Raw genomic sequence first — 144,179 nt, forward strand, 5'->3', positions numbered from 1 at the left:
CGTGCCGGATTCCGTGCTGATGACATTGGCGGAATTCGAGATGGCAAGAGAGGCCTGGAACGCACTCAAGGAGATGAGGATCGGAGAAGATCGCGTCACGAAGGCTCGGGCACAAGTGCTGAAGCGCCAATTTCACAAGTTGCAGATGGAGGAAACTGAATCGGCGAACGACTACGCCATGCGTCTTACTACTTTGCTAGGAGAGATCCGCGCGCTTGGTGCAAAGCTCGAGGAGACCGAGATTGTGGAGAAATGTTTTAGTTCGGTGACTGACAAATTCACGTACATCATCGTCAGGGTCGACCAACTTTACGACATCGACGACATGACCATAAGGGAGGCGATCGGACACCGGCGGACATGGGAAGAGAATGCTCGTGGTTGTCAGAAAGGCAACGGAGGAGGTAGTGACCAACTCATGTACTCGCGTGCAGATTGGGAGTCCCCAAGTAGCAAAAGAAGGCGTGATGGCAACGAAGGCTCAAGCAACGCAACATGCGGCGGACAAACCGGAAAAGGCAAGCCACAAGGTCGTGGTAAGGCTGACTGGTCTAAAGGGCGGAAGCAACGGAACTTGGATATGTCCGAGGTCAAGTGCTATAACTGCAACGAGATGGGTCACTTTGCAAAGGATTGTCCGGAGCCTGACAAGCGGGAGATCAAGGCAAATTTGGCAAAGCAGGAAGACGAAGGTCCAGGCCTTCTGATGGACAAAGTTTGTGATCTCGCTGAAACAGTGATTGTGAAACCAAGCCGGAAGGTGCTACTTCATGAGAAGAATGTGACACCTAACTTATCCGGGGATCACAACGTGTCGTGGTATCTCGACACGGGTGCCATTAACCACATGACGGGATGCAAGGAAAAATTTCTCGAGCTGGAATATGATGTTGAAGGCTCGGTCAAGTTTGGTGATGGTTCAAATGTAGAGATTTGTGGGCAAGGATTTGTCCTATTCGAGGGTCTCACAGGCAACCATCGCATACTCACCGGAGTGTACTACATCCCACGGCTTCGCAACAACATCATCTCTATTGGGAAACTTGACGAGAATGGATGCAAAGTGGGTATCGAGAATGGAGTGATAACGATCTTCGACAACCTCCGAAACGTGCTAGCTCATGTTACTCGCACACGGAACAGGCTCTATATCCTCAACCTTGATCAATCTCAACCGGAGTGTTGGCTCGCCAAGAGTGATGATGATTTGTGGTTATGGCAGGCTAGATTTGGACATGTTAACTTCTACGCCTTCAAGAAGATGTCAAAGATGGAGATGGTATCCGGGATGCCAGTTATCGACCATGTTGATCGAGTATGCGACGGGTGCTTGGTTGGAAAACAGCACCGCAGGCCGTTCCCTGCTCAGTCTACCTATCGTGCAAGTGATGCACTCGAGCTGCTCCATGGTGATCTATGTGGCCCTATCACCCCGGCAACTCACGGAGGAAAGAAGTACTTCCTCCTTGTGGTAGATGACTACTCGAGATATATGTGGGTCATTCTCCTACGATCTAAAGATGAGGCATTTGAAGCGTTCAAGAAGCTAAAGGCTGCAACGGAGATGGAACACAAGTTGAAGGTTCGCGCTCAATGGACAGATCGCGACGGAGAGTTTATGTCGAACGAGTTCAACAACTACTACGAGAAGATTGGCATAAAAAGGTTTCTCACGGCACCTTATACGCCACAGCATGACGGGGTCGTTGAAAGGCGCAATCGAACCATCGTTGACTTGGCAAGGAGTTTACTCAAGAGCAAGAACCTGCCGGGGACCTTTTGGGGAGAAGCTGTCTCGACGGCAGTCTATCTTCTCAACCGGGCTCCAAGGAAGGCGGTGATTGGAAAGCCTCTGTATGAAGCAATTTACGGATGTAAGCCGAATGTGTCTCATCTACGGACGTTTGGGTGTGTGGCACATGTGAAGACGGCGGAACCACATCTCTCAAAGCTTGTCGATCGTAGCACCAAGATGGTGTTCATCGGATACGAGAGGAGTTCCGGCACCAAGGCATACCGCTTCTACGATCCACAAACCAAGCATCTACGGATTTCACGCGACGTCGTGTTTGAAGAAAACCAAGCGTGGAATTGGAGCGCCGCAGCCGACGATGCTCTAAACAGTAACATATTCATGGTTGAATTTCCAACTGATGATGATTCAGGGGAGGATGTCCACGTGGTTGGTAAGACACCAAACCAAGGTGACCACAATGGTAGTGATCATCATGGTGCCGACATCGACGACGACGTGCATAGGTCGCAAGGAGATAGAGACAACGAAGCGCACGATACGGGTGGAGATCTCGACGACAACATCGACAACGAGGCACATAGTGACGACGACAATCAAGATGATGGTCATGATCACGACGACTACGCCAACGATGCGGATGTCAATGACACGCTCGGGACTCAGCCATCTTCCTCAAGTGCATCAACATCGACACAATTTGTGTCACCTCCTTCACAAGCTACTACGTACTCCTCAGGGCCTCGTCGCTACAAGACGCTCAAGAAAGTCTACAAGTACACAAAGCCAGTCACGCTCGAGTACTCCAGACTATGTTTGTTCGGAGTTGAGGAGCCGGCGAACTTCCTAGAGGAGAGGAAAAGCCGTAGTTGTACGCACGCCATGGATGAGGATATGAAGGCGATTGAGAGCAATGGCACGTGGACTTTGGTAACCCGACCTCCAAACCAAAAGGCGATAGGTTTGAAGTGGGTTTACAAGCTCAAGAAGGACACGGAGGGTGCCATTGTGAAGTACAAGGCAAGACTGATTACAAAGGGCTACGTACAACGTCAAGGAGTTGACTATGATGAGGTGTTTGCACCAGTTGCTCGACTCGAGACAGTGAGAGTGCTCCTAGATTTGGCAGCACAAGAGGATTGGAAGGTTCATCATATGGATTTTAAATCCGCTTTTCTCAACAGCGATCTCACAGAAGAAGTGTACGCTGAACAACCCCTCAGCAACGAGAAGAAAGACGAACAAGCGGAAGTTGACAAGCTCAAGAAGGCACTTTACGGGCTGATTCGAGCGCCAAGAGCTTGGAATTCAAAGTTAGACCAAAGTATGGTCATGCTCAGGTTCAAAAGATGTGCCCTCGATGATCCGAAGGACGGTCTACAAAGCACCAAAGAAGAGGTGAAGATTGAAGACACGACCAAAAAGGAGTGTTGTCATCAAGCTATGGACCAGCCGACGACAGTAAAGATGGTCCATAAAATGCTGCAAGGCACGGCAAAGTCCATGCCGATGATAACAGTTATGAGAAGGAGCAATCAAGTTTGGGACCCAGGTCGGAAGTAAGGACATCGTGATTAGGGGGTAAATGTGAGTTAATCACGTTGCCATGTACACATAGGATTAGGAAAAAAGTCAAACCGAGTCCTAGTAGTATTAGGATACCTAGTCCTAGTCTATTTCCATAGTCCCTTGTGGATGTGTATAAAAGGCACCCTAGGGGTGTTGCTTGTAACACCAGAAAAACGAAAAGCAATACAAAGCAAAGGCTCAACACGGGCCTTTAGCCATCAAATCCATCGATCAGTTTTATTCGTGTCGCTAGTTACGCAAGTTCCGTCAAGTAGCCGGCCGAAGCAAGAATCGCGTAGGCACGCCTGTACAGCTGCATACGCACGTTCAAAAGCCAACAGCCGACGGGGCTTCGACCATGGAAATGGAAGGATAGCTCGGGAGGCTAAATTTGGGGGTATGTGAGGTGCACGGGAGTGAGCAGGTGCAATAGAGGGTCAAGTGGGAGCACGCAGATGGGCTTAAGTAGCCGCAGCATGGAGCTCCGCAGTCCAGGTCCACGGCCATGGCTCAAACATTGCTAGTGGCCACAGGGTGCGCTAGGGGTGTATCTCCGAGCTCCGTGGGTGTGGTATACGTCCATGCAGTGGGAGAGAGGGAGCTCGGGATCTCCAAGTTCTCAGGCATGTGGGTTCGGCTGTTGGCCATGGTGGGAGGCAGAGAGCGTGCTTGGTATGGGCAGAGGAGAGAGAGGAATGAGCGGGACAGGGGTGTCGTGTCCTGGACATCGAGGGGCCTCGACTAGCACAAGGGGAGAGCCTGAGGTGGTCAGTGGCATGTTTTCAATGCTTGAGTGCACTGTAGCGTGCTCTAGAGTGGGATTTTGGACGGCATGGGCGCGTGCACGAGCTCTGCCGCGGCCACTTATGTGCACATGCTGGAGGTGTAGCAAACAAGTGGGAACGAGCCTTGTATGCCCTAGAAAATTCATGGGTGGAGGAGAGCAGAGAGAGAGGAGGGAAAGGTGGATGTCCAGATATGTAAAAGTAGGTTTTACCCCACTCCAATATTGAGCTACGGCTTGGTTTTTGCTTCTCGAGGTGCTAGGGGTCTTAGTGAAACTCTGGTGAAAGTTGGAGGCCAATGAGAAGTTATCTCGACGCTCACTTATTGGACTTTGGATTCCACAACATGGTGTTTGATCCATGTTTTGGTTGTCCCTGATGCCCCAATGGTGTTGAAACTTAACATGATTAAATAATTAGGATAAATAAGGCTGGTCACCAATTTCAAGATTATTTGATGAAAATTGCTAGTACAAACTTGGTAAACCCTAGAAATAGACAGAAATGGATTTACCTAGATCTAGCCATGCAAATCTTTTATCCCTAATGCACCACTTGGTGTGGTGGCATCATCCGGGGGTTTAGATCATGCCCAAAACGTTTGGGACCAAATGGGGAAACTTGACAATGCAAAATTTCCCAATTCTAGAAGTCAGTATAAGTGGGTTTGGAGGGATTTTGACAAATTCATCCACTATCCTTGATGCACCACTTGGTGTGGATGCATCATTAGGGGATTGGAACATGTCCATAAAATTTGAGAACGAATGTTGAAATCTTGGCAATGTAGGGCTGGTCAAATTTGGTTCTCAACAAAGAGGGTTTTGGAATATTTTGGTCAATCAAATCAACTTGGATTTAAATGAAAGTTGGCAAGATCATCACATCAACTAGAATTTTACTGGAATTATTTGAGAATATTTGTTATTGAAATATTACAAATACTTGAAATACACAGAAAAGGTTTTGAAGGGTTTGTTCCAATATTTTGAACTTGACCATGTGTTGAAACTTTTATATCTCGAAAATATCTGTCCATTGAGTTTCCCTAAATTTTCTCAAATATTTGGAAGCATAAAAATATTTTTTTTCCCTATAAAAGACCATTTCTGGCTTCAGAGAAAGGTATTTAAATAAAATAATAAAATTACTTTTAAAATACTAATTTTGTGGTTTTGGGAAGTCTTTTTGGTAATAAGATCCAAATAAAATATTTGGGGCAAAACATTTCTCCTAATTTGTGGACTTGGAGTACAAACCTCAATTCAGTGGTTTTTGAAAGCTTAAACAAAATAAAAGCTTTTTCGCCAAAATAATATTTTGTAAAAATAGTATTATGTCCAATACACATGGCATGGTCATTAGGGTAAATATTGGGAGCAAGGAGGTGAGCTTTGAGAGGAGGAGGGGTTTTGTGAATTAAAACGCAAACAAGCAACCAAGCAAATAGCATTCAGTTCAAGCTTCACATCACAAAAAAAGTTTTTGTTGGCCCTAATTTTGTAGCTATGTTGACTTAGTCGGGAGAGGCAAAACACAGGGTGTGACATAAACTATTTTAGAATATAAGGAGTATAACACTATCTCTCGTTTATTCCATTTTGCTTGCAAAGCCGAACGTGAAGTGCAGGATCGACAGGCATTGGACATAACAAATTTTGCTACACGTCGCACTTCATCATGGACACCATGTACCTCATCAACTTCTATACGTACTGCTGCAGCACCGCCTACTTCATCCACCAACTCCAACCGAGATACCAGGAAACATGCCCCTTCCCTACCCTTCGCCAAGAGCACACCTTCCGGGCCTACGTAGAGCTCTTCTTCATCCATTGCATCCACATGGCGAACACATGAGGTTATATGTCATCGTTACAACGATGGAGGTCACTATGAGAGAGCATGCCCATCCAAGCGTGTGATGATTATTACTGAGGATGGTGGATATGACTCCGCTAGTGATTATGATGAGGAGACTCTCGATCTTTTTCCAAGCAAAGAACGGGGTGTAGATTATAGTGTACAAGAGACACAATACATTGCTGCTGACTATGCCAACATGTACGAAAGTTTTGTTGCTCAACGTGTTTTAAGTGTGCAGGTAACACAGGTTGAGCAAAATCAGAGGCACAATTTGTTCCATACAAAGGGAGTTGTGAAGGGACGTTCTGTTCATGTCATCGTCGATGGAGGGAGTTGCAACAACTTGACTAGCATGGATATGGTGGAGAAGTTTTCTCTCACCACGATACGACATCCTCATCCTTATAACATCCAATGGTTCAACAACAGCGACAAGGTTACGGTAAAACATATTGTTTGTGTGCATTTTAGCATTGCTACATATTTTGATTATCTTGATTATGATGTGTCACCCATGCAAGCATGCTTTGTTTTACTTGGTAGACCATGGCAATGTGATAACAAATATATACACCATGGTAGGACAAATCCGTATACTCTTGTTCATAAGGATACCAAAGTAACTTTTCTTCCTATGTCTCGTGAACATATTATGAAAGATGACATTTCTAGAGATAGTAAAGCAAAAAAAAAGCAAACTAAGGGTGAAAATGAGATTGTGGAAAAGGAATTTGAGCAACACAATAAGCCTAATAAACCATCATCTAGTGTTGCATCTGGAATAAAATTGAAGAGTGCGTTTACTTGCCACTAAATATGATATTGCTCATCTAGATTTTACTACATATTTTTGCTATGCTTTTGTGTGCAAAGAGGTATTATTTTCATTTGAGGACGTGCCTCCCTCATTGCCCCCTACTATCACTAACATCTTGCAGGAGTTCGCTGACGTCTTTCCACAAGACGTGTCACTGGGATTACCACCTATTAGAGGGATTGCGCATCAGATTGACTTAATTCCCGGTGCATCACTACCCACCCGTGTGCCATACTGTACCAATCGAGAGGAGACGAAGGAGGTTATGCGTCAAGTATAGGAGATGCTCGCCAAAGGTTATATACGCGAATCCCTTAGTCCTTGTGATGCTCCTATTATTCTAGTGGTGAGAAAGGATGGTGCATCGAGTATGTGTGTTGATTGTAGAGGCAATAATAATATTACTATTCATTATCGTCATCCTATTCCTAGGCTAGATGATATGCTTGATGAATTAAGTGGCTCTACAATGTTCTGCAAAGTCGATTTGTGTAGTGGATACCATCAAATTCGTATGAAATTGGGAGATGAATGGAAAACAACATTTACAAATAAGTTTAGATTATATGAGTGGTTAGTCGTGCCTTTTGGGTTAACTAATTCACCTAGTAGTTTCATCAGATTAATGAATGAGGTTTTACGTGCTTTAATTTTTACGATTTGTGGTAGTCTATTTTTATGATATACTGATTTAAATTAGATCCTTGGAGGAACACTTAGAACATTTGTGTGATATTTCTATTGCTCTACATGGTGCACGTTTGTTTGGTAACCTTGGGAAGTGCACCTTTTGCACCGACCGAGTATCTTTTCTTGGATATGTTGTTACTCCACAGGGAATAGAAGTTGGTAAAGCTAAGATTGAAGTTATTGAGAGTTGGCCACAACCCAAAATGGTCACACACGTGAGGAATTTTCTAGGCCTTGCTAGTTTCTATAGGCGTTTTGTGACAGACTTCAGCACCATTGTTGCACCTCTCAATGAGCTTACAAATAAGGATGTACCTTTTTCTTGGAGTACTGCACAGGAAGAAGCCTACACGGTGCTGAAAGATAAGTTAACACATGCTCCTTTACTCCAACTTCCTGATTTTAATAAGATGCTAGTAGAATTGGATTAGGAGGTGTGTTATTACAAGATGGTAAACCTCTTGCATACTTTTCTATAAAAATTAGTGGACCTGGTCTGATTTATTCTACTTATGATAAGGAATTATATGCTCTTGTTCGAACATTGGAAACATGGCAACATTATTGATGTCCCAAAGAATTTGTTATACATTCTGATCATGAATCTTTGAAACATATTAAAAGTCAAGAAAATTTGAACCATAGACATGCTAAATGGGTTGAATTCATTGAAACTTTACCTTATGTCATTAAACACGGGAAGGGAAAAGAAAATGTTACAGAATTGTGCATGATGTTGAACTTAAAGATGTGTTGCAGAATTGTAAAGAAGGGAGAACGTGGAACAAATTCGTCATTAATAATGGATTTGTGTTCATTCCTAACAAGTTATGCATTCTAGCTAGCTTCGTTCATATTTTTTTGTTGCTGGAGGCGCATGGAGGAGGGTTAATGGGATACTTTGGTGTGAAGAATACGAAGAACGTACTTGCTACACATTTCTTTTGGCCAAAGACAAGACAGGATGTTGAGCATTTTGTTGTTCGTTGCACTACATGTCAAAAAGCTATGTCACGACTCAATTCTCATGGTTAATATATGTCTTTGCCTGTACCTAGTGCTCCTTGGGAGGATTTATCTACGGACTTCGTTTTAGGTTTGCCTCAAAGAAAGAAGGCGAGGGATAGCATATTTGTTGTCGAGGATAGATTTTCAAAAATGACACACTTCATACCATTTCATCAAAGTGATGATATTGCTAATGTTGATGGTTTGTTCTTTCGTGAAATTATTCACTTGCATGGTGTGCCAAATACAATTGTTTCAGATCTTGATGCAAAATTTCTTAGCCACTTTTGAAGATGTTCAAGGGCTAAGTGGGGGACTAAGCTAATTTTTAGTACTACATGTTACCCCCAAACCGATGGAAAAAACTACAGTAGTCAATAGATCATTGTCTACTATGCTTAGGGCTATTATGAAGAATAACTTCAAAATGTCAGAAGAATGCTTGCCTCATATTGAATTTTCTTATAACCATTCATTGCATTATACTACTAAGATGTCCTTTTGAAATTGTGTATGGTCTCATGTCTGTAAGTGCATCTAGTGCCCTTAGTGATTTTGGTGGTCTGAAGACTTATAGGTTAAGGAACTAGTGTGTTTGTAAGTGTACACAGGCTATATAAGTCGCTGAGGAGTTTGAGTTATACGATGAATATAGACCCCTAAAAATGAATGTCTTCGGCTGAAGAATTTGGTCTTAACTTGAAGACTTTGATCGCGAAGAAATTGCGATGAAATTGATATTCCTCATGAAGATATTGAAGATGAGGAACTTGGTGTGTCCTGGAGAAAAACAGTCAACATCATCAAGTGAGGAAATACCCCAAACACCAAACCCCAAACCAAAAAACAAGTGAGGAAATACCCCAAACCAAAAACCAAGTGATTGAGCATCACTGAAGAATTTGTTCCTGTGTCAAACTGAAGCCTTTTACCTTTGAGGACTGTGCATCCTCCAGACGGTTAGGCGTCATGGTCTAGAGCATCCAGCAGTCAATTGTGGATCGCGGGGTGACCGAGTTTGTGAGGGTTTGGAAGTCTGCCCAGAAAACTTACCACGAGTGTTGGGCGAGGACTGTGTGCCCTTAGCTCAAGAAGAATACGGTAGGGACTGTGTGTCCCGGGACTGTGTGTCATTTGGTTTCAATACCAAGCTGCTCCAAACCAGACGTACAACTATCACAACAGTTGGAACTGGGTCATCAACAACTGTCTTCATCGTGATACGGGTTCTATTTCTTCAACACTTTCATTTCCTCAGAATTGTATGTTGAAGTCTTTCAACTGTGCTGCTTGAAGAATTTGTCTGAAGACCTTCTCTGAATTTCCTCAACCTCAAATTCTTCAGTCGAGTTAATCTTCACCTGCGTTCTGTGTACATGTGTACTATGCAAACCGATTCTCATAATCTTCACCAAGTAATTTGATGTAGTAGTCTTTGCACTTCTGATCCTGCGCTATTTCCACTGCACGTAATTGATCATTGAGGAATTTCCTCACAAGGAATTTCCTCAACGATGAAATTCTAAAAATCGCCTATCCACCCCCCCCCCCTCTCTAGTCGATATAACGCACTTTCAATTGGTATCAGAGCAAGGTACTCCCTTGTTTTGTGTGATTTTGGTTTAACCACCTCGAGTTTTAGTTATGTCGACCACATGTATGATCAAGGTTACTGCAGGATGTCCTACCTTCGAAGGAAAGGACTTTCCTTACTGGAAGACCAAGATCCAGATGGATCTTCGGGCTATTGACAATGATCTCTGGTACATTGTGGAACATGGTATTCCCTCCATCGCTGCTACTATCTCTGCCGTTGATGTGAAGAAATGCAAGCAACTTGATTTTCAAGCAAAGAATATCATGTGTGGCCATCTGAGAAAAGGTCAATATGGCAGAGTGAGTGCTTTGGGCACAACTAAGCTTATCCGGGATAGGTTGTCCAAAGTCAATAAGGAATTTCAACTCAGCGTGACTCTCGTGTTGATGTTCTTCGCAATCTCTTCAATCGCTTCAAGAGGCTTGACAATGAAAGCTGCCAAGATACCTTTGAACGCCTCACTAACATCTCAAATGAACTGGAAGCACTGGGACCTCGAGACATCACTGACCATGAAGTTGTGAAGAAACTGCTAAGATCTCTAAATCCATAATTTGATACACTCATTCTGATGATTCAAGAAAGAGGAGACTATAAGATGCTTGATCCTGCTGATATATTGGAAGACTCAATACTCATGTATTCCAACAGGAAGAAAAGAGAGATTTGTATGGACCAAGCTACTCAAGACCTCGTGCGCTGAAGGCCAAAGCAATTTCCTCATCTGAAGAAGAAGACCCAGATTGCAGCATTGGTGACCCTGAAGAACTTGGACACGAGCTTGCAATGCTCGTGAGGAAATTCCAGAAGTTTACAAGGCATGGCCAGTTTGGTAAATCTTCGCGAAGAGATATGAGGAAATTAGAATCTTCATCTGAGGACTACAAGAAAAGAACCTGCCACAAATGCAAGAAATCTAGCCACTATATTGTTGATTGTCCTCGTTGGGTGAAGGAATCAAAGAAGAAGAAATACAAGGATGAAAGTTCTGATGACTCAAAGAAAAAGAAGAAATCTTCAAAATCCTCATCCTCAAAGTCCTCATCGCACAAGAAGACTAGTTTCAGAAAGGCTCGGGCACTCATTGGCAAGGAAATGGATTCTGAGGAAGAATCTGAGTAATGTGATGAGAAGGAAGGATCTGAAGAAGATTCAGAGTCTGGAGTGGCAAATCTTGCACTAGCTACCACATTCGTCAACAAGTCAATCTTCAACCTTGAAGAAAATGACAACGCTATCTACACTGATGATTATAAAGGTTTGAAGGTAAACTTACCAAACCTCGAACCTATTGCTTCATGGCAAAAGGTTTAAAGGTACTGAATGACACTTCCTCCTCTGACTCAAGTGACTTTGAACTAGATGATTATAAAAAACCCAGTTACAGTAAACTTACCAACATTGCAACTAAACAACAAAGTGCCATTGAAAAGCTTCAAAAACTGCTAGACAGAAGCGATGATATGTTGAATGATGAAATGAATCGAACTCAAGTCATCACTCAAGATTTGAAAAGTCTTCAGTCTATATTTGATAGTCTTCAAGATCGTTATGGCACACTCTTGGCTGATCATGAGAAACTTCCCTCTGAATTTCTTCAAAGGAAACTTGATCTTGAGAAGTTGAAGATGTCTCACGATGATCTTCGAATGGAAAACGATTGATTGCTTGCTCATCAGATCAGTGTCGCTCAGGTTGAATTTACTCCACCATGTCTCAAATGCATTGAATGAGAAACTGCTAATTCTTCACCAGAATCATCAAATGCTTCTATCGCTACAAATTCTTCAATTGCTCCTGTGGTATCAAATTCTTCACTTGAGGAAACCACAAATGCTACTGACGAAAATGCAGGGCTGAAGGAATTGTATGTGACAGGCATGTACAAAAGTCTCAAAGGGCATCAAACCCTTTGTGATGTGCTCAAAAAGCAGATTTTGAACAAGAACGAGAGGAAAGAAGGAATTGCCTTCCAGAGGAAATTGAATGCTGATGGATCACACTGGAGACCTGAGCAGTACCCCAAAACCTCATGGGTTGCTGCTAAAGGACCTCCTGTTGATCCATCTACTCTAACAGGATTTGCATGTGAATTATCCTATTCCTCAGATGAGTCATTTGACTCCAACTATAAAATATTCAAAAATCAATCTGGTGAAGTATTTGCTCGATATGTTGAAACTAACTGCACGAATGGACAACCCGTGAGGAAAATCTGGGTCCCTAGAAGTTGCTTGGAAAATCTTCAGGTGAATGTCCTCATGACACCACCTGTGAAGAACCTGAACCCCAGATCAAATTCCTCAGGTGGACCAAAGTCTTCAAGAGGATCAAAATCCTCAACTGGACAAAACTATGCTCGTACTCGTGCTAATGCTTCTGATAAGCAGGGAAATTACAAGGGATGTGAATATGAGCATTATTCCTCAAATCATTATGTTCATAAATCCTCAAAGAACTTCTTTGTCTATTCATTTGAATACTCTAACCCCCCTAGTGTGAAACGAATTGCATTAGCTTCAATGCCCCCTTTTTCATATGGTGCTCGCAGGATGATGAACTCTTTGCGACCCCTTCAGATGTGGGCGGTGAAGAAATTGAACTAATCGCTTCTACAGGTCAGGTCTCCAGATGAAAGTCATCATCTGAAGAATTTGCTGGAGACGTGAGGAAAATGCTTGATTGGACGCAAGCTAAAATTGATGAAATAATAACATTTCACACGTCCTCAAAATTACTATTTATGATGAAATTTCTATCTAATGAAATTGAAATCATATTCTTCAAGTCTGAAGCATATGAGATGGTAAGCTATACTAATCATCTGCAGGATGACAAACCCAAGAATACTGACTGGGTTCTTGACAGTGGCTGCACAAACCACATGACTGGTGATAAAAGCTTGCTGATGAATATGTCACTGACTCCATCACGAGTGAAGCAAATAACTTATATTGACAAAGGTACAAGCAAAGTATTGGGAATTGGCAAAGTTGCTATTTCCAAGGACAGACACATGGACAAAGTCATGCTTGTCGAATCCCTTGGGTTTAACCTCATGTCAGTCTGAATGCTTTGTGATCTTGATATGATTGTTATCTTTGGAAAATACAGATGTGTAGTCATCATGGAATCTGATAGATCCAAAGTCTTCGAAGGCCTTAGGAGAGGAGATTTGTACATTGTTGATTTTTCCATAGGTCCTCAACCAGCCACATGCTTACTAGCAATCAGAAGGCTGGCTATGGCATCGAAGACTTGGTCATGCAGGCATGAGGAATTTGCACACGCTGGCAGAGAAGAAGCATGTCATTGGCATCGAATCAGTCAAATTCCTCAAGGACCACCTCTGCGGTGCTTGTGAGTCTGGAAAAATGACCATATCCAAACACCCCTCGAAGACTATCATGACTACCACTCGTCCGTTTGAATTGCTTCACATGGATCTGTTTCGACCTACTCATTATGCTACTCTAACCAATGCAGCATCCTTATATGGCTTTGTCATCGTTGATGACTATTCTCGATACACTTGGGTACATATCACTCTGTATAAAACTGAAGTGCAGGAAGTCTTCAAATGATTTTCCTCAAGGGCCTCGACAAACTTCGCGTCAAGATTAAACACATCAGGAGTGACAATGGGACAGAATTCAAAAACACTGGTCTTGATGATTATCTTGATGAACTTGGTATTACTCACGAATTATATGCTCCTTATACTCCTCAACAGAACCGCGTCGTTGAAAGCAAGAACATGACTCTGGTTGAAATGGCATGGACCATGCTTGAAGAATATCAGACTCCTCTTTGTTTCTAGCCTGAAGCAATCAACACTGCTTGCCACATCATCAATAGGGTATATCTTCACAAATTCCTCAAGAAAACCTTATATGAACTCCTCACTAACAAGAAACCCAATGTAAGTTATTTCAAAGTCTTCGGTGCAAAATGCTGGATTGGAGATCCTCACCATAGTTCAAAATTTGCACCTAAAGCACATGAGGGTTTTATGCTTGGTTACGGAAAGGACTTGCACACCTACAGAGTCTTCAACACCTATCACAACAAGGTTGTTGAAAGTGTAGATGTGCGGTTCTATGAAACTAATGGCTCGCAAAGAGAGCAATTGCCTCATGTGCCATACAAATTATCTCTTGAGGAAGCTATCAAGTTCAAAGCTAGAGAAGACGTCACTCCCACTAAGGAAATTGATTAGAAATCGTCCCCGGAACTGATGAAATTCAAGAAGGTGCACCGGAGGAAATTGCTCCAGATCAAATTCCTCAGCCCAGACAAAATCCTCAACCAGCTCATCCAAGGATTGCAAATGAAGTAGAACTTGACAAAATCCTCGATGACATAAATGCGCCAGGTCCTCTCACTCGCTCAAAAGCTTCACATTTAGTTAACTTTTGTGGGTATTCATCTTTTGTGTCTATCACAGAACCCTCAAAAGTTGTTGAAGCCTTCATGGAACCTGAATGGATTCAAGCCATGCAAGATGCACTTCTTCAATTCAAGCTAAATGATGTGTGGGAACTCGTCAAACGACCAGATCCTTGCAAGTACAATATCATCGACACCAAGTGGATTTTCCGAAACAAGCAAGATGAGGATGTTCAGGTAGTGAGGAATAAGGCACGACTTGTAGGACAAGGCTACACATAGGTTGAAGGAATTGATTTCGATGAAACATTTGCACCTGTTGCTAGACTTGAAGCTATTCGAATTCTACTTGCTTATGCTAATCATCATAACATTACTATATATCAAATGGATGTGAAAAGTGCATTCCTCAATGGTAAGCTTGTGGAAGAAGTATATGTTGCTTAGCCCCCAGGTTTTGAGGATCCGAAGCATCCAGACAAAGTCTTCAGACTCAAAAAGGCACTCTATGGCATCAAGCAAGATCCTCGGGCATGGTACGATACATTGAAGGAATTCCTCGTGAAGAAAGGCTTCAAACCTGGTTCACTCGATCCAACTCTTTTCACAAAATCGTATGACAATGAACTATTTGTGTGCCAAATATATGTCGATGACATCATCTTTGGTTGTACTGACAAACGTTACAGTGATGAATTTGCTTACATGATAAGTGAAGAATATCAGATGTCTATGATGGGGAAGTTGAGATTCTTCTTAGGTCTTCAAATTCGTCAACAACGCAATGGAATCTTCATATCACAGGAGAAATACCTCATGGACATTCTGAGGAAATTCGGCATGCATGAATGCCAAGGCGTCAAGACACCTATGCCTACCAACAGCCACCTCTGCACTAACAAAAATGGTAAAGATTTCCACCAGCGGGTATATCGCTCGATGATTGGCTCTTTATTGTATCTATGTGCATCTAGGCCAGGTATAATGCTTAGTGTTTGCATGTGTGCTCGTTTTCAAGCAAAACCGAAGGAAACACACCATAAGGTTGTGAAGCCTATTCCTTGATACTTAGCTCACACACCAACACTAGGATTATGGTACACCAAGTGCTCAAATCTTCATCTCGTTGGATATTCTGATTCTGATTATGCTGGTGACCGTGTGGATCTCAAGTCAACATCTGGCACTTGCCATTTCCTCTGAAGATCATTAGTCTGCTGGTCCTCAAAGAAGCAGAACTGTTTTTCTCTCTCGAGTGCCGAAGCTGAGTACATTGTTGTTGGATCCTGCTGTGGTCAACTTCTATGGATGAAGCAAACCCTCAGAGACTACGGCATCAACATGAAGAATGTGCCCCTCTACTGTGACAATGAGAGTGCAATCAAGATTGCCTACAACCCAGTACAACACTCGAAGACTAAGCACATCCAGATTCGTCATCATTTTCTTCGGGACCATGTCCTCAAGGGCAACATCATCATCGATCATGTGAAGACTGACAATCAGCTAGCAAATATTTTCACTAATCCCTTGGATGAAAGAAGGTTTTGCAAGTTGTGATGTGAGCTAAATACCCTAGAGTCTTCGAATGTTTTGTGAAAACATGCAGACATCCTAACACTTATTTAAAATTGATGACTTTGATGTGCAACACACGAAGAATCTATTCTCTTCAATCTATGAAGAAAATCACTCTTAGTGTGAAGAAATTAATGAAGAATTTGGCTCTCAGGGCCCTACGACAATTGTACGCGGCGCCTGAAATCATCATTCTTATACGATGGGTCACGCCACCATCCAACTTTGAAATTTTGCAAGTTGTTTTTCTTCAAAGTTGAAATTAATCAATCTGACACTTTGTCATAAAATCCTCAAGTTTTCAAAATCTTCAAGTTCTTCGAAACGTTTTATATAGACTGGGATTTCAAAGTCCTCAATAGCATTCACTTATAGCTCAGTCTTCAATTTAATATTTCATCTAAGTGAATGTGATCGCACCAGACTGCCCTCTATGCTAAGCTCAACCCAGTCTATTCATTTCTTCATATGTGTTCTACTTGACACTTCTTCAAATCCTCACTGTGTCCTTGTCAGCAGAGGGCTTTGCAACAAAATCCTCAAAAAATCATTTTTATAATGTTACACAGTATCTGGACCCACTTCTCATGATCGGATAACCACGAACTCCACTGCCTTAGTCATGGGCTCCACGTGTCATGCGGAGACGAATGGGCAAGGGCCGTTCGGTCCAAAAGTTTCGGCCAAACAGTTTTTCACCTGAGCTATAAATAGGCCCTTACCCCTTCAGTCAAAACTCTTCGTCCTCTCATCTTCTCCGCTCGAGCTCAACCCTAGCGCCACCGCTAGCAATCTCATCGCCGGTGAGGAAAAGCTTCGCTCCTTGTTCTCGCCGTCGTCAGACTCACACCGATTGCGAAAAAATCGTCTTCCGTCGCCGCCGTAGCTGATTTCAGTTGCCAAGTTAGGGCGCCGAAGATCTGAACCGAGGAATTTCCCTCTTTTACTGCTCCAGTTCTTCGTGTTCTTCGCTCAGTGTAATTAAAATCATATTTTACTGCCTCTATTGATCTTTTAATGCACTTTAGACTTGTGAAATCTGTTTTCCCTCAGAGTGTCTATCAGCCATGCACACTCATTCCTCAAACACTAGATGAATTTCACTAAGCCACTAAAATTCTTCATGAGATTCCACAATTGTGTAAATTCTCGAATTTGCACAACTGTGGAACCCAAGATCATAATGCTTAGTAAAATTCCTTAACCCACTGGTCAAATTCCTCAACAACTAAATTTTTTCAATTTCTTCAAATCTGAGAACGCATATGACCTCTCCAAATTCTTTGCACCTAGACTCCGTTCACAGGTACAAAAATGTCAACTGATGAATATCTAGGTTCTCATCAACTTAACTCATTTGCAGCATTCCTCGAAGAAACTTTACCTGCGTCATCAGAATCATCAAGAGTTCATATTCCTCAGCAAAAGCCACAGTTGAAGAAAATGGAGGATGACCGGAAGCAGAAGGGAGGAAAGAAACTTGAACAGAACACAACATTTGAAATACCTGAAGACATATATGTTGACTATTGCACTCCGGATGAGGAAATTCATGGTAAAGAAACCATGGCGAAGCGCAAGATAAGGCTTCAGAAAATTGAACGCAGGTGGGCTAAGGAGTGGCAGGAGTACAGATATGTTACTCCAAAGTATGGGAAGAAATTCGCCCTCAAGCCACCTTGCAAAAGGCCTCCACAGGGTGATCAACAAGTGGCTCATCCGTCAAGCATTGAAACTATTGAGGAATACCCTGATGAGAAAGAAAAATATTTGTCTAAGTTACAGAAGAAGGCAGAAGCAGCTGTGAAGAAATTCAATGATGACTTTGTTGCTGCAGCCACTACCGCTACCTCTTCAACTGCTGAGGCCTCTGCTACAACAATTCCTTAGAAGAAGGCTTTGCTGAAGAAACCCAAAGCCTCAACTGAAGTGCCAAAAGAGAAATTGCCTCAGAAGGCTGCAACGGCAGCAAAATCTTCAATAGCACCACAGTCTTCACAACCACAATAGAAGCAGTTCATTAACCATCAACCATATCAATCAAGTTCCTCAGTGCCATCTGCTACTAGCTCTGCTGCAAAGTCTTCACCCACTTTATTGAAGACTAAAATGACTGCTAGTAGAGGCATCAGGCCAAGTCCTAGCAAAGTCATCAACGTTCCTTCTGCATCAGAAGGAAGTGAAGAATTTGATGAGGAAACACTCCAACCAATCATCAGAAACAAACAGGAACGGGTTGCACAAGCCTTCGGCAGCTCCATTCCTCTAGCCATGGACCCGAAGGTGTTGGTGGATTTCATCGACCTTTGGTATGAAGATCCAAACACCCCTGTTGATGACTTAAAGATTCCCCCTGGTGTCAGCCATATGGTGGTCACTTTCGTCAATGAAGCAAAGTGGAAAGAGCATCAAGCCAAGCAAGCAAAGGCTGCCAAACTCAAGAAGGAGAAATTTCTCAAGCAGTATCTCCTCAAGCTGACGCGTGAAGCACTTGTATCAACTCAGGCTGAATTTAAAACCCTAATAGACAAGTATACAAGTCTTCACACTGATCGCCAAGGCATCAAGGTGAATTTCATCAAGGCTGCATCAGCTACAGTTGATGAATACAACAAAAGAACGGTCGCTCCAAAGCAGCAAACAGCACCTCAATCAAGCTACACTGTTCAAATGCCTGAGGAAGATGAAACTGTTGAACCAGCTGCTCAGAAAATTCCTCAAGATATTCCAGCTGAAGAAAATGATCCAGCTGACGAAACTGTGAGGCCTGACACTACACCAGTGCCTGATGAAACTGTACCTTCACCACAATCCTCAAAGGTGAAGAAAGTGACTCCCTCTGCATCAGACGTGAAGAAGACTAAAGCGGCTGAGAAAGAAGCCAAAAAGAGGAAAGCTTCAATGGCCTCAGAAACCTTAGTGGCCAAACGCCTGAAGGTTACTCAGTCAGAGTCTTCATCAGCCCCGGTGGATGTTACTCCTCTGGATGTAGCACCATCATACATGATCGTTCCCTTCGGAGTTGACTATGTCATTCCTGAAGAAGATAAAGAAATGGATGGTGCTGAAGATGATGAAATAATGGATGAGGAAATACAGATAGATGACATTCCTCAGTACACTACTCCTCCAAAGACCACTAAAGAACAAGTGGGTGATGATGAAACTGGGTGCAGCACTCCAGTAATTCATGATGATTTCTGGGAAGAAACTCATCCTCGCTCACCAAGGTGAACTCAAGTCCCTCCGACTCCTGCTGCAACTCAAATCCTCACAGGTTCTGACGGGAAAAGCATTCGTGAGGAATCGGCTCAAGAATCAGCTGCATTAGCTGAAGACAATGCAGCGACGAATACTGCAACTGCCTCCTCCAACAAGCAAATTCCTCAAGCTGAGGAAAATCCTCAAACTGAGGAAAATGCCCCAACTGAAGAAAATGCTACTGCACCCAACACTGAAACCGCTATTGTTGTGGTAAACACACAAACAACAATGGTAGTGGCTACTCCTCAGGAACAGTAGCATAATCTTCAACCGCAGCAAAAACATCCTTTCTCCAAAAAGCCAAAGTTTCAGAAAGATGCATTCTATGAAGAAGGCATGTATTTCACTCGCGAAAATCCATATGACAAGCTTCACAACAGACACAGGAAGTTTTGGACAAGAATCAGCTTAACTATTATGCTTTAGTGCTCTCTGGGAGAAACAAGATATTTCAGCATACCCATATTCCTCACCGTGATATGGCGGAAATACCTTGCTTTTCTCCAGTCCTCAACGTTCTTCACGAGGCTGGATTACTGCCTTTCTGTACTGACATTGGAGATTGGAACACCGACATCATTCTTCAAATCTACACCACACTGCACATCTGTGGCGACCCAAAGGATGTCAACACTTGGGTATTGGATTGGATGACTCAGCACACGCACTACAAAGCTCCTGCCATTGAATTGCTTCAAGCGCTTCCAATTTCAATTCCCTCGGAGGACGCTGTTCTGATGTATGATGAATGAGAACTGCCCAAAAAGCTGATGGAGGTCCTCATGAAGCCTTTGGCCAAGGACCAACCCCCAAGGACTCGATTTCTGGTACAGGACTTGAAGTATGAACCAAGAATAGTCTACAGCTTGTAAACCAAATCCACATTTACCTCAAGGGTAATGTCAACAATCATCCTTTTGTCTTGTAAAATTGCTACAACTCACGTGGTACTCATGAGATCAAAGTTTCAGTCGAACACAGAGAAAGATAGGGGCTTATAGTTTCGCCTCCCAACTATTTACCTCAAGGGTAATGTCAACAATAATAGTTCATGAATACTTACTTCCAAGTTGACATATGAATATAGATCTTTCCCTAGCATATGACATTAGCCAAGAAAAAGGCGAAATAAGGAATTGGTGTAGATCACCATGACTCTTTCAACGGAAAAACGTAAAGATACAAGATAGGCCCTTCGCAGAGGGAAGCAGAGGTTGTCATGCGCTTTTGGGTTTGGATGTGTGTCCTCTTAGTGTGAAGGAACGTCACTTTATATTGCCTCCTGTGATAAAGAACTTTATTATGCAGTTTGTCGCTTTTATGTCTTCCTCATCACAGGTTCATACAAAGTTTATTTTCCACACACTAATAGATCATACATATTAAGGGAGCAATTTTTATTTCTTGCACTGATGACAACTTACTTGAGGGATCTTATTCAATCCGTAGGTAGGTATGGTCGACTCTCATGGCAAAACTGGGTTGAAGGGTTATGGATGCACAAGTAGTATCTCTACTTGGTGCGGAAGTTTTGGCTGATATGAGGTGGAAGCAATCGTCACATGCTAAGGGATCTCTAGTCATATAATCATTGTTCGGAACCAAGCAAGCATAATTCACTATGTTGTCTTCCTTGTCCAACATCTACTTCTAAGCATGCAATAGTTTAGTGAGTGTTCACAATCATAGATGGTGTCCAAGATGATATATTTATATGTGAACCTCTCCTTCTTTATCACTTCCTACTAATTGCAACAATGACCAAGGTCTACGTTTGTCTACCCTCAACAAGTTTCAATCAACCTTCTTTTTATATGTGAAGCCATCATTTTCCATAAGATCATTACATGATCTTTCATGCTTTTGTTCTTTTATCATTCTTTTCTTTCAGATCATGGCATGAAGCAAGGCCCTTAACTAAGACACTCTTTATCATATGGCTCACGAGCTCGGATACATCGGGGGTGACACAAAGCAAAACTCAAGACTAAAACACTAAGAACTTTATTCTACCAAAGAAAGATAAGACCAAAAAGGAACGAACTAAGAAAAGGTAAAGGCAAAAGATGTGGTAGTGATACGATACCGGGGCAATTCCCCCAAGCTTGGCACAAGCCAAGGGGATTGCCCATACCCATGCTTAGTTGTCTTCCTTTGATGGTGATGGTGGTGGAGTTGTTTTGTCTTACGATTCCAAGAGGGCCATCAATCTTTGATTTATACCTTGAAGCTCTGCGATATGTTTCTCCAGCAAAACAACTTCACGAGTGAGATAAGTATTACGAACACAAGTTATTTCACATAACCTCAAGAGCTCGATCAAGGATGGAGGTAAAAGGTGGAGGTATGGTTGAAGAAAATCCTCTTCCTCAGCTTCTTCCTTGTTGAGCACAGATTGCCCTTCGTCCAACGCCGAATTCTTCTCCTTACTTTTGCCCTTAGTTTCTTTAGGTAGCCTTTCCTTGGCCTCCATGACCTCCATTCTTTTTAGATCAGCATTTACTTCTTCATAGACTTGAGGAAGATCGGTCTCCCCCACAGATTCCTGAGACGACATCTTGCTCTAAATCTGCGGCAGAAAATAGGCTCGAAACAAAAACAGAAGAAATTTTGCGTGATACGAGGGCAGACCTTTCGGGAGAATATATAATGATTTTTTCGGACCAGAAGGAGTACTGTGCAAGAAAACGAAGTGCGGGAGGCACACGTGGTGGTCACAAGCCCCCCAAGCGCGGCCTCCTCGTGCGCTTTCCGAACTGCTTTAAATTTTTCTATTTTTTCAAAAGTTCCAAAACGGAGAAAAATTCCTACTGGAAAAGTTTTGGAGTCTATTTACTTACCGAATCACATACCTCTACGTTTTCGGAGTCTGAAACAGGCTGATAAATATCCCTTATGTACTCTTCCGGAGTTATGGTATTGATAATATTGCTTTCAACATTTATGGGAGTACCTAAGATATAATGCTTGATTCTCTGCCCATTTACCACTCTCGGAAAATTACCTTCCGCGTTGTTGATCTTGATGGCACCGGAACGATATACTTCCTCAACAATGTAGGGACCTTCCCATTTAGAGAGAAGCTTGCCTGCAACAAATCTTAAACGAGAATTATATAGCAAGACGTAATCACCTACATTGAACAACTTGGCACCTCTTCTATCATGCCACCTCTTAACCTTTTATAATGCCACCTCTTAACCTTTCCTTTGAACAACTTGGCATTTTCATATGCCTGAGCTCTCCATTCATCAAGCGAGCTAATATCAAATAACCTCTTCTCACCAGCAAGTTTGAAATCAAAGTTGAGCTCTTTGATTTCCCAATAAGCCTTATGCTCTAGCTCAAGAGGTAAATGGCATGCTTTACCGTAAACCATTTTGTACAGACACAATGCCCATGAGATTCTTATAGGCAGTTCTATAAGCCCACAGTGCATCATCGAGCTTCTTTGACCAATTCTTTCTAGACCTATTGACAGTCTTTTACAGAATTAGTTTAATCTCTCTATTACTTAGCTCTGCTTGACCACTGGACTGAGGGTGATAGGGAGATGCAATTCTATGGTTGACATCATACTTGGCAAGCGTTTTACGGAAAGCACCATGAATGAAATGCGAACCACCGTCGGTCATTAGATATCTAGGGACTCCAAATCTAGGGAAGATAACTTCTTTAAGAGTCCTGATAGAGGTGTTGTGATCAGCACTACTAGTTGGGATAGCTTCTACCCACTTAGTGACGTAATCAACAGCAACTAGGATATGAGTATACCCGTTGGATTTTGGAAAAGGTCCCATATAATCAAAGCCCCAAACATCAAATGGTTCAATGACAAGTGAATAATTCATAGGCATTTCCTGACGTTTACGGATATTACCTATTATTTGACATTCGTCACAAGACAAGACAAACTTACGGGCATCCTTGAAGAGAGTGGGCCAATAGAAACCTGATTGCAATACCTTGTGTGAAGTTCTATCTCCCGCATGGTGTCCTCCGTAGGCCTCGGAGTGTCACTTCTATAGGATATGTCCCTGTTCATATTCAGGTACACAACGTCTAATAACACCATATACTCCTTCCTTAAAAAGGTGAGGATCATCCCAAAAGTAATGTCTCAAATCAAAGAAGAATTTCTTCTTTTGCTGGTATGTGAAACTAGGTGGTATATATTTGGCAACGATTTAATTTGCATAATCAGCATACCACGGTGCACTACGTGAAGTATTGATGACATTCAATTGCTCATTAGGAAAGCTATCATCAATAGGTTGTGGGTCATCAAGAACATTCTCCAACCTAGATAAGTTATCTGCTACGGGGTTCTCGGCACCCTTTCTATCAACAACATACAAATCAAATTCTTGTAGCAAGAGAACCCATCTGATAAGTCTAGGTTTGGCGTATTTCTTCTCCATGAGGTACTTAATAGCAGCGTGATCAGTGTGAATAGTGACTTTGGAATCAACTATGTAAGATCTGAACTTTTCACATGCAAACACGACTGCTAAAAATTCCTTTTCAGTAGTAGCATAGTTTCTTTGGGCACTGTCTACAGTGTTACAAGCATAGTGAATAACATTCAACTTCTTATCAACTCTTTGTCCTAGAACATCACCAACAGCGTAATCACTAGTATCACACATGATTTCAAAATGTAAGTTCCAAGCAGGTGGTTGAACAATTGATGAAGTTATCAAGGCCTTCTTAAGTATTTCGAAGGCTTCCTCACAATCATCGTCAAAAACAAAAGGAATATCCTTTTGCAAGAGATTGGTAAGAGGCCTAGAAATCTTAGAGAAGTCTTTAATGAACCTTCTATAGAAACCAGCATGACCAAGGAATCTTCTTGTACCTTTGATATCTGTGGGGCATGGCATTTTCTCGATTGCATCAACCTTAGCCTTATCAACTTCAATACCTCTTTCAGAAATTTTATGTCCTAAGATGATGCCTTCATTAACCATAAAGTGGCACTTCTCCCAATTCAAGACAAGGTTGGTATCTTTACATCTCTGCAAGACTCGATCAAGGTTGCTGAGGCAATCATCAAAAGAAGACCCGTAAACGGAGAAGTCATCCATGAAAACCTCAACAATCTTTTCACAAAAGTCAGAGAATATAGCCATCATACATCTTTAAAAGGTAGCAGGTGCATTACATAATCCAAAAGGCATACGTATGTAAGCAAAGCTACCGAAAGGGCAGGTGAAAGTGGTTTTCTCCTGATCAGATTGTGCAACAGGTATTTGGGAGAAACCAGAATAACCATCTAGAAAGCAGAAGTGTTTGTATTTAGACAGGCTTTCTAGCATTTGGTCAATAAAAGGCAAAGGGTAATGATCTTTCCTAGTGTCCTTATTCAATTTCCTAAAATCGATCACCATCCTATAGCCAGTAATAATCCTCTGTGGGATCAATTCATCCTGATCATTAGGGACAACGGTAATACCTCCCTTCTTACGGACGCAATGCACCGGACTTACCCAATCCCTATGAGCAACAGGATAGATAATACCTGCTTCCAGGAGCTTTAGTATTTCTTTTCTCACTACCTGTTTCATCTTAGGATTTAATCTCGGTTGATGATCGGCAACTGGTTTGGAATCAGGATCGGTTTTAATCTTGTGCTGGCATAGAGTGGGACTAATGCCCTTAAGATCATCAAGAGTATATCCAATAGCAGCACGGTGCTTCCTCAGAGTTTTTAGTAACTTCTTTTCTTCATGCTGTGAGAGGCTAGCACTTATAATAACAGGATATATCTCTTTTTCATTGAGATAAGCATACTTAAGAGTATCAGGCAACTGTTTAAGCTCGAACACAGGATCACCCTTTGGTGGGGGTGGTTCTCCAAGCAGTTCAATAGGCAAATTATTCTGAAGGATAGGATATTGTTCAAAGATAACTCTATCTATCTCATCCCTTTCATCCATATGCATCTCATTTTCATGCTCAAGCAAGTATTTCTCTAAAGGATCGGTAGTAGGCACGGCAATAGAAGCTAGGGCAATAATTTCATCCTTACTAGGCAACTCTTTTTCATGAGGTTGTCTACCAAACTTGGAGAAACTGAACTCATGTGACACGCCTTCAAAGCCAACAGTGGCAGTTTGCTTCTCACAGTAAATATGAGCATTGACAGTATTGAGGAAAGGTCTGCCAAATATGATGGGACAAAAGCTATCTTGCGTGGTAGCAAGAATGAGGAAATCAGCAGGATACTTTGTTTTACCACACAAGACTTCAACATCTCTAGCAATTCCCAAAGGGCAGATAGTATCTCTATTGGCAAGCTGAATAGTGACATCAATGGGTTCTATCTCGACAGGTGCAATCTCGTCTTTGATTTCATCATATAAGGATCGAAGTATTGCACTAACACTAGCACCCACATCACATAGACCATGATAACAATGATCACCTATCTTAATAGAAACAATAGGCGTGCCAACAACAGGCCTATGTTTGTCTCAACCATGTGGTTTCGCAATTCTAGCAGCATCTTCACAGAAGTGAATATCATGGCCATCAACATTGTCGGACAGGAGATCTTTGATAATAGCAATGCTAGGTTCAACTCTAATTTTCTCACGGGGTGTTGGTGTTCTAATGTAGCCTCTAAGCATCAAAGTTGAAGCTGTAGAATGATCCTTTATCCTAACACGGAAAGGTGGTTTCTCAATGTAAGCACTGGGAAGAATAGGATCATTATAGGCATTGACTTCTAAGGGAGGATGATATTTAAACCACTTCTCTTTAGGGAGATTGATATGAGCAGAAAATGATTCACACAATGAAGCTACTATCTCAGAGTCAAGTCCATACTTAGCGCTAAAATCACAAAAAGTATTTGTTTCAACAAAGGATTTAACGCAATCAAACTTGAAATTCATACCTGACTCCTTACCTTCATCAAGCTCCCAATCTTCAGAGTTGCGTTTAATTCTTTCCAATAAATTCCATTTGAAGTCAATATCTCTCTTCATAAAAGAACCGGTACAAAAAGTGTCAAGCATGGTGCGATCATCATGAGAAAGCCGAGCATAGAAGTTTTGAATGATAATTTCTCTCGAGAGCTCATGGTTGGGGCATGAATATAACATTGATTTAAGCCTCCCCCAAGCTTGAGAGATGCTTTATCTGTCACGAGGCCAAAAATTATAAATATAATTCCGATCACGATGTACTAGATGCATAGGATAAAACTTTTGATGAAATTCCAATTTCAACCAGTTGTAGTTCCATGATCCAGTATCATCACATAACCTATACCATGTCAACGCCTTATCCCTCAAAGATAAGGGAAATACCTTATTCTTGACCTAATCCTCGGGCAAACCTGCAAGCTTAAATAAACCACAAACTTCATCTACATAGATTACATGCAAGTCGGGATGTGATGTTCCATCTCCTGTAAAAGGATTAGCCAACAGTTTCTCAAACATACCCGAAGGAAATTCATAGCAAATATTTTAAGTAGGTGCACCAGGTTGAGGACCAACTCCTTGTGCTTCTGTTCAAGGTGAAGATACCCCGAACAAGCTCCTCAAAGCATTAGTTTCCATAGTGACAAGTGACAATAAATTTCAGCATACTATATAAATGTTTCCTTACCAAATTCCACTTACCAAAGGCGCTTCACTCCCCGGCAACGATGCCAGAAAAGAGTCTTGATGACCCACAAGTATAGGGGCTCTATCGTAGTCCTTTCGATAAGTAAGAGTGTCGAACCCAACGAGGAGCAGAAGGATCTGACAAGTGTTTTTCAGCAAGGTAATCTCTGCAAGCACTCAAATTATCGGTAACAAGTAGTTGTGTGACAAGAAGATTCGTAGCAAGTAGCAAGTAATAAGTAGCAACAACGGTGCAGCAAAGTGGTCCAATCCCTTTTGTAGCAAGGGACAAGCCTGGACAAACTCTTATAGGAGGTAAAGTGCCCCCGAGGACACATGGGAAATTCTGTCAACCTAGTTTTCATCATGCTCATATGATTCGCGTTCGCTACTTTGATAGTTTGATATGTGGGTGGACCGGCGCTTGGGTACTGCCCTTACTTGGACAAGCATCCCACTTATGATTAACCCCTCTCACAAGCATCCGCAACTACGGAAGAATAATTAAGACAAAGTCTAACCATAGCATTAAACTAGTGGATCCAAATCAGCCCCTTACGAAGCAACGCAAAAACTAGGGTTTAAGCTTCTGTCACTCTAGCAACCCATCATCTACTTACTACTTCCCAATGCCTTCCTCTAGGGCCAAATAATGTTGAAGTGTTATGTAGTCGACGTTCACATAACACCACTAGAGGAAAAACAACATACAACACATCAAAATATCGAACGAATAGCAAATTCACATGACTACTTATAGCATGACTTATCCCATGTCCTCAGGAAAAAAATGACTACTCACAAAGCATAATCATATTCATGACCAGAGATGTAATGAGTAGCATAAAAGATCTGAACATATAATCTTCCACCAAGTAATCCAACTAGCATCAACTACAAAGAGTAACTAACACTACTAGCAACCTTACAGGTACCAATCGGAGTCGCGAGACGGAGACTGGTTACAAGTTATGAACTAGGGTTTGGATATGAGATGGTGCTGATGAAGATGTTGATGGTGATGACTCCCCTCCATGAGAGGAGTGTTGGTGAAGACGATGGCGACGATTTCCCCCTCTGGGAGGGAAGTTTCCCCGGCAGGACGACCCTGTCGGAGCTCTAGATTGGTTCTGCTCAAGTTCCGCCTCGTGGCGGCGGCGATTCCTCCCAAAAGCCTCCTCCTGATTTTTTTCGGAACGAAACCCTTCTTATAGAAAAAGAGGGGGGGCAGAGGGCCGGCAGGGAGCCCACAAGCCCCTTAGGCGCGGCCAGGGGGGTAGGCCGTGCCTAGCAGGCTTGTGGCCTCCTGCTGGCTCCCCTCTGGTACTTCTTCGGCCCGTTATTTTTTATAAATTCCAAATAATTCCTCGTTGATTTTCACGGCTTTTGGAGTTGCGTAGAATAGGTATCTCAAACTTGCTCCTTTTTCAGGCCAGAATTCCAACTGTCGGCATCCTCCCTCTTCATGTAAACCTTGCAAAATAAGAGAGAAAAGGCATAAGTATTATACCGTGAAGTGTAATAACAGCCCATAAAGCGATAAATATGAACATGAAAGCATGATGCAAAATGAACGTATCACTCCTCCACATGGATCTCTTCGGTCCTCCATCCTATGATAGCCTTGGTGGAAGAAAGTACTGCATGGTGATAGTGGATGATTACTCAAGATATAATTGGGTATACTTTTTCAAGAGAAAGAGTGAGACTCAACAAACCGTCATCGACTTTCCTAATGAAGCTCAACACCAACACAATGCAAAGATATTGATGATCAGAAGCGACAATGGCACCGAGTTCAAGAACTACACCCTAAATGATTTTCTGAGTGATCAAGGAATGAAGCATCAATACTCTGCTCATTACACTCCTCAACAAAATGGTGTGGCGGAAAGGAAGAACCGGACATTGATGGATGCAGTAAGAACCATGATGGCGGGGTATAAATCTTCGTATAACTTTTGGGCTGAAGCCATCAACATTGCATGTCATGCATCCAATCGGCTCTACCTTCGCAAAGTTTTGAACAAGACTCCATATGAAATTCTAACCAGAAACAAGCCCGACCTCAAGTACTTCTCGGTGTTTGGCTGTAAGAGTTTCATTCTTTAGAAAGGTGCTCGTTTGTCCAAATTCGAACCTAGAGCTCAAGAGGGCATATTTTTGGTTATGCTTCAAACTCTCGCGCTTACCGTGTCCTCAACAAGTCCTCTAGACTCATCGAGGAGAGTGTTAAATAGAGTTTGACGAGAATAATGGTTCCCAAGTGGAGCAAAGTGGTATTTGTGATGTAGGTGATGAAATTCCTCCCCAAAGCATAAGAAGAACAGGCTTGGGATACTTCTTGCCCGTTGAAGAACCCCTTATGACTGAAGTAGAAGGACAATGTTCCACTCACGTGGAACCATCACCGACGCAAGACACATGTTTTCGAAGAACACTCTAAAGGCCCTCATTCCCGTAATCCTGATCAAGGAGAAGATCCACCTCAAGATGGTCCTGCACCAACTGATGTCCTTGATCCTGATCCCCTCTGAGAATGCTCAAGATCAAGAGCAGGCTCAAGTTCAAGACCAAGCTCAATATCAAGAGCAAGCACATGAACAAATTCAAGCTCAAGATGATGGGCCAACTCAAAAAGGCGGCAAAGGTCGTATACATGCTTATCAGCTTACCCCTGAGGAGATTCAAGAAAGATGTGATGTCAAGAATGCCAAAACGCTCAAAAATATTTCTCATGTGATGGAGAATGTCTACCGCAACTTACACAGAGGGGTAACTACTCGTCCTCAATTATCAAACTTTAGTTCCCATCATGCGTTTTTTCTTGCATTGAACCACTAAAGGTACAACAGGCTCTCGAAGAAATGGACTGGGTTGAAGCCATGCATGAAGAACTCAACAACTTCGAGCGCCACAAAGTATCACGACTGGAGCCAAGACCCACGGAGAACCACAATGTCATTGGGACTAAGTGAATCTTTAAGAACAAGCAAGACGCAAACAGTGTCGTCACTCAGAACAAGGCAAGATTGGTAGCACAAGGCTACTCCCAAGTCGAGGGTATCGACTACGGTGAAACCTTTGCTCATGTTGCTCGCCTTGAATCTATTTGCATGTTGCTTGCATTTGCTTATTATCATAACTTCAAATTATACCAAATGGATGTGAAAAGTGCATTTCTTAGTGGTCCCCTTAAGGAGTTGGTTTATATGTCAAACAACCACCGGGGTTCGAGGATCCCAAGTTCCCTAATCATGTGTATGTTCTCGACAAGGCACTCTATGGCCTTAAACGAGCCCCACGTGTGTGGTATGAGCACCTTACCGAGATGTTACATGACCGTGGATTTGAAGTTGGGAAAATCAACCCCACTCTTTTTACTAAGAAGGTCAATGGGAACATGTTCATATGCCAACTATATATTGATGATATTATCTTCAGTTCTCCTAACAAAGCTTTTAATGAAGAATTTGATGCTCTAATGACTAAAGAGTTTGAGATGACTATGATGGGAGAGTTGAAGTTTTTTCTTGGATTCGAAGTCTAGCAACGAAGTCAAAGCACCTTCATCAATCAAGCGAAATACAGTCAAGACATGCTCAAAAGGTTCAAGATGGATGATCTCAAACCTGCCAAGGCCAACACTCCAATGCCTCTCAACTGCTATCTTGATCTCAATCCCACTGGTAAAGTTGTGGATCAAATGGTATACCGCTCTATGATCGGTTCTCTGCTTTACCTTTGTGCATCTAGACCGGATATTATGTTGAGTGTGGGAATATGTGCACGATTTCAATCCACACCTAAGGAAAGCCACTATGTGGCGGTCAAGCGAATCTTTTGATATGTGGCTCATACCCCAAACTTTGGCTTATGGTATCCCAAAGGGCCTTCATTTGATCTCTCAGGATATTCGAACTCGGATTGGGCGGGAGATCATGTGGATAGGAAGTCAACCTCCGGAGGCTACCAATTCCTTGGCCGCTCTCTCGTCAGTTGGTCTTCCAAGAAACAAAATTGTGTTTCTCTCTCGTCCACCGAGGCTCAATATGTGGCCGCTGCAAGTTGTTGTGCTCAGTTTCACTGGATGAGGAAAAATTTAAAGGATTATGGTGTCACATGTGACAAAGTGCCTCTTTATTGTGATAATATTAGTGCCATCTCAATCTCCAACAACCCGGTTCAACATTGCAAGACGAAGCACATGAGTATTCGTCACTACTTCATCCGGGAGCATATCAAGCGCGGGGAGATTGACCTCATCTACCTCAACACTTATGAACAACTTGTAGATATCTTCACAAAACCTTTAAATGAAGCAAGGTTTCGCGAGTTAAGGCATGAGCTAAATATCATTGATTTGAGCAATGTACATTGAAACCTGGCACATTCCACCACTCTCATCATTATATTGTTTTTAGATGTAGGCATGAATTTAGGGGGAGTCTAATTCTCTCAATGAACTATCCCTCCTCCTATTATGCATAAAACAATCAAATCTTTCACATTCGCCATTTTTAGATGGTATTTGTGCAACAAAGACAAATTTTGGTCATGGGCCCAAGGTTAAAATCTTCGCGGTGTCATACCAGTTCACTCAAACATAGGTGGCCTCGGCCACCTCCACCTCTTAGTGAGGACTTTACCCTTGCCATTCTTCAAGCTTTCGTTGCATGTTTTGTCTCTCTTAGAAGTTTTTAGGTGTGGAATCCCTCAAGGTGTGTCTTCCTCTTTATGTGGCTCTTCTCAGTCAGCTTGGGACTTCCCCACCATACTCCCTTGCCTGGTCTCTGTCTCAAGCCCTCCTCACCCCTCGAACCCTCTCCATTCCCTTGTATGCTTTGTTTCTCTGTGGTGAAGACTCGGGCAGGGCGGTACAACCGGTGGCTCAAGCGGTACAACCGCTAATCCCCGTTGCCCCCCTCTCCAGCGGTACAACCGGCGACAATTAGCGGCTCTACTGCTCACCTCTAGGATGTACTGGCCCAGTACAACCACTCCTCGGAGCGGTACAACCGGTGTGGCAACCAGCGCTTAAAGGGAGGGTCAGGCCGAAGGGGTATTCAGTTTCCCCTTTGTGCCCAACCTATCCCCTCGGTGCCCTCATCGCCTGCCACCATCTCCACCACGCCAGTGTCCCTCCGGCGCCCCGGATCTGGTGCCCCCCCCCTCCGGATTCACTCCGTGGAGGCCCTCCCTTCCCTGATCTCCTCCAATAGACGCGGTAATGCCCTTCTGCCTTCTTGTTTTTGGATCCTCCTCATTGGATCTCCTTCTTCTTCGGGCATTGCTAGGTTCCCGTGTTTGTGATGGATAAAACTATCGGTAGGAGGAGATCATTTATATACTTCCTATTAGTTATGCTATTAGAACCTAGAATCACTCGCATTTGTGTCAGATCTGGATGAACCGGTCTCCCTCAGCCAGCAGTACAACCGCCTTCATAAGTGGTACAACCGCCCCGGTGACCAGTACAACCGGCCTAACTGGGTCCAATGCCACCGCTTCTTGGTTTTTCTTTGCATACCTAATATATTCTTGCTTTCGCGTACAATCCTCTCATCTTTTTTGGGTTTCTTTGTGTGTGTTTCCTGGTGTGTGTGTGTGTGTCTACAGAAGGCTCTGGTTCTTGCTCTGCTCCTCGGAAGAACACCAAGAAGCATGCTTGCATGTGTAGGCTCGTAGATGACTCTGAGCACAAGGAAGTGGTGATACCTACCAATCCCTCTCGTCGTGCAAAATCCTTGGCAGCAAAGCAGAAATCTACCAAGCCGATTCACAAATGGAAGCAAGCTGATTGGGAGCAGGTTCGCTTTCAGAATCCATATGGGGTGCCCGTTGTGCCCTCCTGGACCACCCCTCAGTTCTGGAATGCGCTTCAAATGCGCATTGTGCATGAGCTCTATGACTATCACAAGAAGAAGTTTACCAAGCAGTGGACTATTGACATTGAGCACTCGAAGAATGACATGGACTACTTTGGATAAGCTTATACTGTGTGTCAGGAATTTGACCTACTCAACCTCATGACACTCAATTGTCCCTTTGATGTGCAACTCATTCACCAGTTCTATGCCACGGTTCATTTTGGCACTGATGACGCTCGCACCCTTACATTCATGTGTCGTGACGAACTCTTCGAGGTCCCGTGGCATGCCTTCTGCAATGCTCTGGGGTATGATGATACAGGTCTCACTAGGGATGGCGGCATTCATCCTCATGATCGGCCTCATCCAATGGATAACATGAAGCTTGCTCCCTTATACATTACAGGGCGTGGGATTGCTGGCTCCTCCAAGGACTTGCTGCCAGTATATGATATTCTGCACCGTGTTTTCCAGAATGTCCCCAGTCGACGTTGCACAGAGAATACGGCTTCGCCGGCGGCGGGCCTCTCCATCGACTCACAAAGCCCATTCGGGCAATGGTGCTCTATAATCTCCAGCAATGGATTGCGGCAAGGGTGGTAATTGTATGGATCTTGGATGTGTATTTTTCCTTGCCCTTTCTTGGTGATTCCATGTGTCTGCATTGTATCAATTCTTGCTATGAATAATTAGTGATACTCTTCTCAAAAGGTGGGCAATTAAGATGAGATTCATGGTTATTTTGTTGATATGCTTGTTGCTGTGAAGGAGATGGCTGGCACTGGGGCCACATTTGATGCTTCAAAATGGTTATGGGAGGATCTCTACTCCACAGTTCACTACAAATTGGTCCCCAAGTATGCTTCGTTCGTTATGTGCTTCCTCAACTCTATGTGGGCAGTCCAAAGGCCTGGCGAGCCTCTCTCTTCTCGTGAGAATCTTACTGAGCATGAGGTCAAGCAACTCTGGAAGAAGAAGCATGTTGCTCCTTGCTTCCCCGATTATGCTCCTGAGGATGTCTTTGCTACTTCTAGTGACAGTGACTTTGAGCTTCCTACGGCTGTCAAGCCCTCTTGGGTATCCAAGTTAACAGATAAGTTGAATAAGACCTTTTGCCTCCAAGCTCATGTTCACTAGAAGCTATATGAAGCCATGTCAACGAGAAGCTTGCTTGGCGCCGACCGATTCAGATTATGAGGGCTCTCAAGCTTGATGCTGCCAGTGGTTCAGAGAAGTCCATCAACCTTGAGGAGAAGTGGATCTATGATCATAGCTCTTGAACAGATGATGAGGTCTCGGGCCAGCCTGCTACCTCCACTGATATTGCTGCTCCGGAGGGGTCTAATGGTGATGATGGTGCTGATGAGGAGTCTGCTAGTGGTGATGATGATGATGATTCCGAGGAGTCTGACGGATCTGATGAACTTTACTAAGCATCGGGGAGCAATAATTGCTCTTTTCCTTTTTCGTGTCCTGATGCCAACGAGGGTGAGAGCTATAACTTGACAAGATTTGCATGGGGGCTTTGCAGTCATTTCGTATCTTTTGTGTTATTTTTCAAATTTGAACTCTTATTTGCTTGTTAGTTGGTCTTGAATCTATTGTGTGGAGACTATTTACGTTGTTTTTATGGAGACCATGTTTTTTTTATTTTCCCGTATCATTTCAAGATCTACTCGTTATCTCGTACATATGCTCCTCAATGTTAAATTTATGTATGTACCTTGTGGATGGTCTCTAACACCAAGGGGGAGCTCCAATCCGGGCTTTGTCTCATCTGCGGCACTCAGTGTGGGGGAGCTCCGCTGCTACTTAAGAGATCATCGATGCAAACCATGTTGTTGTCATCATCCACCAAAAAGGGGGAGATTGTAAGGGCATTCTCCTGCTTAAGTATTTTGGTGATGATGACAACTCACTTTGTTATCTAACCGGGTGTCAAGTATGCATGTATTATTTGTTAGGACACAAGACGGTTACGCATTCCCTCCACACGGAAAAGATCGAAGACATGTTCCCTACGTGTTTATTTTTTGGGTCGTAGGGATCCCGTACTATTAAGAGGGAATCCACAATGGAAGGCTATGGCTGAATCAATTCTTCTCTAAATCTGTTGCACCCATCGTGTTATGGGCGGTTGTACCGCTTAGTTGCTAACCGGTTGTACCGGTGCTATGGGCGGTTGTACCGCTTAGTTGCTGGGCGGTTGTACCGGTCGTGCACCGGGTCACCACGGGACAAGGTTTTGTTTCACTTCGGTTGTTGGGTGGTGGTGGCCCGATTGTACCGCTATATTAAATATAGCTGGTACTACCGGTGTTCCAAGCGGTTGTACAGCTTGGGACTTTGCCACATCCAGCAGCCATGGCTGGTGACACCCCTGGGCCAACTTCCTGTTTTGGCCCGGTTGTAGGGCAGTGGTTGACCGGCTGTTCCGCTAAAATAGGAACACCGGTTATACCGGCCCAGCAACCGGTTGTACCGCCCAATGCAATTTTTCTGTAACGGTTAGAAAACTAGTGGGCCCATATAAGGGGGTGTTCTTATTCCTCCCCCTTATCTCTTACCTCTCTTTCTCTCTCCTCCATTGATGCACTCAAACTTTCTTGCCCGATCTCTCTCCCTAGCCATCCAAAATTGTTGTATTTCTAGGGATTGGAGGTGACCTGGATCTACACTTCCACCAAAGGAAAATTGATTCCCCCCAAGTTCTTCTGTGGATTTTGTTACTCTTGGGTGTTTGAGCACCCTAGACGGAAGAGGTCAGCTTGGATCCACATTCCATTGTGGTGAAGCTCCATGGTTTTGTAGGGAGCCTCGAATTAAGTTGTGGAGAGAGCCCCAACCTTGTTGTAAAGGTCTGGTTGCCTATTCACCCCCCCCCCCTCTAGTCAACCATTTCGATCCTTTCACTTGGGAAGCATAGAATTGTGATATAATACAGTGGGTAATGTTGGATTATAATAATACAATAATTTTATGGCAGGACATGATGAGATTTGATGTTATATGAACTAACCTCTCTAATGAAAGTTGTGTTAAGTTTTGTGTGGATGAAGTGTTCGAAGATTGAGGAGGTACCGCCACGTGAAGAATAAGTAGAGACAAGAGTTCAAGACTGTGGATGCCCAAGGCATCCCAAGTAAATATTCAAGGAGACTCAAGCGTCTAAGTTTGGGGATTCCTCGGAAAGCAACTCGTCTTTCTTCTTCAACGGTTATCGGTATGTCTCGGCTTTTGTTTTGTTCACATGATATGCGCAAATTCTTGGAGCGTTGTGTGCTCTTTATTTTCCTTTTATAAACGCACCATGCTAGTATGGGAAAGTCCATGGTTGACTTATAGAATGCTTCATGTGCTTCACTTATATCATTTGAAGTTGGATGCATGTTTCTCCACATATAGAAAACAAATATTTGTAGAATGCTCTTTTGCGTCACTTGTATGTATTAGAGCATTGTCTTTTGTAGAAAGAATTAAAATCTCATGCTTCACTTATACCTATTTAGAGAGTCAACGGGAATTCATGATTTACATGGTTAGTCATAAAATCCTACATAAAGCTTGTAGATTATTGAATATGATATGTTTTATTCCCTACAATAGTTTTGTGACATTAAGATAGTAATATGTGGGTTCACTACTGGATGATTGTGGAATAGTAAGAATATTGATGTTAAAGTTTGTGATTCCTGAAGCATGCACGTATAGTCTCTAGTTATGCGATGAAGTTGAAGCATAATTTATCCTTGATTGAAATCCTTTATGTTGTTATAATCGGGAGCACGTGATGGTTAACTCCTACCAACCTCTTCCCTAGGGGCATGTGAGTAGTGCTTTGCTTCGAGAGAGCTAATAAAATCTTGCAATAAGTGCATGAGTTCTTTATGACTTATGCGAATCCATGGATATACGCACTCTCACCTCCACATATTTGCTAGCCTCTTCGGTACTGTGCATTGCCCATTCTCACCTCGAGGATCAGGGCAACTTTCATCGGTGCATCTAAACCCCTTGACATGATACGCCCTATTCACATAAGCCTCATTATATCTTCCTCAAAACAGCCACCATACCTACCTATCATGGCATTTCCAAAGTCATTCCGAGATATATTGCCATGCAACTTACATCAGCATCATATACATGACTTGAGCATTCATTGTCATAATGCTTTGCATGATAGTAAGATAGCTAGCATGATATTTCCATGGTTTGACTGTTTTTTGATATCTTTGCTATGCTAGATCATCGCACATCCTAATACACTCCCAAAGGCATTCATATTGAGTCATATTGTTTCATAGGTTTTCATATCGAGTTGCAAGTAAATAAAAGTGTGATGATCATCATTATAGAGCATTGTCCCACTAAGGAAAGGATGATGGAGCTTATGATTCCCCCACACGTCGGGATGAGACTCCGGACAAAAAATAAAAAATGAGGGAGGCCAAATGACCCCACCAAAAAAAACACAAATAGATGGGGGAGGCAAAAAAAGAAGAGCACACCATGAAAAAAATAAACAAATAAATGAGAGAAAAACAGAGAAGGGACTATTCTACTATCCTTTAACACACTTGTGCCTCAAAGTGGCACCATGTCTTCATATAGAGAGTTTCTTGTTTATCACTCCCATATGCTAGCAGGATTTTTTTTTCATTATAGAACTTGGCTTGTATATTCCGATGACGGGCTTCCTCAAATGCCCGAGGTATTCATGAGCACGCAAGTTGGATGCATACCCACTTAGCTTCAGTTGAGCTTTCATACACTTATAGCTCTAGTGCATCCATTGCATGGCAATCCCTACTCCTCGCATTGATATGTATTGATGGGCATCTCCATAGCCCGTTGATACGCATAGTTGATGAGTGACTTTTTTCTTCACTTTTACCCTTTTGAAACCTACCACCATATTATATTTCACCTTTATGCTATATCCATGGTTCACGCTCATGTATTGGGTGATTAATAAAAAGCAGAAGCACATTAAAAAGTAAGATCCAATTGCTTGGTTTGACACCGGGGTGCTCATGATTTATAATTTATGCTAGGAAGGCCAAGCATGATAGGCTATATGATTTCGTAGGGATAGTGTTCTGTAGCATCGTTATTTTGAAAGGACATAATTGTTTGCTAGTAAACCTGAGCATGGATATTTTTTGTAAAATAATAGACTATTGCCTTGAATCACTTGTATCTGAATATTCATTCCATGATTAGACATTTGTTCAAGACAATGTTAGGTAGGATTCCACATCAAAAATTATCTTTTTATCATTTAGCTACTCTAGGACGAACAAGAATTAAGCTTGGGAATACTGATATGTCTCCGTCATATCCATAATTTTTTATTGTTTCATGCCAATGATCTATAACTTCCATATACTTTTTGTAACATTTTATATTATTTTTGGGACTAACTTACTTATCGAGTGCCCAGTGACAGTTCCTTTTTTTGTGTGTTTTTTGTTTCGTGGAGATACCATATCAAAAAATGTCCAAACTCGATAAAAAAATACGGAGATTTCTGGTTGAAATATATGTGAATTTTGGTAAGAAGAATCAATGCTACACGATGCCCGAGGGGCCCACAAGGCAACAGGGAGCAGCCGGGGGTGGCTGCTCCCTGATTACTTGTGGCCACCCCTTAAATTAGTTGGATCTCTACATTGACCACAAGGTTGATATTTTTGCGATAAAATTCGCTCAAAATTTCAGCCCGATAAGAGGTATAGATCTCTAGATATTTGAGAAACGGTGAAGGGCGAAAACAGGAGAGACATACATAGAGAGATCCAATCTCGGAGGGGCTGCTGCCCTCCGGGAGCCATGGTGGCCGTGGACGAGAGGGGAATCCCTCCTCTCACCTAGGTAGGAGGCCAAGGAAGAATAAGAAGGAGGGGGCTCTCTCCCCTCTCTTCCAGTGACGCCAAAACGCCGCAGGGGCAACCACCATGAAGGCGATCTACAACAACTTTGTCGCCGTCACCACCAACTCTCTACCCCTCTATGAAGTGTTGTAAACCCTGTTCTCCCCGATGTAATCTCTACTTAAACATGGTGCTTAATGCTATATATTATTACCCAATGATGTGTGGCTATCGTATGATGTTTGAGTAGATTTGTTTTCTCCTACGGGTTAATTGTGGTATGATGCTATTGGTGTGAGTTGTATGTTGGTATGGTGCTATCCTAAGGTGCCTTCCGTGAGGCACGCACGTGAAGGATTCACGCTAGATGGTATGCAATATGTTCATGATTCGCTTATAGTGGGTGGCTACAGTGATAGAAGCTTACAACCGAGTAAGGGAATTGTTTGCGTATGGGAGTAAAAAGGACTTGATGTTTAATGCTATGGTTGGGTTTACCGCAATGAATTATAGTAGTTGTGGATGCTTTCTAGAGGTCCAATCATAATTGCATATGATCCAAGTACGGAAAGTGTGTTAGTGTATGCCTCTCCCTCATTGCATATGACAAGTATCTATCATGTTATATTCAATTGCCTATGGACAATCTTTCTCTTGCTTACACAAAAAAGTTTTCTGCTAAAGAACTAACTAAAATAATATTTATTAAAACACTACCTAAATTTTATTTCCACGTTCTTTATTACCTTGCAAACCTATCTATTATACCTACTAACTACTTCTAGTTTCCTTCCCACAAAGTAGTTTCATACTTGTTCTAGGTAAGTAAGTGTTAGCGTGCGTAGAGTTGTATCGATGGTCAATAGAACCTGAGAGAATATTAATTCTACCTTTAGCTCCTCGATGAGTTCGACACACTTACTTATCGAAAAAGGTTACAAACGATCTGCTACACTTGTGGGTTATCACCGAGTGTAAGCCAATTCCATATACTCATCTCATCTTTACATGTAATTGTAACGATATCCATTCTTGCGAAACAACGAGATGCGCTTCTATCCCTATTGAGGCCCTCGAGCCAAAATAAGGATGGGACCGCATCTTGGGTGTTACAGCGTGACAATTTATTTAGCCGACACTTCAAGAATTGGATCTTCCTCATCCACGAGTTCACACATCAAAATCATGTCACCTTCGTATTCTAGCTGGGCCATGAGCGCCTTCTCCTTCAGGGGATTCTTGCACTCTAATTTGAAGTGCCACATGATGCCACCGTTGTGATACTTGATCTTGCGCTTGTCGAACTTTCTTCTTCTTCGGAGGGACATCGCTCGCATTTTTCTGACTTTGTTTGTTTGCAGTATGATTTGGCGGGTGTAACTGCTAGAGACCTCACCTTCTCTCCTTGAGTTCAGAACCTGCCATTGAGCCCGCGTGAGCATGCCATCCTCATTGTTCCTCCCATCTCCCAGACTGTACTGCGGACACTCTTCATGAGCCTTGTAGCATCCGACGAGATCATCAATGGAGAGGGTTGTGAGATTGACGCATTTCTCGTTCGTTGTGACAATTTGCACGTACCGGAGAGGAGTCGCACACAAGAACCGAAGGGCAACTCAGGCCTTCGTGAGGTATTCCCCAAGTGCGCGGATCCGATTGACGGGAGTAGCTACCAATGAAGCGAACATGTCCACGGACTCATTGTCGCCCATGACCAATGTCTCATAGTTCCTTGAGAGAGTTGGGGATTGGCTTGTTGGACGTGGGTGTGTCCCTCAAATGTGAGCTCCAAGGTATCCCATGCCTCTTTCGTCGTTTCTTTGGATATTAGGTGTTGGCGGACATCCATCGGCGTCACCGAATAAATCGTCGGCATTGCCTGCCAATCCTTCCTGTGCTCGACTCCCTCCTTCTTGAAAGCGTCAACTCCTAGATCGACTGCATCCCACAACTCGTTGGCATGAAGATCACACTCCATGAGAGTCTTCCAGTCATCGTGTGGTCAAACTGTGGATACGACGGGCCGGCTATGGCAAGTAGTTTAGTCGTGCGGGTCACTTACACAATATGTTTGTCCGCCATGAACTTCTACACTTTTTAGGAGTCACATGCTATCCATCGACAACACTTGGGGGCACCAACATGGGTACATGATGCACACTCAATAGGGATGGTATTGTCATGACATTCCTGATGATCAACGGGTTTGGAATGAAGCACAAGGAAGAGAATAGTGTTGCCAGGAGAAGGGTGTGAGCTCTATGATCCAGTAAGTAGGAACTGGTCCAAGACGAGCTCACCACCAGCATTCAGTGACACAATCAGCAAGGGTGCACTATTAAATAGCCATTTATGAAGATGTGTATGGTGTGACTGCATTGTTAAATAACCAATGATGAAGATATGTGTGTTGTGAGTGCACTATTAAATAACCATCTATGGAGATGTGTGTGGAGTGAATGCACTATTAAATAGCCATTGATGGAGATTGTCAGGGCACGACTACCTATGGGACCTAGGAGGTCCCTTTTGCAGGTTCCATGGTCGGGTGACATGAGCACAAAGAGCATCACTATCCTCGTACGATCTCAGGGTTAGATAGGTTCGGGCCGTTCGGGAGCGTAAAACCGTGCGATCTATGTTTTGTGGATTATATTAGTCCAAGTACAGGAGCGCGACAGCCTGGCAAGAATGTCCGAGGAGTGCAGCTATGCGTGCAAAGGGACAAGGTGCCGACCTTTATAAAGTTAGCCATGGAACTCCTTTAATAGGCCAAGGGGGTTACCACAGTGGCTAAAATGGTCTTTACATGGAGTTAATAGTGGATCCAATAGCTGCCAAAACTACTGACAGGAGCTACAATGGTAAATATCAAACCCTGACGGATTAGGACAGGTGCATTAAATGCGCCGTGAGGTGTCATGCTGGTGATGTCTTCTAGCAAGGATCGTCTATCTTTCTATGTCGTTCGTCCAGCTACCTCTAATTTTCTTGCCACACCATGGTACGGGTGTCATTAAAGCTATTGCAAATTCCTTGAGCCGCCACGCATCCCTGACAAGGCTCATCTAACCGCATGTCTGCTCAACACCTTGGTGATGTTGACAATTAGCCCGATGAGATGGAGTGGTGGAGTGGTAGTGGAGTCTTGCCGGGCATGGTGGCTGTCGGGTCTTCCTCACAAGCAAGGTGGCTTGCCGATGGCTTCGCCTTGATGCTTGGCATCGTGTTGGTTGTATTGTCTCTCGGCAAGACTTGCTAGGCTGGAGGCCATTGTCGTCTGTGCACAAGTAAGGGCACTAAGGGAACCGTTTTTAGTACACTAACACTAACCCCTGGGCCTGGGCCATACCGAAGTCCGTGACGCTATTGGGCTAGGCCCAAAAAATAGTGCATAGATACGTCGCCAATTTTTACTACAGTCGTCATGATGGTTTTTCACTGTTTTCCCATGATGCGCATTGAATGCGAGTCGTGGGAGTGGTTGAGCGAAACGGCATCCGCAAAAGGCATCTGGGAAACACGGGCACGCCAAACGAGGAGAGGCAGCATGCGCGTATTCCACCCTTGTAAAAATAAATGACGAGAATTTGCAAGGGCACTACTGATCCTAGGCCCTGTTTGGATCCTAGGGTTAGAGTTAGATTGGGTTAGAGTTGAGCTATCTAACCCTCAAAAATCCAAACAGGTAGGGTTAGATTTGGTTAGATGCATCTAACCCACCCAAGAGGTGCTTTTTTGGGTTAGAGTTAGGTGGGGACAAAAAAAAAGAAAAAAAATCACTTGCTACTGCATCCAGCCCGCACCAGATCCCACCAACCCCCCGTCCCTCCCGTCGCCCTCCCTCCTCACCATTCCAGCCGCCGGCCGCTGCGCCCTGCCGCGGCCCGCCCCGCCCCCGGACCGCCCCGCCGCGCCCTGCCGGCCACACCAAATCCGGCAGTGAATATGGACAAAAGAACCAAATGATTGAGAAAGAACATTTATTGTCAATCTAACCCTCTCATCCAAACACCTCTTGGGTTAGAGTTAGTTCAGGGTTAGTTAAGGGTTAGAATCTAACTCTAACCTCTAACCCGGTTAGAGTATCCAAACAGGACCCTAGTCCAACTTCCTTGCTCGACATCATGTTCGTTACTGTTTTCTTTATGACGTGTGTCGTATGCATGGCATGGTATTGGTGGAGATGGGCAGCCGCTATGGTGGTGCTCTAGGGAGCATGCAGTCACTTCTCGGAATAGTAAAGAGCCTTCCCCCGCCTTCTCCCTATAAATGGGAGCTCATGAAAGCGTTGCTCATTGATACGTCTCCAATGTATTGATAATTTATAAAAAATATTTTTCATGTTTAAAGTATTAATATTATCAGGATAAAAATACTAAAATTGCCATCATCTATAAACTCAATTTGCGACGACGAATTACCAAAAACTATCATGACCCATAAATTAAATTTATCATGATTAATTACTAAATCTAGAAGAAAAATTAGATAAAGCACGTCGTGATAACTTTATTTTAAACATTGATAATTTTAGTGTAAACATCATGATATTTTTTGACCCTAAAAAAAAACATTGAAACATATCAATACGGGATCTAGTTTTAAAAATCTAGTCGGAACGGAATTAATGATGAAAACAGATTTTTTTTAAACTGAATTTTATTTAAAAGATATTACATTTTTAAGTTTAAAAACTCAAAAAAATCTGCTAGGTGAATCATGTGGTAGGATGAATATTTATGAAGACGTGTGAATCATGTTGTCTCATGCCACACGGGCTATCATTTACAAAAAGTAAAAAAGAAAAAACCTTCTAGGTGCGGAAAGCACCCAATGTTCAGACATGTGTCTACACCACGCCCAAGAAAGTGTCCACGGGGTCCCCCAGCCAGGGGGTAACCCCCAACTAGTCGTTCCCGATGGAATACAGTCCATGACGCAAATCTCAATAGGTCAAGTCGGTAAGCTCGGCAGCCAAATTGAGTTTCTGCCGAGAAAACCACTTTCTATACCACCAGCAAGCATGGGGAATTCCTTTTTTTTTATTTGGCAGGAACATGCATGGTATCCAAAGTTACCTGACACTGAAGAGTAGGACAAGATTATACAGACCAGAAGAAGAAACAAGCACAAGCCCGCCTGCATATTGATCCTGTGAAAATTTTGTTGGTGAGCTATTGTTTCTAAATGCCTGCAAAATTGATTATTGCTTGACAAATGGAACTCCCATATCAGCCATTCTACTCCCAGAGAAGATGCATCTCCAGTTGGCTAAGAGAACACATTAACAGGCAACAATAACAAAATTGAACACTGCAATTTGGGCAATTACTATTTCGCAGCTGGTTCTGTCGGCTGTCTCCCGTGTAACCGGAATAGCAAAGATGATTTTGACATCTGATGCTCTCTCTCAAGTGCCGCAACCACATCCTTCACCGTGATGCTACGCACCACTTTCATGTGTGCTGACCTTCTAACGCCACCTAATGAAAAAACACAACATACTCATTGTTAAAATTTCTATTCTCTTTCAAAAAAAAAAAGGTAAAAAGTGTAGGCATGGCAGATACTCTCAGTTAGGCCTAGTCATGGAATATTTATTTCCTTTATTCAACTCCCAGAGGCTGGTTTATTCCTATACCCATTTTTGAGGATAATTAACTGATCTGTTGCTTGATCTTAAAGCGACTGATTTGTTGGTTCCCTTTGAAAGAGATTGGGATTGCTTTTCTATTTCTTTTACAGAGAAAATCACCAAAAATGTTCAACTAATCAATCCGAGAAGACACTCTTAAAATTCTTCCTAATTTAACAAGAATAATTTTTCTAATGAGAACAGCTAGGACAGAATAGGCATCGTTTCTATGTACAAGAAACAGACAACCAACAAGTTTAATATATATACTCAAACATAGGTTGTGGCAGTCTAAACCCACATCTCAACTGAACAGTAGGATTCCTCAACAAAACCATACCCTTCACAATTAGGAGTACTACTCATACGTCCTTTGGTTTATGGTCCTGGTCCTTGCATTGCAGCTCATCATTGGTTTGTGCTTCAGTGGCAGCTCCTGGTATTAGGTGCCTCCTCATATGCCCTCGCCATACTCATAGACAAATGCAGGTCCTGCGGATACCAAAATTCAACATCGATGTGATCTACCAATCCTGCCATTAAATAATGTGCTAGTTGCAGCAATGTGAGCCTCCCTGAACAACATAGCAGTGCCAAGAATTTTTTTCTGGTAACTGTCCACGTCATGCTTAAGAGTAATGAGCTCTCCCAGGTTGCTGCACATTGGAGAGGCGAAAACAAGATGCAGGCACTCCTTCCAATACGGCCATGTCAGCACACCTCTATCACGTTCCAGCCAGTAGTAGGTCTACAGTAGTCTCTTGCAGTTTGGGCCCCAGCTGCCCGATCCTTCCACTCCCATTCGTTCCATGGCAAACAAACCTGCTGCCTCGCCCCAACATGTCATGGAGCAAGGAATTCTGGCCAATAAGTATAGTCCACAGCATCTCGAAGTTGATTGCTTAGGAGTTGTCCCTCCGCATCGCCCTGGTTGTGCCTTCCATCGTGTCAACCAATCAATGTGCTTATATCAAATGGGGATGGATGTGAATCCAAGCATTGAACTCTCGTCCCCTCGCGTCGCTCCCGCGAGCGACCGAGGGGATAACCCTAGACGCCGGAGCGCGTCCCTCTCCCTTTCCTCCCTCCCCTCGCCGCCGCCTCTCCGCGCCGCCGGGCAAAGTCCGGTGGGTGCTGGCGGCGGCGGGGCCCTTTCTCTCCTCGCTCATGGAAGCTTCGCGCGGGCGGGCGCTCCCTGGCGACGGCGCGGCGGCACTCGACTATGCTCGGTGGCAGCGTTGCGGAGCGGCAGGCCGAGAGTGGAGGGCCGGACGCGGGTGGTTCAGGGCGGATGCGTGGCCGGGGCGGCGGCGGCGGCTTCGGCTGGATCTACCCCGCGGGGGGCGCGGGCTGCGGCGGCTCTGTTCGAGGCGGGCCTGGCGGCCGATGGTCGGTCAGGAGATGGTGCCTGGCGGCGGGGCGCCCGCGCGTCACGACGGTGGTACGAGTCAGGGTGCTGGCTCCTCTGGAGGCCCTCTTTGGCGGCGGGACGCGGTTGATCCGGCGGTCCTCGCCGGCGGACGACGGGTGGCTGCCCCCTCTCGTGGGGATCTGGCCGGAGACCGTGGTAGGGCGTCAGGGGCGACGCAGGGGAGGCTGTTGGAGGGACGGGCAGACCGATTGCTCGTCACTGGCGTAGGGGGCGCCGGTCCGGACGAGCTCCGCTCCCCCTCCCCTCTTCCAGGCTTGGCCTCCTGGCTGCAGATCGATGTTGCGGGGTGGGACGGCCACCGGCAGTTCTGTTGATGCTTGGGTCCTGTCGGTTGGCTCAAGCCGGCACCTTTGATGGTCTCCGGAGTATTTGGAAGCGGGGCGGCGGCCCTGGTGGTGGGAGCTGCTGGCTCGTGGGCGGAGCTCGCGGCTCGAGTGCTGACAGGCTCGTTGCCATGGCCGCATGGGCGGTATGGGGGCGGGCCTTCGACGATCTATGGTGGTGGTGCAGTCGGCGATCTCCTGCCGTGTCGTACCACAGGCGGAGGCGGAGGGTGGTGGCTGAGGGGAAAACCTCGTCTGGTTCGGACCAGACCGATGGCGGCGGCATCCATGCGTCGTTCCCTTCCTAAAGGCTCCATCGCGGTAGCCCTGTGTCCTTTGTCGTACTCCGGGTGAAAACCTTGATTCAGTGGATCGAGCGGTGGCAGCTCTTCGGTGTCTTTTCTTTCTTGGAAGCACCACTTTGGAGTTTCCTGGGTCATCGAGTTTTGATGTTGCTGATCGTCACTTCGTCAGCCCCTGCCTTGGGTGTGTGTGGTGTTGGGTTGTATGATTTCTGTATGTGGATCGTTGCTTTATTTACAAAGCGGGGCGAATGCCTTTTTCGGTATCAAATGGGGATCAATCCAGGACAACTTCATGTTGGTTCAAATGATGGCCAGACAAATTCATGCTGTGAATCAACCAGTGGTGCTCCTAGAGTTGGAAGTTGGAAGTTGCCCGTGCTTTTGGCTCGGTTTCGTGGTTTTTTTTTGCTGCAATGGTGCTCCTATAAGATCTGATGGAGCATCACCAAAGAACTAGCCATTGCGTGAAAGCTTGCTATCCATCTGCCACAACCATGAGTTGGTCGCGAGATCTTATGGGTTTCACCTCTAACATACCCCAACTTGTTTGGGACTAAAGGCTTTGTTGTTGTTGTTGTAGCTATGTGTTGTGCTTTACAGTGCGCTGGTGCAATATGATCTAGACTCTTGTCTCCAAGGCAAGCACTTGGGTGATGGTGAATTCCATGCCGGGTGAACCCATTTCTCATCTCCACATGCTGCGGCAGGGCAGGGGTACCCCTTGTCCCCCATGCTTTTTGTCATTGCCATGGAGGTCCTTAATATGTTGATTGCTATGGCTACTGATCATGGGAGTTGGTCCCGTGGTGCCCCCCCCCCCCCCCCCAATGGACACCAAGCGCCAAGTGGACCATGTTAGGAAGTATTAGTATTGATCAAGGAGTCTTATTAGTCCATGTTTACTTTCCTTGCACCTCAAGTCTTGTTTTCCTTTGGGCCTTCAAAAGAGATAAGTTGCTTTCCTAACATGGTATTAGAGCTTAGGTTGTTTTTTTCGGGGACCGCAACTCGCCCTCCCAATCCAATCTCGCCGCTGCCTCACAGTCCAGGTCGCCGCTGCAAATCAACCACCCCGCTGCAAATCGCCTCGCAGGTCCGGCCGCTGCAAGACAACCACCCCGCTGCAGATGTCACCCGGTCGCTGATCTGATCGACGTGCACGCAGCAGGTCTCCCATCCGGATCTATGTGCCCACCAGATGGATCCCATCGGTGTACGCCTTGCCTCCATCTGTTTTGGGCCGCCTCATGATTTTCTGTCCAGATCGGGCAGAGCCACCGAAGGTCAAGATCTTCAGATCGGGCACGCTGCTGTTTGTCCGTCCGCCTCGTCTCGACCCCAACTCGTGCAACTCATGCCAGCTGCTCCGTGTTGCTGCTGCTGCTGCTCGTTGCCCTTGCCCTTGAGACGCTGTGTTTCCTGCTATGCGTTGCTGCTAGCCTTCTCCTGCTTGCCCCATGCCGCTTCAAGCCCAGTTTTGGCTGCTGGCTTCATGTCCTCTGAGGCATGCCAGTTTGGTGTTGCTTGATCTGTTTTCGTGAGGCATCATATATCTATTTTAAAAATGATGTTTCTTCCACTACTCTGCCGTCTAGTATAATTGCCTTTTAGTCTGTGTTTTTCGCTGCGTACACCAAATCTGTTGATATTTTGTGTTTCTTATGCCATGAGTCCACAATGCCTTTTTCCGTCGGCCTTTAATCTTTCTCTGGTCCTGATCCTATACAACTTTTGTGGCCTATTTGCCCTTGTTGTTTTCTATAGGATTTTCGGGACTCCTTTTTGCATTGTCGATCTACGCCTATCGTGTCTTAACCGCCGAGCTTCTTTCGCCGTCGGTTGTCGTGGACTATGATTTTCTACGCAATGCTTTACTCTCTTGATGTGACATCTTCCTTTGACAACCCATCTTCTCTTAATACTTCTCTTGTATCGTCTATTGATGTGGTGTCTTCCTCTATTGATGTGGTGTCTTCCTCTGATGTGCCATCTCTTCACTATCCCCTTGGCTTGACTCGCAGGTTTTGAAGACTCTTCATACTACGACGACACTCTTAGGACGTGGATTTGGATTATCATTTTTTTAGTATTACACTTCTTCAAATGTAATGCTATTGCATACGCTTTGCATTTGAGGGGGGGTGTTAGGAAGTATTAGTATTGGTCTAGGAGTCTTATTAGTCCATGTTTACTTTCCTTGCACCTCAAGTCTTCTGTAATATATATATGCCCTTTCGGCCTTCAATAGAGATAAGTTGCTTTTCTAACAAACCAAACGCACACGTGCCACTGAAACCAAGGTGATTCGCTCCTCTTGAACTCCCTATGCATTCATATGAGATATGGCTACTACCTCACACGGAGACCCTACGCGGACACACGTACCAAGAATCGACCATGGAGGAAGAAGGCCAAATCCTGGCGGAGGAGAAGCAAGAAGACAAGGAAGGCAGTCAAAACTACAGTAGCCAGAGTCCAACCACCAACTTGGACGTCCGACTTGACACCACACGATCTAGTCACCAACCCACACGTCCAGCTTGAAGGGCGTGCAACATCAATAGCAAAATCGTTGACCTGGACAAAAGTGCTCTCTGACTTTTCAGGCAGCCTGGAGCCCAGACTTCCGACCCCTGTAGAGGATGTGTCACGCCTGAATAAAACGCCAGCCGAAACCGCACCTGCTACAGCCGAAGGAGGTCCGGCTAGCAACCCGAACAGTCCGGCCTGAGCTTGGACGTCCACACACCAACCCAGACGTCCGGCCTGCGTGCAGTTTGGCCAAAAGCCATGTATCCCTCCCTCCCACCTACTCTAGTTCGTCCCTAGACTATAAAAACCAGCCCCCTCTCACTTTCTAGTGTTAGCAGAGCTATTAGAACTACTTGAGAGCTTTGATCATCTACCCCTTCTCTTTGGAGATCAAGGCCTCCATTAGGAGAAGAATCTCAAGGAATTACCAAGACCTCCAAATCCATAGATCTCTCAAGACCTCACTTCTCCTTAGAGATTTTGGAAGAACTTTACCTAGCTACTTGTTCTTTTTGTTGATTCTGGATCTAGTAGTGCCTCTTTGCTTGGATGCTTGGAGAGCACATGTGCACTACTTGAAAAGGCTTATAGGTGGCATCAAACTAGTGATGGCCACGGCCGGACACCCGCCACTGGTACTTTTCCTAACTAGCAGTGGTGGGCCTAGGTTCAGACCTGCCAGAAGTAACCCCTTCTGAATTTGCCCGCGTGATGAATGCTAACATGGAGGGTGATAATTAGCTCCAGCCACTGGTCTGCGAGGAAGTAGTGGTGGGCCCGTCACATGCCCGCCACAAATAAATGCTTGCAATCGGCGCCCAAAAAATACCAATCCAGGCGTTAGCTTGGGGTCCAGCTCCCTTCGCTTCGAAAGGGGGTCATGACTAACTATATAATCTTTATAGATGATTTTTCTCGATACACTTGGATCTATTTCATGTCTTCTCGTAGCGAGGTCTTATCTATATACAAAAATTGTTGTCATGGTTCATACCCAGTTTTCGACTCCTATTCGTGTTTTTCGCGCAGATTCAGCTGGTGAGTATATCTCCCATGCATTGCGAGCATTCCTTGTTGAGCAAGGTACTCTTCCTTAGTTCTCTTACCGTGGTGTTCATGCTCAGAATGGTGTGGCTGAGCGCAAGCATTGTCACCTTCTTGAGACGCGCGTGCGATGATGATCGCCGCCTCTTTTCCGCCTCACTTCTGGGATGAGGTTGTTACCACTTCCACCTATCTCATTAACATCCAGCCATCTACTGCTCTACATGGTGGTATTCCTCTCGAGCACTGGTCGTTCTCCTGATTATTAGGCGCTACGTTTGTTTGGTTGCGTTTGTTATGTTTTGCTTGCCCCTCGTGAACGCACCAAACCAACTGCTTAGTCTATCGAGTGTGTCTTTCTCGGATAAAGTGACGAGCATAAGGGTTATCGATGTTGGGATCCTGTCGATCGTCAAATGCGTATTTCTCGAGATGTCACTATTGATGAGTCTACACCTCCCACTATGCCCGGTATTCCTACTCCCCGTCCTACTATTGCAGATCTGACACCATCCTCTCCTACGATTTCTTCTCCTCCATCGCATCACTCTCCACCTTCTCCACCGATACATTCCTCATCTCCACCTCCAGTGATTCCACCTCTTCCCTCCTTTTCATTCCATTATACTCGTCGTCCACACGTTGTGGATGAGTCTACTGATGTGCCTTCTACCTCTAGTGTGTCGTCTTCCCCTCCTCAACCGACTTACGGTCTTCGTTCTCGGCCTTGTACGCCCCCTGGCCGATATTCTCCTTCTCGCTATGGTCTTTCGACCGTTCTTGAGTCGACTTCTTATCAAGATGTTGTTGTTCATCGTGAATGGCAAAGGAGCTTGCTGCCCTTGAGCGCACCTGCACATGGGATCTGGTCTCTCTTCCTCCCCGTGTTCGTTCCATCACGTGTAAGCGGGTCTATAAGATTAAGACTCGCTTTGATGGTTCCATTGAGCGCTATAAAGCTCGTCTTGTAGCTCGTGGCTTTTAACAGGAGCATGGTCGTGATTACGATGAGACTTTTGCTGCTGTGGACCATATGACCACTATCCGCACACTTCTCGTTGTGGCCTCTGTTCGCCACTCGTCCGTGTCTCAGCTTGGTGTTAAGAATGTCTTTCTTAAGGTGAGTTGCGTGAGGAGGTTTATATATGTTGAAGTGTATATGTGGATTGCCTAGCCCTTTCCATCAGTTCGTACTTTTGGTTGCGTTGTCTAGTGAATGAAGTTTAACATGGTATCAGAGCTAAGATCTTGAGTTCAAGTCCTGGCTTTCGCAATTTATTTAAAAAATTGCACATAGCCCCCTTTGTGTCCACGTAGAGGCCTCTTGAGTCATACGTGAGTTTCCTGCGCCGTTGCTCTCTCCGATTGCACGTGTTGACTTGTCTTCCCCGTCACACGCGAGAGGGGGTGTTGAAGTGTATATGTGGATTGCCTAGCCCTTTCCATCAGTTTGGACTTTTGGTTGCGTTGGCTAGTGCATGAAGCTTAACAATATGCAGCCAGCACCTGGGTATTCAGTTCGTGATGGCATGGTTTGTTGTCTTCGTCGCGCCTTAAGCAAGCCCCCCATGTTTGGTTTGGGCGTTTTGTCTCTGTGGTCACTGCAGATGGTTTTTCACCTAGTGCTCATGATCCAACGTTGTTTGTCCACCTTTCTGCTCGTGCTCACACCCTTCTTCTATATGTTGATGACATGATCATCACTGGCGATGATCTTGAGTACATTGCCTTTTTCAAAGCCCGTCCCAATGAGCAGTTTCTATGTCTGATCTTGGTCCTCTTAGTTACTTTCTTGGGATTGAGACAGGGCCGTCTCTAGAAATTTGGGGCCCCGGTGCAAAATGCAAAACGAGGCTCAATAAGGTCTTTAGGCACCAGAATCGAATTTTTATTTCCAGAAGACAAATTGCTTAATAGACGCGTGCTAACGAGTGTGACAGTGTGAGGACTCAAGACACACGGCATGGCTTGAGGCTCTCGGGCATTCGGATGAATGGTGGATTAGGAGACGACAGGGCACGGAAGGCGGCGAGATTAGGGCTCGGCGACTTGCGTAAACGAAAAGCCAAACAGGCAGCCTTTTTTTTCTCTCGTGCAGTTCTCAGCCTAATAGTGACTAAGGCCTTCTAATGACATAGCTACTCGGGGGCCCCAACTCTTTTGGGGGCCCGGTGCCGACGCACCGCTCGCACATGCATGTCGATGGCCTTGGATTGAGATTTCCTCCACCTCTAATGGCTTTTTTATTTCCCAGGAGAAGTATATCCAGGATCTTCTTACTTGTGCAGCTCTTAGTGATGGGCGCACTGCTGAGACTCCTATGAAGCTTAATGTTCACCTTCGTGCTTATGATGGTGAGCCCTTGTCTGATCCAACTTGTTATCATCATCTTGTTGGGAGTCTTGTCTATATCATTGTCACTCGTTCGGATATCTCCTATCTTGTCCATATCCCGAGTCAATTTGTTTCTTCGCCCACTTCGGTTCACTAGTCACCTTCTTCGTGTTCTACAATATCTTCGTGGCACGATCTCTCACCGTCTTCTCATTCCTCGTTCCAGCTCATGACAACTCCATGCCTATTCAGATGTTACCCTAGGCTACTGATCCTTAGGATCGCCGGTCACTTTCTGCTTACTGTGTCTTTCTTGGTGGTTCTCTCATTGCATGGAGGACGAAGGAACAGACTGCAGTTTCCCGTTCAAGTGCAGCGGCTGAGTTGCGAGCTATGGCTCTTCTCACGACAAAGGTAATGTAACGACCCTCACGGATTGGAACAGAGGGAAGAGGGGATCGAGAGGAGCAAGTGAGCTTGAGGAAGAAGAAAGGGGAAAGGAGCTGCAGAAATTAGATCGAAGGAGGAGTCCAAAACCATTCATTACAAGGCATGACCCAGTCTGTGGACTCGCCCACACTAATAGCACTTGATGGCACAGGCCCCACTTGATAGAAACTAACCTACCGAAGACTATTCCACACTCTCTGCATGTGGGCCTGAACCTCCTCCTCAAGCGGCCGAACTTGTTGTGCCTCGCTGTCCGCTTGCTCGACTGGGCGATCCACCAGTGAGTAGGGCGTGACATTTTCCCCTCCTTGGGACAAAGCCCCCTCGCCAAGCTCAATGCCAGGGAAGCATTGCTAGAGAACGTGGTAGTTCTCCCACGTCGCACTTGCCGGTGACAGTGTGCGCCAATGTACGAGGACTTGTGAAATCGCCGCGTTTCCCATCTTGACTAGGCGACGCTCCAGGATTGCGTGCGGCACCAAGTCGCCGATGATGAGGTCTGGCGGTGCCGGTAACTGAGTGAAGACTGGAGAGTAGTCCGCCGTGAACAGCTTCAGCTGTGACACATGAAAAACAGGATGAATTTTGCTCTCCGGCGGCAAATCTAGCTTGTAGGCCATTAATCCCACACGACCAACGATCTTGTAAGGGTCGAAGAATTTGTAGGCGAGTTTCGAGCATGGCCGGCTAACCACGGACGACTGGACATATGGTTGCAGTTCAGTAAGAGTTGATCTCCCACACTGAACTCCCGATCTGTGCGCTTGCGGTCCGCTTGATGCTTCATCAATGTTGGGCTCGTAACAGATGCGCCTTGTGCATGTCAGTGAATGGCTGGTGCTCGGCGGCCAACTCCTATAGTGAATCTGGTGTTTTGACATTGAACAGATTAGGCAGGGCGGCGAAATTGGGTTCCAGGCCATACAGAGCTTTCAATGGGGTGCGCCCAATAGCATTGTAATGACTTGCATTGTACCAAAATTCAAGCGTAATGACTTGCATTGTACCAAAATTCAAGCATGAGCAGCCAACACTTCTAGCTATGCGGCATGTCGTGGACGGCGCAACGCAGGTAGTGCTCCAGACACTGACTTACCCGCTCGCTTTGCCCATCAGTCTGCGGGTGATATGCCGTTGTGTAGGGCAGTCTTGTGCCGACGAGCACAAACAGTTCTCGCCAGAACGTGCTCGTGAAGATCTTGTCCCTGTCTGAGACGGTTGATTCCGACACTCCATGCAGCCGGACAATGTTGTCGAGGATAGCTTTGGCTGCTTGCAAAGTTGTGAACGGGTGATGAAGAGCGATGAAATGGGCGAACTTGGTCAATCGGTCGACCACCACCAAAATGATATCCGCGCCCTCTGAGCGCGGCAACCCCTCGATGAAGTCCATGATGACCTCACCCCAAGCTCGAGCAGGAATGGGTAAAGGTTGCGGAGTCCCCGGTGGATGTGTGTGCTCATGCTTTGCATGTTGGCAGACACCACACTGCTTAACGAATTCTTCCACTTGCAGCTTCATGCCCGGCAAATAGAATAAATTCTTCAAGCGTAGATAAGTTGGTCGTATCCCAGAATGTCCCCAACAACTGAGTGAAGCTCACTGATTAATTTGGTTTGTAACGCTGCATTATCTCCAATCCAGAGACGGCCCTTGTATTTGATCATGCCCCTATCCAGTTCATGGCCATGATCGTCCGAACAGCATATCGCCAATGCTTTCAAGAGCTCATTTGCTTTAGAATCAGTGTGATACGAATTGCGTACCTCCTGAATCCACGAAGGCTGACACATCAATGTAGCCGTGGTTATGAACAAATGCTCCACACTGGACAAGGAATCGGCTCCAGTATTCTCAACAACCCTACGATACTTGAACTTGAATTGGAGGCCGCCCAACTTAGCCATTGCTTTCCTCTGAAAATCTGAGCTCAAATGTTATTCCCCGAGTGTACACAGACTCTTGTGATCAGTTAATATTGTGAATTGTCCTCGCTGAAGATACGGTCACCATCGATCGATCGCCATCATCACTGCAAGGAACTCTTTCTCATACACTGATAGCTTCTTGTTGTTGGTCCCAAGCGCTCGACTAAGGAATGAGACAGGGTGACCTTGTTGTGATAGAATGGCCCCGATCCCTGTATCGCAAGCATCAGTCTCCACGGTGAAGGGAAGTGAAAAATCAGGTAGCACGAGCACTGGCGTTTTGGTCATCGCCTGCTTCAGTTGCTGGAAGGTTGTTGCAGCTGCATCATACCACGGGAAGCCTTTCTTGCTCGGGAGAGTTGTGACGGGCTTGGTGAGGATGTTGTAATTGCGGACAAACTTCCGATAGTAACCTGTGAGACCGAGAAATGCTCGTAACTCAGTTGGTGAGGAGGGTTAGGGACGATTCTGGACTGCCTCTGTTTTATCCGCTTCAGTTACCACTCGCTCTGCCGAAATCACATGGCCCAAGTAATTGATTTCGGTCTTGGTAAAACTGCACTTTGAAAATTTAGCATACAACTGATGCTGATGCAGGATTCTCAAGACCTGACGCAAATGCTGCAGATGCTCGTCGGAAGACTTACTGTAAGTCAGGATGACGTCCAGAAAAACAATAACAAACTTCCTCGTGCGAGGCGCCAAAACTGTATACATCAAACACTGGAATGTAGGTTGCCCATTTGTCACGCCAAACGGCATTACGCGAAACTGAAAGTGGTCGTGTTGAGTTTTGAATGCAGCTTTTGCTTCATCTTCAGGCCGCATCCGGATCTGATGATAACCAGATCGGAGATCCAACTTAGAAAAAGAAATGAGCTCCCGTCAACTCATCAAGCAGTTCATCGATCACGGGTAATGGAAACTTGTTCTTAATGGTAATATCATTCAGCCGGCGATAATCAACACAAAAACGCCAAGTATCATTCTTGTTCTTAACAAGCAGTACCGGAGCAGCAAATGGACTGATATTGTTGGTGATCAAGCATGCCTTTAGCATTTCAGCCACCTGACGCCCGATCTCGTCCTTTTGAAGAGGAGAGTGACGGTAAGGGCGAACATTAGGAGGAGTGGCGCCTGGTTCCAAATGTATAGCATGATCAAACAACCGATAGGGAGGTAAGATGGTGGGTTCCTGGAAGACATCAGCAAACTCATCCAGCAGGGCTTGCAAAGGTAGAGGCAGTGACTCGGGTGTAGACTGTATAGGACCCACAGAATGAATGACTGCTAAAGCCCAAACCTCATTGCCCTGAATCCATTTTGACAGGCTTGCAAAGGTAGAGGCAGTGACTCGGGTGTAGACTGTATAGGACCCACAGAATGAATGACTGCTAAAGCCCAAACCTCATTGCCCTGAATCCATTTTGACAGTTGCTCGGCTCGAATTTCGGTCAGTGTTGGCTCCCCTGGCGAGTGTACTCCTTGTAGCTGAATGTTAGTGAGGCCATACCGGAATTCCATTGTTTTCAGTCCCCAATGACAGTTCATGGGACTGAATTGTGCTAGCCAATCGACCCGAGCACAGCATCATAAGCTCCCAAATCCAGCAGCCGCATGTCGGTTGTGGAAGTATTTCCCTGGCACCAACTGCAATTTGGATACCTGTTGTGTTGATTGCAATGTTTCCCCATTGGTGACCTGTACTGTCACCGGTTCCACGTCTTGCACCTCACAGCCTGCTTGCAACGCAAAATTGAATTCACAAATGTATGCGTGCTTCCATAATCCACAAGTAGCAGCATTACTTGATTTCCCACCAAGGCTCAGAGCCGCATTATCCTGATGATTTACTGACAATAGCATGCACTGAAATTTGATAGCAGTCTGCAGCTTCCTCTGAATTTTCATCAAGTAATTCCAGGGCACGAATGGCATCATCTGACAAAAGTTCACCGTGATCGCCCACCTCAATTCTAAGCAGTTGGCCCTCCTTGTTGCATCTATGTTCTCTTGAATACTTATCCCCGCACTTGAAATAGAGACCATTTGCTCGCCGGAATTCTCTGAGTTGCCGCTCGCTGCCGAAATCATCGGGACCTCGCTTCGTTGCATGGTGGAATGGGAGCGGCAGCCACAACAGGCACCGGAGAGGGTAACAGAGGACGTGAGTACTCTGGTGGGCGGGCTGTGCGGCCTGCTGTGCTCGGATTCCACCTCGTGAATCCTAGCGAGAGTTGCTGCCCAAGAACCACTGGTAGGTGTGTGTTGACGCACGCCCATGCGAACCTCGTCACGAAGGCCGATGATGAATTGGAACACGAAGAACTTCTGATTGAGTGAGGGATCCATGGTGATGAGAAGATACATAATGGCCTCAAAAGCATGACGGTACTCTGTGATTGTGCCCGTCTGCTTGAGGTGATGAAGGTGATGCAGAAGTGCATTAAACTCATCTTGACCAAACTCTACCTGAATTGACGCAGCGAACGCGTACCAATCGCCAAGGCCATAGACGCGCTTGTGAGCTTGGCACCAGGGTGCGGCATGCCCCTCCATGTACAGCACCGCCGTGGACACCCACTGTTCCGGTGGCGTCTCGTAGAGCTTGAAATAGGTGCGGCAAAGATCGAACCATAGCCGCGGTGCGCCGCCGCTGAACCGTGGAAAATCGTGCTTGGGCGGCTTGCGTCTGTAGTTGTCGCGCTCGTGATGTTCCTCCCGATGCGGTGTAGGAAGCGGTGCGGTCTGGTGCTCCTGGTGGTCCTCACGACGCGGTGGAGGGGCGGTGGTGGGTGAATCAGCAGAAGCCCTTTGTTCACCAGCAACGCTGCAGTGGGCAATGTCGAAGACGATGCTGCCGCCCGCGCCGCCGCGTCCATGGCCTGTGTTCGCTTGACCGCATCAAACCCATCACCAAACTCTTATCACCTGGGTGCTCAAGTGTTGCACCTTGGTTGCCAGAGACGCAAATTTCGTGTAATTCCTCTAGAGTTCTCTGGACGCCCTCCATGGCCTTGAGCATGAACTTGGTTTGCACAGACGGAGTCCACGATGAGGTTGTTGCTGCCGCCCCAAATCAAACCTACCCCACTCGGGATTTCGCGTCAGATCGCAGAAGCAACCCAACACCTTTCGTGGTGGATTTATGGCCGGACCGAGGGATTGAAGCGCGGCGGCGGATCGGAACACGTCTCTGATACCATGTTGTAACGACCCTCACGGATCGAACAGAGGGAAGAGGAGATCGAGAGGAGTAGGTGAGATTGAGGAAGAAGAAAGGGGAAAGGAGCTGCAGAAATTAGATCGAAGGAGGAGTCCAAAACCATTCATTACAAGGCATGACCCAATCTGTGGACTCGCCCACACTTATAGCACTTGCTCGCACAGGACCCGCTTGACATAGAAACTAACCTACCGAAGACTATTCCACACTCTCTGTCTGTGGCCCTGATCTTCCTCCTCACACGGTCGCACTTGTTGTGCCTCGCTGTCCGCCTGCTCGACTAAGCAATCCACCAGTGAGTAGGGCATGACAGGTGACTTGGTTACGTTGGTGCAATGGAACGACCAAGTCGTGGGAAGAGTCGTTGAAGAACGACCAACATAGGCCAGTAGAGGCGGTGCAGCTGCCGAAGGAGTCGACGTAGGGTGGCTAGCAGGACCGGCAAAAGTCGCAAAAGGTGTTGAAGTAGAGCGACAACCACCACCTCCAAGCGGGTGAGCATCAGGCACCGAGGGAAGGCGCATGTATGAGCCGGGATCAATAAACAGAATACCGTCGGCAAACACCGGGCAACGAGGGAGAGGCATACTCGACGAAAGCATTGTACTTTCTTTCTCTTTTTTTGCAAAGCCACAAGACTCAAGGCTGGAACCACAACTGGCAGAGTAGTCCACGGGCAGCCCAAAGCAGAGCAACGGACCGTGCAGGGAGCACGCGTAAGAAAAGGCACACACATGCGAGTGGGTGGATCGATCCACGTCCACGTAGTGAGATGCTTGAGAAGTGGTTGCGGCCGATCTAGCACGGGAACCGGCGGGCGGCTGCCGATCTCGGGAGAACGCGGACGACGGCTGCCGATCTCGGGAGAACGCGGACAACGGCTTGGGCGGGGACCAGTGGCCGGCGGACGCAGACGGCAGCGGGAACCGTTGGCTGGGAATGGTCCAACGGCGGAGACTTAGGCGGCCCGGCTGGAACGGAGTGGCTGACCTCCGATAGCTGATGTCTCTGCTTGATCTAGAGAGTTGGACCGATGGGCGGCTCGATCTAGGGTGGATGGATTGTCCCGCAACAGAGAAGCAGGCTGCAGCAATGGGGTGGCCTGCACCGGACTTCGAACAACGACAGCGATGGGGTCTCTCAACAGCCGTAACCAGGCGCACCGCTTCAATCAGGAGCTGGATGCCTCTCGACTTGGAACCCTGCGGCTGGAGATGCGCGGGCAGTGGGGAGAGGACACGGAGAAGGAGAAGAGACAACACCGGCGGCGGCGTGCGAGAGTTTGGATCGGAAGGAGCACGAGTTGCGCGTGCGGAAAAAAAATACCTAGAGCTCTAATATCATGTTATGAAAGCAACTTGTATTATTAGGAGGCCAAAGCCAACATATATACACATACATGAGTATGCCAAAAGGCTACACGAGGATGCCAAGAGACTAGAATGCAAAAGGCCAAAAGACATCACTAATATAACTCTAACAATAGGGACTATTTCGATGCATCAAATTTGAGACATGCTTTTCCAAGTGCTTCTTTGCCCACATTTGCTATTATCCCCAAGGATTTAAAAGTTTCAGTCTGACAAAATAATTCAGGGACCTGTTGTTGTGAGGCCCACCACATCAGCACCACCTTCTTCCTCCACCCTGACAGTGGCCTCTAGGCCAGCAACATAGTACAGGTTCATACATAGGAGAGACATCTATGGTTCATACCTGATCTATATGAACCGATAAGCTTTCTTTATATATTTTTTGCTAGGCATGCTTCTCTGCATCTTCATTTATATCTTATCTCCTGTGTTTCATCTTAATTCACAAAATTCTTTGTTGACAATTTGAATACCAATGTCTTAAACAATCGGCGTGGATGAATGCATGTGTAATTAACTCCACATACTATTTTGAGGATTGTTTTTTTTTCGAGAAAACACAAAAAGCCTTTGCGTTTCATTGCATTGAAAAGAGGGGGGTGTTACATCCTGCTAAGAGGCTAGTACATCAGCGTTACAAGGAGATCAATGGACGTCCCAGGATGAAGGCAAGGTTATCCTGAGCCCTTTAGCCCCGGCTTTTGCCCAGCATCGGGATTCGTCCTTAAACTTGTCAACAAGCTCATCTAGCGACGGGGTTACATGGTCAAAAACACACGCATTTCTATGCTTCCATATCATCCAAGGCACCAAGAGAGCAACCGAGATCAGCGCTTTGCGAAACCGGTGTGGCGTGGCGTCCCTCGCCCGACGCCACCAGTCCTGGAGCGTGGCGTCCTGATCTGGCGCCGGAGCCGGCAGGCGCAGCCAGGATAGAATCTCATGCCAGGTCTGCCTCGCGAATGGGCATGTGAGCAGCAGGTGCCGGATCGTTTTCGGCTCTTGGTCACATAGGAGGCACCGAGGGTGATGAGGAAGGCCATGGCGGGCGAGCCGCTCTGCGGTCCAGCAGCAGTCCTGGTTGGCGAGCCAATGAAAGTTCACTTTTGGCGGCGCCCATCCCTTCCAAATCACCTTCCATGAGCGGCAGGTTATAGATCCGTGGAAGGTGGCCCGGTAGCATGACCGCGCCGTGTAGGTGCCATTGGCCGTCCAGTTCCGGACAAGCTTGTCCGGCTCGGTGGACAGAGTGGTGTGCGACACAAGCAGCCATAGTCTAAGGTACTGCCCAATCCCTTGCAGGCCAAGGTTTCCGTGGATATCCCGCGTCCAGTTGAGGATTGGTTTAATCCATGTATTCTTTTGTTACGTATTTTTAAATTCTTAGCTACATGGATGGAAGACTCTTGTCATGAGGTTACTAATTTACAACCAGTTATTTTTGCTGGTATGCACAAAAATGGCAATTTATCATTTCAGTTTTACCATTTTAGAGGTAGAAAATAAAATATAATGGTTAATTAAAGGTATACATTAGTGCCCATGCACCCCTTCAAAACATGTGTTAGATGTACCCACGTGGCCATTGAGGCCTCCTATGGAGAGTTTCTCGCCAAGCGGTACACTCCTAACTGTTACAGTATATGCGGATTGAACTAGCCCTTTCCATCAGTTCGGACTTTTGGTTGCATTGGCTAGTGCATGAAGCTTAACATGGTATCAGAGCTAAGGTCTTGAGTTCAAGTCCTGGCTTTCGCAATTTATTAAAAATTGTTGGTAGCCCCCCTTTGTGTCCACGTAGAGGCCTCTTGAGTCATACGTGAGTTTCGCGCGCCGTCGCTCTCTTTCGGTTGCATGTGTTGACTTGTCTTCCCCGTCACACGTGAGAGGGGGTGTTACAGTATATATGGATTGCATTAGCCCTTTCCATCAGTTTGGACTTTTGGTTGCGTTGGCTAGTGCATGAAGCTTAACATGGTATCAGAGCTAAGATCTTGAGTTAAGTCCTGGCTTTCGCAATTTATTAAAAATTGCTGGTAGCCCCCTTTGTGTCCACGTAGAGGCTTCTTGAGTCATACGTGAGTTTCACGCGCCGTCGCTCTCTTCCGGTTTCATGTGTTAACTTGTCTTCCCCGTCACACGTGAGAGGGGGTGATACAGTATATGTGGATTGCACTAGCCCTTTCCATCAGTTCAGACTTTTGGTTGCGTTGGCTAGTGCATGAAGCTTAACACTAACCAAGTCTTCCAAGCCTTCCCAGAACTCCCTTCTTGGTGTTCTCGTTGTCACCTACTTGCGGGGCATACGCGCTGATAAGATTGAGAATTAAGTTCCCAACTATCAGCTTGACCAGGATTATCCGGTCCCCATGTCTCTTGACGTCTACCACGCCATATTTGAGGCTTTTGTTGACTAAGATGCCTACTCCATTTCTGTTTGCAGCCATCCCCGTGTACCACAGCTTGAAGCCGGTATCCTCCACCTCCTTCGTCTTCTGTCCCCTCCATTTGGTTTCTTGGACGCTAAGGATATCAACATCTTTCCTCACCGTTGTATCAACTAGCTCCCGAAGCTTACATGTCAGGGACCCTACGTTCCAGCTACCTAAGCGGATCCTCCTAGGCTCGGCTAGCTTCCTTACCCTTCGCACTCATCGAGCAAATGTGAAGACCCTTGCTCATTTTACACTACATCCAGGCGTCGATGTAGCACGCCACTAAGGATGCGATGACCCGATCCTTGCTCACTTGCCACCGTATCCAGATCAAGATACCGGGCGCCACCGCGCGCGGGGGGGGGGGGGGGGGGGGTGACGGCCCGGCCCTTGCCCATTTGACACCACACCCGGGTTTCGATGTTGCGCGTCGGTCACTGAGAGGGTTACGCCCCAACAAAAATCTTTTGGGTTTCATCTCCATAAGAGTGGCTCAGTTTTAACGTTGGCTCGTCAAGCCTATCACAACCCTCCTTTACCCGGGCCTGGGACCGGCTGTCTTGAGACAACATAGGCGGAGGGTGTGTTGAAGAAGAAAGAATTGTTCGCAACAACCTAGCCACAATAGAGGCACCCTCATAAGTGTGGCACTCATGGGAAATAACCACTGATGGCAGTGACCTGTTTGGCTAGACCGTCCAGTTGGTCAGTAACCACATTTATGGAATGGTCAAAGTCTACCTCTGCTCGCCAAGCTGTGCCATGGTCCTATTGCCGTGCCATCATAAGCCATGACAGGTCCTGGTAAGGCTAGAGACGTTTCACTGGGAGAGAAGGAAAAACAAAGTGGGTGCTGCTGCTGTCAATAGAGATTAATAAGAGATATAGGGTCAGGACAGGGTAGGGGGTAGGTATACAGAACGAAGGAGAAGGAGATTGTGCAGGAGACAGATCAGGAAAGGCAGGAGTATACCGGAGAATAGAGAAAGTACGGATAAGGTTGATTGATCGACTGCTTCCATTTGGAAAAGAATGACATCCCTCTTTTATAGACGAATCAACTAACCAAATCCTATAAGATCACAACTCTAATAGATAAGATAGACACTTCCTAATTTAACCAAAAGATCCTTATTAATCTAGTATACCTAAAAACAGTTAGGTACCTGATAGGACTCGGGACTAGTAATACCACTAGCAAGACTTCTCAAATTAAACGGACTCGCTAGCAAACACCAAATTAGCAAATATTCCTACCTTTGCAATACATCGAGATGCAAAGCTTTCGCGTTTTCTCGAAGAAGAAAAAGAACTTCCTGGACTGAGCTAAATGACAAACTCCTACGACTGACAAACAGCCAAAGGATCACGAGCTTACCAGGTCCAAGAATTGAAAAATAGCCTCGCTTTTCAATTTCATGCTGTTCTCTTGAGCCCTTTCCAGCTTTTGGTGAAAGCTTGTGAGGCGACATGGTACCTGGCAGTGAGTCAGAATAACTATCGCCTCCTTCACCTCTCAGTTTATTTTTTTCAGCTAGCAATTGCCACTTTGAAAGCATGTCATCTCCCCCTGCTGCAACTCGCACAGCAGCATTTGCAGCTGTCGTTCTCATTTTATCATCTTCCTCCTTGTAAGTCTAAAATGCATATAAGATCATACACATCTCAAGTACGTAATATTTATGTACAAAGTAATCATCTGAGACCTGAAAGCGGAAGAACTAACCTTAGCATGCTTTGATGTTCCACGGCTCTCAGCCTTGTCCTTTTCTGAAGAAATAACTGAATTGTCATCTCCCTGCAGTTACGAATTCGGTCAAACAACACCATAGCAATCCCCTACTAAACTATCAGAAATTATACAATGGGTGTCTGATTCTTTCCATGTAACGGACGCTTATTGACTAATTAAACTGAAAGTTTGCAGTGCACACACAAATTGTACTGCCATATTTCTGTATAACTGCTATAGATGTCCCATATTAACTGATGCAAAAAAACATTGGATATATCTGACATCTAATTCACTGATGTTCCTATCTAATAAAAAACTAATAATAACTGAGATTGAATTGGTGAACCAGCCACACATGCACTCTCAAACCTAACACGTGCCTTTTTTCAGATAGTCCATATTAGTTCCAAATTTGATTTTCTATCGAGTTTCTCAAACATTCAACATTACCACCAACATCTAAAGTATGTGCTATAAACAAGATATAACGTACGTGTTATTGGCAGTTAATGTGTTAATAAGGATGTAAAACAATTGTTAAAGATCTTAAATAAATTCCATGCAGAAAAACTAAAATCCACTTCATAAAAAATCCTTCATACAAAGCATACTTCTATGAATGTATACGTAAATATAAAATTAAATGCAAGCAGAAACATCTTGCAGAACTAACATCACTCTGTTTCCTGATTCTGTTGGCATCTACCACCAGCTTCCTGTCCCACTGTTCTCTAGCTTCCCGGTTCACCCTCAGTATGTGACTCCGAACATCCGAAGATAAAGGATAATAATGATGCCTTGATTTTTCAACATCAACCCTCTGCAAAAATAAATAAATAAATAAATACAGAGATTACATTTTATGTACGAAATGTCAACGAGACCACAGACCAGCAAATTGAACCTGTTTTGAAAGCCTTATTGTATTGCTTATGAATCCTCGTAACCGCTCCTCAACACACTGGAGAAAGCTTAAGTTAGATTAGGCATAAGCAAAATCTGGGAAGGGCCTTGCTATATAATCTCTCACCATCGATAGACAACGCTCTACGTCACATCCTATGCTCTTCAGATTATATTTTCTCACTGCAAAAACAATAACATTAGAAAATAGAACACGGAGTTCCTCTATCAATTTAACTGCACTTGAATGATAAAGGTATTAACTGATCTCTGCTAATTTCTTTGTCAGAGGCCCCTTCTGTAGAATGAGCCTTTCTTCTTCCAGTTGTACAACTTTACGAGCAGCTTCTGAAACTCGACTCTCTTCCTTAGGAGCAGAGAAAAGTTGCTCCTCCTCTTCCTGGCAAAAATAACAGTTACAGCATTAAAATTCATTTGATAATGGGTACTACAAGGTATAGACAAAGCAACGCAAAAGAACAAAAGCACGTTAAAGAATGTTAGTATGTATACCCTCAGATTAACACCACTAACTGCAGTAACATCATTCAGCTGGTCAATGCTTTGATCATGGAAGCCTCCAGATCCCTTCTGCTTTTTGCTGGCACAATATAAAAAGGCCTCAGGAACCAAGAGCAAGTACAATCAAATTGAGTAAGAATGGGCATTGAAAAAAAAACAATTACCCAGATGGTAGAGGGGATGAGCCAATTGCTTCCAAAGGTTTCTTCTGTCCAGCAGATGGCTTCTTTTGAGGTGTTTTGGAAGCTGCTCCAGAAGGAGGTGCTTGAGTACTAGGTTGAATCTAATCAAGCAGCAATAATCATGCCATTTGGTGAGTAGAGTGCAAGAATTAGTCAAATTGCTAAGAAACAAACAGAAAACAGACAGCAATGCTTTCATTTTGCGTGTACGCAAATAAAGGAAAATTACACTTCTGCAACCGAATCTCACAGGGTGTTATCAGTTAGGAATACGCAACTTGGTATTCCCACGAGGCCATAGGCCGGTATATATATGCACATACAGGCGTGGTAAAATATGCAGAAAACCCCGTATATGACAGGGATACTATCCCCCCCTCACCGCTCAAACTCATGGTGGATCAATAACACTGAGTTTGAAAAGGTAAAAACGATGCTGTGTTCTAGTCCAGACCTTAAAGAAAAATCTCCTAACTGTGGATCGGAGGCACATATATTGTAGAGCAATCACCTGATCCTCCACACATAACCACATGAAAGAAGCATCAATACCAATATGCTTAGTGAGCTCATGCTTCACAGAGTCACACAATACTAACAGCACCTGCACTATCGGACATAAAAGGAGTTGATGTAGTGACAGAAACACAAAAATCCACAAGCAACCATCATAGCCAAGTCACCTCTGATGTCAAAAGGGCCATAGCTTGCAACTCAACCTCTGCACACAAATGGGAAACTGCAGTTGGTTTCTTTGTCTTCTAGACAATGAGAAAACCAAGAAGAACATAGTAAGCAGAAAACGACTGAGATCCGAAGGATCACTACCCGAAGTAGCATCCGAACAGGCATGAAGCTGTAACGAACTTGAGCGTGAAACTACAACGAGAAATCGTCCCATGAAGATATCTAGAACCAGTAGATGATTGTAGTGAACTGAAGTGGGAGCAAAGACGAACCGACGCAAGATATAAGAGATATCCGAACAAATGATAGCTAGATAGACAAACCCAACAAGATGATGATAGCAGGTTGGATCAGACAAAGGCTCACCTCACCGATCAGAGTCTCAACGGTATGCTCATCGGTAAGAGCAAGACGAGCAGGATGGTCCTGAATGTACTTCCCTTGTGATAGAAAGAACCCGTCTCAGGTAAAAGAAACTTCAATCCCAAGGAAGTAGCGAAGATGACCAAGATCAGACATAAGAAACTGCTAACTAAGACAAGCCTTCACAAAGAAAACGTACTCAGAATCATCTCCAGTGATGATTATGTTATCGACATATAGAAGAGTCTAATCGCATGACAGAAGGTGGGCCAAGAGCACGGGATCATGATCACTCCACCAAGAAAACAGCAACAGTGACCACTTAGGTGAGGCACTCAAACCAAGCACGAGAGGCTTGCCATATAGAGTGCGACGAAGATGGCATACCATGCCATCAGGACTAGAATACCCAAGTGGTGTCTACATGTAGTGTTATGACCAGAGGCCCAGTTAGCAAAATTGGCCCAGTTATCTTAATAATATTAGGGGCTTAGCCCAGTTTATTATAGCCTAGGGAACTTATATATAGTCATGTAATCAGCACTTTTGAGAGGAAGCAAAGATCAATCTATTTTGATCGGCTCCAACTAGGAGCCGGTGCCCTAACCCTAGCCGCCTCTTCCATCGCGCCGCCGCCCCCATCCGTGCGAGACGGCGCCCCTGCGCCGACGACCACAGCCGATCCCCTCCTTCCCCTACAACCTCCGGCCAAGATCCGGTAGAACCCTAGTTTCTACCAGTTTGGTATCAGGTAGCTTCGGTGCGATCATGTCTTCGCCGCCGCCCACCTCAACCCTCCCGCTGCCGACCGCCACCACCGCCCCGCTGGCCACCACGGCCAGCACCCCTTCTCTGCCGGTGTCGGTTACCTTCGCCGCGCCAGTTCCCACCGTCTTCACAACGGAGGAAGTCACCGCAACGCTCCGTGATCTCGCCACCGCGGTCCAGGGCATCCGCCTCTACTTGGCTAGGCCCTACGGGCCGCCGCCGGCCACGCCACCCACCGCTGCTCCTGTCGTGGCAACCGCCGCACCCGGCGGCCTCCGCGGCGCTCGCTGGGTCGTTGCAGCCCCAGCTGCAGTTGCAGCCGCCTCCCGCCTCCAACCCGCCCTGGCCGCAGTGGTTGTCGCCGACCCTCACGGCCTCCGCCGCACCTGTTTCCCCCCTGCAGCAGCCGCTGCAGCTGCAGGCCCCCCGCCGATCCACTCCGGGCCGGCTACGAGCACGCCGGTGGGAGTCCCGATCCACCAGGTCCGGTTCCCGCCTTCGCCGTCACCGCTTCCGGCCTGGTTGGCCGGGTCGTCACCGCAGCCGGCGCCCGCCCTGCAGTACGGCGGGCCCTCCAGCTCTGCGGGTCCCTACGCCGGCCTCGACGAGCAGCCGTTTCACGGGGGACCCCGTGCGTCCAATGACCCAGCGCCGTCCCCCATGCTGCTCCACACCGTCGACCCGTACGGCCACGGCGGCCATACTCAGACACCGCCGCGCTTCGCCAAACTCGACTTTGCCACCTTCGACAGCACCGAGGACCCCCTCAACTGGCTTAATTAGTGTGAGCAGTTCTTTCGGGGGCAACGCATGCTCCATCGGACCGCACCTGGCTCGCCTCATATCACCTTCGAGGCGCCGCGCAGACGTGGTACTACGCCCTCGAGCAGGACGAGGGCGGCATGCCCCCATGGGAGCGCTTTCGCGAGCTCTGTCTCCTTCGCTTCGGGCCGCCGATACGCGGGAGCCGGCTGGCGGAGCTAGGCCAACTCCCCTTCACCTCCACGGTGCAGGACTTCGCCGACCGCTTCCAAGCCCTGGCGTGCCACGCGCCCGGCGTGACGGCCCGTCAGTGGGCCGAGCTCTTCGTCGGCGGTCTGCCGGATCATATCCGCGTGGACATAGAGCTTCGGGGACCGCAGGACATCCAGACCGCCATGTACTATGCCCGCGCAATCGAGCAGCGGACGGTGGCTATGCAGCAGGCGTTCCCGGGCCAGGCACCTCGCCCACCCCCTCAGCCAGCTATGTCTGCACCCAGCCGGCCTGACCAGTCGGCGACAGGGACTACCGGTACGGCAGCAACTCGACCGTTCCGTCGGCTAACCCCGGCCGAACAACACAAGCGTCGTCGAAAGGGGATATGTTTCAACTGCGATGAGCCCTACGTGCCAGGCCACGTCTGCTCGCGTCTCTTCTACCTGGAGGCAGACGATTATGTCACGGCGGATACAGCTCCCTCCGAGCTTGCCGAGGCGGCGGCCCCGGCGTCAGCCACCGCTCTCGTGGTCTCCCTCCATGCCCTTGCCGGCATACGAGCGGAAACAACGATGTTGTTGCCAGTGATGGTTAATGGGGAGCGCCTCTTAGCTCTCCTGGACAAGGGCTCTACGCACAACTTCCTGCCCGCGTCTACTATGCGTCGCCTGGCCCTCCAGCCGACGGGCGGCGAGCAGCTCCGAGTTACCGTGGCTAACGGTGACCGTCTCCGCAGCCACGGAATTGCGTAGCAGGTTCCCATCCTCATCGGCGACGAGTCCTTTGCTATCACGTGTGTCGGCATCGACTTGGACGACTACGACTTCATCCTCGGTGTCGACTTCTTGCGGACGCTCGGACCCATCTTTTGGGGTTTCGACGCACTGACCATGACTTTCTGGCGTCAAGGGCGCATGGTGCAGTGGAAGGGCGAGGGTGGCACTTCTCCAGTAGTTCCCTCTCAAGGTCGACCGCCATAGCTGCCTCCGAGCAGCCCCTGTTGGCTCATCTCCTGCAGCGGCACGGCGACCTTTTACCGATGCTCCTTGTTCACAAGCCCGAGGGCTCGTGGCATTTCAGCCTCGATTACCGTGCTCTCACTGCCACGACGACGCGGGTCAATTTTCCTATACCGGTCGTGGAGGAGCTCTGGAAGAGCCGCCAGGGCCACGCTTATTCCCTACGCTCGACTTGCATTCTGGCTACCATCACGATCACTTAGAGTTTTTGGTGATGCCTTTCGGTCTCTCCAATGCGCCGACGACATTCCAGGCCTTGATGCACGACGTACTTCGGACCAGCTCAACCCTCCGAAGGCACCTTGGGGGCAGCTCAAGGAGTTCCGCCAACATTTTCTAGACGTCCAGCTCGAGGACGAGCTGTTTGCACGAGCGGGGAGAAATGTTATGACCAAAGGCCCAGTTAACAAAACTGGCCCAGTTATCTTAATAATATTAAGGGCTTAGCCCAGTTTATTTTAGCCTAGGGAACTTATATATAGTCATGTAATCAGCACTTTTGAGAGGAAGCAAAGATCAATCTATTTTGATCGGCTCCAACTAGGAGCCGGTGCCCTAATCCTAGCCGCCTCTTCCATCGTGTCGCCGCCCCCATCCGTGCGAGACGGCGCCCCTGCGCCGGCGACTACAGCCGATCCCCTCCTTCCCCTACAACCTCCGGCCAAGACCCGGTAGAACCCTAGTTGCTACCATGTAGACTCTTTATATTCTAGCTTGTATATTTACCACCTGTATGAGGGGTTTTCCTGCATATTTTATCACCTGAACATGTATATATATTGGCTATTGGCCCTCAGGGAATACAAGTTGCATATTCCGAACATGGTACCAGAGCCTTAGGGTTTTTTCGCACGCGCAACTCGTGCTCTCGATCCAATCTCTCATGGCTATGTCATCCTCTTAACCGGTTGTTGAATCCCCTCGATCTCTATTTCCGCCGGATCCCGTCGATCTACAGGTTGCAACCGTTCATTTCAATGCAGCCCTCGTGCGGATAAACTCAGCCGGCAACTTCTGCTCTCCGCTTCCAGAAGTAGACCCACTATCGAGCCGCCCTGCCTCTGATCTCCTGCCGCCGGCCCTTGGATTCTGCTCCGGCTCGATTCGGCAGCCTCATGTCCAGATTGCGTGCCCACGTTGCTGATGGAGCCGCCATGCCACCGATCTCCTACCATAGGCCCAGTTCACCTCCGGATCGAGCCTCCACGTGTTACCTGACCAAGCCTGCCTGCAACAATGGTGGACCGCGCCAGCCGCTTGGACGAAGCCGTCTGCCCGATTTGCCCTCCTGCTTCTGCTCGTGACGAGCCGGCCAGCGCATACCCGCCTCCCGTGATGATTCCCGCCGGCCCCCACTGCTCCCTGGACGCCCGGCAGATCTTTCCATCGCTGCCTAATTCAGTCTGGATTGAGCTCTTCACCTAGGCTGCCGCTGTTGCTTCTATTTTGGGTCCGTCTAATCCGGCTCATTGATAAAAAAGGAAGAGAATAAAGAAAAAAAATATAGATACAATGTCTAGATCGTTGGGCTATGTTGCAGTTCCTTGTTGTCCGATGACCTACAATGGTACCAACTCCATCAAGTTTGTTGGCTTCATGCGCATTCATATGCGTGGCATTCGTCTCTGTAGCATTCTTTCTGAGGAGGTCCCCTGTCCACCGCGTCCGGTTCCTCATGTGGCTCCTACTTCACCAACGCCACCGGTTCTTGCTGCAGATGCTAATCAGGCTATGAAGGATGTAGCTAAGCTTGCTAATGAGGTTGTCGTTCGTGCTTATGATGAGCAGGTTTTGACTTATGACGATGCTCTTCACACTTATTATGAGGCTTTGACTGCTTACACTTGGTGGCTTGATGATGATGCTTGTGCCGCAGCTGTTTTCACTGCTAGTGTTCTGCCTCGGTTTGCCTCTGAGTTCCTAGGCCTTCCTACCGTATTTGAGATGTGGACCCGTCTTCGTCGGCGCTATTAGCCCTCAGGTGATGCCTTATACCTTTATGTGGTCCACCAGGAGCATGCTCTTCAGCAGGATGACTCCACTATAGATGATTCCTATGCATAAAGTTATGCTATCTGGCGTCAGCTTGATTCCCTCCGCATTGCTGGTTGTCGTACTTACCAGTGTTGCCAGGTTGTGCGGACTGACTTGGAGTTTCATCATGTCTATGAGTTCTTGTCTTGGCTCCGTAAGGAGTTTGAGCACCGGCGTGCTCAGTTGTTTGCTCGTGGCCGTATTTCCCCCATTGAGGCGCTCTCTGAGATTCGTGCTGAGGAGACTCGCTTACGTGGTGTTGGTTTACTTGAGGTTCCCTCTTTGCTTGCTGCTCGAGCTCCTGCTACGTCGGCTATTGCCAGCCAAAATCGGTAGCATCGAGATTCATATATCGGTCTGACCGAAAAGACAAAAGTTGCCACAATTTGCACTAGTCGGTGTAACGGTTGGATTTTTGGAGATGCCTATATATACCCCTCCACCACCTCTCATTCGTAGAGGAAGCACTCTGAACGACCCAACACTTGTCATATCCATTTTTCTGAGAGAGCGCCACCTACTCATGTGTTGAGATCAAGATATTCCAGTCCTACCATTTGAATCTTGATTTCTAGCCTCCCCAAGTTGCTTTCCACCCAATCAATCTCTTCTACCCAACCAAATCTGTGAGAGAGTGATTGAGTGTTGAGGAGACTATATTTTGAAGCACAAGAGCAAGGAGTTCATCATACTACTACATCTATTACCTTTTGGAGAGTGGTGTCTCCTATATTGGTTAGATGTCACTTGGGAGCCTCCTACTTCGTGTGTGGAGTTGAACCAAGAAGTTTGTAAGGGCAAGGAGATCGCCTACTTCGTGAAGATCTACCCCAAGTGAGGCTAGTCCTTCATGGGCGTAAGCTGTGATGGAATAGACAAGGTTGCTTCGTCATGGACCCTTCGTGGGTGGTACCAACTTCTTAAAAAGGTTAAGTTTTATTTGGTCAAGTAGTCTAATCACCACTCCCCCCCCCCCTCTAGACATACTTCGGATCCTACAGCACTAAGCGACCACCCTCTACACAATCAGGTACATCCCCATGGCTTTTGGACTCTGGAGCTTCTTTTCATATGTCTTCTCATTCTTCCAATCTGTCCGCTCTTAGATGTCTAAATTTTCTTGTCCATGTACTCCATGCTGATGGTACTCCCCTTTCTATTGCTAGTCAAAGCAATTTTACCAATCCTTATTTTGTTCCTGATGTTGCTCATGTTCCTCGACTTATCATGAATCTATTTTCTGCTGGTCAACTTACTGATTCGGGTTGTCGTGTCATCCTTGACGTTGACTATTGTTTTGTTCAGGATCGTCGCACGCACACTTCGGTTGGGGCTGGCCCTCGCCGCCGTGACTCTCTGGGTCTTTGGGAGTTAGACTGGCTTCATGTTCCTTCCGCTGCCACCTCTATCGCCGGTCCCTCTGCTGCTGTCGCTTCAGCTACCGGCTCCTTCCAGCATTGGCATCATCGACTTGGTCATCTTTGTGGTTCTCGTTTGTCGTCTTTAGTTCGTCGAGGTCTTCTGCGGTCTGTCTCAGGAAATGTCTCTTTACAGTGTCAAGGTTGTAGACTTGGCAAACAAATATAGTTAACTTATCCTACTAGTGAGTCAGTGGCTTAGCGTCCTTTTGATTTAGTCCATTCCAATGTATGGGGTCCAGCTCCTTCGCTTCGAAGGGGGCCATCGATACTATATTATTTTCATAGATGATTTCTCTTTTTACACTTGGCTTTATTTTATGACTTCTCGCAGTGAGGTTTTGTCCATATATAAGTGTTTTGCCGCCATGGTTCACACTCGGTTTTCTTCACCTACTCGTGTCCGCTGGCGAGTATATTTCCAAGATGTTGTGTGGTGTTTTTGCTGGGCATGGGACTCTTCCTCAGTTCTCTTGCGCTGGTGCTCATGCTCACAACGGTGTTGCGGAGTCAAAGCATCGTCACCTTCTTGAGACGCCTCATATGTTGATGATCGCCGCCTCTCTTCCGCCACATTTATGGGCCGAGGCTATCTCCACCTCGACCTATCTCATCAACCTTCAGCCATTTGCTGCTCTACATGGTGTTGTTCCTTTCGAGCGTCTCTTTGATCGTTCTCCTGATCATTCGGAGCTTCGTTTATTTGGTTGTGTTTGCTATCTTCTTCTTGCCCCTCATGAACACACCAAACTGACCGCTCAGTACGTTGAGTGTCTTCTTAGGCTATAGTGATGAGCATAAGGGCTATCGTTGTTGGGCTCCTATCGGTTGTCGGCTGCGTATTTCTTGGGATGTGACTTTTGATGAGTCTCGTCCCTTCTTCCCACCTCCATCTTTCTCGACCATTTCAGTGGAGGATATCTCTTTCCTCACTTTTCCTGACACACCTATCACTCCCATTGAGCCCTTGTCTATCCATCTTGTTACCCCCTGCTTCTCTGCCTATTGCAGAATCAATGTCGCCATCTCCCATGGTTTCCTCACCTCACCTGCCTCCGGATTCTACACCTTCATCCTCGGTGGCTTCTTCGTCTCCATCCCCTAAGTCTACCTCGGCGATTCCACCTCGTGTTCTTCCATCTTTTCCTCAGTATTATACTCATCGTCTGCGTAATGTGAATGTGTACTGATGTGTCGTCTTCCTCGTCTCAGTCTACTTATGTCCTGCGTTCTCGCCCACTTCCACCTGTTGATTTCTTTCGTTTTTCAATCGGAGGCGTTGCTATTCTTGAGCCGATTTCTTATTGTGAAGTTGTTGTTCATCCTGAATGGCAAATTGCGATGGCAGAGAAGCTTGTTGCTCTTGAGCGCACCGATACGTGGGATCTTTCTCTTCCTCCCTGTGTTTGTCCCAATACTTGTAAGTGGGTCTACAAGGTTAAGACTCGCTCTGACGGTTCTCTTGAGCCTTACAAAGCTCGTCCTGTAGCTCGTGGCTTTCACCGGTAGCATGGTCGTGATTATGATAAAACTTTTGCTCATGTGGCCCATATGACCATTATTCGTAAACTTCTGTTGTGGCCTCTGTTCGCCACTGGTTTGTATGTTAGCTTGATGTTCAGAATGCCTTTCTTAATGGTGAGCTGCGTGAGGAGGTATGAATGCAGCCACCACTTGGGTATTTTGTTCCTGATAGCATGGTCTGCCATCTTCATCACTCTCTCTATGGCCTTAAGCAAACCCCTCGCACCTAGTTTCAGCGTTTTGCCTCCGTGGTGAGTGTCGCTGGTTTTTCAACGAGTGCTCATGATCTAGCGTTGTTTGTCCACTTTTGAGCTCGTGGTTGGATTCTTCTTCTCTATGTCGATGACATGAACATTACCGGCGACGACCCCGAGTATATTGCCTTTGTGAAGGCCCATCTTACTGAGCAGTTCTTTATATCTGATCTTGGCCCTCTCCGCTACTTTCTTGGGATCGAGGTCTCTTCTACTCTAATGGCATTTTTATTTCCCAGGAAAAGTATAACCAGGACCTTCTTGCTTGTGTTGCTCTTATTGATGAGCGCATTGTTGAGACTCCCATGGAGCTCAATTTTCACCTAAGTGATATTGATGGTGGCCCCTTGTCTGATCCGATGTGTTATCGTCATCTTGTTGGGAGTCTTGTCTATCTAGTTGTCACTCGTCCGGATATCTCTTATCTGGTCCATATTCTGAGTCGGTTTGTCTCTGCTCCCGCTTCGGTTCACTCTACTCTCCTTCTTCGTGTTCTTCGATGTCTTCGGGGCACGATCTCTCACCGTTTATTCTTTCCTCGTTCCAGTTCCTTACAGCTTCAGGCCTATTAGGATGCTACGTAGGCTAGTGATTCCTAGACCTATTAGGATGCTACGTAGGCTAGTAATCCCTCAGATCGCCGTTCACTTTTTGTTTACTGTGTTTTTCTTGATGGTTCTCTCATTGCCTGGAAGACGAAGAAACAGACTGCAGTTTCTCGTCCGAGTGTAGAGGCTGAGTTGCGAGATATGGCTCTTTTGACGGCAGAGGTGACTTGGTTACGATGGTTACTTCAGGACTTCGGTGTTTCTGTCACTACACCTACTCTGCTATTGTCTGACAGTACATGTGATATTCGCATTGTGCGCAATACTATGAAGAATGAGCTCACTAAGCATATTGGTGTCAAAGCTTTTTGTGTGTGCGGTGGTGTGCAGGATCAGGTTATTCGTCTTCTACGTGCCTTCCGAGTTAGTTACAATTGGCGGATTTCTTTACGAAGGCCCAAGACTAAAGCACAACATGGCTTCTATCTTTCCAAACTCAGTGTTGTTTATCCACCATGTGTTTGAGGAGGGGTGTTATTATATTCTAGCACGTATACTTACCCCGTTGTATGAGGGGTTTTCCTGCATATTTTACTACCCGGATATATATGTACATATATATACACACATATATGTTGTGATTCTGGGGACACTGAAATCAGCACCGTTGGAAACCTTTGAGATCCGCACCTTATTGTCTATAAAGTCTTAGTTCTTCCATTTTTTGTAGAAGGATCCTATTAGGGGCATGCATGGTTAGACCTTTATCATATAGGGGTCGACGATAATGGCAATGGATGAAATGTTCCTGCTAATTTATGCATGCCTTCCAGATCGAGGCTGCGGCCTCGTCAGGGAGCAGAGTCGCGAGAAGAGGATGCGGCCCTCCTGGCAATGGAGATGTGGCGGCCTCGTCGGGGAAGCAGAGGCACGAGAGGAGGTTGAGGCCCTCATAGCGATGGAGAGGTGGTGGCTTCATCGGGGGAGCAGAGGCACGAGAGCAGGCTACGACCCTCCTAGCGATGGAGTCGAAATCGACTGGCCGGTGGCGCTAAGGAAGGGGAGGAAGAGGGTTGCGGCTGGGAAGGGGAGAGAGCATAGCGGAGGACGCGCGGATGGAGAGGCGGCTAGGGTTCTACCACGGGGTTGCACGGTAACTACTGGAATTTATACCTAAAGGTGAAGTGGCGAATATACCCCGACGGGGGCATGAAATTTACATTTTGTTGCAATTGAAATTTTATCGGGCGGCCCAGGTCGATCGTCCCTAACATCTAACGGTTCACGGTGAATCAGCCAAGATCGGACGTCCTGTGTTGCATGAGGATTTCGATCCGACAGCCTAGAGTCGCGGAGCTATGAGGTGGCTCAGTTTCAGACATGAATCTAACTAGGGGATTTACAACAGTAGTTCAGCACGTAACATAAGAAAATACATACACGTCAACCCGTACTGTGGCTTCAAATAAATAGTAAACAAACGTGTAAGGGTATGCATGTCAAATTTATCACAGGTCAGCCTTCATTGGCAACAATTTATTAGAGTTGTAACGTGTCGTGCACTCGTGTATGCGTGTAGTCTGTGGTAACTGTAGGGGCAGTCCCACGCCACCTAAACACCTCCCACGAGTATGCCACCTTCCCGTGAAGAAAAGTAGCAGGCTGAAGCTACACTACTAGCCTTTGACTTGATTCCCAATAGGCCAATAGAGTGGCCGGTACATAAGCATGCACCTATTTTGACAGTCTTGAACTATGATGTTAAGGCAAAGAAATTTATGATCTCGTGTACGCATTAAACTACACACACTGTGGCGCCATGCAGGAAAAAAAAATGTTAAACATACAGGGAAAATTTGGAACCAAATCTCATATCAAATGCTTCGGTGATTTGGCCTCTGGTTCGGTGATGTGGCCTAAATACTGCTCAGTTAATTGACCGGTTACATATGCTACAGAATGTTTCTCATAACAAAATCGGATACTGAATGGATGAAAGTCAAAACAACTTAGAAGCAAGCTACATAAGCGGTATTATAAAAATGCTAGACTACTGGAGAACATGTAAGCCAATTGCAACATATAGTTTGAACTATGTATGCAAATCGATAGAGTTGAAGATCGAGAAACCAAATTGAAGAAGATGCAAATGCTACTCCTAAACATCTACTGAAGCGACCGGCCAGAATGTAGCTACATGACAATGCAGTTTTTCATAATGTGGAATGTCGTGTCACAGCGGAAAACAAGGGTCTCCACATACACTTTTTTATTTCCAATAATGTATGCCTCTTCACGCTGACTAATAGGAAAGTAAAGCTGCAACGTACTTAGAACTTTTGGGAGCATCGGCACCATATGAGATGGATTATACTAGGCCTGTCACTCTAGTCTGCAAGCCTACTGTGACCCCACCGGCTAAAAGAAAAAATAAGCAGGAATGTTGGAAATTGATGTAATTCTAAGAGGGGAACTTGTGAGGAGCCCGTGACGCAGATTCCACGGCAGCTCCAAGGGTCAGGATAGGTGTGTGTGTAGAGTTACCCAATAGAAAAACTTTTGTCCATATATTGGCCATTAGCCCTCAAGGAATACAAGTTGCATATTTCTAACATAGACCTCCTCACACAACTCACCATTATGAAAAGCACTGGTAACTTGTTTGTGCTACACTGCGAAAGCACAAAAGACGATGTGTGGTATGGTTCACTTCAGTTATACACTACATTTCTTAAGTTCTGGATTGAAGATGAATATCATAGCTAGAAGCCTATAACTCATATTGTCTGCAAGGTGCATCATCAAGGTCTATAGACCGGCCAAACCCTGGTAGGCTTAGAATATTTAAGTGGAAAAGGTTTGCCAAAGCTCTTACACGACTTAAATGGATTTTGGCACAAATGGAGGTCAACAAACACATAGGGAATAAATGGGCAACCGATTTCTTTTATGGCTATAACATAACTCAAGGGCACAACAAGTACCAAATCTGGACTTTATTGCAAAATGGTGTGTGGGAGGGGGGCAATTGACCTGATAACTGGGATGGCCTGTCTCTCTTTGCTCATGACATAATAAGAAAAAATTAAGTCCTTTCTATTTGTTGTCTTGAGGGGAAATTTCTGGTATACTCACTCACTTGCTAGATACAGCCTACAAGTATAAATAGATGTACACAAGGGTAGGCCACTGCCCACTGGACCAAACCCATACACCACACTCAGCCAACACTCTCTCTGAAGATGGGAGATAGATATCTATCATTCCCCTTGTTACAGGCTAAATTACATTCCTCAACTCCTAAACCCTTTGATTAGACAATCTGCTACTTGATTCCCTGAACTTACATGATTTAATTCTACTATACCATCGTCTAACTTCTCTTTAGTAATGAAGCACCAATCTGCACATGCTTCGTTCTATCATGTTCGACTGGGTTGTTGGCTATGTTAATAGCCGATTTATTATCCCACCACAGCTTTAGAGGGCCCTTTCTAATAAAAGATTTCTTACCCACAACGTCTCACTAAGGCCTACTGACATGGCCATGTAATCTGCTACGGCTGTCCATCTAGACACAATAGATTGCTTCTTGCTCCTCCATGCCACAAGGTTCCCTCCAACAAAAACACAATCCCTCCAACAAAAACACAATATAAAAATAAATCTTCTTTTGTTAAAATACGGGGTAAGGAAGCCAAATGTTGCAGTGGGGTTTTCACCGTACTGTTTGCCCTTAAAAAAACACAATATCCAGAAGTTGATCTTCTATCTACATTCAAATGTCCATTACCTTTGAACCATAGACCTCTTCCAGGACTCCCTTCTAGATAGGGCAAAATTCTATGTGTTGCCTCTAAATGCCCACTTCTTGGGTCATGCATGTAGCATCTCACCACACTCACAACATAAGATATGTCAGCACAAATAGATGAGTCGACCAACAAGCCGCCGGTAGCTCTCCCAATCAACCGGATCTCCTGAGTGAGCACACGGTGGCTTTGCGCAATAGGGGCTGAAGCAGCTCTGACACTCAAGCATACCAGTCTCACTGAGAAGATCCCGTACATATTTTCATTGAGAGAACTATTCCTTGAGGAGATCGCGCAATCCCAATACCCAAGAAAAAACTTGAGTTGACCCAAATCCTTAACCTCAAATTCTTTGCTCAACATCACCTTCAATCGACTTATCTCCACATTATCATCTCATGTGGTAGCAATAGCATCCACATAAACTGCAAGGATGGTAATATAACTCTTGAAATGCCTATAAAACAATGTATGAGGCCAAATGTTGGGCACTTGCTGGGGCACAAGGACTACGGGTTGTCCTAACCACATCCTGGGATGTACACTGACCGGGCGCACGACCCATGTATTGTTAGAGTTATAATATAAGTCATGTACCCTTTTGTATTTATCCCAATATATAAGGGGTTTCCTGCATATAGTCCATCACCTGTACATGTATATATACCGGCCTATGGCCTCATGGGAATACAAGTTGCATATTCCTAACATGGTATTAGAGCTAGGTTAACTTTTACACGTCGCAACTCGTGTTGTTGATCCGCTCCCGGCCAGATCGATCCCGTCGAGCCGGCCTCTCCTCTTTCCCGTCACCAGCCAGATCGATCCCGCAGTGCTGGTCTCAGGCCTCCCCGATCCGGTTGCCAGCACCAGAAGCTGTTGGATCCCGTCGAAGCCGCGTCGCCCGGGCCTCCCCGATCCGGTCGCCAGCAACCAGAAGCTGCTCGATCTCGTCAAAACCGCGCTCGATCCCGTCGAAAACGCGAGATCTCGCCGAAGCTGCGTCGCCCGCACGAAGCTGGTCGATCCCGTCTCCCTACTGGATCTCCTCGTGCTTGTTGCGGCGGTTACGGCCCTGACTGGATTTCCTCTGGTGGTTACAGCTCTGCCTCGGTCTCGTCAAAGCCTGCTGCGGTGGACCATCCCCGATCCGGTCGCAAGGCAACCAGAAGCTGCTCGATCTCCTCATCTCCCCTGCTGCATCGAGGCCCTCCAGAGCGATTCTGCTCGATCTCCTCATCTCCCCTGCTGGATCGAGGTCCTCTAGAGCGATTCTCTCTACCGTCGACGCGGGTCTAGATCCCGTTGACTGATTTCTTTTCCCCAAAAAAAATGTCTGCTTCATCCGGCTACGTTGCTGTTCCTCGTTGTCCGGTGATCTTTGATGGCACTAATTACACCGAGTTCATTGGCTTCATGCGCATTCACATGCGTGGCATCCGCCTATGGGGTTTTCTTTCTGGCGAGGTCTGTTGTCCACCATGTCCGGTTCCTCCCGTGGCTCCCACTCCGCCAACCCCACCGGCTCTTCCTGCGGATGCTTCTCAGGCCGCAAAGGATGCGGCTAAGCTTGCTGATGAGGACGCTATCCGTGCTTATGATCAGAAGGCTTTAGCTTATGAGGAGGCTCTTCAGACGTATCATGGTGCTCTGTCTGCTTACACCCAGTGGCTTGATGATGATGCTCGTGCTGCAGCTGTTCTCACTGCTAGCGTTCTGCCTCAGTTTGCCTCCGAGTTTCTAGGCCTTCCTACTGTGTTTGAGATGTGGACTCGCCTTCGCCAGCGCTATGAGCCCTTGGGTAATGCCTTATACCTCTCTATGGTCCGTCAGGAGCATGCTCTTCAGCAGGGTGACTCTACTGTTGATGACTTCTACGCACAGAGTTCTACTATCTGGCACCAGCTTGATTCTCTCCGCAGTGCTGGTTGCCGTACCTGCCCCTGTTGCCAGGCTGTCCAGGCCGATTTGGAGTTTCATCACGTCTACGCGTTCCTGTCTCGGCTTCGAAAGGAGTTTGAGCCCCGACGTGCTCAGTTGTTTGCTCGTGGCCGTATCTCTCTCATGGAGGCGCTTTCTGAGATTCGTGTTGAGGAGACTCGCTTACGTGGTGCTGGTTTGCTGGAGGTTCCCTCGGTGCTCGCTGCTCGGTCTCCTTCTACGCTACCTGCTGCACCGACACCTTCTCGCTCGGGTGCTCCGTCGCTCTTGCCCACTCCTTCTGAAGGCTCAGGTCGCCCCCGTCCACATTGTGGCTACTGCAACAATGATGGTCATATTGAGTCCCACTGCTACACGAAGAAGAAACACTTGCTCAAGGCGCGATCATCATCTGCAGAGACTTCGTCATCTACCTCGACAGCTTCAGCCATCGCTTTGACTGAGCAGGATATTCTGAGACTTAAGCGTCTGCTCGCTGCTTCAAGTTCTTCCTCGACGGGTACTGCTGGTTCTGTGACTGATGCTTCCCGCACTGAGCAACCACCTTCTACACAGTCAGGTACATCCCCATGGGTTCTGGACTCTGGAGCTTCCTTTCATATGACTTCTAATTCTTCCACTCTGTCCTCACTTAAATCGCTTGATTCTCCTGTTCATGTCCTCACCGCTGATGGTACTCCCCTTCCTGTCGTTAGTAGAGGCACTCTTACCACTCCTTATTCTGTTCCTGATGTTGCTCGTGTTCCTCGACTTACCATGAATCTGTTTTCCGCTGGTCAACTTGCTGATTCTTGTTGTCGTGTCATCCTTGACCTTGACTCTTGTTCTGTCCAGGACCGTCGCACGCACACTCTGGTTGGGGCTGGTCCTCGCCGCCGTGATTCTGAGGGTCTTTGGGAGTTGGACTGGCTTCATGTTCCTTCCGTTGCACACTCTATCGCCAGTTCTTCCGCTTTGGTCGCCTCGGCTACTGGTTCCTTCCAGCAGTGGCATCATCGGCTTGGTCATCTGTGTGGTTCTCGTTTGTCGTCGTTAGTTCGTCGAGGTCTTCTAGGGTCTGTCTCAGGAGATGCCTCTTTAGAGTGTCAGGGTTGTCGTCTTGGCAAGCAGATTCAGTTACCATATCCACATAGTGAGTCAGTGTCTAAGTGTCCTTTTGATTTAGTTCATTCCGATGTATCTGTGTCTACCGGATTCTACACCTTCATCTCCGGTGACTTCTTCGTCGCCACTCCCCGATTCTATCTTGGCGATTCCTCCTTCCATTGTTCCATCTTTTCCTCAGTGTTACACTCGTCGTTCATGTTTTGTGGATGCATCTGTGGATGTCTCGTCATCCTCATCTCAGCCTACTTATGGCTTGCGTTCTCGTCCTCGTCCGCCTGTTGATCGCTTTGGATTTTCCACCGCTGGTGCTGCCTTTCTTGAGCCGACTACTTATCATCAGGCTGTTGTTCATCCTGAATGGCAGTTTGCGATGGCAGAGGAGATTGCTGCTCTTGAACGCACTGGTACGTGGGATCTTGTTTCCCTTCCTCCGAAGTGCGTCCCATCACTTGTAAGTGGGTCTACAAGGTTAAGACTCGCTCCGATGGTTCTCTTGAGCGTCACAAAGCTCGTCTTGTGGCTCGTGGTTTTCAGCAGGAGCATGGTCGTGATTATGACGAGACTTTTGCTCCTGCGGCTCATATGACCACTGTTCGTACACTTCTTGCCGTGGCCTCTACACGCCACTAGTCTATCTCTCAGCTTGATGTTAAGAATGCTTTTCTTAATGGTGAGCTGCGTGAGGAGGTGTACATGCAGCCACCACCTGGGTATTCTGTTCCTGATGGCATGGTATGTCGTCTTCGTCGCTCTCTCTATGGCCTTAAGCAAGCCCCACACGCCTGGTTTGAGCGTTTTGCCTCTGTGGTGACTGCCGCTGGTTTTTCACCCAGTGTTCATGATCCAGCATTGTTTATTCACCTTTCTCCTCGTGGTCGGACTCTTCTTCTCTATGTTGATGACACGGTCATCACTGGGGATGACCCCGAGTATATTGCCTTTGTCAAGGCCCGCCTTAGTGAGCAGTTCCTTATGTCTGATCTTGGACCTCTTCGCTACTTTCTTGGGATTGAAGTCTCTTCTACCTCTGATGGCTTCTTTATATCCCAGGAAAAGTATATCCAGGATCTTCTTGCTCGTGCTGCTCTTACTGATGAGCGCATTGTTGAGACTCCTATGGAGCTCAATGTTCACCTCTCTGCTACTGATGGTGATCCACTGCCTGACCCAACGCGTTATCGTCATCTTGTTGGCAGTCTTGTTTATCTCGCTGTCACTCGTCCGGATATCTCTTATCTGGTTCATATTCTGAGTCAGATTGTCTCTGCTCCCACATCGGTTCACTATAGTCATCTCCTCCGTGTTCTTCGATATCTTCGGGGCACGATCTCTCACCGTCTATTCTTTCCTCGCTCCAGTTCTTTACAGCTTCAGGCCTATTCGAATGCTACGTGGGCTAGTGATCCTTCAGATCGCCGTTCACTTTCTGCTTACTGTGTTTTTCTTGGTGGTTCTCTCATTGCCTGGAAGACGAAGAAACAGGTTGCAGTTTCCCGTCCGAGCGCAGAGGCTGAGTTGCGAGCGATGGCTCTTTTGACGGCGGAGGTGACTTGGTTACGGTGGTTACTTCAGGATTTTGGTGTTTCTGTCACTACACCGACTCTGCTCTTATCTGAAAGTACAGGTGCTATTAGCATTGCGCGCGATCCTGTGAAGCATGTGCTCACCAAGCATATTGGTGTTAATGCTTTCTATGTGCGCGCTGCTGTGCAGGATCAGGTTGTTGCTCTTCGGTATGTACCTTCAGAGTTACAGTTGGCGGATTTCCTGACGAAGGCCCAGACTAGAGCACAACATGGCTTTTATCTCTCCAAACTCAGTGTTGTTCATCCACCATGAGTTTGAGGGGGGGTGTTAGAGTTATAATATAAGTCATGTACCCTTTTGTATTTATCCCAATATATAAGGGGTTTCCTGCATATAGTCCATCACCTGTACATGTATATATACCGGCCTATGGCCTCATGGGAATACAAGTTGCATATTCCTAACATGTATAACCAGCCTCTTAAGAGGATTGTACTTTCCATCTTTTCAATGAAATGAAACGCAAAGAGTCTTTTGCGTTTTGTCGGAAAAAAATTGATCTTTATTACATTGTTTGTAACCCATACTGCACATGGCTCGCCGAAACCTGTCAAACCACACCCTTGGTGACTGCTTGAAACCATACAAAGACCTCTTCAATTTCCACACCTTCCCCTTAGTGTTCGGGCTACTAAAGCTAGGTGGAATCTCCATACAAACCACTTCTTGAAGATCTCCATGCAAGAATGCATTCTTGACATCCAATTGATGCAATGGCCAACCAAAGTTAGCAGCACAAGAAATAAGAGTTCTTATTGTACTCATCTTTGCAACGGGTGCAAAGGTCTCATCATACGATAGGTTTGACTATAACTCATTGCCACCACTCTCGCCTCGTACTGTTCTACTTTCCCTTCATGGGTTTGCTTCACAGTATACAGCCATTTGCAAGTAACTGGATCTGAAACTGCTGCCCTTGCAATAGGATCTCGCCAACTGCTGGAGCATGTTGTTCATGTTGCAATTGTCTCCTTGTATGCACTCTTAAATTTTCTTCCTCATTAGGCTTTCCCCATTTCTTCTCACTCATAGGTTGCCGCCTCGTGTTTTCCCTCAAATTTACTTCTTTTGGCTTTCTCCATCTCGCTTCACTCATAGGGCACGAAATTGAACTAACCACAACTCTCAATGGTTCATTCTTCCTTCGTCCCAATGGTTTACTCTCCCCCACTCGACTTAGCATCACCCATGCCGGGAGAGAGTTTAAGTCAAACAACAAGCTGAGATCCACCTTCTCTCCATAGAATGGCTCAGACTCCCTAAACGTCACATCCATGCTCACAAATGTCCGTCGTTCACTGGGACTCTTTGATAATTGGTTGAACTGATATTGCCCGTCACTTCAAAATAAGGTTGTTTCAGCAAGTTTCTTCCAGATGAGTATCCAATAAAGGTACACTTCACAGCACGTGGGTCCAATTTTCCTACTGAAGGTCTCTGCTCTCTAACAAAGCAGGTGCATCCAAACACCTTTGGCGAAACAATGAACTCATGGAAAAACAAAGCAGGTGCATCCAAATACCTTTGGCGCTGCTCAAGGGCCTGCAATCCATCGCCATGCTTGTCCCATGGATGATCTGGAAGCACAGCAACGACTGTGTCTTCCACAACGCGAGACCCTCGATCAGTAGTTTAGTGGATAGGATTCGAGATGAAGCCAAGCAGGAGCACTGGGGCTCAGGTCAGTTCCACCCACATCCTGGGACGTCCACTGATCGGGCTCATGACCCATGTACCCTCAGCCTACTAGGAGGATTGTACTTCCCTATCTTTTCAATGAAATGAAACGCAAAGCTTTCGCGTTTTCTCGAATAAAAAAAACAATGAACTCATTCTTGCCAAAAGTCATCCCGAGCAGTATTTTGGTTGTGTTTGGTTGGCTTATTTTTGGCTTTGGCATTTTCTCTTATAAAGCCAAAGAAACACCTATTTACGGGCTTTTGGCTTGTGACTCGATATCTCAAATATTTAAGTTTATAGTACAAACTGTAAATTTTGAACCAAATTTATGAGATTAGATGCATTTATTCGCATTATTCAATTAAGTAGATATAGTGCAACCTACTGCTATAATAAAATACATGTATTTGTATCAAGTGATACCAAATTTTACATACTGATATAGTTTATCCTGAGAATCGCGGCCTACTGATTCTAAGAGATGGACCATGATACTGTCGTGATATTACATTCCAATCCATATTGCGGCCCGTGACATCCAGCTCTGATAGTACAAAACTACAATGCAATCGTGATACTGACAATCTTGTACTACTACTGTAATAAAGTTTTTCTAGCTTCGTTGGTTGTTGGCTGATTTTGGTGTTTCATGTGATGCACACACATCAATTCTATGTGTTAGCATTATTGCTATACACAGATTGCAAACAACCCACTCAAGCATGAATAAACAGCATAATGGTGTTGAGGCATCATTCCCAAGTTCCCACTGCCAGCAGGCAAGGATCAATCTTCAATATGTTCCATTGGAGCCTCAAGTTGTAAAATTCTTCACAGAGGCTCAAAGTTGGAACCTGTTGTATAACTTGTATAGGCCCATATAACTTGGTGTATACCCCAACTCAATGCAATAGATAAAATGATTGGCACTGTAACATTAAAGTGCAACAAGTACACAAAAAACATACATCCGAAGAACAATATACTGGTGCATACCTGCATGTTAAGTTCGGATGGAGTTCCATAAGATGGATGAGGTTGACTTGAGCTTGTTGTTGTCAAAGGTTTAGGAGTGGCCAACATAGATGATTGATTTTCCAAAACACCACCAACCTTTGAAGATACAAGGCCTGGGTTGACTTGTTTCGCATTCAAGGCGGCAAAAGAGCTCTGTGCGGATTCAGAGGGTTGGTTAGCAGTTTCTTTGTTCATATGTACTGTTGGAGTGAAAGAATTAGTTTTCTGCTCCTTGTTTGGTTGTTGCTGTGAAGTTTGATTATTTTGCAATGCTGGCCCTGTGGCCACACTGCTAAGAACACTGGCAACACCTCCCTGGACTGATTGTCCTCTTTGACTGGAATCTGTCATCTGCGGTCTAAGTGGCGCAATTGGACCTCCAACTGAATGTGGAAATTGACGAGAATGAATACTATTTGCCCCTAAGGCTGGCAAAAATGTATGTGGACGCTGCACATGATCCTGTGTTGCTTGCATTGGGATTGAGTGGATATTAGGTGGACGGCTTTGTAGCATCTGCAACCCTTTCCTATCTGACATGTTACCAGTTTCATTAGGCTTTTGTAAGTTGCCTTCTGAAGCTGCATAACCCATGTTACTCTGCAATTGGCCTGATGAGGATGGTCGAAATTGAGGCAGTCTTGGGCCCTCATTTTGCTGATCTGGGACTTGACTTGAAATAGAATAATTGCTTGGGTTTGCCAGGGGATTCCGTTGCGCCTGAGCAGCCTGCAGCCAAACAAGACGAAAATAACTAACAAAGGAAAAAGAATATATTTATAAGAGTAAGAATAACAATATAGGGACTCCTTAAAGATATATAGATTGACCTAACTTAAGCAAAATGAAGTGGAATCAGGTTATGTTTCAAATGGACCACGATAAGATGGAAAAGCTTTGTTACCTGCATTTGATATTGTGAAGCAGCTTGCTTGAGCAACTTATCACCAACAATAGTCCTAATAACCTTTAAAAAATGTTCCTTGCTGACCTCGTTTTTCTATGGAAAAAAATAAACTTTAATAAAGTAATAAAATAATTACGTAATCTGTTATGCGATGACAATAATTGCTGAACCAGTTGTTTATCTAATTCAACATGACTGAGTAACAAATACCAACCCGTAACTTTGCAAAAATGGACTGAACTTGTATATCCCTGTCCTTGTCAAGGTAGCGTCTCAAAATCGGGATTAGCATATGAAATGTAACTACAGGAGGCTTTCCCACCATAGCTGGACTATTGGATTGGTTTGTGCCTGGTGGTTGTTGACTCTTTATTTGTTGCATAGGCTGCTGCTGACCAACAGTGCTTTGTTGAGCATTGTTTCCTGGCTCCTGCTTAACCTTTAGCTGTAAACACTCAATTTGAGTATTAGAGTGAAGTTGTTTGTTATCAGCGTCTATGGGGATTGCTTCAGGCCCGGATGACTTCTCTTTTTTGCAATATAGATGTTTTTCTTCATGCTGTTGGCTCTCCTGGTTTCCAATGTCATTCTTTACTGAACCTTGCCACTGTCCATGACTGTTGTTTACTACTGGGTTGCTTTTCTGAGGTAATGTACCTGCAATTTTGCGTCAAATTAGTAAGATTCTTCACTCCAGTTCAAATACAGTGACAGAGGAAAACTGTAAATACAGCTAAAAAGTTACTGGCCACCAATTCAGTAAATTAAAATGGAAGTGCTTCTAGAGCACCACTGTTGATGCTGACTCTTGTTCAAGTTCTTCATAGCAAACATGAAAAACAAACACTCCAAGAAAAACACCACCATGCATTGTTATTAACTGAATAACTCCTAACTGATTTTAAACTTTAAAAAATATTTGTTTGAAAACGTCACTGCTACTAAAAGACCAGTGCATGGGCAGGCATCTACAATATATTATATCCAAGTTTTGTATCAGAAAATGCTCCATTTGGCATTAAAATGATGCAAAAAAGTAGGGAACTACCACTTTAGTCATATGTAGGGAGTTTTATATCCAAATTTTCTAAGAGGCACCCAGAAAATTTTGAACTATGCAACTATATTTGCTCCAACTATATTTATTCAGATAAAAATATGCACAAACTTATGAACCCATACCTGGTTTCTTAGTTTGCTTAAAAAGGTTATGTCTCATGCAAGATACAACTTTCTTATCTCTCTTCACCCTCTCTCCACATCAATTCAAATCTTGGGTGGCATAGGTTTACATACAGCTGAAGTAAAAGCATTGTGGAGGCCCTAGATGTTGTACACTTGTTCTATTACAGCGAAAGGACGACACAAAATACTATTAGAAGTACCACCACGTCACAATTCCTGAATTAAGTTGCAACTCATGTCCGTTCAAGAAATATATGCAGCTCAGTAAACTCATGTCCCTATCTAGTGCTCCTTTGATTCATAGGATATGAAAAATGGAGGATCACCCCGCCCTGCCCATTTGAATCCTATGGAATTATGCTTGAGTATAATCATGCACTAACATAAGTACATAACCATTTCTCTATAATACTCCCTACGTTCACAAATATGATATGTTCTAGCTTTTTTGTGAATCGGATGTATGTAGAACCGTTTTAATGTGTTTGTTCACTCATTTCAGTCTGTATGTAGTCCATATTAAAATATCTTAAACATCTTGTATTTGTGAAGGCTTTGTTGTTGTTGTTGTAACTTGTATTTGTGAAGGGAGGGAGACGTGATGCTCTTCTGCCACGCCACGCCAGGGAATGTCGCCGCTGTCCAAGGCATTCTCGCTGTGTTTGGTACGGCTTCAGGTCTCTAGGTGAACTACGCCAAGAGTTCGGCCACCGTTCTGCATGGCGACAACTCCAGTGCCGAGCTGATCGAGCAGCTGGGATGCCCGGTGGTAGACCTGCCCGTCACCTATCTAGGTATCCCGCTCATGACTCGCCGTCCTTCTGCCGCGCAGCTGCAGCCACTCGTTGATTCTGTGTCAGGCCAACTACCAACCTGGAAGGCATGGTTGATGAACAAGGCCGGGCGGCTGGCATTGGTCAAGGCAGTGCTCAGATGCTCGCGCCCACAAAGAAGACTCTGAAACAACTTGAGAAGATCCAGCCAGGATTCCTTGGGGCTGGCCGCGTGGCTGCCAACGGCGGGAATTGTCACGTGAATTGGCGTCGCGTCTGCCACCCGATCGAATATGGTGGCCTCGGCATTTGCGACCTCGAGCGTGCCGGGCTCGCGCTGCGGCTACGCTGGCTTGGTTCGCCCGCACGGACACCGACCGTGCTTGGCAGGGCCTAGATCTGCAGTTCACCGCAAAGGAGCAGACACTATTCTACGCCTCCACGACCATGGTCATCGGGGACGGCACGACCGCCCTCTTCTGGGAAGACCGTTGGCTCAACGGCCAATCCATCCGAGAGCTCGCACCCATGCTCTACCAGTGCATCCCCAAGCGCCATTAGAAATCGCGGACTGTGGCGAAAGGCATCGCTAGAAATAGCTGGGCGCGCGATATCCATGGTGTCCTCGGCCTTCACGAGATCGGGCAATACCTTAGGCTTTAGCAAGACGTACAACACTGCGCTCTCTGGCGAACCAGACAACTCTACTGGAGGTGGACCGCCAACGGAGTCTACTCAGCGCAGTCCTGCTACCAGGCCACCTTCCAGGGATCGACGATTTGCCACTCCTGAAACTTACGTTGCACAGTTGGACGCCGCCAAGGGTGAAATTCTTCCATTAGCTGGCAAGCCAAAACCGATGTTGGACCGCCGAGAGACTTGCGTCGCGGTCTGCAACACCATCCTCGATGCCTCTTATGTGACCAAGAGCCCGAGACAATCCGGCACCTGCTGCTCACATGCCCCTTCGCTAAGCAAACATGGCACATGATCCTCTCTTGGTTGGGCTTGCTGGCACCGGTGCCTAAGCATGATGCCTCCCTCATGGACTGGTGGCCACTCGCAAAGGAAGCTACACCGCAGTGCATCGCAAGGATTTGCAATCTGCCGCGTTACTTGTGCCTTGGATGCTTTGGAAGCACAGAAATGCGCGTGTTCTTGACCATGTAAATCCATCGATTGATGAGCTTGTAGACAAGATCAAGGACGAGGCCAGATGCTGGGCAAAGGCCGGGGCTCAAGGGGTCAGGGTCGTTTTGCCAGCATCCTGGGATGCTCATTGATATCTTTGATAGCTCTGTAACCTAGCCTCCTAGGAGGTTGTACCGACAATATATCTTTCCAATGCAATGAAGCGCAAAGGTCCTTTGCGTTTTCTCGAAAAAAGTAACAAGGTAAGTTGTCAAATTAAATAACAACTCTTCATTAGTATATGCATGCAGTTAAGGAGGCCTCATAACAGACCACCCATATCTCCAGTAATTCAAAATTTTACTTCCTAGGTTTTGTTTCCTCGATGGCAGAGATAAGTTTCAAGTACAAACCATAGCCTCAGCTCAATGTCGGTTACTAAAAATAAGGTAGCGCTCCTAGCGGTTCCTCCATAAAAAAAGTCTCAGCTAAACAAAATTTGTCTTCTATTGATTCCTAACATTCCCTCATAGAGGAGAGTAGGTCCATTGATGGGAGATTGGATTATTTGCCACGCTTTATTTGGGGATTTGATGGCTTGCCCCGCTCTAGTTAGGATTGGATCATTTGCCCTGTTTTTCTTTTGATCATTTGTCGGCCGGCGCTATGCGAAGGCTCACCCTACCGTCGGCCACTTTGTCGCCGGCGGCACGGGGGGAAGGGAGTCATTTGGGATCTCATTTTTCCTTGTTGTCCACAGAGGCATTGGATGATGGTTCTGATCGTGATGCGGAGGAGTTGGCGGTTGGGGTGTTAGCCTAGTTAATCTCAGCGCTAGTTTCTTTCTGTTTAAAATAATGCATGCATGGAAATGCACGTAGTGGAGAGCTGTGTCTCTCCTTTCTGTTTAAAACACTAGGCTTGCTTTCAGTCAATGAAAACCAGAGGAGATTGCACCTAAGATGGAGCTACATCAAACCTGGGTACACGTCACGGGGGTGCCCCACTCTATGTGCCATTTTCTGGGCATTTGGGTTGTAGGGACTCTGATTGGCACTACCATTGATGTCGATCTTCTGTCTCTCCTGCGTAGAGGAGTGGTGCGTATTCTTGTGGGAATGGCATCTACGATTGCTTCAAAAGGTGGATGAGTTAGGTCTGTATATTCAAACGGATGGTATTTTGTTATTGAAGGGATACAAGTTCATGTTCCGTCCGGAGTCAGAAGGTTTTTTGCCGGATTCGGACTTTATACCTCTTGCTTGGGATATCAAAAGCAAAGACGGCGCATCGGATAGCATGGAGGATAGCCACACTGATCACCATGGACATGGTGGAACTTCAGCGCAGGACGATGGCGAAGTTACGAATATGTCGACTGACCAAAGTCCATCAACTCATGAGGGTCAAATTCCGTCTTCTTCGGTGGCTAACATCCTTTGCGGAATTGCTTTGACGCAGTTTAATCCCAATCCTAAGTCTCCGCGTGGTAAGGAGATTGTTCGTTCTTTGGCTGCCGCCGTACATCTTGGTTCTGGCAGGAACACGCTGGGGCTGAGAACGCTTACTGCCCATGCGCTCAGTACGCAGGGTGGTAGTGCCATCGCTGCTGCCGCCGACACACTTGACACCCTCGCGCCGGTCCTGTTTGCCTCGCAACAGGCTACGCTGCCTGTGCATGACGATCGCGGCTCGGCGGCATCTGCACCTTCAGCAGCTCCTGCTGCAACCGCGGGTACTGCAGCCGTCCAGGTAACCGCGGGTCTTCTACGCCACGGCATGCGCCTACACGGGTGGAGGGCGGACCGGCGTCAACTGTTGCTGATGGCTGCTGCAACCAAGGTGGACCCCCACCAACCCATGGTTGTGGTGCCTCCTCCTGTGGATGGCGGCTCAGCAGCGTCTCCTGCTGATGCAGATGCTACTGCAAATGAGGCTGGCCAGCCCAAAATTGGGGTCGCGATGGGTGGAGCGGCGCCAATGCAGCGGCCTGTGGCGGCTGTGTTGACTGAGGGGCCTGCTCAGGAGATTTATGCGAACGTGGACGCGGCAGATGGGGCCTTTCGACCAGCGGAGGATGTCGTCGTTGAGGGGGCTGCTACTTCATCTTTGCCTCCTCACGCGGCGAAGCAAGGGTTGGGGCCTCGCTCGCAGGCAACTGTACCAAGGCGCAGCGAGCATCACCGTACCACGGCCGATGGAGCTTCTGTCACGGACGAGGACGCGCTAGCTTAAGGCCATGCGGCCAAAGGAGGTGCTGCTTTCACCTACTGTTATTGGTACGCCTCCCGCTAACAAGTCTTTTCTTTCTTATTCCAATTCTAAATTATCATCAACTTTGAAGAATGTTGGTGTCTCTTTAGGTAGAAATGAGAAAGAAATTGTTGTCTCGGCCAACATGTTAAGCATGTGGAGTATGATCGTTTAAAGGTCTCTCCAGGTGCGTCCAGTCGGCCGGTTACCACTCCTGAAGATTTTTTTTCGAGAAAACGCAAAAAGCCTTTGCGTTTCATTGCATTAAAAAGAGGGGGGGTTACATCCTCCTAAGAGGCTAGTATATCAGCGTTACAAGGTGATCAGTGGACGTCCCAGGATGTAGGCAAGGTTATCCTGAGCCCTTTAGCCCCGGCTTTTACCCAGCATCGGGATTCGTCCTTGATCTTGTCAACGAGCTCATCGAGCGACAGGGTTACATGGTCAAAAACACACGCATTTCTATGCTTCCATATCATCCAAGGCACCAAGAGTGCAACCGAGATCAGCGCTTTGCGGAGCGGTTGTGGCGTGGCGTCCCTCGCCCGAAGCCACCAGTCCTGGAGCGAGGCGTCCTGATCTGGCGCCGGAGCCGGCAGGCGCAGCCAGGAGAGGATCTCATGCCAGGTCTGCCTCGCGAATGGGCATGTGAGCAACAAGTGCCGGATCATTTCCGGCTCTTGGTCACATAGGAGGCATCGAGGGTGATGATGAAGGCCATGGCGAGCGAGCCGCTCTGCGGTCCAACAGCGGTCTTGGTTGGCGAGCCAATGGAAGAACTTCACTTTCGGCGGCGCCCAACCCTTCCATATCAGCTTCCACAAGCGGCAAGTTATAGATCCGTGGAAGGTGGCCCGATAGCATGACCGCGCCGTGTAGATGCCATTGGCCGTCCAGTTCCAGACAAGCTTGTCCGGCTCGGTGGACAGAGTGGTGTGCTACACAAGCAGCCATAGCCTAAGGTACTACCCAATCTCTTGCAGACCAAGGTTTCCGTGGATATCCCGCGCCCAGGCGTTACCGCCGATGCCCTCCGCCACCGTCCGCGATTTCCTTCGATTTCTGGGGATGCACAGGTACAGCAAGGGTGCGTGCTCGCGGATGGACTGACCGTGGAGCCAGCGGTCCTCCCAAAAAAGGGTTGTCGCTCCGTCCCCGATCAGCATGGTAGTGGAGGCGTGGAAGAAGCCGCGCTCCTCAGGGGTGAACTGCAAGTCCAGGCCTTGCCAGGCCCGGTCAGTGTCCGTCCTCGAGAGCCATAGCCATCTGAGCCTGAGGGCGAGCCCAGTGCGCTCAAGGTCGCGGACCCCCAGTCCGCCATATTCGATCGGCCGGCAGACCCTACGCCAATTCACGTGACAGTGCCCTCCTTGGGCGGCCTCGCGGCCAACCCAAAGGAAACCTCGTTGGATCTTCTCGAGCTGCTTCAGGGTTTTCTTCGGAGGCGCAAGGGCGAGCAGCTGGTGAATGGGGATTGCACTGAGCACCGACTTGACAAGCGCCAGCCGCCCGGTCTTGTTCATAAACCAAGCCTTCCACAACGGAGGCGTCCAGCCACCGTTTCAACAAGCGGCTGCATCTGGGCCGCGGAAGGGCGGCGGGTGCTGAGCGGAATGCCAAGGTATGTGATAGGCAGGTCTGCCGCCGAGCATCCGAGAATCTCCAGCAAGTCGGCACTCGACTCGTCACCATGCACCGCCGTTGCGGAGCTCTTGCCGCAGTTCACATGGAGTCCGGAGGCCGCACCTAAAACACCCAAAATGCTCTTCACGGCGAGGACTTGATCGGCCGTGGCGTGGCAGAACAGCATCACGTCGTCAGCGTAAAGTGATATAGCCGGAATATCACGACGCGGGTGAAGGCGCCGAAGGATGCCGGTCTGGAGGGCCCGTTGCATGAGGCGGACGAGCGTGTCGACAACCAGGACAAAGAGTTGCGGGGATGTCGAGTCACCTTGGCGCAGCCCGCGGCGGTGCCATATCGGGGGGCCGGGCACTCATTGAGCATGACGCGGGTGCTGGCCAACGATAGGAGGATGGCCAGCCACTCCCGGAATCTCTCTCCGAACCCATATTGGCGCAGGACCTCGAAGAGGAAGGGCCAGGATATGGAGTCGAAGGCCCGAGTTAGGTCGAGCTTGAGCATAATTCTCGGCGCTCCCAGGTGAAGCAGCTTGAGGGATTGCCGGACGAGGATGAAGTTGTCATGGAACGTGCGTCCGGCAATGAAGGCGTTCTGGTAGCGGCTCACCAGGCTATCTAACTTCGGAGCTATGCGCAATGACAGAACCTTCGCAAAGAGCTTAGCCACAATGTGGATCAGGCAAATCGGCCGGTAGTCGCCAAGCCTGTGGGCGTCGGCGCGCTTGGGCGGGAGGGTTAGCAGCGCTTGGTTGAGCTGGCTGAAACCACGCCTGCGCAGCGCGTAGAGCAGCTCGAAGACATCGAGGATGTCCTGCCTGATGATGCTCCAGCAAGCGCGCAGGAATTTCGCAGTGAAGCCATCCGGCCCTAGCGCCTTGTGCGCGGGCATGCGCCTGACCGCCTCCCAGATCTCCTCTGGGCCGAATGGCACATCCAGGCTTGTCAGGTCGCCAGGCGTGATGAGCTGCTCGAGGTCCAACGTGTGGGCCCGGTCAGGGGTTGTGCCCAGCAGCCCGTCAAAGTGCGCGAATGCCGCCTGGGCCATCTCCTCATGCTCGCAGAGCACCTGCCCATCCACGAGCAGGCTGTGCACTCTGTTCTTCTGCCGGCGGTACATGCATTGCCTGTGAAAGAAGCTCGTGTTCACGTCTTCGTCCGAGAGAATGGATATGCGAGCGCGCTGCCGGGCAATCATGCGCTCGAGCGAGGCCAAGCCGAGATAGGCCATCTTGAGCTGTTTGCGCAGCCAGTCTTCCGGGGGGGGAGAGCACGCGGACCTCCATCGCCTGGTCGAAGCGCGAAATCAGCTCGCGAGAGATAGCGAGTTTGTCCCTGATGTTGCCCGTAGACTTGGCGCTCTAGCTCGTGAGGGCACGGCCTGTGACTTGCAGGCGCCTAACCAGCCGCCGAAAGGGATCGGGGTCGGTCACCGATCCCCAAGCCGTGGCCACCGTATCAAGAAAGTCGTTGAGGCGCAGCCAATACTCCTCTTTGGATGGACAACTTTTATCTCATCTTGTGGGGGCGGTAACGAAGGTGGGGATGGATGATGATGAGCTAGGATCTATTTATGATCTTTACGCTTTATGTCGGAAATCCAAATCCGCCAAAGGCAAAAAAATTAAAAAAGCGCGGAAAACCGCTAAAATGTCAAAATCCCCAACTAATTCCCAATGAATGGCATGTTCATGAATAGCAGAGGTCTTGGCGACTTGGCTAAACATTTGAATATTGCACAACATATTGTGGATCATAAGTTGGAGTTCGTGGCTATTTTCAAAACGGGGAGACGTGATTTCCTAGTGAGTGTCCTGTACCGACTGTCTGGCGGTATGGACTTTACTTGGCATTCTATTCCCCCGCGCGGTAGGTCGGGCGGCATCTTGCTTGTCGTTAAATCAGATTCCATAGAGGTGCTAACTTTCTCGGATGGTGAATTTCATATTAAATTCAACATCCATAACAGAGTTGACAGCTTTATTTGGAGCCTGGTTGTTGTGTATGGTGCTGCCTAGGAAGCTCATAAAGCTGCCTTCCTCCATGAACTGGTTAACTTGGCTAATAATAACCCAAACCCTATTCTAATAGGTGGGGATTTTAATATGCTAAGGTTCCCACATGAGAAAAGTAAAGGGAGTTTTGATAACCATTGGCCTTTTTTAATCAATGTTGTCATTGACAGCCTGGATTTAAGAGAGGTACACATGACGGGTAGGCAATTCACTTGGGCGAATAGCCTTCCCGATCCTACATACGAAAAACTGGATCGGGTACTAATGAGTACCGATTGGGAGGAAAAATTCCCGTTGGTAACAGTACGCGCTCTAGAACGTATAGAGGCATTATCGGACCATGCCCACATCCTTTTATCTACTGGCACATTGAAACCATCTACACAACACCCCTTCAAATTCGAGTTGGGGTGGTTGGAACGTGACGGGTTTGATGAGTTAGTTAAAAAGGTTTGGTCCAAACCGGTTTGTGGTGACTCGCCTATTCGAAGATGGAATAATAAAATGTGTAATCTCCGCATCTATCTTCGAGGTTGGCCACGCCATACTGCGGGCATTCTTAAAAAAGAAAAAGAACGAATGTGCTCCATCATTGACGAGCTCGACCGACAAGCAGAAGTGAGTGTTCTATCATCGCAGGAGATTGAGCTTAAAAGCCTATCTAACGCGAAAATAGCACGTATGCTGCGTGAGGAAGAACTCAAATGGTACCAGAGATCTAAGGCACTAAGCCTGCTGAAAGGGGATTCGAACACGAGATATTTCCATAATGTCGCAAATGGCAGATATAGGAAAAAGCGTATTCATTCCCTTAATCAGGAGGAAGGCCGGATCGAAGGACAAGAGCAACTCAAGGCATATATTTCTAAATATTATAAAGGTTTGTTCGATGCACCACAGGAAGGAAATATTTCTATGGATGAGTCATGAACAGCGGATACCCCCAAGTATCCGTTGAGGAGAACTCCTTTCTAAATGCTACCTTCACTGAAGAGGAGATCAGAAAGGCGGTTCTTCCAAATGAAGCATAATAAGGCACCAGGTCCAGATGGCTGCCCTGCTGAGTTTTACCAGCACTTCTGGGAAGTCATTAAGTCGGATCTTCTAGACTTATTCGGATGCTTGCATACCAGACAACTAGAATTGTTCTGCCTAAACTTTGGGGAGATCATTTTGTTACCTAAAATTTTGGAGGCAGAAAGGATTCAACAATATAGACCTATTTGTCTCCTAAAAGTTAGTTTCAAAATCTTTACAGAAGTAGCAACCATTAGGTTAAATTCAATGGCTGGTCATGTGGTTAAACCTACTCAAACTGCTTTTGTGCAAGGTAGGAATATCCTGGATGGGGTCGTTGTTCTACACGAATCCGTACATGAGATGCATACTAAAAAACTTAATGGTGTAATCTTCAAGATAGACTTTGAAAAAGCCTATGATAAGGTTAATTGGTCATTCCTACAACAGACTCTGAGAATGAAAGGGTTCTCTAAAGAGTGGTGTGCCTTGATCCAGAGTAATGTTTCTGGAGGTAGCGTCGCAGTAAAAGTCAATGATGACTAGAACGCTACTTCGAAACGAAAAAGGGGTTAAGACAAGGGGACTCCATATCTCCCATATTATTTAATTTAGTGGCGGATATGTTAGCGATCATGATTGACCGGGCTAAACAAGATGGTCAGATTGAGGGGGTGGTCCCACATCTAGTGGATGGAGGACTATCAATCCTTCAATATGCAGACGACACGATTCTATTTATGGAACACGACCTAGATAAAGCAATGAATCTGAAATTAATATTATCAGCTTTCGAGCAATTATTTGGGCTGGAAATTAACTTCCACAAAAGCGAATTGTTTTGCTTCAGAGAGGCCCAGGACGCAGCTGCTCAATATGCCGAGTTATTCGGATGCGAGCAAGGGCAATTTCCTATTAAGTATTTGGGCATTCCAATACATTATAGGAGATTAACCAATGCAGAATGGAAGCACGTTGAAGAACGCCTGCAAAAAAGACTATCAAGCTGGAAAGGAAAACTACTATCTATAGGTGGAAGATTGGTACTCATAAATTCAGTGCTAACTAATATGGTACTGTACATGATATCTTTCTTTCAGCTGCCCAAAGGAGTCTTACAAAGATTGGATTATTTCCGATCAAGATTTTTTTGGCAAGGGGGTAGTGAGAAAAAGAAATATCGACTGACTAAATGGAATGTCATTTGCTAACCAAAAGATCAGGGAGGACTGGGTATTCATGACCTACAGGTTAAGAACTCAGCCCTCTTGGGTAAGTGGCTTTTCAAGTTACTTACGGAAGATGGCGTCTGGCAAACTCTCCTTAAACGAAAATACATAGGCACCAAACTGTTATCACTGGTCATCTGGAAACCTGGGGATTCACATTTTTGGGCCGGCCTAATGGCGACTAAGAAACATTTCTTTCGCTTTGGTGTATTTAAGATTAAGGATGGATCGGAAATTAGATTCTGGAAGGATAAGTGGTTAGGAAATACCACCCTCCGTGAGCAATATCCGGCCTTATACAGTATTGTGCGCCACAAAGGTGCTACACTTGCGTCTGTTATGCAAGTCTCACCACCAGATGTGACGTTTAGACGAGACTTGATTGGTACGAGGCTCCAGTCCTGGAATACCTTGTTAGGTCGCTTAGCATCGATGTGGCTATCACAAGGTACTGACGAGTTTCGTTGGAATCTATGTAGGAATGGTAAATTTTCCGTGGATTCCATGTATAGGGCGATGGTACAATCCGACATCGCAGTCGATAATAACAAAAATAAATTGGCAGATGAAGGTACCACTGAAATTAAAGATTTTTGCGTGGTACCTTCGCAAACGTGTCATTCTAACTAAAGACAACCTCGTCAAACGCAACTGGCATGGAAGCACGAAGTGTGTATTTTGTCCTCAAGAAGAGACAATAAACCACTTACTCTTTGATCGCCAGTTCGCACGTTCTATCTGGTCGGCTATCCAAATGGCCTCCAACTTGTATCCACCCACTTCCGTTGCCAATGTTTTTGGCAATTGGTTAACCGGGATTCATACTAAGTTTAGAACCATTTTTCGGGTAGGAGCGCTTGCCGTTATATGGTCGCTTTGGCTGAGTAGAAATGACAAGGTTTTCATCGATCAAAATTACTCTCGCTTGAAGGTTCTATTCTGATGCACAAATATTCTCCGTTCGTGGTCCATCCTACAACGGCCGGAGTTTCGAGACCTTTTTCTGGTGGCTTCTGGACAACTGGAGAAGGTGGTGAGGGATATTTTTATCCCACATGGGTGGCAGTGTGATCTCCGGATTGGGCCTCCATAGGCAACGATGATTTACGTCTACAGGATCGTATTACGTCTGTTGCTTTTTATTTTTTCGGTTACCATGCTTGTGGACTTTGGCTGTGTACATGTTAGTTATGCAGAGGCCGTGTGTGATGCTTAAACCTTTTAAGTAATAAAGCCCTTTATCAAAAATTTGCCCTAAGTCATGTATTAATGAATTCTTAATTGTTATACTTCAGCAAATGAAGGTGGAATGACCTTTATGCCCTATGATAGTTTTGCTATTTTTCTGCCTAATCTTCTCTCTACCTGGTCGAACGACGGAAGGAGTACCACTGTTCGTGAACTCAAATCTAGTACAGCTGGGAGTAGAAGAGGGGCTAGGGGGACGACCTGCAAATGAAAAAAAATAGTGTGCTATATAAAATAGCGTCGCCCCTGAAAATATGCTAATAGCATGCTATTAGCAAGACATTGTACACTAATCAATTTAGCGAGTCCATTATGTATATGCTATAGCGTGCTATTAGTGGCGGTATAGCGCGCTATTTTTTTCAGTGCCTGCAACCACGTATGCAGCCCCGGGCTGACCTGGAGTTGGCACTTGGCACAAGCCAAATACACCCACTCGCCATGTACTCTCCGGCGAACGCTACCTGCAGAGCTGACTCAAGTGCTCAACCGATGCTTTTTTTTGGAGGCTAGCTCCTCACCTAGCTCACGTACATATACATGTAGACATACAAGATTCGCCGGCAGCACAAGTCACGAAACGCACACAATATGGGGCATGGCGATTAATAGCATCTTATTTCTCTGATCTGCTGTTTGATTACTGGGAGATTGCGAAACTGATATAGGGGCATAAAGGATGTTCCACATCCATTTTCTGAATTATAATAAGTAAGAATTCGTTACCGAAAAGGGCTTTTAAAATGGGTATTAGGGCAGATGATCAAAATGTTAAGGAAAATGGGGCAAATTATCTAATCTAAACTAAAACGGGGCAAATCGGGCGGGCCCGAATTCGATTCTAGAACAGGAAATCGGGCTTACCAGCGGCGCGATCCAGCGGCTGGAAGGAGGAGCCGCCGGCGGCACTGCTGCTGCTAGCGCTGCCCTCGACCTCGCGGTTCAGCGCCGCCGTGAAGGCCTCGACGTCGGCGCCCGAGTGCATGCTCTCATCCTGCGCAACCCCAACAACAAGAAACCGCCATTGAGCCCTTCCTTTCCCCCGATAACTGGATAGAAATGGCAGGAAGGTGGGAGGAGTTCGGTGTTGGGCCGGGCACCTCTTCGTCGTCCTCGAGGAGCTTCATGATGGGATCCATGGCGAGCGGCTCGGACTGGTGAGCGTCGCTGTCTCGTTCGTCGCCGCCTCGCCTCGCGGCCGTCCCTTGGTCGGCCTCAATCTACTTCCTCGGTTTATAAATTATAAATATAAGAGATCTCTAGAAGATGCAAATTTAAAGATGTACTAGATCATAAAAATTTATTTCTCCAAAAATTGCTTTTTACTATACATCTTTAAAAAAGAGGCAACTCTAATTGATTTTGATATTTGAAACAGACTCCATAATATTGAAGCAGGCGACCTCAAGCGAGGAGTATGACTTATCAACTTTAGGTATTGTGTTTTAGAAAATAAAATTTCATTTAAATATGGCTTTTGATTATATAAATATTAGTGTTTGTCTAAGATCATGTAATGTAGCGGCTCATAGCCTAGCAGCACATGGTGTAAGACTAGGAAATGACCAATGTAAAACTTGGCTAGGTTATTTTCATGAGTTTGTTGTATACTGTGTAGCTCGCGATTTAGGCAGTCTAACTTTGTAATGAAATACAAAGTTGTTTTAGAAAAAAAAACTCCAATGTGTATATTGGAGATGTAAAAGAGCAATTTCAATAGATGGTGCGAAATAAAAATGTAAAAACTAGTGGGCGGAGTCGAATCGGGGCGGCGTCAGTAGGGATGGTGGCGGCACGACGTGATTCAGGGCGGCGGCGGCAGTTGTGCGTGAGAGCGGTGGATTAGCGGGGGAGGGGTGGCGGAGGTGGTGAATCGGGACGGCGGCGACGCGAATCGTGGCGGCGGAGCACCAGCAGAGGAGCGGTGATTCGAGGCAGAGAGAGGAGGGGAAGCGGCGTAGGGGCGGTAGAGGAGCGGCAGGAGCCCGGTGCTGCGGTCGGTCGGCTTCGCGCGGTGGGAAGAAAGTCGGTGGCGGGTGGCTGTCGGGCGGGCGGCGTGGCGTGCCTCCCCTACCTTTGGCGGTGGGTCGGGTTGAGAACAAACCTAGCCCCTCCACGAATGCAATGTGGAAGTCATTTCGGCGGATGGACCTCCGACGAAGCTTTGATTCGAAGCAACGGTTAAAAAGGAATCGGCGACTGCCAGCGATACTACGGCTAGGCAGGCGACGAGGGACAGGGGCGAAGTCACGGCGGGGCTGTCAGCCGGTGGGCGGGCGGCGGCGATGTCAATTTTTGGCGAAATCGGTCGGCGGCAGAGTTGGGCGGGCGGCGAGCGGTCGTGCGAAAGGCAACGAACGGCGGTTGGATGGTTGGCGTGCGGCTGCTGTTTTTACATCTCTAGTAGGTGAAGATGCAAATTTCCACCGTGGGGTGTTGTAGGTTACATCTTTGAGAGGTGAAGATATAAATTGTTTTGCATCTATATCATTTGTTGGAGAGATGTTTTTTTAGCCTCGAAGATGCAAACATTAGTTATTTTTCATCTACATCTTTTATTGAAGATGCTCTAAGTGTTTTAAAAGATTTGATTATGGATGATATACTTTAAAGCGTGGTTTTACTCATTTTGCTTCGAATATAGTCCATAATGGAATCTTTAAAAGGACTTATATTTAGAAACGGAGGAAGTATATCCTACTTTATAATTTATAAGGGTTTCTTTGTTCATAAGAAAGTAATAATAGGATGGATCTTTTAAAAGATTTGCCGCCTCGCGAGCAGTCGGATCTGTAGATTGAGCGGGTGAGCGTCACCTTGTGCCATTGCAACACATGATGATGTTGTGTTGTCGGAAATTGCTACAAATTTCTACAACACGGATGATGTTGCAATTTTTTGGTAACATACGTCAAGTTACAAAAAGTATTTTGCAACAGAGGTCTTGTTAAAAAAAATTACAACAGAGGTCTTGTTTCATTTTCTTTTGTAACGAAGGTCTTGTTCTAATTTAGTTTTTTAATCAAGATCTCGTTGCAATTTCTCTGCAAATTAAGATATTATTACACGCCTTTTTACAGCAAAGACATTGAAGCAGAAACCCATCGTAGCAGAGAGCAAGCAACAAGCAGCAACATGTGTCACAGAAACAAGGTGGTGGATGCTTGTGTGTAATTCGGCGGCTGAAGCCAAGCATTTTTCATAGTAATACCACATGAATACGAGAATCGTAGGAAGTGAGATAACATGCATCTCAATTCCTATATACAAAGACATGCCATTTGATGCATATAATAGAAATTTTTCATTGTGCCTAGATTAATATCTTACATACAAATAGGAATTTATTCCTACAAACCAAAGGGCTCTAAAATAGTCTCCTCTCACTCCCACCATCAGCACGACAAATCATGTTTTATATCCATGAGCGCCATGCAGACGGGCTTTCAGTGAAACACAGCCACGTTGAGCCGGCCCATTTGACATGTACATTAACTTCCATGTAGTAAATCAAATCTGCAAAATGGAAAATAAGAAAGTTAGAAGAAGAAGAAGAAGAAGAATACTAGAAGAAGAAGAAGAAGAAGAATAGAAAAAGAAGAAGAACAACAACAACAACAACAATAAATGACATTGTTGAGCTTATTTTGTTATTTTGGAGGAAAATAAACTAAGTATATGTCGTTTTTGAGTTAAGCAAGGTCATTATGCCATTTTTGACCTAACTAAGCCAATTATGTCATTATGAAGGAAAATAAGGTAAGTATATGTCATTTATGAGCTAACCAAGGTTATTATGCCATTTTTTACCTAACTAGGCTAATTATGTCATTTTAGAGGAAAAGCAAGCTAAGTATATAAAATTTATGAGCTAACCAAGGTTTTTATGCCATTTCTGACCTAACTAATCTAACTACGTCATAAATGAACTACATAAGCTAATTATATCATTTTGGAGGATAATTAGCTAAGAAGAAGAAGAAGAAGAAGAAGACTAGAAGAAGAAGAAGAAGACTGGAAGAAGGAGAAGGAGAAGGAGAATAAGAAGGGGGGAGAAGAAGAAGAAGAAGGAGAAGGAGAAGGAGAAGAAGAAGAAGAAGAAGAAGAAGAAGATGATGATGATGATGAAGAAGAAGATGAAGAAGAAGAAGATGATGATGATGAGAAGAAGATGAAGAAGTAGTAGTAGAAGAAGAAGAAAAAGAAGAAGAAAGAGAAGGAAAATAATAATAATAAATAAAGAAGAAACTCGTTCTTCTTCTTATATTCTTTCTTTTTATCCTCCTTCCTCTTCTATTATTTCCTTTTCTTTTTATGTTATTTTTGAGCTTATTATGTCATTTTGGAGGAAAATAAACTAAGTCATAACATTTATGAGCTAACCAAGGTTATTATGCCATTTTTGACCTAACTAAGCTAATCATGTCATAAATGAACTAAATAAGCTAATTATGTCACTTTGGAGGATAATTAAATAAGTATGTCTTTCTTGGGTAAAATAAGCTAAGTATGTGGCACGATATGGCTAACTAGCATGTACGAAGGTAAGTATGCATTTGTTAAGCAAAACATTAGAGAAAACTTACCATCATCGGCACGGCGGATGTGAAGCGCCGGGGTTGCTCGGGGCGGTTTCACTTGGAGAAGGTTGCCCCGGAGAAGGTTTGTGCGATGCGGCTCGGGAGTTATTCTGCACCAAAGGTCATTTGCAATGTCTCATTAGCATGATGACACTAAAATGTTAATACTAGTAACTAATGACCATTCAAATGAAACTCACCGTTCCAACCGCAGAAAAGACTAGCATCGGTGAAGGGGTCTGACCGGTCTTCTCGCACATAGACTTCACATTTGGTTTTGACGAGTCAGTCATATTAGTTAGTAATGAAATGGATATTACATGCATGATTTGGCTAATGTGAAAAAGAAACATACCACAAGGAGTTCATACATGGTCCGGTGAGCCGCTTCATTCCGTGCCCTCTCCTCCTCCAACAACCGAGACGTCTTATCCTCTGTGGCCCGAGCCGTCTCCACCGCCACCCGGTCCCTCTCCTAGAGAAGCTCCTGAAGAGTAGCCTGGGTTGTCTCTCTCTCACTCTCTCTCTAAAGAGAAGTGTGCAACACCACTCCTCGTTAGCATTGTAATCATCAATGGCCACACACACAATGTAATGGAGGAAAGCTTTCTGGGTCCGTATAACTAACCTCGATGGCTAGATCGACTAGCCGTGGATGGGGCCTTATCTCGGGACAGGAATTCGTTTGGCGCGCCTTGATCTCCGGGAGAGTGAGAAGACAACATATCAGCCCATCTCTAATGGCTATCGAGCCATGGGGCCTCCCACAGCCAAATATCATCACCAGCTCTGGATCCAAAGGTTGCTCTCTTGGGTTAAAGTCCTCCCCTTTCCTCGCTTTCCCCACCTCCTTGTAACTCACGAGCTTGTGGTGGGAGGAGATGTTGGTGAACTTCTTTAGATGGTCGAGGTCAGAATTAGAGAATGCCTTGGCCTTCTTGTAGGAGGCAGTATGGGCCATGGCATAGAGGTCGTACACCTTTGGAACCTCTGTGTTATTGTGATGCACCTAAAAGAGATCACAATTTTTCAGTAAAGGGCTCATGCTAGCATGAAGAATGGATTGCACGAATCATGAATCAAACCACATATCCAGTTCCGCCCCAACTAAAATAAGTTGGCTCTGCCTTGATGGTGTGGCACACCAACCATTTGGGCACATCGGTCCTTCGCATTGTCGTGGACAGCTCGCCAATGGCTTGTGCACCACTTATCCACCAACGCTTCCCAACAATCCATCTTATCCCGACACCATCTCGGGGGCACCTATAAGTTAGTAAAGAGAAATTTGGGTGCTACGCCTACGAATCAAATCAAGGAAACTAAGTACAAGGCCTTAAGAATAGTAATTATCTTCATGTACTGCTCCTTCCTCAAAAACTTTTTGCGGCATGACGACTTGTCCTTCTTAATACTACGTGATGCGCAGTAGTCTCGAATAGCATGCACCCGAGCCTCGTGGCGTAAGTTCTATAATTGGCGCTTGCACTTGGTATCGATAACCTTGGCCGCCGCCTCCTCGTATTCAAACAAAAGAGCACTGATTAGTACAATAACTAGCTATATTGTTAATTTTAGATTGTGTAAAAGGAGAAATTACCCAAAAGCTATTGATCACCATCTAGACCCCTCATGTGGCACAAGACACCATCGATCATCTCCTCCGGCGGGGCCTGGGCAGCCTTGTAGTGCTCCGAGCTAAATCCTAGTTGAGGAACCTGACCCTCACCTGGCAACATGACAAACCCCGAGAAATTTTGCCAACAAAGCACACCAAGGAGAGTGTTCAACTTGCGGACTCCAAGGGGGTGATCCCAACCGCTGCAGTATGACAAGGTCAACGCATTATATATTTGAAGAAACGTGAAGGCAAAATGTACAAAAATGGTAAATGCACTTACTTCTTCCCGTTAGGACTAATCACCGGCCTCTGCTGTCGGGTCGCTGGCACAGGCGGGAGACATGTACCACCATGCTGGTACATGCTGACCCCCTCAACCACCTCGCCCTCACTATCAGTAGACTCATCACCGCCACCATCAGCATGGCCACCCGGCCCCTGCTGCGGCAACAAAAGTCCTTCCTTGGCGCTTAGGAATTCTTCTTGTTACTTCTTTGGTTTGCGTCGGTTTTTCTCTTGAAGAGGAAAGGGTGATGCAGCACAGGAGCAGCAAGTATTTCCCTCAGTTTGAGAACCAAGGTATCGATCCAGAAGGAGGGCCTCGTCAAGTCCAAAGTACCTACCAAACACAAACAAGCTTGCACCCAACGCTTCAAAGGGGTTGTCAATCCCTTCAAGATTGTTTGCAAAGTGAGATCTGAAGGCGGAAAGTGCAACGAAGTAAAAAGTGTAAGGCTGAAAATATGGTGTGGAGTAGACCCTGCGGGCCATAGTGTTCACTAGAGGCTTCTCTCATAATAGCAAATATCACGGTGGGTGAACAAATTAGTGTCGAGCAATTGATAGAATCGCGCAAAGTCATGACGATATCTAAGGCAATGATTATACATATAGGCATCACGTCTGAGACAAGTAGACCGATACTTTCTGCATCTACTACTATTACTCCACACATCGACCGCTATCCAGCATGCATCTAGTGTATTGAGTTCATGACGAACAGAGTAACGCATTAAGCAAGATGACATGATTTAGAGGGATAAACTCAAACCAATGATGAAAACCCCATCTTTTTACCATTGATGGCAACAACATGATGCGTGCCTCGCAACCCCTTCTGTCACTGGGTGAGGTCACCGCACGGTATGAACCCAAAACCAAGCACTTCTCCCATTGCAAGAATCATAGATCTAGTTGGCCAGACAAAACCCACAACTCGAAGAGAATTACAAGGATATGAAATCATGCATAAGAGAGATCAGAAGAAACTCAAATAAGATTCATAGATAATCTGATCATAAATCCACAATTCATCGGATCTCGACAAACACACCGCAAAAGAAGATTACATCGGATAGATCTTCATGAAGATCATGGAGAGCTTTGTATTGAAGATCCAAGAGAGAGAAGAAGCCATCTAGCTACTAGCTATGGACCCGTAGGTCTATGGTGAACTACTCACGCATCATCGGAGAGGTCATGGTGTTGATGAAGAAGCCCTCCGTGTCCGAATCCCCCTCCGGCAGGGCACCATAACGTGCCCCAGATGGTATCTTGCGGAGACATAAGCTTGCGGCGGCGGAAAAGTACTTTCGATGATCTCCTGATTTTTTGGGATTTTTAGGGAATTTATAGGCGCAACCCCTAGGTCAGGGGACGCTCAGGGGGCCCACAAGCCTGGGTGGCGTGGCCTACCCCCTGGCCGCGGGGTGGGGGCTTGTGGGGCCCCTGAGGCTCCCCTGCCTTGGCTCCCAAGCTTCCCGATCTTCTTTCGTTCTGGAAAAAATCTTTTCGGGGATTTTCTTCCGTTTGGACTCCGTTTCAAAATCTCCTCTGAAAGGGGTCAAAAACATGGAAAAAACAGGAACTGGCACTTGGCACTGAGTTAATAAGTTAGTCCCAAAAAATATATAAAAGGCATGCAAAACATCCAAAGTTTGACAAGATAATAGCATGAAACCATAAAAAATTATAGATACGTTGGAGACGTATCGTCCTCGAGTAGGGAAGTGATAAAGAATGAAATTTTGATGCGGAATGCTACCTAGCATAGTTGTCCTTTGCAACTTCTTTCACGTGACATGAATGTTCAAGTTCGTAAGATTCAAAACAATAGTTTTCTATTGACATGAAAACAATAATACTTCAAGCAAACTAGCAAGGTAATCATGAACTTTCAGAATAACAAGGCCAAAGAAAGTTATCCCTACAAAATCATATAGTCTGGCTATGCTCCATCATCCTCGCACAACTAATGTAAATCATGCACAACCCCGGTATTGGCCAAGTAATTGTTTTCGCACTCTTACTTTCTCAAACTTTTTATAACTATCATGCAATACATGAGTGTGAGCCATGGATATAGCACTATAGGTGGAATAGAGTGTGGCGGTGGTTGTGAGACAAAAAGGGAGGAGATAGTCACGTTGACTTGGCGTATCAATAGGCTATGGAGATGCCCATTAATAGATATCAATGTGAATGAGTAGGGGTTGCCATACAAGAGATGCACTAGAGCTATAAGTATGTGAAAGCTCAAAAGGAGAACTAGTGGATGTGCATCCAACTTGCTTGCTCACGAAAACCTAGGGAAATTTGAGGAAGCCCATCATTGGAATATACAAGCCAAGTTATATAATGAAGATTCCCACTAGCATATGGTAGTGACAAAGCAAGAAGCTTTCAATCATGAAGAACATGGTGTTATCATGAAGCACAAGCGTGGAAAAAGATAGTAGCATTGTCCCTTCTCTCTTTTTCTCTCTTTTTCGGGGGGGGGGGGGCTCTTAGGCCTCTTTTTTCTCTTTTTTCTTTTTTTGGGCTCTTTAGCCTTTTTTTTAATTTCCTCACATGGGACAATGCTCTAATAATGATGATCATCACACTTTTATTTACTCACAGCTCAAAGATCACAATGATGATGACTCCATAGGAAATGCCTCCGGCAGTGTACCGGGATGCAACGATCTAGCATGGCGTATGACGTTGAAACATCTCGCTAGCTATCTTACGATCATGCAATGGCAATATGAGAGTGACGGCACAAGTCATGAGACGGAACGGTGGGAGTTGCATGGCAATATATCTCGGAATGGCTATGAAAATGCCATAGTAGGTAGATATGGTGGCTGTTTTGAGGAAGGAATTTGGTGGGTTTGTGTACCGGCGAGAATTGCGCGGCACTAGAGAGGCTAGCAATGGTGGAAGGTGAAAGTGCATCTATACCATGGGCTCACATTAGTCATGAAGAACTCACATACTATTTGCGTAATTTTTTATTAGTAATCGAGACAAAGTGCTAAACGCATACTCCGAGGGGAAGGGTTGGTAGGTGTAAACCATCGCGCGATCCCGACCTCAACACAAAGGATGACAATCAATAGATCAATTATGCTCCGACTTCCTAACATAGCGGTTCACCATACGTGCATGCTACGGGAATCACTAACTTCAACACAAGTATTTCTAGATTCACAACACCCTACTAGCATAACTCTTAATATTACCAAATCCATGTCTCAAAACTATTTGAGAGGAATCAAAACTTCACCTTCTACTCAATGCACATGAAGATGGAGGTTTATGCATCCTCTTTGGGTATCTATCACTTTTGGGACTACTTTCATAGCATAAGCCAACTACCAAATCACGCACCGCCGTGCTCTAAAAGATATAAGTGAAGCACATAGAGCAAAAGTATCCAGCTCAAAAGATATAAGTGAAGCACTATGAGCATGTTGGGGAACTTCGCATGGGAAACAAAAAATTTCCTACGCGCACGAAGTCCTATCATGGTGATGTCCATCTACGAGAGGGGATGTGTGATCTACGTACCCTTGTAGACCGTACAACAGAAGCGTTAGTGAATGCAATTGATGTAGTGGAACGTCCTCACGTCCCTCGATCCGCCCCACGAACCGTCCCGCGATCAGTCCCACGATCTAGTGCCGAACGGACGGCACCTCCGCGTTCAGCACACGTACAGCTCGACGATGATCTCGGCCTTCTTGATCCAGCAAGAGAGACGGAGAGGTAGAAGAGTTCTCCAGCAGCGTGACGATGCTCCGGAGGTTGGTGATGATCTCGTCTCAGCAGGGCTCCGCCCGAGCTCCGCAGAAACGCGATCTAGAGGTAAAACCGTGGAGATATGTGGTCGGGCTGCCGTGGCAAAGTTGTGTCAAATCAGCCCTAAAACCTCCGTATATATAGGGGGAAGAGGGGGAGCCTTGCCTTGGGGTCCAAGGACCCCTAAGGACTTCGGCCGAGCCAAGGGGGGGAGTTCTCCCCTTCCAAACCGAGTCCAACTAGGTTTGGAAGGAGGAGTCCTTCCCCCTTTTCCCACCTCCTCTTTTTTTTCTCTTTGATTTTTCTTCCTATGGCGTATAGGGCTCTTTTGGGCTGTCCCACCAGCCCACTAAGGGCTGGTGCGCCACCCCCAATGCTTATGGGCTTCCCCGGCGTGGGTTCCCCCCCGGTGAACTCCCGGAACCCATTCGTCATTCCCGGTACATTCCCGGTAACTCCGAAAACCTTCCGGTAATCAAATGAGGTCATCCTATATATCAATCTTCGTTTCCGGACCATTCCGGAAACCCTCGTGACGTCCGTGATCTCATCCGGGACTCCGAACAACATTCGGTAACCAACCATATAACTCAAATACGCATAAAATAACGTCGAACCTTAAGTGTGCAGACCCTGCGGGTTCGAGAACTATGTAGACATGACCCGAGAGACTCCTCGGTCAATATCCAATAGCGGGACCTGGATGCCCATATTGGATCCTACATATTCTACGAAGATCTTATCGTTTGAACCTCAGTGCCAAGGATTCATATAATCCCGTATGTCATTCCCTTTGTCCTTCGGTATGTTACTTGCCCGAGATTCGATCGTCAGTATCCGTATACCTATTTCAATCTCGTTTACCGGCAAGTCTCTTTACTCGTTCCGTAATACAAGATCCCGCAACTTACACTAAGTCACATTGCTTGCAAGGCTTGTGTGTGATGTTGTATTACCGAGTGGGCCCCGAGATACCTCTCCGTCACACGGAGTGACAAATCCCAGTCTCGATCCATACTAACTCAACGAACACCTTCGGAGATACCTGTAGAGCATCTTTATAGTCACCCAGTTACGTTGCGACGTTTGATACACACAAAGTATTCCTCCGGTGTTAGTGAGTTATATGATCTCATGGTCATAGGAACAAATACTTGACACGCAGAAAACAGTAGCAATAAAAAGACACGATCAACATGCTACGTCTATTAGTTTGGGTCTAGTCCATCACGTGATTCTCCTAATGACGTGATCCAGTTATCAAGCAACAACACCTTGTTCATAATCAGAAGACACTGACTATCTTTGATCAACTGGCTAGCCAACTAGAGGCTTGCTAGGGACAGTGTTTTGTCTATGTATCCACACATGTATATAAGTCTTCATTCAATACAATTATAGCATGGATAATAAACGATTATCTTGATACAGAAATTATAATAATAACTATATTTATTATTGCCTCTAGGGCATAATTCCAACAGTCTCCCACTTGCACTAGAGTCAATAATCTAGCCCTCACATCATCATGCGAATTACATTGTAATAAATCTAACACCCATACAGTTCTGGTGTTGATCATGCTTTGCCCGTGGAAGAGGTTTAGTCAACGGGTTTGCTACATTCAGATCTGTGTGGACTTTGCATATATTTACGTCCTCCCCTTCGACGTAGTCGCGGATGAGGTTGAAGCGTCGTTTGATGTGTCTGGACTTCTTGTGAAACCATGGTTCCTTTGCTAGGGCAATGGCACCCGTGTTGTCACAGAACAAGGTTATTGGATTCAGTGTGCTTGGCACCACTCCAAGATCCGTCATGAACTGCTTCATCCAGACACCCTCCTTAGCCGCCTCCGAGGCAGCCATGTACTCCGCTTCACATGTAGAATCTGCTACGACGCTCTGCTTGGAACTGCACCAGCTTACCGCACCCCCATTAAGAATAAATACATATCCGGTTTGCGACTTAGAGTCATCCGGATCTGTGTCAAAGTTTGCATCGACGTAACCTTTTACGGCGAGCTCTTCGTCACCTCCATACACGAGAAACATCTCCTTAGTCCTTTTCAGGTACTTCAGGATATTCTTGACCGTCGTCCAGTGATCCACTCCTGGATTACTCTGGAACCTACCTGCCATACTTGGGCCAGGCTAACGTCCGGTCTAGTGCACAGCATTGCATACATGATAGAACCTATGGCTGAAGCATAGGGGACGGTGCGCATATGCTCTCTATCCTCATCAGTTGCTGGGCACTGAGTCTTACTCAATCTCGTACCTTGTAAAACTGGCAATAACCCTTTCTTGGACTGTTCCATTTTGAACCTCTTCAAAACTTTATCAAGGTATGTGCTTTGTGAATGTCCTATCAGGCGTTTTGATCTATCCGTGTAGATCTTAATGCCTAGAATGTAAGCAGCTTCTCCTAGGTCCTTCACAGAGAAACTTTTATTCAAGTAATCCTTTATGCTCTCCAAAAACTCTACGTCGTTTCCAATCAGTAATATGTCATCCACATATAATATTAGAAATGCCACAGAGCTCCCACTCACTTTCTTGTAAATACAAGATTCTCCAACCACTTGTATAAACCCAAATGCTTTGATCCCCTCATCAAAGCGTTTGTTCCAACTCCGAGATGCTTGCACCAGTCGATAAATGGATCGCTGGAGCTTGCACACCCTGTTAGCATTCTTAGGATCGACAAAACCTTCGAGTTGCATCATATACAACTCTTCCTTAAGGAAACCATTAAGGAACGCCGTTTTGACATCCATCTGCCAGATTTCATAATCGAAAAATGCAGCTATTGCTAACATGATTCTGACGGACTTAAGCATCGCTACGGGTGAGAATGTCTCATCGTAGTCAACTCCTTGAACTTGTGAAAAACCCTTTGCCACAAGTCGAGCTTTATAATCGGTCACATTGTCGTTAGCGTCCGTCTTCCTCTTAAAGATCCATTTGTTCTGAATAGCCTTGCGGCCCTCAGGTAGTACTTCCAAAGTCCACACTTTGTTCTCATACATGGATCCTATCTCGGACTTCATGGCTTCTAGCCATTTGTTGGAATCTGGGCCCACCATTGCTTCTTCATAATTTGCAGGTTCATTGTTGTCTAACAACATGATTGATAAGACGGGATTACCGTACCACTCTGGAGCAGCACGTGGTCTCGTCGACCTGCGTGGTTCGACGGAAACTTGAACCGGAGTTTCATGATCATCATCATTAACTTCCTCCTCAACCGGCGTCGCAATGACAGAGGTTTCCCCTTGCCCTGCGCCACCATCCAGAGGGATGAGAGGTTCGACAACCTCGTCAAGTTCTATCTTCCTCCCACTCAATTCTCTCGAGAGAAACTCCTTCTCGAGAAAAGCTCCATTTTTAGCAACAAACACTTTGCCCTCGGATTTGAGATAGAAGGTGTACCCAACTGTCTCTTTTGGGTAACCTATGAAGATGCACTTTTCCGCTTTGGGTTCCAGCTTTTCAGGATGAAGCTTTTTGACATAAACATCACATCCCCAAACTTTAAGAAACGACAACTTTGGCCTTTTGCCATACCACATTTCGTATGGTGTCGTCTCAACGGATTTTGATGGTGCCCTATTTAAAGTGAATGCAGCTGTTTCTAATGCATAACCCCAAAATGATAATGGCAAATCGGTAAGAGACATCATAGATCGCACCATCTCTAATAAAGTACGATTACGACGTTCGGACACACCATTACGCTGTGGTGTTCCAGGCGGTGTTAACTGTGAAACAATTCCACATTGTCTTAAGTGAGCACCAAACTCGAAACTCAGATATTCACCCCCACGATCAGACCGTAGGAACTTGATCTTCTTGTTACGATGATTTTCAACTTCACTCTGAAATTGCTTGAACTTTTCAAATGTTTCAGACTTATGCTTCATTAAGTAGACATAACCATATCTACTCAAATCATCAGTGAAGGTGAGAAAATAATGATATCCGCCGCGTGCCTCTACGCTCATCGGACCACACACATCGGTATGTATGATTTCCAACAAGTCACTTGCACGCTCCATTGTTCCGGAGAACGGAGTCTTAGTCATCTTGCCCATGAGGCATGGTTCGCACGTGTCAAGTGAATCAAAGTCAAGTGACTCCAAAAGTCCATCGGCATGGAGTTTCTTCATGCGCTTTACACTAATATGACCTAAGCGGTAGTGCCACAAAAATATGGCGCTATCATTGTTAACTCTAACTCTTTTGGTCTCAATGTTATGTATGTGTGTATCACTATCAAGATTCAATATGAACAATCCTCTCACACTGGGTGCATGACCATAAAAGATGTTACTCATAGAAATAGAACAACCATTATTCTCTGACTTAAAAGAGTAACCGTCTTGCAATAAACAAGATCCAGATATAATGTTCATGCTCAACGCAGGCACTAAATAACAATGATTCAAGTTCATAACTAATCCTGATGGTAACTGAAGTGAAACTGTGCCGACGGCGATTGCATCAACCTCGGAACCATTTCCTACGCGCATCGTCACTTCATCTTTCGCCAGCCTTCGTCTATTTCGCAGTTCTTGTTTCGAGTGGCAAATATGAGCAACAGAACCGGTATCGAATACCCAGGCACTACTACGAGAGCCGGTTAAATACACATCAATAACATGTATATCAAATATAACTGATTTTTCTTTGGCCGCCTTCTTATCAGCCAGATACTTGGGGCAATTGCGCTTCCAGTGACCCATACCCTTGCAATAGTAACACTCTGTTTCAGGCTTAGGTCCAGCTTTGGGTTTCTCCGTCGGATTGGCAACAGGCTTGCCGCTCTTCTTTGAAATACCCTTCTTGCCTTTGCCGTTTCTCTTGAAACTAGTGGTCTTATTCACCATCAACACTTGATGCTCTTTACAGAGTTCAGACTCTGCGACTTTCAGCATCGCAAACAACTCGCTGGGAGACTTGTTCATCCCTTGCATGTTGTAGTTCAACACAAAGCCTTTATAGCTTGGCGGCAGTGATTGAAGGATTCTGTCAGTGATAGCTTCTTGCGGGAGTTCAATCCCCAGCTCAGCTAGACGGTTTGAGTACCCAGACATTTTGAGCACATGTTCACTGACAGACGAGTTCTCCTCCATCTTGCAAGCATAGAATTTATCGGAGGTCTCATACCTCTCGATCCGGGCGTTCTTCTGAAAGATAAGCTTCAACTCCTGGAACATCTCAAATGCTCCATGACGCTCAAAGCGACGTTAAAGTCCCGGTTCTAAGCCATACAAGACTGCACATTGAACTACTGAGTAGTCCTCCTTACGTGCTAACCAAGCGTTCTTAACATCCTGATCAGCCGTAGCAGGTGGTTCATCTCCTAGCGCAGAATTAAGGACATAATCCTTCTTCCCAGCGTGTAATATTAGCTTAAGATTATGAGCCCAATCTACAAAGTTGCTTCCATCATCTTTCAACTTAGCTTTCTCTAGGAACGTATTAAAATTCAGGGTGACTGTCGCGTGAGACATGATCTACAACACAAATATATTCAAAGTGGACTTAGACTATGTTCAAGATAATTAGAGTTTAACTTAATCAAATTACTCGCTAAACTCCCACTCAAAAAGTACATCTCTCTAGTCATTTGAGTGGTTCACGATCCACTTACACTAGCTCAAGTCCGATCATCACGTGAGTTGAGCATAGTTTCAGTGGTAAGCATCCCCATGCTAATCATATCATCTATATGATTCATGATCGACCTTTCGGTCTCATGTGTTCCGAGGCCATGTCTGCACATGCTAGGCTCATCAAGCTTAACCCGAGTGTTCCGCGTGCGCAACTCTTTTGCACCCGTTGTATGTGAACGTTGAGTCTATCACACCCGATCATCACGTGGTGTCTCGAAACGACGAACTGTAGCAACGGTGCACAGTCGGGGAGAACACAATTTCGTCTTGAAATTTTAGTGAGAGATCACCTCATAATGCTACCGTCGTTCTAAGAAAAATAAGGTGCATAAAGGATTAACATCACATGCAATTCATAAGTGACATGATATGGCCATCATCATGTGCTCCTTGATCTCCATCACCAAAGCACCGGCACGATCTTCTTGTCACCGGCACCACACCATGATCTCCATCAACATGTCGCCATCGGGGTTGTCGTGCTACTCATGCTATTACTACTAAAGCTACATCCTAGCAAAATAGTAAACGCATCTGCAAGCACAAACGTTAGTTATAAAGACAGCCCTATGGCTCCTGCCGGTTGCCGTACCATCGACGTGCAAGTCGATATTATCTATTACAACATGATCATCTCATACATCCAATATATCACATCACATCGTTGGCCATATCACATCACAAGCATACCCTGCAAAAACAAGTTAGACGTCCTCTAATTTTGTTGTTGCATGTTTTACGTGGTGACCATGGGTATCTAGTAGGATCGCATCTTACTTACGCAAACACCACAACGGAGATATATGAGTTGCTATTTAACCTCATCCAAGGACCTCCTCGGTCAAATCCGATTCAACTAAAGTTGGAGAAACTGACACCCGCCAGTCATCTTTGAGCAACGGAGTTACTCGTAGCTATGAAACCAGTCTCTCGTAAGCGTACGAGTAATGTCGGTCCGAGCCGCTTCGATCCAACAATACCGCGGAATCAAGAAAAGACTAAGGAGGGCAGCAAAACACACATCACCGCCCACAAAAACTTTTGTGTTCTACTCGAGAAGACATCTACGCATGAACCTAGCTCGTGATGCCACTGTTGGGGAACTTCGCATGGGAAACAAAAATTTTCCTACGCGCACGAAGACCTATCATGGTGATGTCGATCTACGAGAGGGGATGTGTGATCCACGTACCCTTGTAGACCATACAGCAGAAGCGTTAGTGAATGCAGTTGATGTAGTGGAACGTCCTCACGTCCCTCGATCCGCCCCGCGAACCGTCCCGCGATCAGTCCCACGATCTAGTGCTGAACGGACGGCACCTCCGCGTTCAGCACACGTACAGCTCGACGATGATCTCGGCCTTCTTGATCCAGCAAGAGATACGGAGAGGTAGAAGAGTTCTCCGGCAGCGTGACGACGCTCTGAAGGTTGGTGATGATCTCGTCTCAGCAGGGCTCCGCCCGAGCTCCGCAGAAACGCGATCTAGAGGTAAAACCGTGGAGATATGTGGTCGGGCTGCCGTGGCAAAGTTGTGTCAAATCAGCCCTAAAACCTCCGTATATATAGGGGGAAGAGAGGGCGCCTTGCCTTGGGGTCCAAGGACCCCTAAGGACTTCGGCCGAGCCAAGGGGGGGGGGGAGTTCTCCCCTTCCAAACCGAGTCCAACTAGGTTTGGAAGGAGGAGTCCTTCCCCCTTTTCCCACCTCCTCTTTTTTTTCTTTTCTCTTTGATTTTTTTCCTATGGCGTATAGGGCTCTTTTGGGCTGTCCCACCAGCCAACTAAGGGATGGTGCGCCACCCCCAATGCCTATGGGCTTCCCCGGGGTGGGTTGCCCCCCTGGTTAACTCCCGGAACCCATTCGTCATTCCCGGTACATTCCCGGTAACTCCAAAAACCTTCCGGTAATCAAATGAGGTCATCCTATATATCAATCTTCGTTTCCGGACCATTCCGGAAACCCTCGTGACGTCCGTGATCTCATCCGGGACTCCGAACAACATTCGGTAACCGACCATATAACTCAAATACGCATAAAACAACATCGAACCTTAAGTGTGCAGACCCTGCGGGTTCGAGAACTATGTAGACATGACCCGAGAGACTCCTCGGTCAATATCCAATAGCGGGACCTGGATGCCCATATTGGATCCTACATATTCTACGAAGATCTTATCGTTTGAACCTCAGTGCCAAGGATTCATATAATCCCGTATGTCATTCCCTTTGTCCTTCGGTATGTTACTTGCCCGAGATTCGATCGTCAGTATCCGTATACCTATTTCAATCTCGTTTACCGGCAAGTCTCTTTACTCGTTCCGTAATACAAGATCCCGCAACTTACACTAAGTCACATTGCTTGCAAGGCTTGTGTGTGATGTTGTATTACCGAGTGGGCCCCGAGATACCTCTCCGTCACACGGAGTGACAAATCCCAGTCTCGATCCATACTAACTCAACGAACACCTTCGGAGATACCTGTAGAGCATCTTTATAGTCACCCAGTTACGTTGCGACGTTTGATACACACAAAGTATTCCTCCGGTGTTAGTGAGTTATATGATCTCATGGTCATAGGAACAAATACTTGACACGCAGAAAACAGTAGCAATAAAAAGACACGATCAACATGCTACGTCTATTAGTTTGGGTCTAGTCCATCACGTGATTCTCCTAATGACGTGATCCAGTTATCAAGCAACAACACCTTGTTCATAATCAGAAGACACTGACTATCTTTGATCAACTGGCTAGCCAACTAGAGGCTTGCTAGGGACAGTGTTTTGTCTATGTATCCACACATGTATATAAGTCTTCATTCAATACAATTATAGCATGGATAATAAACGATTATCTTGATACAGGAATTATAATAATAACTATATTTATTATTTCCTCTAGGGCATAATTCCAACAGAGCATTCTAGCAAAATCACGATGAGTGCATGTCTCTCTCTCTCAAAAAGGTGTGCAGCAAGGATGATCGTGACACAAAAAAAGAAGAAAAGACTCCTACAATACAAGACGCTCCTAGCAAAAACACATATCATGTGGTGAATAAAAATATAGCTCCAAGTAATGTTACCGATGGATTGAAGACGAAAGAGGGGATGCCTTCCCGGGGCATCCCCAAGCTTAGGCTTTTTGGTGTCCTTGAATTTGGCTTGGGATGCCTTGGGCATCCCCAAGCTTGAGCTCTTTCCACTCCTTATCTCTTTGTCCATGAGAACATCACCCAAAACTTGGAAACTTCACAACACAAAACTTAAACAGAAACTCGTGATAACATTAGCACAAGAAAACAAACTACCACTTCTTTTGGTACTGTAGAAAACTTGAATTCTATCTATATTGATGATGGGCTACTGTATTCTCACTTTTCCATGGCTAGTACCCCCGATAGTAACCATAGTTTCATCAAAACAAGCAACCAACTCAACAAAAATAGAATATGTCAAAAACAGACCAGTCTGTAGAAATCTGTATACTTCGTATACTTCTGGTACCTCAAAAAATCTGAAAAATTACTACGGACTGGGCAAAAAGCATATGAACCAGCAGCAAAAAGAATCAACTCAAAATCTCTTTCTGAATAAAAATGAAAAATCATCTCGTGAGCGAAAAGTTTCTGTCTTTTTCCAGCAGGATCAAACAACCATTACCAAGACTAGTCATAAAGGTTTTGCTTGGCTCAAACACAATAAGAAACACAAAAAACACAATCATAACAGAATTATGATGGTGTGGATGCAACAAAACAGAAAACAAAAAGCAAAGATAAATTCATTGGGTTGCCTCCCAACAAGCGCTATTATTTAACGCCCTTAGCTAGGCATTGATAATTCAATGATGCTCACACAAAAGAAAAGAATTGAAGCACAACGAGAGCATCATAAAGCATGTGAAAATCACATCTAAGTCTAACATACTTCCTATGCATAGGCATTTTATAGGAAAACAGATTGTCAAGACAACCGATAGTTACCAAATGCAAGGAAGAAGAAAGAGACAATAGCAATCTCAACATAACGAGAGGTAATTTGGTAACATGAAAGTTTCTACCACAATATTTTCCTCTCTCATAGCAATTACATGTGGGATCATATTCAAATTCAACAATATAGCTATCCCATAGGATATTCTTTTCATGATCCACATGCATGCAAAGTTGACGCTCTTCAAAAATAGTGGGATTATCATCAACTAAAGTCATGACTTCTCCAAACCCACTTTCAATATTATTGCAAATATCATACTCATCATGAGGCTTAAACAAATTTTCAAGATCATAAGAAAAATCATCACCCCAATCATGATCATTGCAACAAGTAGGGGACATAGCAAAACTAGCATCCCCAAGCTTAGGGTTTTGCATATTTTTAGCATGATTGTCACTAATAGAATTTATAGTGAAACCATTGCAATCATGCTTTTCATCCAAGGAGCCCTCGTGAATCACTTCATAAATTTCTTCCTCACAATTTTCAGATTCACGCGTGTCAAGCAAAACTCCATAAAGATAGTCAAGTGCACTCAACTCACTAGAAATTGGATCAACATAATTGGATCTCTTAAAGAGATTAGCAAGTGGATGAGGATCCATATCACTAGATTTTCAGCAAGCGAAGATGCAAGCATATTGAAGGCACATGGCACACAAGTGAATAGAAAGCAAGCGAGAGAGAAGGGCGAACGAAAAGGCGAACGAGAAAGGCAAATTGGTGAAGTGGGGGAGAGGAAAACGAGAGGCAACTGGCAAACAAAGTAAATGCAAGAGATGAGTTTGCAACACTTACTTGGATGAGTTCTTGACTTGATTCTCCTCCCCGGCAACGGCGCCAGAAATTCTTCTGCTGCGGCAACAAAAGTCCTTCCCTGGCGCTTAGGAATTCTTCTTGTTACTTCTTTGGTTTGCGTCGGTTTTTCTCTTGAAGAGGAAAGGTTGATGCAGCACAGGAGCAGCAAGTATTTCCCTCAGTTTGAGAACCAAGGTATCGATCGATAAGGAGGGCCTCGTCAAGTCCAAAGTACCTGCGCAAACACAAACAAGCTTGCACCCAACGCTTCAAAGGGGTTGTCAATCCCTTCAAGATTGTTTCAAAGTGAGATCTGAAGGCGGAAAGTGCAACGAAGTAAAAAGTGTAAGGCTGAAAATATGGTGTGGAGTAGACCCTGCGGGCCATAGTGTTCACTAGAGGCTTCTCTCATAATAGCAAATATCACGGTGGGTGAACAAATTAGTGTCGAGCAATTGATAGAACCGCGCAAAGTCATGACGATATCTAAGGCAATGATTATACATATAGGCATCACGTCTGAGACAAGTAGACCGATACTTTCTGCATCTACTACTATTACTCCACACATCGACCGCTATCCAGCATGCATCTAGTGTATTGAGTTCATGACGAACAGAGTAACGCATTAAGCAAGATGACATGATGTAGAGGGATAAACTCAAACCAATGATGAAAACCCCATCTTTTTACCATTGATGGCAACAACATGATGCGTGCCTCGCTACCCCTTCTGTCACTGGGTGAGGTCACCGCACGGTATGAACCCAAAACCAAGCACTTCTCCCATTGCAAGAATCATAGATCTAGTTGGCCAGACAAAACCCACAACTCGAAGAGAATTACAAGGATATGAAATCATGCATAAGAGAGATCAGAAGAAACTCAAATAAGATTCATAGATAATCTGATCATAAATCCACAATTCATCGGATCTCGACAAACACACCGCAAAAGAAGATTACATCGGATAGATCTTCATGAAGATCATGGAGAGCTTTGTATTGAAGATCCAAGAGAGAGAAGAAGCCATCTAGCTACTAGCTATGGACCCGTAGGTCTATGGTGAACTACTCACGCATCATCGGAGAGGTCATGGTGTTGATGAAGAAGCCCTCCGTGTCCGAATCCCCCTCCGGCAGGGCACCATAACGTGCCCCAGATGGTATCTTGCGGAGACATAAGCTTGCGGCGGCGGAAAAGTACTTTCGATGATCTCCTGATTTTTTGGGATTTTTAGGGAATTTATAGGCGCAACCCCTAGGTCAGGGGACGCTCAGGGGGCCCACAAGCCTGGGTGGCGCGGCCTACCCCCTGTCCGCGGGGTGGGGGCTTGTGGGCCCCCTGAGGCTCCCCTGCCTTGGCTCCCAAGCTTCCCGATCTTCTTCCGTTTCGGAAAAAATCTTTTCGGGGATTTTCTTCCGTTTGGACTCCGTTTCAAAATCTCCTCTGAAAGGGGTCAAAAACATGGAAAAAACAGGAACTGGCACTTGGCACTGAGTTAATAAGTTAGTCCCAAAAAATATATAAAAGGCATGCAAAACATCCAAAGTTTGACAAGATAATAGCATGAAACCGTAAAAAATTATAGATACATTGGAGACGTATGAGCCCCTTAGTCCGATCCGTCGAGGTACCCCATCTGGACGTTTCCTAGGACGTAGCCCCTGGATCCCGAGTCTCGTTGGGTGAAGCCTGTGGGACCGGAGTCTCCTGGGACGTAACCCCTGGTACAGGAGTCTCGTGGGTCAAAGCCTCTAGAATTGGAGCCTCATGGGTTGAAGGCCCGTCGACCCGAAGCTCATGGCCTGGAGTCCCTATAGCCTCCACCTCAAACGGGTCCACCATAGTAGTGTTGTGCTTGGGTGAATGAGCTGGGGGTGGCGGCGAGGACGGCGTAGTAGTCCGCCTACCTCTCCCGTGGCCACATCATGTACCCTTCGCCTTCTTCCCTACCCACCCCCTCTCCCGGTGGGCAACGACGACAATGAATAAGAGCCTACGCGTGTCCCCAGACGGTTTACCAACTATAAGGAGAGATTGGGGTGGAATGGAAGTACCCCTCGTGCGGGCCGCCAACGAAGAAGTACCCGCGGAACGATTTGGACCCGCGCCCACCATCTTTCAACACCTGCCATGACAAAGAGTAAAAGAAATTAGTACAACATAAAAATTGAACACATGACATGAATAATAATATGTATATATTGAATTTAAGTTGGGATTCATACAAACTAATAATAGTCTATATATGCTCCGGGATCAAAAAATGCATCATCATCATGACCATCACACATGTCGTCATGAATGATATGCTCATCGGGTTCAACGGCATCATCATGTGGAAGGCCTTTCTATAATCGGTCAAGTATTGAGAGGTCATCCACGGCAGTAACCTCTTCTAGTTCCGGCTCTGCTAGTTCCGACTCAAGGGTGAAGTCAGATTCACTATTGCTGTCTACTTCCATGTTCTGGGTGAAGTAGAGCGGTTCTTGAAACGTTTCTTGAAAATACATGTTTCTTGGAAGAATTCTCCATCATATGTGTCTGGGTTAATGTGAGGTTCAGAATCCTCTTCATGAGGGGGGGGGGAGGTGGTCTAGCATGTGGCAGCATTTCATAAACAACATCCCAACCATTCATATTCTCATCAGTCTGGCAGGCCCAGGGTAGATAGAAAACTTGGTTCGCGTGTTGAGCTGTAATATAGACATCAGAAACATCGAAATGGGTGCTTTATTTGATTTCGAATAGCCCTATCTGTTCACGAGTCCTTCTAGTCTCCTTCGGCTGGAACTAATAACATTTGAAGACTACGATGTTTGGTGGGTTTTCATCATAGAATTGAAGTTCATAAATTGCTTCAACTCTTCCATAATAGTCGATACCTCCTTCGCCGATAGCAGAGACACCATAATAGATTTCCGGTAGGGCATACATAGCTCTTTGCCAAAGGCATGAAAGCGATACCCGTTGATGTTGTATTTCTCAAATGAATGGACCTTATAGTCAAAACCATTAGCGGCTTGTCTCAATTCAGCGTCCATAGACTCTGAATTAGCCAATAAGTTTAATACGAAAGTGTGACAGCCCGAGACCGACGTTCCAGAAGATTCCCCTTTTATTTCGTTCTCGTCGTGTGGTTTGTTTATCTGTCGCATCATCATGCACATCATCTACATTGCATTGGCACTCTATTGCCGCCAGTTTTCAAAACTTGCATTCGTTATTAGTTGTCGGTTCTCTCCGTGTTCGTCGTTGACCGTGTTGAGCCCGACCACACACGCACACACCCGCGGCATCGTCAAAACCTTGTTTTTAAAAGTGTGTATAAAACTTTCTCTGATTGGGTTGAAACTTGGCGTGCGGTCTTATTTAAACGTAGGTAGGCCGCTTGCCAAATTTTGTCGCAATCGGAGTCTGTCTGGTACCCGAACGGTCGACCGTAGTGGCATCGTCTTTGGTTATTCGTTGGACGTTTTTCGGTGTTTAAAAACTCGTTGTCGGGTCACCCGTTTCCCTCTCGTCTCCGGCTAGCCACTCTACACAGCCACTTAGATGTCCCCGCGTGCGAGACTGTTTGATTCCGATCGCGCGGTTGAAACTGGGGCGAAATTCGGGTAACCCTAGCCCCGTGTCAATAAATAGGCAACAACCCCTCTCTCTCCCTCAATTTCCGTGCCCACCTAACCCTAGCCGCCACCCGGCCTCCACCTCCCTGTCTCCCTCCTCGAGCCACCGGGCTCGCCCGAGCCTGGGTCAGGCCCGCCGAGCCCATCTGGGCCCGAGCTCCCCGCCGCGTCTCCCTGCTTCCGCGCCTCCCTGCTCCCGCTCGCCCGAGCTTGCCGCAGCCCCGCGCCCGCGCTTCCTGCCACGATGCCCACCGGAGACCCTCGCCGCCCCTCGTCGGAGAGGAGTACCGCGCCGCTCCTCCTCCTTCTCCCTTACCTTTTCTCTCCCGCTAACCTCTTGTGTCTCTCCCGCTGTGTAGACCGCCATGGATGCCTAGCCTCGTTGGAGCTCCGCCCCGGGGCGCCCTTGACCTTCCCCAGCCCTCGAGACCACCGGATCCGGATCCCACTGATACGTCCATTTTGCATCATGTTTTCATGTTGATATTTATCGCTACTTGGGCTGTTATTTCACTTCACGGTACAATTCTTATGCCTTTTCTCTCTTATTTTGCAAGGTTTACATGAAGAGGGAGAATGCCGGCAACTGAATTCTGGCATGGAAGTGGAGCAAAGTTGAGATACCTATTCTGCGCAACTCCAAACGCCGTAAAAATCAACGAGGATTTTTTTCCCGATTTATCAAAAATACTGGGCCGAAGAAGTGCGAGAGGGGGCGTGCTGGTGGCCACAAGCCTGCACGGCGCGACCACCCCCCCAGGCCGCGCCATGAGGGCTTGTGGGCAGCCTGCAGGCCCACTTGCCCCCTCTTTTGCTATATGAAGGTTTTCGTCCAGGAAAAAATCAGGGAGGAGCTTTTTCGTGGTTTCGCTGCTGCCACGAGGCGGAACTTGAGCACAACCAATCTAGAGCTCCGACAGGACGATCCTGCCGGGGAAACTTCCCTCGTGGAGGGGGAAATCGTCGCCATCGTCATCACCAACACTCCTCTCATCGGAGGGGACTCGTCACCATCAACATCTTCATCAGCACCATCTCATCTCCAAACCCTAGTTCATCACTTGTAACCAATCTTTGTCTCGCGACTCCGATTGGTACTTGTAAGGTTGCTAGTAGTGTTGATTACTCTTTGTAGTTGATGCTAGTTGGATTACTTGGTGGAAGAGTTTATGTTGAGATCCTTGATGCTACTCATTACCTCTCTGGTCATGAATATGATTATGCTTTGTGAGTAGTTACTTTTGTTCCTGAGGACACGGGATAAGTCATGCTAATAGTAGTCATGTGAATTTGGTATTCGTTCGGTAATTTGATATGTTGTATGTTGTTTTTCCTCTAGTGGTGTTATGTGAACGTCGAATACATAACACTTCACCATTATTTGGGCCTAGAGGAAGGCATTGGGAAGTAGTAAGTAGATGATGGGTTGCTAGAGTGACAGAAGCTTAAACCCTAGTTTATGCGTTACTTCGTAAGGGGCTGATTTGGATCCACTAGTTTAATGCTATGGTTAGACTTTGTCTTAATTCTTCTTTCGTAGTTGCAGATGCTTGCGAGAGGGGTTAATCATAAGTGGGATGCTTGTCTAAGTAAGGGCATTACCCAAGCGCTGGTCCACCCACATATCAAACTATCAAAGTAACGAACGTGAATCATATGAACATGATGAAACTAGCATGACAGAAATTCCCGTGTGTCCTCGGGAGCGTTTTTCCTCCTATAAGACTTTGCCCAGGCTTGTCCCTTGCTACAAAAGGGATTGGGCCACTTTGCTGCATGGTTGCTACTTTTGTTACTTGTTGCTCACTACGAATCATCTCACCACACAATCACTTGTTACCGACAATTTCAGTGCGTGCAGATTTTACCTTGTTGAAAACCACTTGTGAGATCCTTCTGCTCCTCGTTGGGTTCGACACTCTTACTTATCGAAAGGACTACGATTGATCCCCTATACTTGTGGGTCATCACCCACCGACGAGAGCCCTCCATTCCCGACCTCTGTGGTCCCCGTCGTCGACTTCTCGCTGGAGTTCCCGCCGGCGGCGGCGGATGGGGAACTGCCTCCCTGCGTTGGGGCAGAGGAGGACGGGAATCCTAGTGTGCTCGTGGCCCAGGAGCGAGCCGCCTCCCTGGTCCGCGTCGGCCTCCAGCTAGGCCTTGCCTTGGCCCAGGTGCTCCTCGGCCCAGCTCTGCCCTCTCCTCGAGCCGGCCCAAGAGGCCGAGGTGAGAGCCCCTGCCGCCTCTCTATTTCGCGCCTAGGCGATTGGGTGTTGTCGTGCGCCTCAGTTTTGGCCCATTTAGATTGTTTGAGTTTTTTTTGCGAATTTAGTAATTTCAGAAATATGCTAGATAGTAAAACGTCCGTAACTTTTATTTTGTGTATCGGATCAGAATGTTTTAACTATGTAACTCATGTAGTTTTGCGCGTAGATTCACATTTTACAACCTGCATGCATGTTTGAAGTGGTTTGACCCACCGTATGCCTAGATTTGTGTGTTGTCCTAATAGGGAATTATTCCGTAGCTATTATTATGCGTGTCCGGATTGTTCAAATGCCATATATGAAATGTTCGTGTTGTTCGGGACCCTTTTCCATGTATCTTAGAGTAGTTGTTTGCATTTTTGCATGTAAGCTCCGTCACTAGTTTGTTATATCGTGTTTAGGACATATTCCCGCATATACGTGTGGCGTTATTTTTATTTTGCAACCCCACATATTATATATGTTTTCGGGGTAGAAAAATCCATAGAATTTAACCGTGCGTTTAGTTTTAGCTTTTGAGAAAGTTAGTGCGCGTGATAGTTTGCCATGTTGCCCTTTTGTTTATTTTGTGGGATTTAATCCGTGCATGATATGAATGAGTTGTCAACTAGAGATATGCCCATGGATGTGTAGGCTAGCCTCTGGTAATTTTGGTTGCAATAGAAATCTATGTTTAGGTGTGGTTTGCTTGTTGTCCACATGCTAGAAAATAGTGCTGATTTGGAGATGCTGAAATATTTCTAAGTCTGAAATCTGTTATATTTTGTTGCTATCTTGTCATGACTTCATCTGGTGATCTATAACTCTTTTGAGGTTGGTGCAATGGAGTTAGTTGTAGTCCTTAAGATTCTCTAGCATGTTGTGAATTTTCATGTCATTCGGAGCCCCGTAGCTTATAGTTTTTCTGCTGTCAATATGCCTTCAGATCGAAAACTGCACTGTCAAAACTGATATTTTCACTAAGTGTGAAACTGTGTGTGAGATGCCATTTTGTGAGTTTTTTTCCTAGTGATCCATGCTGCCATGCTAGATGTTATTAGTAGGGTGTTGAAGTGCATCTTGCCCTCTACTGTCTCATTTCTTGTTCGAGCATTTTGGATTTATGTAGCTTGTTGTTCGGGGATGTAGAAAATGCCATGTTGCTGTTTTGGGCAGATTGTACTGATTTCTTGTTTGGCTTGTAGTTGTTGAACCGTTGCTCTGTTTTGATCGTGTCTATGAAACTTGCTTAGAATCTTGTGTAGTTTCATATTTTGTTGCTGCCTTCTTGGTTTGGGATGCTTGTGACCGTCGTTGCACACGTATTGCATTCATGCCATCATATCTTGCGATGTTCGTATCTTTTGAACCATAGCTCCGTTGGAGATGTTCTCTATGTGTAAATTGATTGAACCGACGCGTAGAATCACGTGAACCTATTTATTTTGCGGTTTAACAAATATTAAAACGTGGTAGTTCATATGTGGACAAAATTATAAATTGACGTATGAGGTCATCTCGGAGATGCTATATGTCGTTTCCGACCTCATTTAAAATGCCTAGATAGATAGCTTAGTTATGCTTCACCTCTTGCCATGTTTAACCAACCTTTAATATTGCCGTGTACCTAATCGGGATAGAACTAAATAATTTGTATGTGGAGTTTCGTCAATATGCAACTCGTTGCATATTGAACTTCACTTAATGTGTAGTAGTTGATTGTTGTGAATTGACATGCCATGTCTTGCATATATCCAACCGTTCATGCATCATAGGTGTTGTGCATCGTGTGGTGTATATCGTGTGTTGATTCTTGTTTCCGGTTTGCTTCGTCTCGATAGAGTTCCGCAAGCGTGTCGGAAAGTGAGAACCCCTTCGACTACATCGGTTCGTCTGCTTCACGGAGTCATTCTTCTTCCAAGCGGGATCTCAGGCAAGATGACCATTTCCCCAGTTATCATTACTATCCTTGCCATGCTAGTTTTATCGTTTCTATCGTTATGTCTCGCTGCCTACCACATGTTAAATATCAGCCTCCCAACATTGTCATGAAAACCTTCAACCTGTTCACAACCTAGCAAACCACTGATTGGCTATGTTTCCGCTTGCTTAACCATGTGTTAGCGTTGCTAGTTGCAGGTGCAGTTGCTTCCATGTGATAACATGGGTTCCCTGTTATATCACCCTTTTAATTTCTATTTAATTTAATGCACCTATATACTTGGTAAAAGGTGGAAGGCTTGGCCTTTCTAGCCTGGTGTTTTGTTCCACCTTTGCACCCTTAGTTTCGGCTACCGGTGTTATGTTCCATAAATGAGCGCTCCTACCATGCTTGGGGTTGTTATGGGGACCCCCTAGATTCTTGTTTTAGGATAAAGCTTGACTGGCAAGGCCCAACATTGGTACAATATTTTCCCAACATAATAATTCTGTTACTACTGAAAAGCATAGGGCGTCATGAACCCGAGGAGTAATTCTGCATAATACAGGGAGGGTGAGTGCTGATGGTGCTGGTCCAAAACAGAGCCACTTGCGGGGCCACCCAGGGCAACTCGGGGGATTTCTATCCGGCCACCATACGTATTGCTCATCCATCGTGTCCTGAGAACGAGATACGCGGCTCCTATCGGGATCGTCGACACACCGGGCGGCCTTGCTGGACTTGTTTTACCTTTATCGAGCGTCTCGTGCGAGGGATTCCGAAGATGCTTTGATCTAAACTCGAGGTTGATGTTTTCCAATAGGGATCCGAGGAGATCACGGGTTTCCCTGATCGAGGTCATTCCGTCGCAGCGTGTGGTAGTTTGTGATGGACTAGTTGGAGCACCCCTGCAGGGTTAAATCTTTCGGAAAGCCATGCCCGCGGTTATGTGGCAACGTGGAAACTTTGTTTAACACTGGTTCTAGATAACTTGAAGTTAAATTAATTAAAATATGCCAACTGAATGCGTAACCATGACTGTCTCTTTCGTGAGCTCCTTCTCCGATCGAGGACACGGTGGGGTTATGTTTGACTTAACTAGGTGTTCAGGATCATTCATTTGATCATCAGCAGTTCACGTCCGTTATGCGTAGATCATCCCCCTCTTATTCTTGTAATCGTAAGTTAGCCACCTCATATATTGCTTAACCGCTTGCTGCAGCCTCACCACTTAACCATACCTCACCCATTAAGCTTTGCTAGTCTTGATACCTTTTGAAATGAGATTGCTGAGTCACGTGTGGCTCACAGATTACTACAACACCAGTTGCAGGTACAGGTAAAGGTTACTTGACGTGAGCGTGATGATTGTTCATTTGGAGTTTCTTCTTCTTCTTCTTCTTCATCGATCTAGGTTGGGTTCCAGGCCAACAGCCTGGGATAGCAAGGATGGACGTCATTCTTTTCTCGTTTGTTTTCGTCCGCAATCGAACCCTGCTCTTCTTCGTGATATTTATGTATTGTACTGATGTGACCGTGATGTAGCTTGTGGCGAGTGTAAGCCAATTCCATATACTCTTCTCTTAAGTACATGTACTTGTAACGATATCCATTCTTGCGAAACAACGAGATGCGCTTCTATCCCTGTCGAGACCCTCGCGCCAAAATAAGGATAGGATCGCATTTTGGGCGTTATAGAAAGTATTTTTGCATTAATCGCAAATTATACCAAGAAATGAAATGATGTCCATTATTGATAATTACTGTTTGTTTGAACCAAGAGATGAAACCGGGATAGCCGCCTCCATGATTTGCCAAAAGCGCATACTCTTTGACGAAATCCATTTGGATCACCGCTCCATCTGAGAATTTGGCAACGTAGCGACTTTATCAAATATCCAAGAATAAGAGCAGTTCAAAGAAATTAGAAGTTGCGGAAGAATGTATCGAGAACTTACTCAATGTATGACCACACTTCTGTTAGGTTGTTGAATATATGCAACGAAATGGTCCGCCATTCTTCGACATCCAACGTTGTTGGTTTCGAAGCACCGACTGGTGTGAGCTTCCCTTTGAATAGGCTGAGGTTGGATCCACCTTTTTTAGGGTCGCCATCATTGTACCGAGGCTTTGGATTATGCAAATGATGATTTTTGGCTTCATAGTGTGTTGTCAAGAAGTTTGCCACCTCCCGAGTAATGAATGTCTGGGCCATTGATGCTTCAATTATACGTTTTTTTACATTTTTCTCGAAGCGTCTTCTGCATACTCTCAATTGCAAAGCACCAATGATTTTTCATGGGCCCACCTAATCTTGCCTCGGTTGGGAGATGTAAAATCAAATGTTGCATTGGATTAAAGAAGCCAGGTGGAAAGATCTTCTCTAACTTGCAGAGTAACTTTGATGCCAACTCCTCCATGTGATCTACCACGCCAGGTGATAGTTCTTTCGCACAAAGAACATGGAAGAAATAGCTCAGCTCTGTAGTACTAGCCATTCATCCTCAGGAATAAGGCCACGCAACATCACCGGCATTACCCGCTCAAGCCATATGTGCCAATCATGACTCTTGAGACCAAATATTTCCATTTTTTCAAGACTCGCTCCCCTCTTTAGATTAGTTGCATACCCATCGGGGAACATCAACTGCATTTTTACCCACAAGATAATTTCCCTCATAGCTCCCCTTTTTAGATTGAACGAGGCCTTTGGCTTCGACCAATTCTGCTTTCCTTCGATTGTCACATGTTTTGTAACGGTCTATCTCATAGATTATGTTGATCGACTCTAGCCTTAGGATTATCCTTTGTCTTCCCATCTATGTCGAACAATGTACCAAAAATGGCCTCTTCGATATTCTTTTTAGTGTGCATCATGTCAATGCTATGTGGAATAAGGAGATCTTTGAAGTAAGGCAGATCCTACAAGCATATCTTGTGAGTCGAGGCGTGTTCCGAATTATACCCCTTGAAATACCATGGATGTTGTGGATCAGGCTTGAGAGTGTTTAACTGATCCAGGATTTGTTGGCCTGTCAACATAGGTGGTGCCTAGTTTTTGACAACTTTACCTTTGATAAAGTTCTTCTTCTCTTTTCTGAACTGATGGCGAGGATATAGGAATTGTGTATGCAAGTCGAAGCAAGAATACTTCTAACCCACCTGTAGCCAATGAAACTGACGACCTGCCTTGCATGTGGGGGCACGGGGAACCTTCCGTGCACACACCAGCCAGCGAATAGCGCATACGTCGGCAAGGCATGCATCGAGTACATGTACCACACATGCATGTTAAAGTTTCCTTTTCTAGCGGCGTCGTATCTCTTGAACCCATTATCCCAAGCTTCTTGCAGTTCATCCTTAAGCAGCTGCATGTACACATTCATGTTCTTCCCTGCATAGTTGGGCCCTGGAATTATTAGTGTGAGGAATATGTTCTTTCTTTGCAGAATCTGTCCGGGGGAGAGATTGAGTGGAATGAAAAATATAGGCCAACTACTGTATTGGATTGCCTACATACCAAAGGGACTGAACCCATCCGTGCCGACACAAACTCCAGGATGCCTTGGATCTGCCGCTTTATCCGGATGTAATGCACCAAAGTGCTTCCACGCTTCCGCATCCGATGTGTGTACCAACATCTTATTCCCATGTGCATCTAGTTCGGTTCTTTTTCCTAATCTGTGCCATGTCATCTGTCTAGCCTTCTCTTCTACCATGAAAAGATGTTGAAGTCTTGGTATGACTGGCATATACCGAAGAACATTAACTGTGATTTTGATCTACCTCTTCTCATCCATACCGTTGTTTACCACAACATTGATGGAAGACTTGCAAATGGGACAATAGTTCAAGTCCGCATACTCAAGCCTAAATACGGCACATCCTTTCTCGCATGCATCTATATTCTCATAGGGCATCTTAAGTACACGAAGCATTTTGTTCGACTGGTACAGGTTTGCACCCATGACATGGACTTTGGGTATAAAGCGTCCAAATAGTGTCATCATCGCGTCATAGCATCCTCTGCCCAAGTTGAATTGCGCCTTTAGAGCCATTACTTGTGCGATGGCATCCAACTGATAAAGCTCAGTGTGCTCATGGAGAGGATGTTTTGAAGACTCCAACATTTCATAGAAGGCCTTTGCAGATTCCTCGATCCCATCGTCCGAATGTGGAGCATCATCAAAGTCTTGCACCATGTGTTTGATCCCGGTACCATGCTTGTCGGTGCGATGACTGTTAGAGCATATATCTCCATATGTGGTTTTGGTAATTGATGACAACTCCTATGGACTAATGGTTGCTTTAAGTTATATTTATAGGACTTGTCCATAGGCACTTCTTGAAGTCCATCTGTTGGGTTCAAGGAGTTTATATGTTGACCAGGATGTTATTCAAGTTATTATCCAAAGAATGGTCATAGAAACACTAGGTTGATCAAGATCTCAGACAAAGAGTAAATCAAGATGATCAACACACAAAGCGTATAAGATGTACCGAGAGGGATCAAGTGATCCCATGGTATGGTAAGCATTGTCCATTACGTGTTTGTGTACTAACCCATGGTCTTTGTGAGACTCCTATGTGGGGGTTAGGTGTGTTTCCATTGGGCTTGCGTCAAAAGGAAGATCTCATACAACCCATGAAGGATGACGTCAAGTGGTGATCGTCATCAAGATTGTGGTGTGCAAGTTCAAGTGGATCAGCACGAATATGTCATTGAAACTATTGTCAATGATCATGTGTTGATAAGGACAATCTCATGTGCTAACAAGGACAAGATCAAGATAAGCATTCCTGAGCACTACATGCTTGATTCTTGTGGATGTTCACATGGTGGATAGGACAAGATCAAGATAAGCATTCTTGAGCACTACATGCTTGATTCTTGTGGATGTTCACACATGGTGGACAAATGAAGATAAATACATAAGCTAGGCTTTCCGCATTGTGTATGGGAAAGCTACTTGAAGACTTCATCATGTCTTGCTTTCAACTTGAGCCAAGAAGGAACAACAACATCAAGCTCAGGTGAAAGGGCTAACTCAAAGGTATCAGTTCCTTTGACGTTAGTTGTGCGGAGTGATGACCAGGGAATAAAAGTATACACTCAAGTATGGATCATCAGTACTCTTTTATGATTCTTGAGTCCTTAGGGATCCCGCACTATTAAGAGGGGATCACAGGTTTTGCGATGAACTTGCTCAAACTACATCATCACTTTCTGCTCAGACCACATCTCCACTGCTTTGCTGTTATCTGTAAACAGAACCAGTGCCTCGGACATCCGGCTTCCTCCGGACGTCCGAGAGCCGGACGACCGACTACCTCGGAAATCCGGAATCCTATACCAGAGAAATCAGAGCCATTTAACTCGGACTTCCGGCTCCCTCCGGACGTCCCAGGCCCGGATGTCCGGCCAAGTCCCGGAAATCCGGAAGCCTGCACCAGTAGATGTTGAGTTCTATATCTCAGTAATCCGACTCCCTCCGGACGCCCGAGGGCCGGACGTCCGGCCAGGCTCCGGAAATCCGGAGGTCAACACGAGTAGAATGTGTGCACTATATCTCGGAAATCCGGCTTCCCCCGGATGCCCGACCACCGGATGTCCGACACTCATCGGAAATCTGGAAGCCACCACCAGTAGAACTTGTGCTGTATAACACGGACTTCCGGGCCACTCCGGACGTCCGTATACTGATGAATTCAAATATGTTCAGGCACACCTACAGGCCTCGGACGACCGACCCCTGTCGGACGTCCGGTCGCTGTTTAATTCAAAATAGTTTCAGTCGTATCTACAGGCCCCGAACGACCGACCCCTGTCGGACGTCCGACCCCTCGCGGTCGCCCGGACTTCCGACAACTGTCGGACGTCCGGACCGTGTGTGACTTAAAGTGTCCTCGACGGCTCTTTTTCTCTCCACTCTATAAATACCCCCCTCCCACTTCGTGAGAGGGTGGCCCAACCACAGCCTTATCCTCATAAGAATACATTTCCACCTCACACACATTTGCTCACTCCAAATCTTAGATCCCAAGAGCATTTGTGAGCCCCTTTGAGAGTTGTTCCAATCAAAAGATAGATCTTCTCCCTCTCCTTCTCTCAACCCAAGCTTTGTGATTTGAGAAAGTTTTGAGCATTCCCCGTGATCTTGTTACTCTTGGAGGTTGGACACTCCTAGGCGGTAGGAGTTCTTCGGAGAGGAATCAATCCGTGTGATTTCCCCCGGAAAAGTTTGTGAGGGTTTGGAAGCCACCTCAAAGGCTTACCACTAGTGGTTGAGAAACGCCTTCGTGGTGTTATCTCAAAGGGAGAATAGGGTGAGCCTTCGTGGCGTTGGTGTGCCTTCGTGGTAACATCCACCTCTCTAACGGTGACTAGCTTCCCTCCAAGGAAGTGAACATCGGGATACATCTTCGTCTCAGTGACCTAGGTTATCCTTAACCCTAACTCCTTACTTGTGGTTTACTTGTGTTATTTGACCATACATACATTGCATATTGCTTGTGCTCATTATATTGTGTTGGCCATTTCTTGTACAAGATTAATCATTCAAGCATACCCTCTATATTCACACGTACATACTTGCAGCCCTTGATATATCGTGTGATATAGTGTGATCTAGTATCTTGTGTTGTTCACCTACTTGTCGTGTGATATAGCTCAAGTAAGTTTGTGTAACTTACTTGTGCTTGTTAGTAACTGCATTGTGTCCATCTTAGTAGATCGTGTTGTTGATACACGTTGCAGTGCCTAGTGCATTTAGGATTTGTGCTTGACAAGTACCCTCTTAGTTTATTTCTGCATCAGGTTCAAGCCAAATCTGAAGAAGTTTTTAAATAGCCTATTCACCCCCCCTCTAGGCGTCATCGAGGTCTTTTCAATGACGAACTACCCCAGCTCTGGTACATTGGGCAGACTCACCATCAAATGTCCACACCATATAATGAGACGTAAAACCCCTCTTCTCCAGGTGTTTACCCATTTCATCATGTGTCCTCTTTTTAAAGTTGTCCCACCCATGACAGGGGCACCAGGTTTTTCTCTCGCCATTTGCAAATGTGGCTTTCACAAACTCCTTTGTTTTTGTTAACTATTCTTTGGTCATCTCTTTCTCACTAGTGTGACTGGTGTAGATGTACACAGGATTACTCATCTTGCCTAGATACTAAACATGTGATAAATATATATACAATTAAGCATATATATTCATGAGTTAATCAAGTTGTCAGTTTTATTACGTCCATGCAACCTACACGCTAATAGGTAAAGATAGGTCGTAATCCCACCCGAGTATGTGTAGATTGGGTTCGTTTTCCCATCCTCTGCTCCAGATCTGACACAAAATTTCGGCAACACCTCCCCGCTGTTCTCGTGATACATGTCTCAACAATAAACAGAGAGGATGTATACCCGGAGAATAAAAGGTAGGCACTGACGAAATTATGCATCGGATCTGGAGCAGAGCATATGGGAAAACGAACCCAATCTACACATACTCGGGCTGTCCATGGATAACATTGGACTATTCGAAAAACCACGGTTATAAATATATGAAAATGCATGCATATTTATAACTGTAACCCTTTCGAACGAGAGACGCATACTGGTCACGCATACTGATCATTTAATCTACCTATAGCTATCAAGTTTTATCAGCATGAAGACCGGAACAAACCAAATGAAGGGGGGGAGGATGTCATTTGTGCTCACCCACGAATGCAGGGACGAAGCTTGTCGAGCGCACGAGGAGGTCGTCGAACACCAGACCCTCGCAGTGACGAAATAACTACACATTAAATCGACCCGATCAACACAAATACGATGTTTTCGTAACAAAATCAGAAAATATATGACCTAACTCATAATTTACATAACTATGACCCCGTCGGCCTCTAGAAGTCCGAAGAGCACCTTTTCGTTCAACACGAGGCCGAAGACGTGTCGGGGGTCGGGGTGAGTGGCTTCGGGGGTGGCGTATTAATAGTTGTGCGGGGGATTGTAATGGCGATCTATAAGTGACATCTTCCCATCTCCACACGCAGGTGCAGGTGTGTGGTGTCGTGCCGGGGTGTCGGCGGGGTGTCGTGCAGGGGGCTCACCAGAGGGGCGTCGCCGGGGTGTCATGCCGGGATGTCGTGTCGGGATGTCGCCACACTCATAGACCCGCCCCCGTCGATTAACCTAATATACCTAATCAACCTAAGTAATAATCTATACCTATACTAATTAGGGACTCCCTAGAAATTCCCACGTTAATTAGTAATTAGGAGTCCTTAATGTGGTGGATCCGAGTTGTTACGGTGTAGATTAGCTCACTTAATCCTTGAGAAAAAATACCTATTCACAGGGTCCACAATCTATTCACGCGTGTACCTATTTCTGTGGAAGAAAATATGTCTACCTCTACCTATCCATTGATTTTGCGTCTCAGAACTATAGAAGTTAAGATTATAATCTGAAACCATTGAGGGTGCGCCACACCACCTAATCCCATGTAATGGAAGTAAGAGTCATACATAACTAGGTTTCAAAAGACTTGCGTCTCACGTCAAAAAATAAAACTTGAGTCCAAAATCGTCTATACAACCATAATCTCCATTGCAAACCTGTGGGTTAATTCTCATGCTAGTAGTCCTCTCCAGCCATCACGTCCTACAAGCCAACCTATCATAGTTCTTCTCCTCCTTTTCTTCTTCTGTTTCCTCTTCTTCTTCCCATCTTCTCCTCTTTTTCTTCTTCTTTCCCCCCTTCTTATATTTTTCCTCTTCTTCTCCTCTTCTCCTCTTCTTCTTCTTCTTCTTCTTCTTCTTCTTCTTCTTCTTCTTCTTCTTCTTCTTCTTCTTCTTCTTCTTCTTCTTCTTCTTCTTCTTCTTCTTCTTCTTCTTCTTCTTCTTTTCTTCTTATTATTTTCTCCTCCTACTCCTCTTCTTCTTCTTCTTCTTCTTCTTCTTCTTCTTCTTTTCTTCACCTCCTCCTCTTCTTCTTTTTCTTCTTCTTCTTCTTCTTCTTCTTCTTCTTCTTGTTCTTCTTCTTCTTCTTCTTCTTCCTTGTTTTCCTTTTTCCCGTTCTTCTCCTCTTCTCCTCTCTTCTTCTTCTTCTTCTTCTTCTTCTTCTTCTTCCTTCTTTGTTGGAATTATGCCCTATAGGCAATAATAAATATAGTTATTATTATAATTCCTGTATCAAGATAATCGTTTATTATCCATGCTATAATTGTATTGAATGAAGACTCATTTACATGTGTGGATACATAGACAAAACACCGTCCCTAGCAAGCCTCTAGTTGGCTAGCCAGTTGATCAAAGATAGTCAGTGTCTTCTGATTATGAACAAGGTGTTGTTGCTTGATAACTGGATCACGTCATTAGGAGAATCACGTGATGGACTAGACCCAAACTAATAGACGTAGCATGTTGATCGTGTCATTTTGTTGCTACTGTTTTCTGCGTGTCAAGTATTTATTCCTATGACCATGAGATCATATAACTCACTGACACCGGAAGAATGCTTTGTGTGTATCAAACGTCGCAACGTAACTGGGTGACTATAAAGATGCTCTACAGGTATCTCCGAAGGTGTTAGTTGAGTTAGTATGGATCAAGACTGGGATTTGTCACTCCGTGTGACGGAGAGGTATCTCGGGGCCCACTCGGTAATACAACATCACACACAAGCCTTGCAAGCAATGTAACTTAGTGTAAGTTGCGGGATCTTGTATTACGGAACGAGTAAAGAGACTTGCCGGTAAACGAGATTGAAATAGGTATGCGGATAGTGACGATCGAATCTCGGGCAAGTAACATACCGAAGGACAAAGGGAATGACATACGGGATTATACGAATCCTTGGCACTGAGGTTCAAACGATAAGATCTTCGTAGAATATGTAGGATCCAATATGGGCATCCAGGTCCCGCTATTGGATATTGACCGAGGAGTCTCTCGGGTCATGTCTACATATTTCTCGAACCCGCAGGGTCTGCACACTTAAGGTTCGACATTGTTTTATGCGTATTTGAGTTATATGGTTGGTTACCGGATGTTGTTCGGAGTCCCGGATGAGATCACGAACGTCACGAGGGTTTCCGGAATGGTTCGGAAATGAAGATTGATATATAGGATGACCTCATTTGATTACCGGAAGGTTTTCGGAGTTACCGGGAATGTACCGGGAATGACGAATGGGTTCCGGGGGTTCACCGGGGGGGGGGGGGGGCAACCCACCCCGGGGAAGCCCATAGGCCTTGGGAGGGACACACCAGCCCTTAGTGGGCTGGTGGGACAGCCCACAAGTGGTCTATGCGCCAAGAGAAGAAAAATCAAGAGGAAAAGAAAAAAAAGGAGAGGTGGGAAGGGAGGGGGACTCCCTCCCACCAAACCTAGCCCAACTCGGTTTGGGGGGGGGGAGAGTCCTCCCCCTTGGCTCGGCCGACCCCCTTGAGGGTCCTTGGACCCCAAGGCAAGGCCCCCTCCCTCCCACCTATATATACGGAGGTTTTAGGGCTGATTTGACACGACTTTTCCACGGCAGCCCGACCACATACCTCGACGGTTTTTCCTCTAGATCGCGTTTCTGCGGAGCTCGGGCGGAGCCCTGCTGGGACAAGGTCATCACGAACCTCCGGAGCGCCGTCACGCTGCCGGAGAACTCTTCTACCTCTCCATCTCTCTTGCTGGATCAAGAAGGCCGAGATCATCGTCGAGCTGTACGTGTGCTGAACGCGGAGGTGCCGTCCGATCGATACTAGATCGTGGGACTGATCGCGGGATTGTTCGCGGGGCGGATCGAGGGACGTGAGGACGTTCCACTACATCAACCGCGTTCTCTAACGCTTCTGCTGGACGGTCTACAAGGGTATGTAGATCACTCATCCCCTCTCGTAGATGGACATCACCATGATAGGTCTTCATGCGCGTAGTAAAATTTTTGTTTCCGATGCGACGTTCCTCAACAGTGGTATCAGAGCGAGGTTCATGCGTAGATGTCTTCTCGAGTAGAACACAAAAGTTCTTGTGGGCGGTGATGTGCGTTTTGCTGCCCTCCTTAGTCTTTTCTTGATTCCGCGGTATTGTTGGATTGAAGCGGCTTGGACCGACATTACTCGTACGCTTACGAGAGACTGGTTTCATCGTTATGAGTAACCCCCTTTGCTCAAAGATGACTGGCAAGTGACGGTTTCTCCAACTTTAGTTGAATCGGATTTGACCGAGGAGGTCCTTGGATGAGGTTAAATAGCAACTCATATATCTCCGTTGTGGTGTTTGCGTAAGTAAGATCCGATCCTACTAGATACCCTTGGTCACCACGTAAAACATGCAACAACAAAATTAGAGGACGTCTAACTTGTTTTTGCAGGGTATGATTGTGATGTGATATGGCCAACGATGTGATGTGATATATTGGATGTATGAGATGATCATGTTGTAATAGAAATATCGACTTGCACGTCGATGGTACGGCAACCGGCAGGAGCCATAGGGTTGTCTTTATACTAACGTTTGTGCTTGCAGATGCATTTACTATTTTGCTAGGATGTAGCTTTAGTAGTAATAGCATGAGTAGCACGACAACCCCGATGGCAACACGTTGATGGATGATCATGGTGTGGCGCCGGTGACAAGAAGATCGTGCCGGTGCTTTGGTGATGGAGATCAAGAAGCACGTGATGATGGCCATATCATGTCACTTATGAATTGCATGTGATGTTAATCCTTTTATGCACCTTATTTTGCTTAGAACGACGGTAGCATTATGAGGTGATCTCTCACTAAAATTTCAAGACGAAATTGTGTTCTCCCCGACTGTGCACCGTTGCTACAGTTCGTCGTTTCGAGACACCACGTGATGATCGGGTGTGATAGACTCAACGTTCACATACAACGGGTGCAAAACAGTTGCGCACGCGGAACACTCGGGTTAAGCTTGACGAGCCTAGCATGTGCAGACATGGCCTCGGAACACATGAGACCGAAAGGTCGATCATGAATCATATAGATGATATGATTAGCATAGGGATGCTTACCACTGAAACTATACTCGACTCACGTGATGATCGGACTTGGGATAGTGTAAGTGGATCATGAACCACTCAAATGACTAGAGAGATGTACTTCTTGAGTGGGAGTTTAGCATATAATTTGATTAAGTTGAACTCTAATTATCTTGAACATAGTCTAAGTCCACTTTGAATATATTTGTGTTGTAGATCATGGCTCACGCGACAGTCATCCTGAATTTTAATACGTTCCTAGAGAAAGCTAAGTTGAAAGATGATGGAAGCAACTTTGTAGACTGGGCTCGTAATCTTAAGCTAATCTTACAAGCTGGGAAGAAGGATTATGTCCTTAATGCTGCGCTAGGAGATGAACCACCCGCTACGGCTGATCTGGATGTTAAGAACGCTTGGTTAGCACGTAAGGAGGACTAAATAGTTCAATGTGCAGTCTTGTATGGCTTAGAACCGGGACTTCAACGTCGCTTTGAGCGTCATGGAGCATTTGAGATGTTCCAGGAGTTGGAGTTTATCTTTCAGAAGAACGCCCGGATCGAGAGGTAGGAGACCTCCGATAAATTCTTTGCTTGCAAGATGGAGGAAAACTCGTCTGTCAGTGAACATGTGCTCAAAATGTCTGGGTACTCAAACCGTCTAGCTGAACTGGGGATTGAACTCCCGCAAGAAGCTATCACTGACAGAATCCTTCAATCACTGCCGCCAAGCTACAAAGGCTTTGTGTTGAACTACAACATGCAAGGGATGAACAAGTCTCCCGGCGAGTTGTTTGCGATGTTGAAAGTCGCAGAGTCTGAACTCCGTAAAGAGCATCAAGTGTTGATGGTGAATAAGACCACTAGTTTCAAGAGAAACGGCAAAGGCAAGAAGGGCAATTCGAAGAAGAGCGGCAAGCCTGTTGCCAATCCGCCGAAGAAACCCAAAGCTGGACCTAAGCCTGAAACGGAGTGTTTCTATTGCAAGGGTATGGGTCACTGGAAGCGCAATTGCCTCAAGTATCTGGCAGATAAGAAGGCGGGCAAAGAAAAATCAGGTATATTTGATATACATGTTATTGATGTGTACTTAACCGGCTCTCGTAGTAGTGCCTGGGTATTCGATACCGGTTCTGTTGCTCACATTTGCAACTCGAAGCAGGAACTGCGGAATAGACGAAGGCTGGCAAAAGATGAAGTGACGATGCACGTAGGAAATGGTTCCAAGGTTGATGCAATCGCCGTCGGCACAGTGTCACTTCAGCTACCATCGAGATTAGTGATGAACTTAAATCGTTGTTATTTAGTGCCTGCGTTGAGCATGAACATTATATCTGGATCTTGTTTATTGCGAGACGGTTACTCTTTTAAGTCTGAGAATAATGGTTGTTCTATTTCTATGAGTAACATCTTTTATGGTCTTGCACCGAATGTGAGAGGATTGTTCATATTGAATCTTGATAGCGATACGCATATACATAACATTGAGACCAAAAGAGTTAGAGTAAACAATGATAGCGCCATATTTTTGTGGCACTGCCGCTTGGGTCATATTGGTGTAAAGCGCATGAAGAAACTCCATGCTGATGGACTTTTGGAGTCACTTGACTTTGATTCACTTGACACGTGCGAACCATGCCTCATGGGCAAGATGACTAAGACTCCGTTCTCCGGAACAATGGAGCGTGCAAGTGACTTGTTGGAAATCATACATACCGATGTGTGTGGTCCAATGAGCGTAGAGGCACGCGGCGGATATCGTTATTTTCTCACCTTCACTGATGATTTGAGTAGATATGGTTATGTCTACTTAATGAAGCATAAGTCTGAAACATTTGAAAAGTTCAAGCAATTTCAGAGTGAAGTTGAAAATCATCGTAACAAGAAGATCAAGTTCCTACGGTCTGATCGTGGGGGTGAATATCTGAGTTTCGAGTTTGGTGCTCACTTAAGACAATGTGGAATTGTTTCACAGTTAACACCGCCTGGAACACCACAGCGTAATGGTGTGTCCGAACGTCGTAATCGTACTTTATTAGAGATGGTGCGATCTATGATGTCTCTTACCGATTTGCCATTATCATTTTGGGGTTATGCATTAGAAACAGCTGCATTCACTTTAAATAGGGCACCATCAAAATCCGTTGAGACGACACCATACGAAATGTGGTATGGCAAAAGGCCAAAGTTGTCGTTTGTTAAAGTTTGGGGATGTGATGTTTATGTCAAAAAGCTTCATCCTGAAAAGCTGGAACCCAAAGCGGAAAAGTGCATCTTCATAGGTTACCCAAAAGAGACAGTTGGGTACACCTTCTATCTCAAATCCGAGGGCAAAGTGTTTGTTGCTAAAAACGGAGCTTTTCTCGAGAAGGAGTTTCTCTCGAGAGAATTGAGTGGGAGGAAGATAGAACTTGACGAGGTTGTCGAACCTCTCATCCCTCTGGATGGTGGCGCAGGGCAAGGGGAAACCTCTGTCGTTGCGACGCCGGTTGAGGAGGAAGTTAATGATGATGATCATGAAACTCCAGTTCAAGTTTCTGTTGAACCACGCAGGTCGACGAGATCACGCGCTGCTCCAGGGTGGTACGGTAATCCCGTCTTATCAATCATGTTGTTAGACAACAATGAACCTGCAAATTATGAAGAAGCAATGGTGGGCCCAGATTCCAACAAATGGCTAGAAGCCATGAAATCCGAGATAGGATCCATGTATGAGAACAAAGTGTGGACTTTGGAGATACTACCTGAGGGCTGCAAGGCTATTCAGAACAAATGGATCTTTAAGAAGAATACGGACGCTGACGGTAATGTGACCGTTTATAAAGCTCGACTTGTGGCAAAGGGTTTTTCACAAGTTCCAGGAGTTGACTACGATGAGACTTTCTCACCCGTAGCGATGCTTAAGTCCGTCAGAATCATGTTAGCAATAGCTGCATTTTTCGATTATGAAATCTGGCAGATGGATGTCAAAACGGCGTTCCTTAACGGTTTCCTTAAGGAAGAGTTGTATATGATGCAACCCGAAGGTTTTGTCGATCTTAAAAATGCTGACAAGGTGTGCAAGCTCCAACGATCCATTTATGGACTGGTGCAAGCATCTCGGAGTTGGAACAAGCGCTTTGATGAGGTGATCAAAGCATTTGGGTTTATACAAGTGGTTGGAGAATCTTGTATTTACAAGAAAGTGAGTGGGAGATCCGTGGCGTTTCTAATATTATATGTGGATGACATATTACTGATTGGAAACAACCTAGAGATTTTGGAGAGCATAAAAGGTTACTTGAATAAAAGTTTCTCTATGAAGGACCTAGGAGAAGCTGCTTACATTCTAGGCATTAAGATCTATAGGGATAGATCAAAATGCCTGATAGGACTTCCACAAAGCACATACCTTGATAAAGTTTTGAAGAGGTTCAAAATGGAACAGTCCAAGAAAGGGTTCTTGCCAGTTTTACAAGGTACGAGATTGAGTAAGACTCAGTGCCCAGCAACTGATGCAGATAGAGAGCATATGCGCTCCGTCCCCTATGCTTCAGCCATAGGTTCTATCATGGATGCGATGCTGTGCACTAGACCGGATGTTAGCCTGGACATAAGTATGGCAGGTAGGTTCCAGAGTAATCCAGGAGTGGATCACTGGACGGCGGTCAAGAATATCCTGAAGTACCTGAAAAGGACTAAGGAGATGTTTCTCGTATATGGAGGTGACGAAGAGCTCGCCGTAAAAGGTTACGTCGATGCAAGCTTTGACACAGATCCGGACGACTCTAAGTCGCAAACCGGATACGTATTTATTCTTAATGGGGGTGCAGTAAGCTGGTGCAGTTCCAAGCAAAGCGTCGTAGCAGATTCTACATGTGAAGCGGAGTACATGGCTGCCTCGGAGGCGGCTAAGGAGGGTGTCTGGATGAAGCAGTTCATGACGGATCTTGGAGTGGTGCCAAGTGCACTGGATCCAGTAACCTTGTTCTGTGACAACACGGGTGCCATTGCCTTAGCAAAGGAACCACGGTTTCACAAGAAGACCAGACACATCAAACGACACTTCAACCTCATCCGCGACTACGTCGAGGAAGAGGACGTAAATATATGCAAAGTGCACACGGATCTGAATGTAGCAGACCCGCTGACTAAACCTCTTCCACGGCCAAAACATGATCGACACCAGAACTGTATGGGTGTTAGATTTATTACAATGTAATTCACATGGTGATGTGAGGGCTAGATTATTGACTCTAGTGCAAGTGGGAGACAGTTGGAATTATGCCCTAGAGGCAATAATAAATATAGTTATTATTATAATTCCTGTATCAAGATAATCGTTTATTATCCATGCTATAATTGTATTGAATGAAGACTCATTTACATGTGTGGATACATAGACAAAACACCGTCCCTAGCAAGCCTCTAGTTGGCTAGCCAGTTGATCAAAGATAGTCAGTGTCTTCTGATTATGAACAAGGTGTTT

The 144,179-nt window shown here is 45.9% G+C and overlaps 1 protein-coding gene across 6 annotated transcripts; it reads right to left on the minus strand.

The window, feature by feature from the left end:
• Nucleotides 1-43,406: 43,406 nt before the first annotated feature.
• On the minus strand, nt 43,407-100,419 carry LOC123448440 (transcription initiation factor TFIID subunit 4b-like). 6 transcript variants are annotated; one of them, XM_045125331.1, is made up of 15 exons: nt 100,280-100,419; nt 100,044-100,173; nt 86,903-87,345; nt 86,686-86,781; nt 85,761-86,510; nt 65,027-65,145; nt 64,854-64,941; nt 64,605-64,740; nt 64,468-64,523; nt 64,342-64,398; nt 64,111-64,257; nt 63,429-63,500; nt 63,081-63,339; nt 44,017-44,167; nt 43,709-43,836 (listed from the first exon to the last, which is right to left on the minus strand). In XM_045125331.1, coding segments are annotated over exons 1-15 (2,544 nt in total). In that variant the 5' UTR covers nt 100,319-100,419; the 3' UTR covers nt 43,709-43,835. The 6 variants fall into 6 exon arrangements, 4 of the variants coding, with proteins under 4 accessions (XP_044981267.1, XP_044981265.1, XP_044981268.1 ...); XR_006631768.1 differs by lacking the exon at nt 43,709-43,836 and adding an exon at nt 44,660-44,811 and having other exon boundaries at nt 44,080-44,167; XM_045125332.1 differs by lacking the exon at nt 44,017-44,167 and having other exon boundaries at nt 43,407-43,836.
• Nucleotides 100,420-144,179: the final 43,760 nt, after the last annotated feature.

Source organism: Hordeum vulgare, chromosome 4H (genome assembly GCF_904849725.1).
Source record: "Hordeum vulgare subsp. vulgare chromosome 4H, MorexV3_pseudomolecules_assembly, whole genome shotgun sequence".
In the NCBI taxonomy this organism is placed as follows: domain Eukaryota; kingdom Viridiplantae; phylum Streptophyta; class Magnoliopsida; order Poales; family Poaceae; genus Hordeum; species Hordeum vulgare.

Coding starts and splice junctions, on each gene's coding strand:
- LOC123448440 (XM_045125330.1), bottom strand. CDS start 100,318: ATGGATCCCATCATGAAGCTCCTCGAGGACGACGAAGAG. Junction 86,511..86,685: donor CTTCACAATATCAAATGCAG/GTAACAAAGCTT, acceptor GTTTGGCTGCAG/GCTGCTCAGGCGCAACGGAA. Junction 64,942..65,026: donor TCATCCCCTCTACCATCTGG/GTAATTGTTTTT, acceptor ATATTGTGCCAG/CAAAAAGCAGAAGGGATCTG.